The 144,179-nt window shown below is 44.3% G+C and overlaps 1 protein-coding gene and 1 non-coding gene across 2 annotated transcripts; one reads left to right on the forward strand and one right to left on the reverse strand.

Moving 5' to 3' along the window:
• Positions 1-476: 476 nt before the first annotated feature.
• On the reverse strand, positions 477-51,710 carry LOC149435121 (protein Hook homolog 2-like; the record flags this gene model as incomplete). Its single annotated transcript, XM_089662990.1, has 12 exons — positions 51,528-51,710; positions 46,219-46,304; positions 38,909-38,981; positions 33,553-33,603; positions 29,988-30,120; positions 26,753-26,820; positions 23,723-23,785; positions 20,945-21,025; positions 12,752-12,909; positions 7,696-7,836; positions 2,560-2,761; positions 477-587 (listed from the first exon to the last, which is right to left on the reverse strand). Coding segments are annotated over exons 1-12 (1,215 nt in total), but the record flags the coding sequence as incomplete, so codon positions are not given.
• Positions 51,711-65,980: 14,270 nt separating this feature from the next.
• TRNAA-UGC (transfer RNA alanine (anticodon UGC)) lies at positions 65,981-66,052 on the forward strand. The gene has a single exon. It is a non-coding gene; the product is annotated as a tRNA-Ala (tRNA).
• Positions 66,053-144,179: the final 78,127 nt, after the last annotated feature.

Below are 144,179 nucleotides of genomic sequence, written 5' to 3' on the forward strand. Positions count from 1 at the left end.
AGTCAATACAAAGGGGGAGAAAGTAAAAGAGAGCGAGAACAGAACTGTTTTTCAATTTACACTGAATCCTCACTGCGGCTGCACCGGACACATGTGAAGAGGCACAAAAGAAAGAAATGTTCTTTCACGTCATGTGAATTGTATCTGGCTCAAAATGCATCCAATTTGCATATGTGTGAACCTGCTTTCAAGGAGATCCTCTGAGACTAATGGTCAGAAGCAGCAGTGCCTTAGATCTTACATTGCAAATATATAGCTAGAAGGCTTTAGGCACAGGCAGGGAATTGTCATTCTTCAGGGTACTGTAACTAACATTTCTAGATGTTCTGCTAACAGTTTAGGTCCAAATTTTAGTCAGATAATAAAACAGCCTGACTTATTTTAATCTAAATTTACTTAAAACAAAGCACTTGCCAAGCAAGTACAGAACATACTGGAGTGAGCAGCTGTCATTGTACAGCAGTACCCAGGCTCACCTCTTTTTCCTTCTGTAGAGCTTCATACTTCTCTTTAAGAGTCTGGAACTCAAACTGCCATTTCTCGGCACGTAGAGATTCTGAGGAGTGCTTCTTATGCAGTTCCTGGATCTGCAGTGTTTGAAAATGAAAGCATAACAGCAGGATGAGGTAAACAAGTGAACAGATGCAAGTAATACATTTAAGGGATTGTGTTCTGCAAGGGGACAACAAAATCAATTGTTCTCTATGTGCGCTGTTCACACCACAACACTAGTATCACAAGCACAATTTCTGTGCAGGAATCTGCAACATGTATACAACTCACTGAAGCGTGCATGAAAACTGATGTCAACTGATATGAAACTGATGTCTCTGCAAGTGAAATTTGCGCGCCAGTTCCATCGTTTTTTCTGCACATATGGTTTGAACGAGGCCTTAAAGTAGAGCGGTTAGTCATTTTAAACTTTCTATTTTAAATGTCCTTAACCACTTCAAGTCCGGACACTTTCACCTCTTCCTGTCCAGGCCAATTTTCAGCTTTCAGCGCTATCACAATTTGAATGACAATTGCGCGGTCATGCAACACTGTACCCATATAAATTTTTTAGCATTTTGTGGAGACAGATAAAACTTTATTTTGGTGGTATTTATTCACCACTGGGATTTATTTTTTTTTTTTTTGCTATATAAAATGAAAAAGTCCAAAAATTTAGACAAAAAGTGTCTCTTAAAATTTTGCAAATAATAATTTTTCTTCATAAATCTTGGCCAAAATGTATTCAGTTATCTTTTTAGTGAAAAAAAAAAAAAACCCAAATTAGTTTATAACCAAAATTTATAATTTTTCCAATAGTGACACCATAGTGACACTGTACTACTTGTGGGGGGTGATGAAGGTTTTTTGTTTTTTTTTTGTACACCGATTGCTTTTACACCCATAAAGGCTGTAAAAGCAATCATTTCTCCTTCTCTCTGACTGCATTCTTGCAGCCATTGAGAAATACTGTGAGAGCTGTGATTGGTCACAGCTTGTCACATGGTACAAGGCTGTTGTGAATAGCCTTGTACCATGTGACCTCGGTGATCCTTCACAGATTTCACCAGTAGTAAGCAATGATGTCAGGAAGTGACATCTTGCTTACTACTAATCATGTGATCACTGATTGGCCAATTAGTGATCACATGATCAGGACCTCACACAGAGGTCTCGCACAGCGATCAGTGTTCCTCTGTGTCTGGTGGACACAGTGGGCATCCGATCGTGGTGCTGCGCGCTCCCAGGGAGTGGCGCACAAGCTGTGAATGTTTATAAAACGGCAACCCGCCCCTGCACTGCTCCCGTCCGGCCGTTTATGTACATGGGCCGGATGGGAAGTGGTTAAAAGAGAAGTTAATTCTGAATTAACCTTCCAGATCATTAGAATTATCTTTTTAGCATAGAAATACAAGATGAGTAACAACCATTTATCATATTTGGAAAGTTGTAATTCACCAAAGATCCCCAATAAGCAGTTCTTAGGGTATAAAATACTAGGTAGGCCAAGAGCAATAGAAATAAATGAGTTCACCTCTGACCAGAAGGCTGAGACAGTTGGGCAGTTGCAAATACAGTGTATGAAAAAAGCACTCTCCCCACATCTTCAAACAGGCTGCTGTTTGGCGTAGGCCTAGTCTGGGCAGTATGGCTGGAGTGAAATAACTATAGTGGGACAACTTCAAGTGTTATCTGTTTTTTGCCTGCTGTCTCCTGAAAATGGGTTACAGAAGTGCAGAACGAAGTGCACTCCTGTGACCCACAGGAGAAGTAGGGCCAAAAGGGTCCTACTTCTCCATTAAAAACATTTCCTATTACAGTCTGTATTATACATCCCTCCAATGTGTACCTCTATGGTTTAGTCCAGCACTGAGGCATGTTTTCGAAGCACATACATGTCTGCCTGCCACAGGAAATTCAGATACCACTTGTATCTCCGGACTGCCTCTTCATGCTTTGCGGTTGACTTTTCTAAATATTCTGTGTATTTATTCTCACTGGAAGGATATCAGGGTTCAGCTGCATCTCCCTTCCTCTTTTCAATAATGCTGAAATTCATCCACATACCTGTCTGGAAAGTCCCTCCAGCTGTCCACGAGATGCATGGGCCTTGTGAAGCTCATCCTCCAGCTGGCAGGTGCGCTGCATGTAAACTGTATTCCTCTCCTCCAGGAGCTTCACCTGGCGGCGCAGGTCACCCAGATCCTCCAGTTTCTTCTTGTATGACTCTACCAAAGATTCCAACTTCCCCACCCGATCCGAGGAGTGCCTGAGAGATGACAGCAATTCTCCATACAGTCAAGCTGCCCAATCAATTTAACACAAAAGTGGGATTTTTGACTTCACAGTAAAACCAGTTTCTTACACTACATTCCAGGTCATGGTATTCATTAACCCTGGGTTATAAGCTACCACCTTCAGGTGATTGGACACTGGCAAAAATAAAAGCTGTAGAGAGATCTCCCATATAACCTTTCCCATCCCCAGCTAGCCTCAGTATTGTAGCAAGCATTCGGGAGATCATAAAATAACAGGGGTGGGGAACCTGTGTTCTGTACTGTACCCCAAGAAACGGTTTTTAGTGGCAAGTCAAAAATCTCATTTGCTCACACAGTACAGGCCACCATATTCATTACCCCAGAATGTCTTAAAGCACCCCAACTGAAGGGGTGGCCAACACAATGCCAAACAGACCCATGTAACCTCAAGACAAGAAGAGCACAAAGGGCTCAGAGAATAACTAAAAGCCCTCAGTCCCAAACAGCTTTCAAAGTTAGACTAACAAGAAGGAATGACAATGTGACAAAAAAAACCTTACCCGCTACTATGAATCAAAAAATAAATACAAAATAACAAAAGTGATATAAGTATCTGCTACAACACCAAACCCGTCTCATAAATGGGCAAGTACAAAATATAAAACTAGAATATAAATTATTAATGTGTAGCGCTGCACAGATATTATACACACCTTTTATATCAATTATGTGAATAGAACCATCAAACATGAAAGAAAAGAAAACCAAGGGAAAAAGTCCCAATGTATTTCTTCTTAAACTATTCTTCTTCCTGTGACCACCAGGTGCTGCTAACACAGAAATGGTGAACAATTCCTCCACCAGATATCTGCAGTGTGACCTCACATCATATAATGTTTGGTCTAACTGCACTTATAGTCCCAAGATCATCTTGATAAGTGGTAACTCCAAATGGCTCAATGCAAGAAACCCTTTTAAAATCGGCAGTAATCCTCATAAACAAAAAACTTAACATAGTGTTTACCCTTTAAAAGCTTTAGTAAATCACAAATATTTCCATATATGCACTCACATGTGACAGGTGCCAGACCGCACCAAGTATAACACGCATCCACTGAGAATCTCCAGAGACCCAAGAAAACTGTACTCATCCACGTCAGCTAATACCAGTATCAAAGATATATGCTCCAGCCAGCCACAAGACCATGATAAAAATGAATCAGGTCCCCTTTATAAAGCCACGATTGGTGACGAAACGCGTAGGGAGGAGCTTGCGTATGACGTCACGACGCAACGGATAGTCGGCCTAGTATACAACAGGGGTATACATCGCTTCAGGTCTCTCAAGACCGTGAGGCAATTTGTTTTCCACCATAGGGCTCGCAATTACTATTTATATCATGGTCTTGTGACTGGCTGGAGCATATATCTTTGATACTAGTATTAGATGAGTACAGGTTTCTTGAGTCCATGATATAAATAGTAATTGCAGGCCCTATGGTGGAAAACAAATTGCCTCACGGTCTGGAGAGGCCTGGAGCGATTTTTACACCTATTGTATACTATGCCGATCGTCCGTTGCGTCGTGACGTCATCCGCAAGCTCCTCCCCGACGCGTTGCATCACCGATCACATGACTTTATCAAGGGGACCCAATTCATTTATATCATGGTCTTGTGACTGGCTGGAGCATATATCCTTGATACTGGTATTAGCTGACATGGATGAGTACAAGTTTATTGGGTCTGTGGAGATTCTCAGTGGATGCATGTCATACTTGGTGCGGTCTGGCACCTGTCATATGTGAGTGCATGTGTGTAAATCTTTGCGATTAATAAAGCTTTTAAAGGGTAAACACTATGTTAAGTTTTTTGTTTATGAGGATTACAGCTGATCAAAAGGGTTTCTTGGAGTGAGCCATTTGGAGTTACCACTTATCAAGCTGAGCTTTAGAATCCAATTATTGGGACCAAAAGTGCGGTTAGACCAAACATGATATGATCTGAGGTCATACTGCAGGAGGTGAGCAGATATCTGGTGGAGGAATTGTGCACCATTTCTGTGTTAGTAGCACCTGGTGGTTACAGGAAGAAGAAATACATTGGGACTTTTTCTCTTGGTTTTCTTTCATGTTTGATTGTTATATTCACATAATTGATAAAATTATTGATGTGTAGCACTGCACAGATATTATACACACCTAATAAGTGGGTGGGGTCGGGTGGGGCAACTGGTGGAGAGTAAGTTTTGTGACCGACTAGTAGGTCTGGACTTGAAATTTTAACCCCTGCACTTATAATATAATTTTAGAAAGAAGGAATGACAGCTGAGAGTGAAAAATCGAGCAACACACCCACATCCATACAATGGAGGAAATTTCCAAAAGATGTGCAGGAGCAGGACAGAAAAACGGCAGAACAAAGTTCTAGTTAAGGTAAAGAAAACCAACACTTTAGAAATAAAAATAGGTTGCCACACCAAATGGTACAGGTGTTTAGGGCCCTATGCATCCAGGAAGACCTTCTTCCCTGAACACACAGGGCCCTAAGTCCTGGTACCACTCAGTACAGCGATCAGCCCCATCTAGTAGCAGCCTGCCAAAGACTGCCAGTCTACCTGCAGCAGAGATGGATGTTGCCCCCGTCTCCCTCTCCCAAGAACACTAAAATATTAGCTGGGACGCACTGCTCCTGGATATCCCAATGTTCAAGGAGCCTTAAGGACCAGCAGCAGTAGTTTGCCCTAGGCCACTAAGCAAACAGGATACCATTGAGAAAGAATCACTCGGGTTTCCTCAGAGATCCACTGCAGTGCAACAGGGGATGGCGGTTGTGCGGACCAAGCACTGCAAACCATTTAAAATGCCACTAGCCCATGCTCTATTATGTCCCAAGGCAAAAGCAAACACCACACTGAGCACAGGAAAGGACTGTTAGCCCAGACTCACTGAAGCTGATCATCTTCTTCTAGGAACAGAATGTTAGAGACGAATCCCATCCTGGCTTTGCCTTCCTCAATAGGCATACCCAAAAAGGAGTCTTCAGGAATAGGGCTTTGCCTCTGGCAGACCACAGTCCTGGGACCTGAATAGCATTCTGTGCGTTGACATTCTGCCTTGTGTATGTACTCTTGTCCATGTGTAACATGCATACTTTCAATAAAACCAGTTTAAAAAAAAAAAGAATAGCATTCTGTGGCCAACTAAATATGTTGAACTTTGTGCCAATGGGAACACCTAACATAGGATCCAGTGCCAGCTTATCATCTTCATTCAGATGGTGTCCAGGTTTGGTACCCCAAGGCACAACAGAGGAGACAACCAATATGGAAGCTGCATAAGGAAGCCGCAGTACCTACAGTACAGCCAGGAATCTTGAAAGAACATTTGAAAGCCAAAACCTCCATATAAAAGAGGTGATCTGGAGAGAGGATATACATCAGCTAAGGGCACCAGCAAAAAAAATGAGACTAGCTGGCAGTGGAAGGGGTTGTATGGTGGATGTCCCTGTAACTTGCCAATGTCCAATCACTTGAAGTCGGCAGCATATAACCCATGGTCATATTCTTGTATATTCATGTGCCTTCCCCTCCCTCTGCTGTGTTAAATTACAGAACTCATGCACAGTAGGGGGAGGGGACAGGATAGAATACAAGAATTTAAATGATAAATGTGACTAATAGTAAACATTCCGTGGACAAATGCCGGCCATACATGGGTGGAAAGTCGACCGATTTTTCATCTGAAAATCGAACCGAAGAATAATCTGAATGATTTTCGCTCTGTTAGTGGGTCAATGGCATCGGCTGATTTTCGTGGTTCCTCCCCTTTTCGGTCATCAGGCATTTTGGAAAATTTGTTAAAAACGACCGATTTTCGACTCAGTGATGGTCAAATCCTACGATCGTTTTTCCGAAAAGAATATGCGCATGAGCGTCTGCAGCAGTAAAGAAAAGATTTCTGCCTCCACACTACGCACTGCCTTAAAATCACCAATGTGAATGTAGCCTAAAAAGTAAATGCGGCTGCACTTATAAAGGATCGGTTTGCGCTGGCGGCAGATTGATCACTGTAAATGAAGGAAAACTTTACTACCAGCCACAATATTTTCATTTATGCTGTGCTGACCCCTCTGCTGTGCTGAATTATGGCGCTTGCGCACCTGCTGACCGTAATGTGTAACAAACACTATTGAACAATGCTCATTAAACATTCGACTCCTTGTCAGCAGCATGATCGAACAAAGGTGGGGAGGAGTGCTGTCTGACTGAGCGGTTCGGCTTTACCACCAACTGGAATGAACAAAGTGCAATATGAGCTAAAAATGATGTTTTACTTGTTTGAAGTTTTCTGAGATACCAACATCACACATCTTTGAAGGCCTTGGGATATTCTACTGCACATGCACTGTATTCTGTATTTTTTCTGGAATTTGCAGCCAGCCCCTGATGCAAGAACGCAGAAGCAACAGCTGGCACCCAGATAATGTCAAAGAAGAAGATGGCGACAGGGGACTGAGTGTGCAGCAGTGGAGTGTCAGATGCCTACAGTACACAGCTGGATCACAGCGCATGTATGTTTTGTGTGGATTACTTAGCGAAAAAATTTAAAAGGGGTGGAGTGGTGGAAGAGTAGTTTCTCTTCAAGAATGAGTTTTTGGGACCTCAAATCCCAATTCTCCATCCCATTTCCAGTATACTTGCTCACCTGAGCACATCCATCTCATGTCAAAGAAGATGATGGCGGCAGGGGACTGAGTGTGCAGCAGTGGAGTGTCAAATACCTACAGTACACAGCTGGATCACAGTGCATGTATGTTTTGTGTGGATTACCTAGTGAAAAAGGTAAAAAGGAGTGGGGTGGCGGAAGAGTAATTTCTCTTCTAGAATAGAGTTTTTGGGACCTCAAATCCCCATTTTACATCCAATTTCCAGCATACTTGCTCACCTGAGCACATCCATCTCATCCCGCAGTGATTGGGCCTCGTGTGCGAGCCCTGTGAGATCCTGGTTACGCTGCTGTAGATCCTGGACCTCCCGATCCAACTCCTGACACCGCTGCCTGTAGTCATCCCGTGCACTCTCCAGCCTGAAGCAAACCCAAGACAAAGATCTCTCTTAAAAGATGATCACATTTTGAATGTCATCAACTTACAGTAAATCTAAATTAATGTCTTTTTTTTTTTTTCCCCAAGGAAAATTTGGAGAGCCAGCAAAGCAAAGCATGACTTACATGAAGATCTGTGATTTGCATATCAGTTAGGACACCTGTATCTTTGGATTTACCAATCTAGTTCCACTGTTCATTCATTTTTTACAGTCTGAAGTCATTCAGGTCTATGGTACATTTAATTATAAAAAACAGACCTTTTATTAGATTAAAAAAATAAAATATATAATACTACATGACAGCTTACTTACCATGTCTCCTAAAACTATCCCTGTATATTCTGTCCTAAGAAACTGCCATATCTGGATATGCCAGGTACAACAGGGAGAGAACAGCTTTGTCTGCAGTCCTCCTACCTCTAAGGATTCATCTGATTCAGAGACCTGTGCTGGGGCTTCTTCCGGCTTTGTTGGGAGGAGATTATTACAGTCAGACCAGCAGATCAAGATCTCAGCGGTTGTTTTATTGTTTTCTGCATGGGACCAAGCTCGTGACACAGACACCATCATATATTCTATTTTTACCTGCACACATTTCAAAGCTGGGTAGGCAATGCAGATTATTGTTCTAATGTGGTACTTTTTATGCAACGTTTGTACCTCATCAAAGGTAGGTCTTGCGCCGAAAAGATTTATGATGTTCAAAGTCCAGTAATATCTAACAACCAATCAGAAGCAGCCTACACAAATGGGTGAAAGATTCCGCTTATTGTGCTCTGGGTCATGGCATATTCTGTTTGTTCATTATGCCTTCAATTACTTCCTACATTCCAGAAACACGCCATCTGATAAGCAGTAAACTTAGCCTGTGTGACCGCTAGGCAGAGAGAAAACACAGGGCTGTGAGATCTACATAGGCAAGGACAGATTACCATCACCATGCTCTGTAAGAAGCTGCAAGGTATATTTACAGCATAGAAATGAAAATTACTGATAGAACACCTATCAAAGAGATATTTGGGATGATTCAATAGGGCACTGACATTAGAGGTGCGGATGGAGATCTGTCTGAAGTGGTGTGACAAACCGACGAACGCCATGCAACACTCATTAGACACAAGTGTACAATCCAAACGCACACGTTCCTGCGTTAAAAATGGCTGTGTGTATAAGTGGGTGCTGCAGCGACCGTCGGCTAGAACTGAACAGAATCGGCAAGGGAGAATGTCACCAGCACACCGAGGATCACCAATATGGGTCACATGCCTGATGAAGGGGTCCTGCGAGACTCCGAAACGTTGCCTTGCTGTAACTATGTGATCATTTATTAAAACATTTGGACCCATATTGGTGATCCCCGGTGTGCTGGCGACATTCTCCCTTACTCTTTAGACACACACAACAAATTCAAACAGTTCATAGTGGCGACAATTTTGTCTGTTGGTATTGCTGCAAAACACTCAATAAGGTATACTGCTATATTGGATCTAAGAAAAGCAGGGGAGCAGCAGCAACAGGACATCTAACCACCGCTGGTGGACACCCTGGAATGTATTGTCAGTAACTTCTTTTGAAAATCTTTTTATGTACCCCACACCAACTAACCCTGAATAAAGGTACCTTAAGCAGTATCACGCTATGTGGTCTTCCATTGGGCACTCTGTGTGAGTGCTATCATTCGCAGTGCCCATCTGGAGGAACCATGACCCTGGTGGTGATACCTGGTAGCAGTTTCTGGTGATCTTGCCTCTGTGGAACCGGGAAGGTGATCTGTGGGTAACCCGATCCGAGATTTGATGACCGATCTATGGCCTGGTGACGCAGGATTATATATTGCGTATTTTAAACGCACATCTGGTGAGTGCGTTTTTCACCTATTTGTGTGGTTTGCACCGATTATCACACCTTGGATCAGGACGTCCATTCACCTGGAATTAGGATCTCTCCATGATCCGCACCATTATATTGAACTTTTTAATATTTATTGATCACCATCAGAGTGACATCACGCATGCGTATAAGTTTGCACTAGCATATTGTGTGTATTATTCGTGTATTATTATTTAGCGCTGCACCACTTTATCTGGATATACATGTATTATTGGGGGTTTTCTTTTGGTTACCTTTTCGGTGTATCAGCTGCTTGTTAACTTTGTTGTGTATACATATTTATACACATTTTCACTTTTGTTTTAAGGTAGCGCTCACTAAACATCTTTTACTACATAGTGTTATTGTGTGGACTTGTTATTCTGGGGTTGTACAGTAATGAATTAGGGCACATTTCCACTAGCAGTGTGTATTACAGCTCAGCCGCTGGTGTGCTCTGTGAGGGAGTAAGGGAAAAAATGTCACCAGCACACCGAGGATCACCAATACGGGTCCAAAGGTTTCAATAAACCATCACACAGTTACAGCAAGGCAACGTTCCGGAGTCTCGCAGGACCCCCCCCCCCCCCCATCAGGCATGTGACCCATATTGGTGATCCTGTGAGACTCCGGAACGTTGCCTTGCTGTAACCGTGTGATGGTTTATTGAAACCTTTGGACCCGTATTGGTGATCCTCGGTGTGCTGGTGACAGTTTTTCCTTGCTGATTTTGTTCGGTTCCAGCCGACGGTCACTGCAGCACCCACTTATACACACAGCCATTTTTAAAGCAGGAACGTGTGCGTTTGGATCATACACTTGCACTCTGTGAGGGAGTGGCGCAATGTGTTGTATTGACGCATCGCACCATTTACTTTTTTCTTTTTTTCTGCAACTTTATTGAAAAGTCACTTAAATAACATATACATCAGTTTGCTGCACGAAAACGTACAGAATGTACTCCACTGTTGAATTCATAGGACTCAAGGCAAATTGCTTTGATTATGTGTTGGTACTGCGTTATATAATATACCAATTTTTTTTTACCCAGAGTATTATTAATGTTACATGTTTCACATGTATCAAGAAAGACAGACAATAAAAATAAATTATATAGCTTATATAATTTGGTAACATTCCAAGTTTCTGAGGTTTCTCTCTAATCCACATTTGAAAATGCCACTTTGCAGGTGTGTTGCATGTGATAGTTTTGCTGGAATGATGCATTTTAATCTGTCCCAACTCTAACACGGACGTAGTTCAGTTTTGGGCACCAATTCACAAAAAGAACATTGGGGAACTGGAGAAAGTACGAAGAAGGGCAACCAAACTGATACAAAACATGGAGGAGCTCATCTATGAGGAAAGATTAGAGGAACTGAATTTATTCTCTCTTGAGAAGAGGAGAATAAGGGGGGATATGATCTCCATGTATAATACATAAGGGGGGATATGATCTCCATGTATAATACATAAGGGGGGATATGATCTCCATGTATAATACATAAGGGGGGATATGATCTCCATGTATAATACATAAGGGGGGATATGATCTCCATGTATAATACATAAGGGTGATATGATCTCCATGTATAATACATAAGGGGGGGATATGATCTCCATGTATAATACATAAGGGGGGGATATGATCTCCATGTATAATACATAAGGGGGGGATATGATCTCCATGTATAATACATAAGGGGGGGATATGATCTCCATGTATAATACATAAGGGGGGGATATGATCTCCATGTATAATACATAAGGGGGGATATGATCTCCATGTATAATACATAAGGGGGATATGATCTCCATGTATAATACATAAGGGGGATATGATCTCCATGTATAATACATAAGGGGGGATATGATCTCCATGTATAATACATAAGGGGGGATATGATCTCCATGTATAATACATAAGGGGGATATGATCACCATGTATAATACATAAGGGGGGATATGATCTCCATGTATAATACATAAGGGGGATATGATCACCATGTATAATACATAAGGGGGGATATGATCTCCATGTATAATACATAAGGGGGATATGATCTCCATGTATAATACATAAGGGGGGATATGATCTCCATGTATAATACATAAGGGGGGATATGATCTCCATGTATAATACATAAGGGGGATATGATCTCCATGTATAATACATAAGGGGGGATATGATCACCATGTATAATACATAAGGGGAGATATGATCACCATGTATAATACATAAGGGGGATATGATCTCCATGTATAATACATAAGGGGGGATATGATCTCCATGTATAATACATAAGGGGGGATATGATCTCCATGTATAATACATAAGGGGGGATGTGATCTCCATGTATAATACATAAGGGGGGATATGATCTCCATGTATAATACATAAGGGGGGATATGATCTCCATGTATAGATACATCAGTGGTTCATATAGTGAACTCGGTGTAGAGCTATTCACCCTGAGGTCATCACAGAGGACAAGGGGGCGCTCTTTACGTCTGGAGGAAAAGAAATTTAATCTCCAAACATGGAAAGATTTCTTCACAGTGAGAGCTGTGAAAATGTAGAATAGACTCCCTCAAGAGTTGGTTCTGGCCAGCTCAGTGGATTGCTTCAAAAAAGTCCTGGATTCTTTCTTAGATACACAGAATATAACTGGATAATAACATTTATAGGTAAAGTTGATCCAGGGAATATCCGATTGCCTCTCGGGGGATCAGGAAGGAATTTCTTTTCCCTGCAGGAGCAAATTGGATCATGCTTTGCTGGGTTTTTTGCCTTCCTCTGGATCAACTGTGGGTGTAGGATTATAACTTTTTTTTTTTTTTTAAAAGGTTGAACTGGATGAACTTTTGTCTTTTTTCAGCCAAACTAACATGTACGTGATTCTGTTGCACAGACATTTGTCACGCCACCAAGAGACAGACATTTACATAGTATCTACAACACTTTAGAATTCTGTGAGGTGCAGTCAAGCACTCTAATGACAGGCTCTCATCTAGAATTCAGATACCTGTAGTTTTCCTCCTGTAACTGTTCAATCTGACTCTGTAGCAGAAGCATCTTCTTGTTAAACATTTGAGGCGAATCCATTCCTTCCTCCTCCTGCTGGTCCCGAAGGGCTCTGTTTTCTGACATCAGGCTCCTCTTTTCTTCCATCAGCACTGAGACCTTACAGAGGAAAAGGAAGGGGACAAAGGAGAGGAGAGAGAGGCACCGGGACCCCATAGTGTGAGAAACAGGAATGAAGAGAAGAGCAATATTAAAGAGGACCTGTCATCCTGAAGCTACTACAACGTGGTAAAAGGAGGAAAGCTAAAAGGAAATGCTTGAGAGAAATGGGAAAGTTTAATTGCTGCCCAATTCCGGAAAGATTAGTTGCCTGGCAGTCATGATAAGCTGCTGGCTTGAGTGGATGAGCCAGAATAAGTAAGCAAATAAAGGGCTTCTGACTTTACTTTGCCTTTTCTAGTAAGTTTACTAGTTCTGAGTCAGTTACTCATACAGAAAGTACTCCAGTTAGAGGCTCAGCATAACAGCCAGGCAACTAGAAGTTTCAGAAGGAGATCAGTAATTACAGTCCCTGGGTTTCTCTTGGGAAATCTATACTGAGAAATATGTAGACTGCTAACCCCTTTGCTGACCAAGAACCAGAGAACAATAAGTTACCCTCAGAACTCCTTATCCGCATATTTATTTTAAGGTAACTTAATGGTTATCAACCACTTGATAAACAGGATAACGAGGAAACTAGCATTTTTCAGAAGAGGGGTTCAGCAATGGATCCTCCATATCTTGCTCAACATAGGCATTCTCCAATGAAATAGGTCATGAGAGAAGCACAGAGGTTGACATTGCTGAGCTAAACCTCTGAAAATGGTAGTTGTCTGGCTGCCATTCTGACCCCTTCCAACACTACTTCCAGCCACTATTTTTCTTTTTTTATTATTATTATACGGGGCCAAAAGTTTACGTAGCGCTGGACGAGTATAAAAATGAGGACTCATGACTTCTCCATGCTACCCAAGCTGCATACTTGTTCCAGTACAATGACAGGCCTGGTCGGAATAACAGCCGAGCAATGGGAATTTCAGACAAAAGTCAGCATTCATATATCTCTCACGACAGGTTTATTTTAAAGGGTAATGATAAATATCTTTATATATTAAATGGATAACAGATGCATGGAAAGAAAACACAAACCTGTATGAACAACTGCAGTATAAATTTATGGGGCCTGCTGAAAGCAAGTCAAAGCGAAGGTCATTCTAAATATGTGGCTTTTATAAGTTCAAAGAGGGCCTGTCAGGACATCTATCTGCCACATCCAGACTCCCATCCAGCACAGAAGACTGCTCCTAAACACATCCTAGAAGTGAGGGTTTTTTTTTTGCAGACAAAGCACACCTCTAAGGCATCACAAACAGTGATGCAACTATGCCAGAATAAGAACGGACTAAGGAAGTATGCCAATAGTAGTCTCCAGTATTGAATGACAAGTTTCACTGTGCCAGCTCACAGCTGTCATGACAGGTTACCCATAGGGCAGCCATTCTCAAAAGATTTACATCCTAGGGTTCCTCATAAGGTTGCTAGGGGTTCATTCCTCCCCGCCGACCGCCTATGCAAGGGGGTCATTCCTCCCCGCCGACCGCCTATGCAAGGGGGTCATTCCTCCCCGCCGACCGCCTATGCAAGGGGGTCATTCCTCCCAGCCGACCGCCTATGCAAGGGGGTCATTCCTCCCCGCCGACCGCCTATGCAAGGGGGTCATTCCTCCCCGCCGACCGCCTATGCAAGGGGGTCATTCTTCCCCGCCGACCGCCTATGCAAGGGGGTCATTCTTCCCCGCCGACCGCCTATGCAAGGGGGTCATTCTTCCCAGCCGACCGCCTATGCAAGGGGGTCATTCTTCCCCGCCGACCGCCTATGCAAGGGGGTCATTCTTCCCCGCCGACTGCCTATGCAAGGGGGTCATTCTTCCCCGCCGACCGCCTATGCAAGGGGGTCATTCTTCCCAGCCGACCGCCTAGGACATCATGTCACATGCCTAGGACATCACAAGCCAACGCTGCCACTTTGGACTCTCCAGTGACCTGCCAGGCTTTCATATTAGGCGCTCCTACATCTCACCAGCGCTCCCTGCAGTCCAGCTGGCATCCTCTCTCACTGTGATTCCTGAACTTGGCTACGAGGCGTTGTGCACAATTAAACCTTATGAGCTGGCTTGTTGTTTCCTACATGCGAGTTGTTAAACGTACCGTTTTAAGCATTAAACTACATAACAGTCTACACTCAGAGGCGCTGTGTCCCTCTCCTTGAAAATTTCTAAGGTTGGTTAGTGGTTCTTGGAACAGTGGCATATTGACCTCAAACCTGATAGTGCCTACATAATCCTGGGGCTAAAATCCCTTGGCAGAGCCAGTGGGATGACAATGATCTAGCATTATTATCTGAAAGGATGGCATTCTTCCCACCAATGTAAGGGCCAGTCTTCTTACTGACCACCAATATAGAAGGTGCATTCTTCTGACTGATTTTCAATGTAAGGGGCCTTTTAAGTATGTGAATATTACGGAAAATTATTTTATCATACAAAACAGGGGGTGATAAAGAAAAGAAAAAAAAAAAATAATACACCTTGGTTGTCATGTACTATATAGACATGCAACATTCTTTTAATATTTTATTTACTACTATATTTAAAAGTTAATGATCTTGCTAATGTACTGGAAATGGTGGGTATACATTTTAGCAAAAGTTCCCCCAAAAGGTCATCCTACATATTACGTATTTTAAGGGTTCTTCTGGAGTTAAAAAAAAAAAAAAAAAAAAAGGCTAAGAAAGGCTGCTTTAGGAACAACATTGTCAGGCTTTTCAAGCCATTAAAAAGAATGCCCCAGGTCATAGTGGACCTTGTCCTAAGGATGGAAGGAAGAAACCGGCCGGCATGCGTAACCTCACAAAGATGGCGTCTGGAACGTATGTTGAGGCGTGACGTCGCCATAGCGACGCGTTTCGGAACATGCGCTAACCTCTAAGGGCGGAAGCACACTCCTTTGTCAAGCTTCTCCTTCGCCGACATCCCACCTCAACGTGCGTTCCAGACATCATCTTTGTGAGGTTATACATGCCGGCCGGCTTCTTCCTCCTGTCTCCACGTTATTCCTTGGTGCAGACGGTATAGCCGGGACACAGCCGTTCAACTTCCTCGATAATATATCTTTGCACAAGCCTGTTATACTACTATTACATGTGAGTTTTCCTTTATTTGGTATTTATTAAAATTGTTTCTGCTGCACTTAGATGAGCTTCTTTTCTTTCTCATTCCACCGAGTTCTGCTACAATACTTTATGAAGCTTGCCCAAAGTGCCTCATGGACCTTCATACAGCCCTAATTTATTTGTATTTATTGGACTTTCAGAATCAGTTTAACTGGTGGTAATTTTTTTTGCGCTGATTATCTTTTCTTTGTTCTAAGGATGAGCTAGGGTTTGGCCAAACTTATGTCCCAACTGGTCCCGGAAGGAAGACGTCACTATACCCTACTCAACTGCAACCAGGGCACTCCCCGACCCACATCTGTAGGTATACAAAAGGGGGAGAAGATGCTTGTGACATCAATGACCTAATACAGCCATCCTCAATGTGGCCATAATCTATACCATCTAATTGCACAGATACTGTATACTCTCCTATTGATTTACCAAAACCATATGATAGGAGTATACGCCTAATCTAACCAATCAATCTGTATTCAGTCTGGCAGGCCACTGCACTGCATAGTTGATAGCAGATCTAAAGGAGATTGTACAATCAGATTGTATAGTGTATGGTGAGCTTAAGTCTTGACCAACCTCTTACACTTGGCTCATGTGGGACAATAGAAACCGGGAGGAAAGTAACCATGATGCAGTAGGGTATAAAAGTAGTACCATGCACAGGAGGTAGGGTTGGGACAGGTAGGTATACATGCAGCAGAGTGTAACCTTTCCAACAGAGAGCCATCATCACTCCCTTGTGCACTGCAGGTTTGGTACTGTCATATTCATAAATCTTCTAGCAATCTCCCTTACAATGGCACAGCTTTAGCTTTGATTGGTGTAATGCACTGAAATATTGAGTTTTCATGATGTCTTTAGTAACTTAGCGACTTTCAAGCTGTACTGTCAGCACCTGATATTGATACATTTACAATAGCTGCCATTTAGCCATCATGTTTGAAGGTACATATAGTATTAGAACGAACATCAGTTTTAAGACGACACGGGTCACATGACCAGTTACGCACAAACATAGGCATACAAGCATACAGAGTTCAAGCAGGTTTCAGTGTCATGGCTGCCCCTGCGATTCAGCAGGAGTACAGTACTGGGTTAGATTAGCAGGCATTGCATAACCGTTGCAGACATGCGGAAAGTTATGGTTAGAGGTAGCAGATACAAGGCAGGTATTAAACTCACCCACATTTCCAGATGTCACACCAAACTCAGCTTAAAACCTTTTTAGGAGGGCAAAATCACTCAATGAAGAGAGAGATCTTAGAAACCCAACCCCACCACCAATGACTGCAGGTCAGTCAACACACTGGTTTATATCAGTTATATAATTTAGGGATACACAACCACCAATATTCCACAGTCTGTTTCAAGAGAACCTGTCATTTAAAAACACTTAATCATCGGTATGATGCAAATTGTAAACCTAACATACCTTATTTGAAAGAGAGAAAAAATATCATAGGCTGTGTTGCCGTGTATATGACTTATCTCAGTGATGTCACTGGTCTCTAGTGAATGGATGGGATGAATATAAAGGTCTCGGTGATGTCACCGGTCTCTAGTGAATGGATAGGATGAATATGAAGGTCTCGGTGATGTCACTGGTCTCTAGTGAATAAATAGGATGAATATAAAGTTCTCGGTGATGTCACCGGTCTCTAGTGAATGGATAGGCTGAATATGAAGGTCTCAGTGATGTCACTGGTCTCTAGTGAATGGATGGGATGAATATAAAGGTCTCGGTGATGTCACCGGTCTCTAGTGAATGGATAGGATGAATATGAAGGTCTCGGTGATGTCACTGGTCTCTAGTGAATAAATAGGATGAATATAAAGGTCTCGGTGATGTCACCGGTCTCTAGTGAATGGATAGGCTGAATATGAAGGTCTCAGTTTTGTCACTGGTCTCTAGCAGGGTTGCCAAACATCAATAAATTTACACGCAGTTTCTAAAATTTTGTGATTTTTACAACTGTCTGTAAATATCAGGGGCTGATAATTTGTCATGCTGTGTTGACTTTTGTAAGCAAGTCAAATTACTTGTTAGAGGTACTGTCATTGTTTCCATATTGTGTTTATACAGTTTAAATATTGATTCATTTAGTTTTTAACTTCATTTTTCAGGTAGTTCGTAAAAAAAAAAATGTGATCTGCCAGTAAATTTTCCATGTTTTGTCAGTATAAAATGCTGCGGAAGGTTGGCAACACTGGTAGACTGTGTTCTTATAAATATGAAGGTCTCAGTGATGTCACTGGTCTCTAGTGAATGGATAGGCTGTGTTCTCATGAATATGAAGGTCTCGGTGATGTCACTGGTCTCTAGTGAATGGATAGGCTGTGTTCTCATGAATATGAAGGTCTCGGTGATGTCACTGGTCTCTAGTGAATGGATAGGCTGTGTTCTCATGAATATGAAGGTCTCGGTGATATCACTGGTCTCTAGTGAATGGATAGGCTGTGTTCTCATGAATATGAAGGTCTCAGTGATGTCACCGGTCTCTAATGAATGGATAGGCTGTGTTCTCATGATTATAAGGGTCTCGGTGATATCACCGGTCTCTAATGAATGGATAGGCTGTGTTCTCATGATTATAAGGGTCTCGGTGATGTCACCGGTCTCTAGTGAATGGATAGGCTGTGTTACTCATATCTAGCATAGGACTGTTCTCATTTTGAAGCCTAAAGAACATGAATCAATTTTGATATATTTTCTAGCAATCTCTCCTATGATGACACAGCTTTAGCTTTGATTGCTCTAATGTTCTGAAATATTGAGTTCACTTCATACTTTAGTAAGTTAGCCCAAAGTGACTGCTGCCTGTGAGTTTAAAAGATCAACAGAAAATTAAAACTGTGTACTTGGTTAGGCCCTTAGGGCTATATTAGTGTATATGTGACCTTGGGACCAAATATGAAGTGCAGAAAGCATCTTTAGAGAATATTGGCATGATTGACCCCAATTATATAACAAGATATCACATAATGCATAGGCGGCACTCTTCACTTATCAGCCATGGGTCACTGCACTCTTCTGATCAAAGATAATGTATTAGTAAATCAAAAACACAATGGGAGACATTTATGAAACTAGTGCAATTGAAAATACCCAGGGAAGAACGCAAGCATTTAAATGGCTGCTGGTTTAGACACTATTGTGGCCCCTGAATCTAGTTTTTTCAATGATTGAATTTGAGCCCGAAAACTGCAGCAAAACTAATCTCTTTTTAACTAGTAATACAGAAAGACACATATCTGTATAGACATGGTAGGATATTAATAAAGAACTTGAGTCAAATTGCTGAACAAAAAATGCTTTTCTGTTCAGCCAGTCTTGTTTGCTCTTCAAATACCTCTGCCACATAGTACAGCCAGACAAAGGATACCACGGTCCGTAACTACAGGTCTGCAGCTGCTTCTGTCACCTACCTGCTCACTGAACAGCACAGGGTTATAGTGCTAATGTACCGTCCAACAAGCAAGCAGCTGACACCAACAAGTGGCAAACCATCAGTCCTGCAATGTGGTATAAACTGCCTGTCTACTCAGCTTGGCATCACAAGACTGGCTAACCAGAATTCTAAATCTTTTGGCAAACAAAATGGTTCTGATTTCTTCATTTCAGCTGTATAATCAGCTGTTGCATGAGGCTGTTTTGATACACTATGTTATGAAGCAGTATTTGGATTCCTCTTCTTCACAAGCAGACTCCAGTAAACACTGATTGGGGAAGGGAATTGTATCCCCACCACTGACCCCTATGCTCTGGCCTGCCAAGCAGATGTTATTACATGAACCCATGTGGTATTACTGTGTGCTCCACACCAAGAAACAGTGTTCTAATTAAATAAGCAGTGACTGGACATGAGACCAGGGACAAATCAATGTAGGCAGTATGTAAATATAAAATAAATGCTTATTAACAAAAGGTTACTATGTTAGGTTACTAAGCTTACTATGAAAGTTCACCCATTGCTTTTTCCGGGAAATATTCTATATTGCCTTACTAAACAATCTGAAGTGGACCTCCAGGCAAAAAAGCTAAAAAATCATAAGTGGACTCCTTTGCTTGTCAAAGCAAGAATTAGTCTTCTGATTCACAGCCCTGATACCACAGTTGTTTAAATTCATTTTTTTCTCTCATTAATCTAGCCTCAGTCCCCCCATAGGGACGAAGAAAAAGACTGGAGGCTGTAATTGCTGCCAGAAGGTGCTTCAGAAATGTACAGAGTAATGAATACTTAAGTACATGAGATATTTCATTTTTTTCCTTTTAATAATTTCAGACATTTCTACAATTCTGTTTTCACTTTGCCATTATGAGGTACTGAATGTAGGTTAATGAGAAAAAAATTAATTCAAACAATTGTAATACAGACTACAACATAACAAAATAGAAAAAAGTGAAGGGGATCTAATACTTTTTTAAATGCACTGTAATTTAATTATAAATATTTATGCACATGAAACAATTCATACATGAAAAAACCAAACTATATTTAGCAGTTGGTCTAGAGTTCCTGCACATCAATGTATTGCAAGAATATGGAAGACCGGGAAGGAAGTCAAGTTCAGTTTGTTTTTTTTTCTTGCCCCGTGCCCATAGGATATGTGCTCCCCACTGTCCTCACAACAGTGTAATCTATCTACAGTCTTACGTAAGGTCAAGAGGTGTTATTTCACTCTCACACTGATCATTGCATTGGCATACTACAATGACTTGTGTATACTGGAGTTGCCCTGTGAAGGAAACTGCTGCTTGGGGGGCTTCTAAACCAGCAATTGCAAAAAAAAAACAAAAAAAAAAAACAAAAAAAAAAAAACACCACCACCGCAAACATCAGTGCTGTGCTGAGCAGCATAAGGCACACCGCAATGAACAGAGATACAGCTGATGTATCACAAGTAATACTAGGTACATGCATACCTGCTGCTCCAAGTCATGACAGCGCTGCAGGATGTCACTTTTCTCATCTGTGTCCTCACTGATGTAGTAATATTTACGGGACTGGAAGAGAGAGAATGCCAACAAGCATTGGAAGATTGGAGGGAGTGATAAATGGGAGAGAAAGATAAAAAGAAAAGAAAAGGGGGCATAAAAAATTAATTTAGGCCTGTCACTCCCATAAAATAAAAATCTTGTTCAGAAACACTTATTTGGAGCTCTGAGTCCACTACTACTTCTCATGTCTGCTCCTGCACAGTGGCCTAGGATGGGTTTTATGTGACGCCAATCATTGCTTCTATTTCACACAGAACCTGCACTCGGCCCAGAAGAATAAGTGTCAAAGTGGTAGTATACGGTCATACCAAGCTGTGGAGCAGCAAAGAAGGGCAACAGACCATTTTTTGCCTTTAGGTTTGTTATAGTATCTCTGTTCTATGACTAATGAAATCACGTTAACATTGAACTCTGGGATAGTTGCTAATTTTGACCAAAAATTCCTCTCTCCTTGAACATTAGAATTGTTATTATTGCTTTTGTCAAAACATTTTAGTTTATATAAAAAAAAAAAAAAAAAAAAAAAAGGGACTAGGAACATCACTTGTAAAGAGTTAGCGCAGCTGTGCCTGCGCACCTAGGAAAGATAAAGGAAGCACCTCCGTTCCAAATCACACCATACAGGCATGACGGAGCGTGCGTGTATCCATGCGTTGCGTATAATGTGGCCTATTCATTTCAAAAGGCTGCCCTATATGCAAAAAACATGTAAAGAAGTCCCTGACCATGTTGCTAAATTGTGCTGAAATGAGTTTTGGTGTGCACATTAACAGATGCGTTTGGTGCCATTAACAATTAATGGCACTGCCATATGTCTCCTGAAGGGCAGCACATTTCTGTGTATGGCGGGAAAAAAAAAAAAAAAGCACGATTCCTGACATGCACAAAGTGTAAACCTAGGCTCTCTCTTCCTGTGCAGCACTAATGGAAGAAAGTATAATTCCCATTGTGCCAATCTATTTCAGCAGGTGTAAATGGGTATGACAGACCAGGAGTCTCCTGACCTGGAAACCATGGTATTATTTCATGGTGGGCAGGACAGACAAGGAGTCTCCTGGCCTGGAAACCAAAGCGTTATTTTATAGTGGGCAGGACGAACAAGGAGTGAACTGTCTTGGAAACCATAGTATTATTTCATGGTGGGCAGGACAGACCAGGAGTCTCCTGGCCTGGAAACCATAGTGTTATTTCATGGTGGGCAGGACAGACATGGAGTCTCCTGGCCTGGAAACCATAGTGTTATTTCATGGTGGGCAGGACAGACATGGAGTCTCCTGGCCTGGAAACCATAGTATTATTTCATGGTGGGCAGGACAGACCAGGAGTCTCCTGGCCTTTAAACCATGGTATTATTTTATGGTGGGCAGGACAGACAAGGAGTCTCCTGGCCTGGAAACCATAGTGTTATTTCATGGTGGGCAGGACAGACCAGGAGTCTCCTGGCCTGGAAACCATAGTGTTATTTCATGGTGGGCAGGACAGACCAGGAGTCTCCTGGCCTGGAAACCATAGTGTTATTTCATGGTGGGCAGGACAGACAAGGAGTCTCCTGGCCTGGAAACCATAGTGTTATTTCATGGTGGGCAGGACAGACAAGGAGTCTCCTGGCCTGGAAACCATAGTGTTATTTCATGGTGGGCAGGACAGACAAGGAGTCTCCTGGCCTGGAAACCATGGTATTATTTCATGGTGGGCAGGACAGACCAGGAGTCTCCTGGCCTGGAAACCATAGTGTTATTTCATGGTGGGCAGGACAGACAAGGAGTCTCCTGGCCTGGAAACCATGGTATTATTTCATGGTGGGCAGGACAGACCAGGAGTCTCCTGGCCTGGAAACCATAGTGTTATTTCATGGTGGGCAGGACAGACAAGGAGTCTCCAGGCCTGGAAACCATAGTGTTATTTTATGGTGGGTAGGACAGACAAGGAGTCTCCTGGCCTGGAAACCATAGTGTTATTTCATGGTGGGCAAGACAGATTAGGAGTCTCCTGGCCTGGAAACCATAGTGTTATTTCAGGGTGGGCAGGACAGACAAGGAGTCTCCTGGCCTGGAAACCATAGTGTTATTTTATGGTGGGCAGGACAGACCAGGAGTCTCCTGGCCTGGAAACCATAGTATTATTTCATGGTGGGCAGGACAGACCAGGAGTCTCCTGGTCTGTCAATCAAATTCAGCTGTGCCAGTTGACAGGACAGGCTGGGAGTCTGAGATCCTAGGTCCTGCCATTGCAGCCAGCAGTGATGCAATTACATCACCTTTGTAAATAAAAAGCTACAGCAGAGAGGTTCCAAAACTGGTGGCCCAGGGCAGGAGCTGGCACAGCAAACACCAGTCTTACACCCAGGAAAACCGGAACCCTTTTTATGCATGATTTATGGAGTGATTTCGCAATGGCTGCTGCACTGTATGCAATAAGAAGGAACTGATGGAAAGTAGGACACCACATCTGTAAAATTGCCACACAATGTGTGCACAGTGTTCAGCTTTAGAACCAAGCTACATGATGACATGTAAACAAAAGAAAAAAAAACATGATGCTGGCAAAGAATCAATATTTAAGTGCAAACACATAAAAAAAAAAATCAGTAATAATAATCGAAGGAACTGGACTTGTATTATTGCAGGTCTAGGGTTGTATGGCTGGGATGACAGAATGCACAGGTAGGCCTCAGCTTTTCTTCAGGGAAAACACTTCACTCACCTGACTGTCATAGTTCACGTAAGTGTCGGCTGTCACGGCATCAGAAGGTTCCTTACTCAGGAGCTGCAAGGAGTGAATTCACACAAATACATTGACAGTATTACAAGCTGTACTTAAATCACCACTAAGGTTTTAAAAATGTTGTAATTTTTATAGCTGTGTGGTTATTTCCTATAATGGTTGTATTCAGAATATTCATTTTTTTATTCCCCATATCTTTTTGTGGTAGTGGTTTTTTATACAGGTATTCCACCTAAAACTGATAGTTCTGTTTGTTGTAGATGTCAGGGAGTTGAACCATTTGATAATTCCTTTTTACGTACCATAGACTGAGCTGGTGAAATCTTAGATCCTAGTCTCTGGGTCTGTACACCTGCTGTGCCAATTATTAGGGACTCCTACCATTCCGGTTGGATTTCCTATTATGGAGAATTTACCAAAAAGAGTTGAGCGCACAAAGCTAAGGCACACACCAACCTCCCATGAGGACAGGAACAACACTGCTGTGATGTTTTCAGGAATGTATTGTACACCCACAAGCACCCTGCCGCCTCCTCTCATCAGCTATTATATTCCTGCATTGCATAGAACAGCACAGAGATCCAGTGATGACATCTCTGGGTATACAGAGCTGGAAATGACAGCGGGGAGAGCTCTTTGTTGGAAGTATCCAAGATATAAGAAGCTACAGGTGTTGACTCCATATGTAACAAAGTGGAACTACACTGCACCTGAGCACCGCAAACCAAAAACATTATTTAATTCATTTTTGTTATTCAAAGCAAACTCATTCGTCTATGTTTGCATGCTTTATTTTGCTGAGAAATTACATTGAAAAACACTCTCTAGCATTTCTGGCAGCGGCTATCTTGAGTAAGGGCAGACGATTCACGTACAAATTAATAAAAAAAAAATATGAAAAGACAGGTTATAAATAGGCTAGGTATCTGCTACCCTGTATATGTGCGGTCCAGTAACCAAACATACAGTTGTGTTCAAAATAATAGCAGTCAGACATCACTAACCAGATCAATCACTGTTTTCGGTAGAAATGATATTTCTACATGGCAAATAATTTACTAGCAGGTGTAGTAGAGTAATAGAAATCCAACAGACACAACAGTCATGACATGCATGCTACTGATTCTGTGTCATTGAATCACTCATTGAAAGGGGCATGTTCAAAATAATAGCAGTGTGGAGTTCTATTAGTGAGGTCATTCATTCTTTGAAAAACAGGTGGCAATTATTGCCCTTATTTAAGGAAGGAAGGCAGCAAATGTTGGACATGCTGGTTACAGTGCATTTCTCTCTGAAATTCTGAGGAAAATGGGTCGTTCCAGACATTGTTCAGAAGAGCAGCGTACCTTGATTAAAAAGTTGATTGGAGAGGGGAAAACATATAAAGAAGTGCAGAAAATGATAGGCTGCTCAGCTAAAATGATCGCAAATGCTTTAAAATGGCAACCAAAACCTGAAAGACGTGGAAGAAAGCGAAAAACTACCATTCGAATGGATAGAAGAATAGCCAAAATGGCACGGACTCAGCCAACAATCAGCTCCAGGAAGATGAAAGAAGGTGTGACGTTCCCTGTGAGGACTGTTACAATTAGAAGATGCCTATGTGAAGCCAAGCTATCTGCAAGAAGTCCCCGCAAAGTCCCACTGTTGAAAAAAAAGACGTGCTGAAGAGGTTACAATTTGCCAAAGAGCACATTGACTGGCCTAAAGAGAAATGGCGCAACATTTTGTGGACTGATGAAAGTAAGATTGTTCTTTTTGGGTCTAGTGGCCGGAGACAGTTTGTCAGACGATCCCCAAACACTGAATTCAAGCCAGAGTACACTGTGAAGACAGTGAAGCATGGTGGTGCAAGCATCATGATATGGGGATGTTTCTCATACTACAGTGTTGGGCCTATTTATCGCATACCAGGGATCATGGATCAGTTTGAATACATCAGAATACTTGAAGAGGTCATGCTGCCTTATGCTGAAGAGGAAATGCCCTTGACATGGGTGTTCCAACAAGACAACGACCCCAAACAAACCAGTAAACGTGCAACATCTTGGTTCCAGACCAACAAGATTGACGTTATGGAGTGGCCAGCCCAATCCACGGATCTTAATCCAATAGAAAACTTGTGGGGTGACATCAAAAATGCAGTTTCTGAGGCAAAACCAAGAAATAGAGAAGAACTGTGGAATGTAGTCCAATCATCCTGGGCTGGAATACCTGATCACAGGGGCCAGAAGTTGGGTGACTCCATGCAACACAGATGTACAGCAGTTCTCAGAAACAGTGCGACTACAACCAAATATTCATTAAGTGATTCAAAGGAAAGCAAAATCTTCAAACATTTTTCAGTTTATATAGTGAATGTTTGCATTTGTAAAGAAGAATACAAACACTGCTATTTTTTTGAACAGTCTAATATTCACTTTTCTTCCATTTTTTATAAAGGAACAACACAAATTTGATATATTTTTCTTCATGTTTTGATTTGGAATAGAATGTGTCGTGTTCCCAATGCATTTGTGTGGATGGAAATAAAAGCTATTAGAAGGATTTTGAGCTTTATTCACTATTTTCAACACACTGCTATTATTTTGAACACAACTGTACCTAGTAACTAAAAAACAGACGTGAACAGGATGTTCACCAAAGCGGTTACAGGAAAGACCCATGCAGTAAACCATTACACATTAGGTGTATGAAACAATACAAATATTATGGTTCAGAAAATAAAATGCAAGCAATAAGGCAGGCACTGTCTGACTTACTGCAGCTTCTAATATACTATGTGGAAAGCTCACAGTGTGCTGTAAAATCAGAGTAAGCAATTTCAGTACTTGGAAAAACTCTACACAACTGTACATGGCAGCACGTAAGGCTGGAGTTTAGCTTTAAACATGGTTTAGGTAAGTAAGCATTCCCTATTCCAAGGGAACAACCTCTAACCCTTTCGTTAATCAGCCCCAATATGAATTATCATCACAGCAGAAACAAAGTAACAGTTCTTCCACTTACTTCCTGGATGGATTCCATGACGGCCTGCTGTACAGATTCCCCCAAGGTCATGATCTGCTGGATGTGCTCTGGATGAACACATAATACAACATCACTACACAAATATAGAACCAAAACAGAAAGCAATTCTAGTAATAAATGGGAGGGAAGCAATACAAAAGTCCTACGTGCTCTAGAACAGAGTTTCTCAACCTTTTTTCAGTCAAGGCACCCTTTAAAATTATGGACAGTCCCGAGGCACCCTTTAAAATAATGGACAGTCTTGAGGCACCCCATTCTAAAATGTGAAAAACGATTCTAATCGCCAGCATCGAGTCTTTCTGCTATCACCTTGCAATTAGCAAAAGAGTTGTCAGTCTGTCACACAAACCTCTTCAGTTGGCCATTGGGCTCCCCATCTGATAGACCTTGGAGGCAGCCCAAATGAAGGAGCACAGATGGCAGACTGACAACACTGTTGCTAGTTGTAAGGCAATGGCTTAAATGTTGTCGGTTTGCAATGGAAAGTGCTGCTATTGGCAAAAAGGAAACTTTGCAACAGATTCTCAAAAATAATTGGCAGCACATCTTACTGTATAGTTTCTTATCCACAACATACAGAATAGATTGCTCTCATGTCTCCATTTTTTTTTTTTGCTAGTGCCCTGGAAGGATAGCCATCTTTTCTCATCTCCACTGATTTAAGACTGGACCCACCTATGTTAACCTTTTTTCATTTAGCAACCTTGAACCTACCTGGAGCAGTTGTCCCCAGACTCGAATTTATTTATTTATTTATTTTTTGTATTTCAATAGTTTTTATTAGTTTTCAGCAGTATAAAACAGAGGCGACAAAACATGCCCCCACAGGGGCTATCAATTGCACCGATAAGATAAAAAACATAATAATAAAAGAAAAACAGTGCTCTAACTTCAACAAGGCAGAAGGTACGCCCACGCAGGGGCTATCAATGGCACATAGGTTACAATGACGGTAATGAAATTCTAACTGCAATTAAAGGCAGCTGTCAACTATCACCCAAAAAAACTAACAGAAATGGAGAGAAAGAAAGAGAAGAGAAATAAGAGGAGAGAAAAAAAAAAAAAAAAAAGAGAAGGAGAAGAGGGGGCAGAGATCCAAGAGCGCCACCATCAAACGCCAGTGCCTAATGCCAGTACATCCCCATACTAGCCAAAGGAAGCGTGGGAAAGGCATATTGCAACCATGGTTCCCATATTTTCGAGAATTTACATTGGGAGTCGTTGCATATGCTCGACATCCAGACTCGAATTTTGATCTTACTATAAATGGACTCCACTGAACAGGACATTCATAGGTTGTGCTGGAAAATGACCCTTGGGCTCTGGGCTCTACTTGAGAACTTTCCAGTTGGTTCTGAACAAGTCAGCTGGGGAGCGCTTTCCAGGTTTAGAGCTGCTAGCATTGTCCCTGTGTTTGCTTTGTCTCTGAAGACTCAATTGTGCAACTAGGACATACAGGCCAGGCACTGGGAGATCTTACACTTTATTAGCTGCTGGGCACCTAGCTTGTCCACCCCCCCCTTTTACCTAACCTGCCATGAAATGGCTTAATTGTGGGGCAGAGTGCTGACATAATTCCATTGAGTGAAGCCAAGCGTGTGGGTCTACCCAGCCTGACAGCATTTAAGACGTGTAAGCCTTGCTGCTGCTCCTGCTACAAGAGCCTCATAGAACTTTGATCACTGATCTGTTCCAACTGCCCACCTACAGTGAAGCTTAGTCACCTCCAGCTGCTCAGCCTTCCAGTACTGATCGTCATCTACCAGTTACTGTACCTAGGCTTCACAGGTACTCAAGATCTCATCTCCTGCCTTTAACAGCTGGAACATGTTTGATTCTAGATAAGGGGGACAGTCCTGTTGTATTGGGTGTTGTCAGTACATTGTCCACTTAGGGTCAGGTTCTGCTTGCAAACCCCTCACCCCCAAAAGCGGCAATGCCCGAAGCTTAGAGTCATGTTGCACTTTGGTGTTAAGAGCCCATGCCCTACTTGGTGTTCTGCTTGGTTCCATTGGGTGTTGCTGGTCCTGCTCCTCTCTCGGAAAAGGTTTATACTAGTCATACGTTTTGTTGCAGATTACCCAGTTAAACTCTGCCAGTGCACCTTCCCCTGCAGACTCCGTTCCTGACCTGCCTATGGCCTTAGATGCCTTCAGCTGTGGAATCTCTTTGAACACGAATTGCTCAAATCACTGATTGAAGAGCTTTCATCCTACATGGCCCCCCGATGCCTCCAAAACCTTCCCTTCACACTCTCAGAGTTGTTTATGAAGACTGAAGTGCCCTACTAGGGCTTTTGCACTTTCCAAACTCTTGTAGGCCCTTTAATTCTCATTGAGGAGTATGTCACTGAGTAGTTTGTCCCTGATGTAGATCTGGGTATCTCTTGCATTAATAAGGTGCTTTACCATACTGGTGGAGGATGATCCTTCCCTCTAATAAGAGACTAAACTCTTTCTAGGGCTATGTTCTTCTTGGCAGGCTCTGCTTGCAGTACTCCTATGCCCAGGGAGTTTACTTCTTGCAAGGTTCATCACCACATATGGAAAGTGTGAATAAAATGGCTTTCACCTCAGGAGTTTCTCTGTGGGACAGATCCTTTTCTCCAGTTAGGCCTCAGAAGTTCCATTTTGAACTCAGAGACATACATCTCTCTGCTCTGACTCACAAGGTTGTTTTCCATGTAGTGACCACCTTGGCTTTGCAGGTGTATGAAATGGCAACTTTACCTTGCAAGGAACCCTTTTTATTTCCGCACAAAGAGGTGTTGAGGCCTAGGCCTTGCTACCTTCCTAAAATGGTCTTTGCTTTTCACCTTAACCTGGAAATTGGAAATCTTCCTCTATAAAGACACAACCAGAACAAAGTGGCTTGAGTGACGGCTACGTTTCTGTTAGGGACAGGGCACAGAGGAAGCGTTTTCTGGTCAATTATTGTAATTACAAGTCATAGATAATGTAGGGGGGGCTGAGCAACACCATCCGTGGCACGGTGTCACTTGAAAATACCTGGTAGTGTCCAATGCTGATTGCTGGACAACCAGAGCATGGACAGATGTCAAACATGGTGCTACATATTTATCAAGGTTCATGTGTTTTATGACCGTTTAATGCTCAGAGTAATTTTGGGTGAACTTTCACTTTAACAATAAATGTGAACACATGGCAGCTATTCCACAGCCAGAGAGATGTGATAAGGCAAAATCACCACTCACCTTCCTTCTTGTCACAGCTGATGGCACATCCCAGGACAAGCTGCACCATCTTCCTGAGCTCTGCTGTGTTGGAGAACTCCCCGATCAATGTAACGTCTGGAATATGATCCTCCGAAACTGGGTGGCCTAGTACCTGACCAGACAGGACAACACATGGGTAAGAAGTAAAATAAGCACCCTTCTCTTTATCAGTGTAGAACATGATGACCGACTGTGGTCTGTGCCCCACCAAAACATTGGTCACAAAATAAAGTTTCTTTGTTTTGTACTTGACTTCTTGAAATCTTGTAATTGCTCTGTTGCAACTAGGAGAAATTGGACCGTGCTTACGGAGTAGCCAGTACAATGGCTTCATATGAGCAAGGATTTTCTGCTTTTTTTTGTATGTATATATGACCTCTAACCATAAAGAGAGAATGTCATCACTGGGAAAAAAGGTACACACAATGTACATACACACTTCATAACATATGCGGCGCTGGGGGTGGCGTAACGCGTAGGAGGAGCCGGGGGTGACACTGGTGTCGCAGGAGAGCCGATTTACGGCTGTAAAGTGAGATTTTAAAGGAGTTTAATATTTGAATATTGTAAGTGCATTACTGTTATTAATTTCTTGAAATGAGGCTTACTACACTACGAGAGGCCATTGTATGTTTTCTGTACTGGCAGCAATGAAGGCAGAGACCGGCAGTCTTTTAAGGGACATCTGCCAGGACTAATAAAAGGAGAAGTTCATCCATAAGGTCAACCAGGAAGATAGAGACCATTATACCTATACCCCATCGAGAGTAAAATGCCCATCTAGACCTAACAACATATGTTCTTAGGTCCACAACTAGAGGGGAGCGCATAGGAGGAAAGGTGGTGGGACCCACTTTGCATGCGGGTGTGGATCTTTGTTTATTATGCAGAGAGTGGAGGAAGATTGTCACGCTGGGGATAGAAAACATGTTCTTTGGACTGGGACTATATGGAGTATCATCACTAAGGAATTTTGTCTATGTTTATTTTTTCCTTTGGATATATTAGTCTTCACAATTTTTTATGTGGTTCAAGTAATACGCCGTGTGTAATTTCTGAATCACACGAGTAGGCACATGTATAGCTATACACGAAGGGAACGCCGCATGTCTAATGGATAATGGTTTATTGTAGCAGTGCAGGAACACACTTTAATGTGAGCAGCACCCTGACAAATACTGTACATTCACAACTTTAACTTATTAATTTTACTTATATTTTTTGTACATTTATTCTATTGCATACATTTTTTTTCTATTGGAAGATGTAAACATACTCCTGATGAAGTCACATGATATGACGCAACACGTAGGGTGTGCCGATGGCGTCAGGCCATAAACCAGAAGTGGACGTGCCGACATTTGGGATAAGGGATTTCTGCATATTTCTCACAGCAAACACTGTATAGTGAGTTTTTAACCCTGTAGTGTCCGAGGACGACACATTTTAATGTGAGTTTTACTAGATTGTTTTAAATAAAGGTTATTTTGAGTGCCAATTTTACACTATGTGGAGCATTTTTCTCACGTGGATGTGGAGCTATCTGGAGATGTTTAAAAGGGCTGACTAACGGTGGTGAAGATCTATGTACCAGTATACCCTCCCGGGTTAAAGGGGAAGGCATAGTTTGACCTGTCATTACGGATCAAACTTGGAGGTGAGCGGAATTGAGTGTTGGAAGCGGATGAGCACTAAGGGGTGACACAGGAGCACCATACACGTGTATGTAGTAGTGTGGTACACTGGTTTATTTCGAAGTACAGTGGATTTAAAAGGGACGCTTCACCAATTTTTGAGACTATATTCTGATGACACTTATAGTTGGTGTATGTGAATCACGATTCATGGGATATATACCACACAAGTCCACGTTCTGATATTCAAGATTTAAAGGGACAGTTCACTATTAAGGACAATTATTCATCATCTGTGTGCACAATTAATGTATAGCACTGGTTATGTACAGTCTATGGAGTCGTATATGCATGTATTGATTAGATGTCTGGTATAGCACACATGGATTCTCACCAGCATAGTCGTTTGTTTTGTGCACGTATTTATTGTTTAGCACTATATTTTGCATTTATATTGTTGCGCTGCATTTTCGATTTGTTTATCCCTCACAATTGTTTAATTAGGTCTTGCATTTAGTGACAGGTAACGCAGACGTTTCACAATACATATTGTACATACACACTTTGCTCTGAAACTGGGACAGGAAGTGGGGTGAATCTCTTCAATGGTGACACAGACAGCAATAAGTAACCTCAAGTTTTTGCTGCCATGTCCCTGCTTAGTACATTTCTTTAGTTTCTGTTGTGTCACTGAGATAAAAAAAAAACAAAAAAAACCCCTCAATCATAAAACAGCAACGCATGCATGGGGCTTTTTCTGGGATATGGACTGTACAGCAGGTGAGGAGGAAGTGCAGGTGAGGTAAATGACACAGGAAAACTTTGCATACAAAGAGATAACATCTGATAGGGGAACCCCACCAAAACAAAGATTCTATTGTCTGCAAGGAACAGGATTCAAGCATAAAAACTACAGTGGACAGCTGTCATGGAAAGGGAAAGTTTTGCTTGGTGGGCAGCATTCTAAAGAGAAACAGTTTTTTTTTTGTTTTTAAGATTGATGGAAAAACAACCTAAAATCCTCAGGAATTTACCAGCCCCCATGGGGTTGATTTACTAAAGGAAATACAGTTTGTTTTGCAATTGAAGTTGAACTCTGCATGCTAATTTTCCCCAGAGTTTAGTGAATGTGGTGAAGTTTCACTTTGCAAAAAAATACCCAATCATGTGCAAAGAAAAAAAACAAAACAAAAACATGTGCATTTGCTTGCACATGATTGGATGATGGATGTCAGCAGAGCGTCACCTTATTCACTATGCTCTGGGGATAGAACTCTTGTAAAGTACAACAAGGTAGACAGTCTATTTGCCTTTAGTAACTTAAAGAAGAACTTCAGGGTAGGCAAAAAAAAAAAAAAAAATTAGTACACCCCCTACACAAAACAATAAACGGTTAATAACATTTATTAACCACAAGGACTTGCAGTAAATGTGGGTGGATACACTAGGTCTGTACATGCTGAAAGTGTCAGAGTCCCAGTCTGCCCACCACTGCAAGTGGGCCTGAATGACATCACTGCTTCCTGGAGATAGAACTACAGAGGGGATGTGCCAAGACCAGTGGCAGGGGGAATAGGAGGCATAGCAGCCACTAGTCTTTCAAACAGGAAACTAAAGAAAAATTAACGGTTTGATTTGAAAATGAATAGGCTATTTCAGAGCAACTACTGAGTGAACCAGAAGATGGATGACATATTCAGTGAAGGTAGGAAATCAGCAACAAGGACATGTAAAGAAGTTTTTGCCCAGAGTTCTGCTTTAACTCCTATGTTTACAAGAACCACACACAGCGAGCATTGACAGAAGGGGTTAGATTGCCCGAACGTACCCATTAAGGAAGTTATGATCTAATATAATTCATTTCGAAACATTCAGATTAAAGAACAAACAACTCAGAACAAAGTACTCACATCCTGGTAATACTCCAGAACACTCTGAAGGATTTTCTTCAAGTTGTTTACCTGGCAGAAGATAACAAGAGATAAAGAAGCTAGGGAGGATTGCTATAATATGGTCAATATTTGAAGTCTCTGTTCAACAAAACCAGAAATCGAAAGAGGATGTTTACATAGTCATTATAAAACATAACCAAGAAGTTTGACTTTAAATTGAACCTATAAATCAGCCTCTCAACATTTTTAACATGGGGGAACCCTTAAAATAACTTTCTGATCTCAGGGAACCCCTGCTAATACTTACTATATCTGCAGATCACAGCACATTAGTGACTGGTCAGAGACAAAAATGCTCCGTGGTAAGAATCCCTCCTTACAGTTAGATAACAAAAAAGAATTGTTGTCTGGGGTTACTTATCTGAGAGCCAGAATCTGTTCACTGCTCAAGGAACTCCAGACAACATCTGGAGGAACACTAAGGTTCCATGGAATCCTGGTTGAGAAAGGTGGCTACAGACGTTGGAGAATTTAAACAATTTTAACAAACACTAAATAAGCTTTAAAACAAGCACTCACTGACCTCTGTAACTACAGGTACTGCGGAGGAATGCATCCTCAAGGTTCACAGCAGAAGTACCAAAGCTATTCTTTCAGTCAACTCAGCTCAGTCGGCCACAAGTTCACTTTAAAGCAAACCCTTCTATTGCCCAGACCAGCCAAAGTAGCAGATTAACTCGGCTGCCTTGGATCATTTTACGCCTGTAAATTCCTATGCTGACTTCCACTTTCACAAAGCTGCCCTGTAGATTCAGTTACAATAATACATCTCCATAACTCAGCTCCATAATGTCCCATATTCATTTTAGTGGTCCATTTTCACACATGGTCAGGGTAAAATTATGTCCCTAGGTTTATGCCTCTCAATACAAAAAAAAAAATAGGAAGAAAGAATAATGGTAGCTTTAAAAGCTGTGCATGGGCATTGCACGCCATTTTTCTTTTAGTTATGTAGTGTGTGGAAGGGTTAGAGCCTCTGTCAAGTTTTTAATTCTGTCTGTGCCTCCATTGATAAGATTTTGCTTTACCTTTCTGGGTGAGGGAGGGGGAATCTCTCCAACAAGAATGCAAAAACAGCAATAAAACCATGACAGAGGGTCTAACACTTCCCGATTTTATGTTTAAGTCTGATTTCATGCCGTTAACAAACATTTACTGCTTGCAGTGTGAGAAGGGGCATTTTTTTTTTTAAGTCTAGGGGTGCAGGAATACAATGAAAATACTTAATGTATACCTTGCTCCAGCAGAGTCCCTTCTGCACTATGACCGCATTCCTGCAGGGGGACCCACAGCCTGATCTAAAGGCTGAGACCATTGTAGGTGGCACTTTAGCATCCTCAGCGTACATTACTGAGTTAATGATCCTGTATTATACATGATGATGCTGAAGCTCCACCCAGAGACCAGAGAGGGGGTGTAAGGCAAGTGCTATAGCGTGTACTTTAACCCCTAAACATAATGAGCACATAACCCTTGTAATGCAGAGGCGCCACCCCCCCCCTGCAGGGGTGGATTTTTTTCTTCTTATAATTCCTGGAAATTGGCTTTAATACTTTCACTGCCAGAACCATTTCAACATTTTTTTGCACACGGTTAAAGTTTCATTTTAGGCCTGAAGATTACATAAACCACCAAACATATATTTTAATAAAGCAGACACCCTAGAGCAGTGGTTCTCAACCTTCCTAATGTCACGACCCTTTAATACAGTTCCTCATGTTGTGGTGACCCCCAACCATAAAATTATTCAAAACGGTCGATCATTTTGCGCCCTGGTCAATCGACTGAAGGAATTTGATGGGAACGGAAGTTAATCTGATTGCCAATTGGATCTGATAGTAAAATTGAAGTGTGTATTCCCCCCTCCCCCCCAGGGATATCAGCCCTCTCCCACACCAAGTCGTCTGTCCTGAGGCTCCTTTTATGACCCCGGAAAATTTGGGATTGCTGGTCGCGGTGTACCTCTAGCGAGCCGGGTGCCCCGGTGCCAGCCCTCGTGCTGTGAGGAGAAGCCTCCGTGGGCGCTGTAGGGCGCACACTCTGCGGGTAACCAGATCCCCCCTCCCCGGAGACAAAGGGGGGCCCGGCTCACATCTATCCAGCTGTTGTGAGCAGCTGCCCGCCTGAGGAAACATGCAGCAGGTGCAAGGGCAGCCAATGGGTGGCAGTGGGGCACCTCCGACCTGCCCCTTGCAGGGGAGGAGCCTCCAGCCTGGCCGGCCGCTCATAACGCACAGGGAAGAGGGAGCGGGCCAGTCAGTGTGCTGGTGTTAGTTCAGCGTGAGAGGCTTGCAGCAAGCCGGGAGTGCGGGACGCCCTGCCGAGCCCCTCCGGCCGCCCTCACCACTACCTCATAGAGTCTATCTGTATGTGGGCGGACCCGCCTGGAGACGGATAGAGGAGCGGTGTCTCGGTTCCTAAGACCATCGGAAATATGTGTTTTCCAATGGTCTTAGGCAACCCCTGTGAAAGGGTTGTTCGACCCCCAAAGGGGTCGCGACCCACAGGTTGAGAACCGCTGCCCTAGAGAATAAAAAAAGTGGTAGTTTCAATTTTTTGTCACATAATATTAGTGCAACAGTTTATGAAACTACAGTTAATTGTAGGGCACATCAGCACAATATATTAACCAATCGAATGATAAAATTTAAAAGATGAGGTAGTGCCAAGTAAATGGATATCCAACACACCAAACCTTGAAATTGTGTGTTCCTGTGAAATGGCGACAAACTTCAGTACACAATATGCTTTCCATAGGTGACGCTATAAAAGCCCCTACAGGTCATCAGTTTGGAGGTAACCATGAACAACCGGCCGAGGATTATTGCTCTCATTCTGGCATGTGTGGCGATATTTAACGTGTACTGTGTGTAAGCACCCCCAATGCATGCATTTAAGTTTGTGTCTATGTGGTGGTGGCTCAAGATTATCTTGATGGGTATTTTAAGCGCTTCAGTGTAACTAATTTTTTTCACTTTTTTAATTTTTTTTTAATAAATTTTTCCCGCATCACATAGGGGACAAAAGTCTGCAGCGGCTGGGAGTGTGTGTAAAAGCCTCCACTGCCAGCCGATGGAGCTTTTTTTTTTTTACTTCGTGGTATGCAACAAAACACAGTAGCATGACATGACTTCATGATCGGGACAAATGCATCCGCTGCCACAGCAATATAGGTGGAAACATAGGAAATCAGCAAAAAAACAAGTCAGTATTCAGTGTGTCATGCCACCTATAGTAAGCGATTAGAGCCTAAGAGGCTAGCATACAATAAAATGACCTGTGAGATAGATAATAGCCCACATGGAAGAAAAATATATTTGAAATACATTTTTAAAGTATTTTTCCAAAATATTTGAATATGCTACTACTAATTTATATCTATCTATCTATCTATCTATCTATCTATCTCTATATCACATACATACACTGCATGTTGAAATGTGTTTTTATTACAAAATATTTTTAAAAATACATTTCAAATACACTGTCTTTAATTTTAAGATATATATTTGTAAATGCATTTCAAAAATGTAGATTTGTATTTTTACTTTTTTATACGTTAAAAAAACCTGAAGCATATATTTAAAAAAAATATATATTTTTTAAATATATTCTTCAGATTTTTTTTTTTAAAACATAAAAAAGTCATTTTAAACATATATTTGTAAATGCATTCAAAAAATGTAGATTTGTATTTTTAAAGACATACAGTATAATTGAAATGTATTTTTAAAAATATTTTTCATATATTTTGTAATAGAAACGCAATTCAACAATATATTGAATATGGCCATAATTGTAGCATTTCAAATATATGGCAATATATTTGGGAAGAAAATTTTTAAAATATATTTCAAATACGGTATATTTTTCTTCCATATGGGAGCACAGAAGAGACCATGTATGTCATGTGTACACCATTATGGTCAAACGTAGAACAGGTATTGATGGACAGGAGGGAGGAGGATGGTCAGCTGTCATATCTGGTGGCAGACAATATGTCTAAACCTCTTAGCTGTCATGCCCTGTTGTCAGTGCATACCAGGTGACTTTTTTTTTTTAATTTTAATGTAAAAAAAGAAAGACATCGCAGGGTCCGACGTAGTTACTACAAGGGTTAAACTAATCTTGTGAAGAACTGTTCTGGCTGCAACAGGGCTTAAAGCTGGTGTTTAATCTGCTTCAGTTCTGCTTTCCCTTGTTTCTCCCCCTCCCCTCCAATATTCAATAGGCCAATATTACTTTCAAATAAAACATTTTTTTTCCAATTGCATACCTTATTTAGACCTAATGATGTTATCACTGGGTCTCTGAGCTGCTCTGTGCAATGCAGATAGATTACGGCTGGTGGGAGAGGCCAGCAGGGTGCTGAACATAGCTTCCTAAAAAGCATAACAACAGCACCCTGCCTCAGAACTCCTCAAGAGCCTTCAGATCTGACACAAGCAGCTTGCTTCAAACTTATGCAAACATTGAAATGCTCTGATGGATGGATGTTGGTCTGGAGGAGTCGGCGTTCACAGGTAGGCTGAATTTGCATATGGACTGTCCTAGGTAACACTTACATGTGATTATTGAACAAACTAAAATCCAATGAATGAAGAGTTGGGGTAAGGGACAGTAAAGCTCTGACTTGCTGCAGCTTCTAATGCACATTGTGAGAAATTCGCAGTGTGCAGCGATAGGAGAGTAAGCACTTTCAGCACAGGACAGGAGCCTTACAACTCACACGACTGCAGGGGAGGCTGGGGTTCAGCTTTAAAGTGCTTCTAAAGGCTGAAGATTCTTTACCTTCATGCAGTCTATGCAGCTGTCAATCACAGCTAGCGAGGAGGAAGCGGGGGTCGAGCTGCGCTCTATATGTTTTAAGGACATACAGGGACGGCTCAGGAGTGAGAACACACGAATGCCCCCAGAGAAAGCAGCATGCTCTGGGGCACTCGGCAGGAGGAAGGGGCCAGGAGCGCTGACAGGGGGCCCGAAAAGAGTAGGACTGAGGCTGATCTGTGCAAAACCATTACACAGAGCAGGTGAGTGCAACATGATATCATTAAAAAAAACAAAAACGTAGCTTTACAACCACTTTACAGCCTATAATCTACAAGTACATCCAGACCCTTTACCACTGAAGCTCTTTTTTCCAGGTAACTCTCCAGTCACCCAGTGTGTCTAGGTCAGCCTTTTCTTTAAAAATATGGCGCCCATTATATCAACCCACTGCAACCACGAGCACAACAGAGAAGAGCGGCTATAAAATGCCCATCAATTACACACATTTATATAATCACCTGTTCATTATTTTATCATTACTCACCTTCATCCTCCAATTATCTCCTGTGTCTGGCTTTATCCGCATAATCCAGGTCTCATTAAACCAGCTGGGATCTCTGCAGGAAAAGTAAAATTCAGTAAAACAAGAAAAACACAAAAAAGGCAGCGGACACTTCACACAGATCTGCACATAGCTTAACAAACCTAAAGCGGTTCTACCAAATAAATTTTTCCTGCTCAGTAATGTGCCAGTGTAGCATTCACTCTGACCTCTTACCAATATCACAACTCTTCCCCTGACAAAGCCTTCATCTGCTTTTCTTCCTTTAACCACTTCCCGACCGGCCGTTGTATATAAACGGCAGGACGGTGGCACTGCAGGGTCGGGTGGCCGTTTATAAACGGCCTCCCCGCCCCCTGCTTGTGAGCGCTCCCTGGGAGCGCGCAGCACCGCGATCCGGTGCCCGCTGTGTCCTCCGGACACAGTGAAACACCGATCGTCGGACGGGACCTCTGTACAAGGTCCCGATCATGTGATCACTGATTGGCCAATCAGTGATCACATGCAAAGTAGTAAGCAAGATGTCACTTGTGACATCATTGCTTACTACGTGTGAAATCTGTGAATGATCACAGAGGTCACATGGTACAAGGCTATTCACAACAGCCTTGTACCATGTGACAAGCTGTGACCACTCACAGCTCACTCAGTAATTCTCAATGAGTGCAAGAATGCACACAGAGAGAAAGAGAAATGATTGCTTTTACATTCTATATGGGTGTAAAAGCAATCAGTGTAAAAAAAAAAAAAAAGAAAATCTTCATCACCCCCCACAAGTAATAAAAATGTAAAAATAAAATGTTTAAAAATTATAATTTTTGGTTATAAACTAATTTGGATTTTTTTTTTTACTAAAAAGATAACGGAATACATTTTGGCTAAGATTTATGATGAAATATTATTTATTTGCAAAATTTTATAAAAAAACACTTTTTGTTCAAAATTTTTGGACATTTCATTTACATAGCAAAAAAAATACAAATCCCAGTGGTGAATAAATACCACCAAAATAAAGCTTTATCTGTCTCAAAGAAATGGTATAAATTCATTTGGGTACAGTGTTGCATGACCGCGCAATTGTCATTCAAAGTGTGATAGCGCTAAAAGCTGAAAATTGCTCTGGTCAGGAAGGGGGTAAAAGTGTCCGGACATGAAGTGGTTCAAGGACGGAGCCATCTTTGGTAGCCTCCCTAGCGGTCTGATTATATCAGTATTTCTGTACTCAAAGCGGTACATTTTTTTGCATGGAAATATGTCTTTTTTTATTGTAGGCCTGTAATTCTTAGGAATAACTCACTGAAATCTGTCTCAACAAGAGTCTAGTAAACATCCAGGGATGTCAAAATTTGAACCACGAAATCATAAATTATAATTTAATAATCATAAAAAATATTATAATAATAAGAAATTTAATTCAAGAATATAATAAAACCAAAAACACTGAAATTTGAAATATAGCGCCAAGTTCGCACATCGCTGAGCAAAGTCGCAAAATTGTTTTCAGTGTCTGATGAAGAATTTCCCCCACGAATCATTATCACTCAATTCTGCAAGTGGTTCTGATTTACTATCGCTGTTCTCTAGCCGGTCTAAAACCGATTTTGACCTAAAGGGACGCTTTTTGGACGCCATGGACGTTTCTCAGTTTCCAGGCGGAAAGAATGGTAAAAATGCAGGCAGGGCGCCGGACAAAGCACTCGGGACAAAATGTATGTGAAATGGTTTGAAACAGCAATGTTATACTGTGTGATTTTAGTGTATTGAGTGAATGTCACTTTTTGACATTTTTAAATTTCCCGCCATTTCCGTCCCCGTACGTCCCAACATTACAGGGAACAGAACCCAGAAGATGGATGCCGGCATCGGCCGGAGGACATTACAGGGGACACTGCAGGGGGGACATCGCGGAAGCGCAGGACAAGGTAAGTGAAGAAGAGATCCCGGAGCAACGCTGCAGGGTATTCCTGAGTGTAGCTCGGGGTTACCGCTTGTGGTGCTGAAACTTTACCCCGAGCTACACTCAGGAATACCACCAGGGAGGTTAAAGTGGTTGTAAAGGCTCAAGGTTTTTACCTTTATGCATTCTATGCATGAAGGTAAATAAAGCCTGTGTGCAGCAGTTCCCCCAGCCCCCCCAATACTTACCAGAGCCCCACTGAGATCCAGCGATGTGCATGACAGCCTCAACTGTCCCGGGTCTCTGCCTCCTCATTGGCTGAGACAGGAAGCAGGAGTCATTGGCTCATGCTGCTGTCAATCACAGCCAATAAGGAGAGAAAGGGGGCAGGGGCCATGTCACGGCTCCATGTGTGAATGGACACACGTAGCAGCAAGCAGGAGACCCAACAGAAAGGAGAAGCCAGGAGACCCTGCTGGGGACCCGAGATGAAGAAAATCCAGGCTGCTCTGTGCAAAAATACTACACAGAGCAGGTAAGTATAGACATGTTTATTACTTTGCAAAATTAAAAAAAAAATAAAATAAACTTTTAATATCACTTTAAAGGTATTATCCAGGGTCCGATCCACTTTCTGGTCTGAGATCCCAGCTGAGAGATGACAACCATGTAAATCTTGGTGCAGTTCTTAGCTTTGTTCACAAACGTCTGACACAGAACAGCCCCTGCTGCATCCTCTCACCTTGTGGCTTGCTACAAAGATACAATTTTTCAGTCTGATCACTGGGGGAGAGGAGACTGAAGAAATGTTTCTTCCTGCCTGCAGACTCATAGTAACATCTAACTCTAGGCAAAGTCACTGGAGCACACAGATAGCTTTTTATTGATAAAATAAAGAGCTTTTCTGATTTTACTATTCCTATATATTGTGAAGTCAGTTTTTTTTTATGCAGACTAGTAAATATACTGAAAAGTCAACTTTAAATGAGCGCAAAACACCAGCTTAAATAACAATTACAGGACATAGAGAGAGATTAGTTATGAACGATCATCTGTAAAACCTCTACATTCAGCACCATAACTGCCTGCTACTGGAAACACAAAACCATTGTTGTTCTAATCACTTAGCCGTCTTAAAGAAGGATAAAGAGGCTAATTATTGTTATCCCTATTTTTTTTTTTACACAATTATCTGAAGCATAGAGATGGTGGTGTACAGGCACATACAGTAAATATCCTGCAAGAAGGTAAAGCTGCTAAACCACCATGGCGGCAACTGCTGGACTCATTGCTATTATCCCATTAATGTAAATTTGTGGGGATTAACGTCATACTACCAATTTTGTAACTCTTCAATGCCCCCCACCCCAAGGCTCCAGTAAGGAAGAAAATAAACTCTCTTGTGCTCTATGACCCAACCCGGGGTAGGTAGATGAAACCAGGAATTGAAAGTTTCTACTACCAGTGCAGATGGGGTTGTGCAGCTCCAAACAAGGCTGGGGAAGCCCGACCAATACTGTGAAGCGAAAACAAACAAAAAGCGCACCAACCTTGCGCATTACCTCAGTAATGTCAAAATTTGTGAAATAAAGAATAATACTCACAAACAATGAAGTATATCAAGCATGTAAGTCCTCAAGGGGACTAATGATTAAAGCAGCCTGCGCGAGTCCCATCATGGGAGTGGAATGAAATGAAAACGAGAAGCGCACCAACCTTGTGCATTACCTCAGTAACCAAAATGTATTAATTGTAAAAAATATACTCACAAGCAGCGAATGAAATCAGGCATGTAAGTCCTCAAAGGGACTTGAAGATAGTGTGAATCCCATCAAGGGAATGGGTGTTAAGTATAGCTGACGCGTTTCGAAGGGAGTCCCTTCTTCATTTCTCCAGGCCTGGTTCCATCTATTCGCCACCTGTCTGGATCCTAGAGCGCAGGAGAATTCGTCTTTGATTTACCATCATGGGAGTGGACACTCAGGGTACAGCTGACACGTTTCAAAGGGCATCCCTTCTTCATCAGAGCTTGCAGGCTGCTTTAATCCTTAGTCCCCTTGAGGACTTACATGCTGGATATACTTCATGGTTTGTAAGTATTATTCTGTATTTAATAAATTTGGGCTTACCGAGGTAATGCGCAAGGTTGGTGCGCTTTTTGTTTGCTTTCGCTTCACCTAAGGCTCCAGTAGCAGGGGAAAGAAATGGCACAGACTTTCCATTATTTTGACACAAACTGAGGTAGCAAACCAAGACAAATGCATACTAATCTTGTACCATGTGCTCAAGTGTGACCTTTTCATACCCAAGCTCTTGGCTGGGGTCAAATACGTGCGCTACTCATCTGCTTTCAGCATTTGTGTGAACTAGACATTTGAAAAAGCAACACAAAAAGGAGAAAAACACTGTAGAATGGAACAGGGGTAGGGAGACAAATAGAAAAACTAAGTGAAAACCTAAATTTTCCTAAAAAAGCTCCCTGAATCCCTAAATTGCTCTCTGTGTTACTTGGATCCAAGGCCGTGGCTACACATTGAGCTTCTACTTATGCCCATATTGGGATGACACCACCCTACCCACCTCATGCCCCTTTCTCTTAAATTGGCCACAGACAGATCATAATTCAATCCGTCTATAGGCAGGCTGGTTGGGGTGGGACGAAGTTCCCTACAAATTTCTTAGGACATGTCTGGCTGACATCACTGCTTGCAGGTTGGTTGGCATCTTCCTATGTATGGCACGCCTACCCACTAGAGTACCATCCTCCAGCAATCTGATGCCTTCACTCCCCTACATCTCTCCCATCATAACTGCTAACATTACCTCCTGGGTTCTGTCTATTGGATCTGTCATTGGGCAGCCATTGATGATACGCAAGATACCTTCACCTCGCACTAAGCTCCATTTTTGGCATCTCATAGATCCCAACAATGAGCCAGAAGTGTACACTGTACTGCACACGCATACACAAAAATTGCTAGAAGCAAAGATGGGAGAAGTTGTTTTGGGAGAAGAGGTCATGCATGCAAAAAAAAAAACAAAACAAACAAAAAACCTGTACCGCCTATCAATCTTTTATTGAAGGACTAAAGCTTGAAGGGATCATTCACACTAGTGGTTGAGGGGTCTGAAAAACCCTGTGGTTGAGTCACATTTTCAACCCGACCCCCAACTGTTACTCGCTTTAGCTGCAGTGGCTGGGGGTGTACACATACCACACCAGAAATTATACCCCCTGTCATTTTCGTTGGGTGCTACTGCCCACCAAACACAACCTATTCAAATGAGTGCATTGAACACGTCTGCAACAGCTCTACGGTCGTGTACAATGCATGGGGTTTAGACACGCTAGTGCAGGTGGTGCGGAGGTGATATAATGCCTCCTCGCTGCCTCTCAAATGCTCTCAAAAAGCAAAGCTAGTGTGAAGGAAGAGTAATAATAAAGTAAATGTTGTGCTGATAATGGGGTATGATAAACCGCAAACTCTGTGGGCAGAATGGGGAGAGGTTCTGAACATAACGCTGCCCCCATTCTCTCCAGAATTCATAAGCGGGTAACAAAGTCAGATTTAAATCACATTTCACAAACTGCAGACAAAAAGGTAGATAGATTGTAGAAATATCAACAGCCTTTATTAGCTAGGGTCTTCAAAGGACTTCAGATGAAACCCTGTCAATCCTAAATAGTCTGGAGAACAGCAGAGAAATGCACAGCCATCAGACTGTGGGGGGGGGGGGGGGGGGTGACCTATTTTAAACTAAAACTGGACTCCCAGAGCCAAACATTCAACATATGCCAAAATGCCTGAGGTAATGGAAGCACATTCATAAACAGTGGTTATACTAGTGTTAGGCTCCGTTCATACTAGTGTGACACGAGTTCTGCAGGTAGGGCAGCCTATTCATTTCAATGGGCGCAGAAACGTGGATAAAGAAGTCCCTGACCCTTTTAAAATCATGCCGCATTGAACTGCATGGTGCTGAGGCACCATGTAGTTTTGCAGTGTTTTGCCGATGTATGGGGGTGCCATTAAGAAATAAAGGCACCCCGTATGTCAGCTAAAGAACAGCACATTTTGCTGCGGCTCAGAACACATGAGATTTTGCGAGCTTTCCCGACCCACGCAAACATGAACCTAGAGAAGATATCAATCAGACAGATCCAGAAGGCTAATAAGACACATTAGACCTCCTGGAAAGAAATGCATCATGTTTGTATCTAACAAATCGTAATTTCACTCCATTAAATAATATTCTGGTTCCTAGGATTGTGACACCCAGTCATATGGAAACTATAGATGTACCCAGGATAGGTGACATTAGAGGCATGATAACATACTCCGGCACACCTTAAACACACCCATCAAACCCTTTGGCTGGATGAAGAAAAATCTGGTGAATTAACAGCTCTGAGCTTTCATTTGATACTGAAACTACCAAAGATATGGAGAAAGTAGGCAAGAGTCAGAAAGTGACTCTTGCCCACTGGATTAGACTTAGTCTGCAAGTGATCCAAACTCTACAATGAACCAAATACCTGACAGACTTTACCCAAGCATTTTTACTTTTATACACTTTTACTTTACTGCTGCTTATACCATTTTGGAATATCTTTTCTGTAAATATTCCTTGAGCCGCCTTTTTTTCTTTTAATTTAAAATCATTAAGGTGAATCTCTGCATGCTCTAACTAGAAATGAAATGCACTTTGCCTCTGTGAAGAGCTACTGTAGTAGAATTTCTGTTACATTCCTGTATGTGCGTGACAGCAAGTATTATACACATTTTTTAAGGTCAAATTGCAACAGTTGATGCTGTGGACAGATGAAATTCTGCTGATTAATTCTGCTAAAACACATGGTGGCAGCTACTGTGGCTAGCTCTTCTGCCCCCACTGAGTGCCTCCATAGCAAGCTGCTTGCTGTGGGGGCACTCATGAGAGCTTGCTCCAAAGCCACGCTCTGTGTGGCCACTGGCAAAAATTTTTTTTAAAAAGCGCGTCTCTGCCCTAAACCCTCTTCACTGGCTGTGACTGGCAGTTGTACAGTGCTGCTATATTTGAGTCTAGGAGGAGGGAGAGAGCCGCTGCTCTCAGGCACAGGGCTGGATCGAGATTGGGCTCATGCAAGAACAAGAGGGTGGGCTGCACACAGAAGGTTTTTCACCTTATTGCAGAGAATGCATTAAAGTAAAAAGCCTTCACAACCACTTTGTCTGCTCTAGTAACCTGCTCCAGTGATGATCACTGTCAATCTACTGATGCTTAAATTGTTGTCTTGCAAGCTGAAATATTTCTGTGCAGGGTGGGACTGCGAGTGCAACTGCCACAGATGTAATAAGATCATATCCCATATTGATTATGAACCAATGATATGAACCCACAAGATTCTACTCACATGACATTCAGGACCTGAGCAATAGCTACACCGCCTGTCAGGTCCTCATAAGATGTGCAGGGACCCGACACTTGAAAAGTTTGCATCTACAAAAGAAAAAAAAAATTCACAAATGGTTATAATGCATGATCAGTGCAATTACTGTCATTGTTACCAGCAGCATGTAGGGGATGTTACTACATTTACGGAAAGCTACCATTACTAGTCACCTGAAAATGCTAGCTGGACGATGTGGCCCCGCTCTTTCATTCTCTTAGAATACCCCCATCCAAGGAGGCTGCAGGGGCAGGGACACACAGGCCTGTAAGTATTCATCATAATGCTTGCAATCAATGGTCAGTGCAGCCATGTGACTGTGCTGCCCAATGGGAAGCACAACTGAAACTGCAGCCTCCAGTCAGAAGGAACAAGCAATGCTGGAGGCAATTTACAGCACAGAATACCTTTGGTAGCATAATTATTTATGTGGAATGTAGGTTACTTGTGTTATGTGTACAGTTCCACTTTAATAGAGGTGGGAGGAGGAGGATTATTACACAGTATTTATATAGCGCTAAAAGGTTTGCTCAGCGCTGTACATTATAGTGGGGGACAGTACATGAGACAATACAGTAACAAAACAATATACGAGAGGTTCGAGGGCCCTGCTCCTTGGAGCTTACAATCTAGGAGGGAGGGGAGAGTGGTACAGGAGGAAGTGGCTGTGGGGGATGGAGTGGTGGGAGGAGATCAGCTGTTAGGTGAGGGCAGGGTAGGCTTCCCTGAAGAGATAGGTTTTCATGGTGCGCCTAAAGGTGAGGAGGGTAGGTGACAGTCTGATGGATCGGGGTAGTGAGTTCCAGAGGATGGGGGAAGTCCTGGAGAAGTCCTGCAGTCGGGCGTGGGAAGTGGAGACCAGGGAGCTAGAAAGTAGGAGGTCTTGTGAGGAGCGAATATTACGGGTAGGGTGGTATTTGGGTATCCGGTCAGTGAGGTAGTTTGGGGCAGCGTTATGAATGGCTTTGTACGTCAATGTTAGTAGTTTGAATTTAGTGCGTTGGGCAATCGGAAGCCAGTGGAGGAAATGACAGAGGGGGGTGGCAGAAGCGGAGCGGTTGGTAAGGTGGATGAGTCTGGCTGCTGAGTTCAGGATAGACTGAAGCGGGGATAGTCTGTGATGAGGTTGGCTGGTGAGGAGGGAGTTGCAGTAGTCCAGACGTGAGATAATAAGGGAGTGAATGAGTACTTTAGTAGTGTCTGGGGTTAGGAACGAACGTATTTTGGAGATGTTACGGAGGTGGAGCCTGCATGATTTTGCCAGGGATTGGACATGGGGTTGGAAGGACAGGTTTGAATCTAGAGTGACACCTAGGACTTTGGCTTGTGGGGTGGGACTGATGGTGGCGTTGTTGGTCGTGAAGGAGAGGGTGGGGGGCGCACGGGCTGGGGGGAAAATCAGGAGCTCGGTTTTGGAAAGGTTCAGATTGAGGAAATGGAGTGACATCCAGTCTGATATGTCATTCAGTAGGTGGGTGATGCGGGCGGAGACTGAAGGGGTGAGTTGAGGGGTCGAGAGGTAAATTTGCGTGTCATCGGCATAGAGGTGATAGTTGAAGCCGTGGGAGTATATCAGTTTGCCAAGGGAGGAGGTGTAGATGGAGAAGAGAAGGAGCCCGAGGACAGAGCCTTGAGGGACCCCAACAGAGAGGGGGAGAGAGGGGGAGGTGGTAGCGTTATAGGCAACGCGAAAGGAGCGTTGGGATAGATAGGAGGAGAGCCAGGAGAGATCGGAGTCTCTGATGCCAAGGGAGTGTAGTTTATTAAGAAGGAGGGGGTGGTCGACTGTGTCGAAGGCCGCGGAGAGGTCAAGGAGTAGGAGCACTGAGTAGTGGCCATTAGCTTTGGCGGTTAGCAGGTCATTAGTGATTTTGAGTAGGGCGGTTTCGGTGGAGTGTGGGGGACGGAAGCCAGACTGTAGTGGATCGAGGAGGTTGTTGTCAGTCTGGTGGGCGCTTAGGCGATTGTAGACTAAGCGGTCAAGGAGTTTGGAAGTAAATGGCAGCAGGGAGATGGGTCTAGGGTTGTTCAGGTCGGTGGGGTCCAGGGAGGATGAGTGGAATGTCCCTTTTCAGGTGATGTGCCACTTTAAAGGTATTGTAAACCACCACAAGAAAAAAAGGAACGGCCCCTGCATGTTTAAGTCCTAACGTACTAGTATGCATCACATACTTGCACATTATGAGAGACTTACCTGGGCATGGAGCCCTCCAGTGCAGCGCTGTCATGGCTCTCACCCTGTCTTCCTTCCAGATTTGCGGACTGTGGTTGTATGAATGGCCAGGACAGCAATGACATCACTCCCACACAAGTGCGCAGGAGCCCCAGCACAGAGCTCTGAAGGTATGGCACGGGTATGCTGTCACTTCAGAGTGCATGTCCCAGTGACATCACCGGCTGTGTGAATATCTCTGAAACAGTGCATGTTTAGGAGATATTCGCTGCACCTATAGGTAAGCTTTATTATACGTTTACCTGTCTGTACAAGTTAAAAAGTGGACTTCTACTTTACATACTATATCAAGCCTTTTCTGTCACTTTCTCACTGGGGAGATTTCCCTTTACTTCCTGTCCTGGAGATGCAACAAGAAATAAGAGAAAGGCCCCTTTTACATAAGGGGGGGGGAGGGGGTGGAACTCCATTAAGATCAGCAGGGGATCTATTCGCGGGCAGATGACAGGTCCATGTCTGCTCATAGACACAGCCTGTTCTGTTCTATGGGCAGCTGGGAGTAAACAAACTCCGCTGTCTGTTTACACCCGACTGCCCTCCAGCTCCATCCACCTGGACAGAGAAAGATGGATCCCTTTATTTTATTTTTATTGTTTTTTTTTAAACAGGAGCGGATTGGAGCTAAGCGGATGTAAACGGACAACACAAGTACATTTAACCACCTTCCGCCCGCCCTATAGTACAATGATGGGCGCAAGGTGGTTCTCTCGTTCTGATAGGACGTCATATGACGTCCTACCATTCTCACTGCGCATGCGCAGCTCAGGGAGCGCGGAGATCGCCGGTCCGCTGTGTCCCTCGGACACAGCGGATCACGGAAACAGCCGAAGATGTCGGCTCGGTCATGTGATCAGCTGTGTCCAATCACAGCTGCTCACATGTAAACACGGAAATGCCGGTTATCGCCATTTCTCTCCTCTCGAGCTGTCACGCTGACAGGGGACATCTACACTGATCATCAGGGCACTGATGATCAGTGTGGCCCCAGAAGTGCCACCTGTCAGTGCTCATCAGTGCCACATCAATGCCACATACCAGTGCATATCAATGCCACATATCAGTGCCCATCTGAGCTGCCTTTCAATGTCACCCATCAGTGCCACCTATCAATGCCAATCAGTGCCACCTATCAGTGCTGCCAATCAGTGCCGCCTAATAGTGCCAGTCAGTGCCGCGTATCAGTGCTGTCTTTCAGTGCCCATCAGTGATGCCTGTCAATGCCCATCAGTGCAACCTACAGGTACCTCCTCATTAGTGCCCATCAGTGCCACCTATCAATGTCCATCAGTGCAGCCTATCAGTGCCCATTACTGCAGCCTCATTAGCGCACATCAGTGAAGGAGAAAAATCACTTATTTACAAAATTGTATAACAAAAACTAAGAAAAAAAATTTTTTTTTCAAAATTTTCAGTGGTTTTTGGTTTGTTTAAGAAAAACTAAAAATCCCAGAGGTGATTAAATATCACCAAAAGAAAGCTCTATCTCAAAAAAAATGATAAAACTTTCATATGGGTAGTGTTGCATGACCGCGCAATTGTCATTCAAAGTGTGACAGCGCTGAAAGCTGGAAATTGCCCTGGGCAGGAAGGGGATATAAGTGCCCTGTAGGCAAGGGGTTAAACACGCCAGTCCATAGGGGTGAGGTAGGGGCTGATCAGGTCCATCTGAAAAACTGACAGGAAGTTAAAAGGAGATGGCTGCACTCTGCAACAGGATGCCGTGCAATGCTTCTTTATTCCAAAATGGACACAGGCAGATACACGGCACAGGATTGGGAACGTTGGAATAAAGAAGCATTACACGGCATCCTGTTGCAGAGTGCGGCCATCTCCTTTTATTCATTGCGGTGATGAGCCGGGTCAGCACCTGTCAGAAGGATCGGAATCGGCCGTACTCTCGTGGAGTGGTGTTACTCCAATGGCTGAAAAACTGACAGGCGGACCGGATTGGACGCTTCGCGTGAAAGGGGACAAAATCTCTCCAAAGTGAACAGAAATTTCCCTGTAAGGTCCCCTGCACATTAGGCGTTGAGCCTGTGTGCGCCCAATCCCAGTGTTTCAGTGCTCCCAATCCCAGTGTTTCAGTGCTCCCAATCCCAGTGTTTCAGTGCCCCCAATCCCAGTGTTTCAGTGCTCCCTCCCTGCAGCCTAAACTATGCTGTGGACGGACTGCGCGGTACTTGTATTTAGGGACAATCGGAAGATCTGCGTTCTGGACGCATGCGCCTGAATGCATAGGATGCCAAATGTACCAGGTCAGACGCACCACCTACCTGGGACTCACAGGAGCGATGGCTTTGGACGCACATGGGCTCTCATTTAATACCTAGGCACCTTGAAGATTTATTGTGGCGAATGTTTGGTGAATGTCAGATTCACCTTTAAAGTTCATACTTAAAGCGAAGTTCCACTCACCCTGTCAAAAAATAAAAAAGTCAGAAGCTACAAGAACTGTAGCTGCTGACTTTTAAAAAACAGCCACTTACCTGTCCCTCGGTCCCGCGGTGTGTCCCCCGCAGTCCATTTCACCGGCCGTCCTGTATTCCAGGAGGCCGGCATCTTCAGTGTGTGACAGCTTGCGGCTTCACAGCCGGGTACCCACTGCACATGTGCGAGTAGCGCTGTACTTCATGAATGGTCCTGTAGTCTCCTGGGACCTGTCACGTGTCACAAAAAACTACAGGGAGGGAGGACACCTTCCATTTCCGATTGCCTAGGCGATCGGACCAGAAGTGGGTACCTGTGAAATTCGGGTACCCGCTCCCCAAAGGTGCCAATCCTTAATGGGGAGCGGGGGGACCAGTCCTTGAAGCGGAACTTCCCCTTTTGGGTGGAGCTCTGCTTTAAGTGAAGTCTCCTGGTCTGTGCAGGGTGACATATGGTGCAGTGCCGGTATGGGCGGAGCAGGTGTGGTATGGAGCACCCCTCACAGGAGTAATAGAGAGTCCTGGGGGGGAGGGTAATAAACAGTTATTTGGGGTATCAGGTATGAGGAAAGAAGTCACATTGCCCCCTCCCCGCACCCACTCCCACCATGTACCCATGTCAGCAGGGGGTCACTCTGCTCCTCTCTCCTCCTGCCGCTCATTTCCGCTCTCTGGCCGCCTGTTCACCTTTCGCGTACACCGGGGGGATCACTCTAGGCCACGCCAAGCCAAATTCAAACCACTTCTGTCCTCCGCCGGCCACCGTACCAGCCACGGCTGCAGTCCACTGAGCGTCACCTGCTTACTCCCGCCCTCTTCCGCTTATTCTCCAATCAGCATACGGCTTTTAGTGTGGCCATTGGCAACACTTCCTGAAAAGGGGCCTTCGCCCTCACTGTAAGGGCTGTTCTGATCGATGCCTGATTATGGGTATGCCGTGAAGATGTGTATTCCCCTGAAGACACTGCGCATGTTCCGGTTTCAGGCACCATCAGTCGAATATAGAACTACTGCACCCGAATCTGTACCTGAGGTAACTTAACCCTTTACATGCCGAGTGGTCGGCGGGGGCTGTTACATGCCAAATTCTCTGCAGCGACATCGGGTAGTGTCAGTGACATGGGGGGGGGGGGGGGAGTCTGCAGTGACATCGGACAGTGTTAGTGATATGGGGGGGGACAGTGTCAGTGATTTGGGGGGGCAGTGTCAGTAACATGGGGGGGACAGTGTCAATGACTTAGGGGGGGTGGCAGTTACATGGGGGGGCAGTGTTAGTAACATAGGGGGGACAGTGTCAATGACTTAGGGGGGGGGCAGTGTTATTGACTGGGGGGGAGCAGTGACATGGGGGGGGGAACAGTGACATGGGCAGGGCAGTGGCAGTGACATTGGGGGAGAGGCGCAGTGATGTGACATGGGGGGGCAGTGACTGGGGGGGAGCAGTGTCAGTGGCATGGGGGGGGGACAGTGTCAGTGACATATATGGGGGCAGTGACATATGAGGGGGCAGTGTGAGTGACATGGGGGGGGGACAGTGTGAGTGACATGGGGAGGGAGCAGTGTCAGTGACATGGGGGGTGGGCAGTGAAGTGACATGTGGTGGGGGGGCAGTGACATTGGGGTGGCAGTGGCATGCAGAGGACATTGTCAGTGACATGGGGGGGGACGTTGTCAGTGACATGGGGGGGGACATTGTCAGTGACATGGGGGGGACATTGTCAGTGATATGGAGGTTGCAGTGTCAGTGTAGTGACTTGGGGGGGACAGTGTCAGTGACATGGGGAGGACAGTGATAGCGACGTCGGGGAGAACAGTCCTCCCTGATGTCACTGACACGGTCCCCCCTCATGTCACTGCCATTGTCCTCTCCATATCACTGCCACTGTTCCCTCCCCCCTCATGTCACTGCCACTGCTCCCCCATGTGCCTGACAATGTCACCCCATGTCACTGCCACTGCCTTCCCCATGTCACTGCTCCCGCATGTGCCTGACACTGCCCTCTCCCCATGTCACTGCCCTCTCCCCATGTCACTGTCTTCTCCATGTCACTACCCTTCCCCCTCCCCCAAACCGGCACATACGCAGTTGCTTCAGGGGATACATATCTTAACAGGATACCTATTTTACCGCTACACCGGCCCCATTGCCAGTACCATGTGACCTGCTGTGACCAATCACAGCAGATCACATGACAGTTGTATACAATGGATGGCTTCCTTTCATGCCGTCCATTGAGTGACACAAGTGTGTAGCTGTGAATGGTCCCAGCAATCACATGCACAAGCTGGGCAAATCACAGCTCAGCTGTGTCACGTGATTAGCTGTGGCCAAATCACAGCTAATCACAAAAAAAACCCTGAATGAATCGATGTCATTCAGGTAAATGCTTGCTTATAGCAAAGTAATTCTTTGCTATAAGCAAATTGTGTAAAAAAAAAAAAAAAAAAAAAAAAAAAAAAAAAAAATACTGATCACTTCCCCAAAGTAGTACAATGTTACTATGGTAACATTATACTACTTTGGCCATACTGCAATATGAGAAAACAAATGTAATAAAAAAATAAAAAAAATTATCAATTTTTTTTTTTTGTACTGTCACCAGTCAGTGTCCCTGATCACCGCCATGCCAGTTATATGATGACACTGTACTGCACTGGTGACCAGTATGTAAAAAAAAAAATGGTAAAAATCATTGTTTTAATTTTCCGAAAAATGATGACAAAAAAATTACAATTTCAAAAAACTCGCCATGCATGTTAAGAAATACGTCGGACTGTCTACTTTGCAAAAAGGGGTCATTTGGGGGATATCTGTACTGTCCTGACATTTGGGGGATATCTGTAGTGTCCTGACATTTGGGGGATATCTGTACCGTCCTGACATTTGGGGGATATCTGTACTGTCCTGACATTTGGGGGATATTTGTACTGTCCTGACATTTGGGGGATATTTGTACTGTCCTGACATTTGGGGGATATTTGTACTGTCCTGACATTTGGGGGATATCTGTACTGTTCTGACATTTGGGGGATATCTGTACCGTCCTGTCATTTGGGGGATATCTGTACCGTCCTGTCATTTGGGGGATATCTGTCCTGTTCTGACATTCTTGGACCTCAAGAAATTAGATTGGCTGTCAGTACTTCAGGATTGATCAATATTCAGATCTATACCATAGTTTGTGAACTCTATAACTTTCCTACAAACTAAATAATACATCCTAATTTGGGTTATTTTTACCAAAGACATGTAGCAGAATACATCTCGGCCTAAATTTATGAAGAACAATTATTTATTTGCAAACTTTTATAACAGAAACAAAGAAAAACATGTTTTTGTTTTCAAAATTTTCATTCTTTTTTTTGTTAATTTAGCAAAAAATAAAAACCCCAGTGGTGAATAAATACCATCAAAAGAAAGCTCTAGTTGTGTGAACAAAACGATAAAATTTTAGTTTGGGTACAATGTTGCATGACCGCGCAATTGTCATTCAAAGTGTGAAAGCGCTGAAACCTGAAAAATGGCCTGGGCAGGAAGGGGGGAAAAGTGCCCGGTATGGAAGAGGTTAAAAGTATGTGACGTGTCAGACACACGCCTAGAGAGCACAGTGCATTCCCAACACATTGCTTATGAGTAGCCAGAGGCTGCAGACATCCCTTAGGGTCATAGAAGCAAAAGTGTCAAAGTTCTGAGAACAATGTGAATTAGAGGATGCTGTGTCCACAAAGAGGAGATTTCTCTTCACTTCCTGCTTTGTCTGTCACTACTCAGGTAGGAAGTAGAGAGATTTCACTTTGCTTCCTGTATATTCTGAGACCAAGCGGGGAGATTTCTTCTTGCTTCCAGTTTTGTCTGTCACCCATCAGGTCACTCGGGTAGGAAGTGGAGAGATTTCACTTTGCTTCCTGTATAGTCTGAAACCAAGCGGGGAGATTTCGCTTCACTTCCTGCTTTGTCTGTCACCCATCAGGTTACTCAGGTAGGAAGTAGAGAGATTTCACCAGTTTTGTCTCTCACCCACTTAAGCGGTGTTTTGGCCCCCACCACCTAGGGTTGCCACCTTTAAAACTGAACACATATTATGTACACAGGCTCTGATACTAATGTAATGCAGAGAAGGCACTAAGTGAGTTTAATGATCAGCCACAGAACCTGTAGAAATAATATATGTTCGGTTTTAAAGGGATGAGGTGGCAACCCTACCACCACCTCCCAAAAAAATAAAAGTCAGCCGCTACAAATGCGTCCCCCGCACAGGCATTGGGGTCTCGTACTAACGATCGTGACCTGGGACTCCCAGTTCCCAGTCACCTGATTGCTGTGATAGATTCTGATTGGCTATCACAACGATCAGTCACTGTATAGCCCACCTATTTGTTTTCTTGCTCTTCTGAATGGAGAGAAAGATACACTGGGGTTGATTTACTAAAATAGACTGTGCACTTTTGCAAGTGCAGTGGCTTAGGGCTCATGTACACGGGGAGTTTGGAAAACTCTACTGAACGATGGAAACTGCTGGAAAACGTAGGTTAATAAAAACGTCAGTTTAGCCACGTTTACATATCATGTTTACGCACATTTGCGTTTAGAAGCGTTTTTAAAAGATCATAAATGTGTGTGTGTGTATGTGTGTGTGTATGTGTGTATGTGTATATATATATATATATATATATACCGTATTTGCCGGCGTATAAGACGACTTTTTACCCCTTAAAAATCTTCTCAAAAGTCGGGGGTCGTCTTATACGCCGGTATAACATGACATGAAGGGACACTAAGTACAGGGGTGGGCAGGGGCTATTTCTTACCTGGTTCTGGTCCCACGACGATCCGGTCCAGGAAGCGCGGCTGCGCCTTCAGTTTGGCCACTGGAGTTCGCGCGGCTGCTCGGCTCCGCCTCCTCACCAGCGATTGGCCGCCAGAACTGTAGCTCAGGAAAGGCACACAGGCGGCCAATCACCGGCGAGAGGGTGGAGCCGAGCGGCCGCGCGAAAAATCGAGTGCAGGACCAGCAGGTAAGTGGTCAGTGTAGAGGTGCTGCTGCAACCACATATGCTGGCTGCAGCAGCACCATACGAGAACAGAGTCAGCAAGTGTCAGTGGGAGGAATAGTGCCCCATCATTGGTGTCACTGATACCAATGATGGGGCACTATTCCTCCCACTGATACCAATGATGGGGCACTATTCCTCCCGCTGATACCTATGATGGGGCACTATTCCTCCCACTGACACCAACGATGGGGCACTATTCCTCCCCCCCACTGACACCAACGATGGGGCACTATTCCCCCCCCCCCCCCCACTGACACCAACGATGGGGCACTATTCCACCCCCCACTGACACCAATGATGGGGCACTATTCCACCCCCACTGACACCAATGATGGGGCACTATTCCACCCCCCACTGACACCAACGATGGGGCACTATTCCACCCCCCACTGACACCAATGATGGGACACCATTCCTCCCATTGACACCAATGTTGGGACACTATTCCTCCTACTGACACCAATGATGGGGCACCATTCCCCCCACTGATACCAATGATGGGACACTATTCCCCCCACTGATACCAATGATGGGGCACTATTCCCCCCACTGATACCGATGATGGGGCACTATTCCTCCCACTGGTGTGCACTGGAAGAGGGGTAGTCTTATATGGCGAGTATAGCCCAAACACTACATTTTAGCAGGAAAAGTAGGGGGGTCGTCTTATACGCCCAGTCGTCTTATACGCCGGCAAATACGGTATATATATATATATATGTGGGAAAAAAACACAATAGCAGCGCTCTCAAATTACAACTAAAATACAAAATAAATAAAAATAATTTCTAAAAAACCAACCACCAAATAAAGTGAAATTGTGTGACACAAAAAAAATTATAAATAAATTATATAGTGAATATCAAATAACTGATCCTACATAAAGTCCATCAAATAAAGTCCATATACATATTATATGATCTTCCTTCAATGAAGATATGGAATCTTTCTTTCAGAAAATAATCAATCCTCCACCAATGTGAATGATCCAGTGCTCAACACCCCATCAAAGTGCAAACTCACCAGATACTGGTGATAAACCAGCATATCTTTGTATATCAATGGATGTGAAGTAAATCAGCAGCATATCATTAATACTCATTCATCAGATAATCTCAATAATCTCTATCATGCTAAGCGTGAGCCACATGTGAATAGATAGGAAACACTCTCCATAGCGTTATAACGTTTCAGAAACTTTATTCCAACAAATTCCCCCTTAAAACCGCACTCACATTATGTAAGCAAATATAAAACTTTTATGATTAAAACAACATTTCTAGCCTGCAGCGCTTAGTACACTGCTTCCAGCACACAGAGTGGCGTCTAACCAGCCTGCAACAAATAACACGGTTGCAGTCATGTGGTCCGGACATGTCATGGCGGCGTACGTGATGGCATCACTGCTGGATCATGCCCTAACGCGTTTCGTCACACGACTTCGTCCGAGGGTGTGATCAGCAGTGGATTAAGCTAGCTCTTATAGAGCCGCATATTCTCCCATTGGTTGGCATAGATTAACATAACAACACTTTCTGACAATTGAACACAGGATGACGCAAACTACACTGATTGCCTTATTTAGACACCTTATCAGAGGAGAGTATAAAACTACTCATTAGGGCCAGCTTATGTTCGATTAACAAATTGTTAATACCATTCTTTGAATATACAAATAATAATGGCAAATATCCATCATCCAGATATCAGACAATCATATTATTATTATTATTAATAACCTAAAATAAAATACAATAATTAAAATAAACTAATAATCACTATTAATACAATTCAAATCCAATTTGACATTTAGACCATTAGGGGTCAAATCTTCAGTTATATATATCCATCTGGTTTCACACTTAGATAATTCCCTTATTCTATTTGACCCACGCCACATACTTGGAACGGAATCAACTCCCCAAAATTTAATACAAGTGGGATCTCGGTTATATTTTCTAAAATGCATAGACACACTATGATATTTATAGGCTTTCATTTTGTTTTTAAAATGTTCCAAAATCCTAATTCTCAGATTTCTTTTGGTTCAGCCTATATATATATATATATATATATATATATATATATATACAGTCATGGCCGAAATTGTTGGCACCCTTGATATTTTTCCTGAAAATCATGTATTTCTCACGAAACGTATTGCATTAACACATGTTTTGCTATACACATGTTTATTCCCTTTGTGTGTATTGGGACAAAACAAAAAAAGGGAGGAAAGAAAGCAAATTCGACATAATGTCACACAAACCTCCAAAAATGGGCTGGACAAAAGTATTGGCACCCTTTCACAACTGCGGATAAATAAGAATGTTACAAGCATGTGATGCTCCTGTAAACTCACCTGGGGCAAGTAACAGGTGTGGGCAATATAGAAATCACACCTGAAAGCAGATAAAAAGGAGAGACGTTCACTTAACCTTTGCATTGTGTGTCTGTCTGTGCCACACTAAGCATGGACAACAGAAAGAGGAGACGAGAACTGTCTGAGGACCTGAGAACCAAAATTGTGGCAAAATATCAACAATCTCAAGGTTACAAGTCCATCTCCAGAGAACTAGATTTGCCTTTGTCCACAGTGCGCAACATTATCAAGAAGTTTGCAACCCATGGCACTGTAGCTAATCTCCCTGGTCGTGGACGGATGAGGAAAATTGATGAAAGATTGCAACGCAGAATAGTCCGGATGGTGGATAAGCAGCCCCAAACATGTTCCAAAGACATTCAAGCTGTCCTGCAGGCTCAGGGAGCATCAGTGTCAGCGCGAACTATCCGTCGACATTTAAATGAAATGAAACGCTATGGCAGGAGACCCAGGAGGACCCCACTGCTGACACAGAGACATAAAAAAGCAAGACTACAGTTTGCCAAAATGTACTTGAGTAAGCCAAAAGCCTTCTGGGAAAACGTCTTGTGGACAGATGAGACCAAGATAGAGCTTTTCGGTAAAGCACATCATTCTACTGTTTACCGAAAACGGAATGAGGCCTACAAAGAACAAAACACAGTACCTACGGTAAAATATGGTGGAGGTTCAATGATGTTTTGGGGTTGTTTTGCTGCCTCTGGCACTGGGTGCCTTGACTGTGTGCAAGGCATCATGAAATCTGAGGATTACCAAAGGATTTTGGGTCGCACTGTAGGGCCCAGTGTCAGAAAGCTGGGTTTGCGTCCAAGATCCTGGGTCTTCCAGCAGGACAATGACCCCAAACATACGTCAAAAAGCACTCAGAAATGGATGGCAAAGAAGCGCTGGAGAGTTCTGAAGTGGCCAGCAATGAGCCCAGATCTAAATCCCATTGAACACCTGTGGAGAGATCTTAAAATTGCTGTTGGGAAAAGGTGTCCTTCCAATAAGAGAGACCTGGAGCTGTTTGCAAAGGAAGAGTGGTCCAAAATTCCGGGTGAGAGGTGTCAGAAGCTTATTGATGGTTATAGGAAGCGACTGATTTCAGTTATGTTTTCCAAAGGGTGTGCAACCAAATATTAAGTTAAGGGTGCCAATACTTTTGTCCAGCCCATTTTTGGGGTTTTGTGTGACATTATGTCATATTTGCTTTTCTGCCTCTGTTTTATATTTGTTCCAATACATACAAAGGGAATAAACATGTGTATAGCAAAACATGTGTTAATGCAATACCTTTTTTGTGTGAAATACTTGATTTTCAGGAAAAATATCAAGGGTGCCAACAATTTCGGCCATGACTGTATATATATATATATATATATACAGTTGCAAGAAAAAGTATGTGAACCCCTTGGGATTACGTGGAGGTTTGCATGAATTGGGCATAAAATGTGCTCTGAACGTCATCTAAGTCACAACAATAGGAGAACACAGTCTGCTGAACATAATACTACACAAACATTAGATGTTGCCATGGTTTAATCGCACATAACATGTAAACATTCACAGTGCAGGGAGGAAAAAGTATGTGAGGCCCTAGCTTAATGACTTCTCCCAGAGCTAATTGGAGCCAGGAGTGAGCCAACCTTGACTCCAATCAGTGTGATGATATTGAATGTGTTGCTGACAGCTGTCCTGCCCTTAAAAAACACACACCTGTTTTGAGTTTACTGCTTTCAAGAAGCACTGTCTGATGTGAACCATGCCTCGCAGAAAAGAGCTCTCAGAAGACCTACGATCAAGAATTGTTGACTTGCATGAAGCTGGAAAGGGTTACAAAAGTATCTCCAAAAGCCTTGATGTTCATGTGTCCACGGTAAGACAGACTGTCTACAAATGGAGAAAGTTTAGCACTGTTGCTATTCTCCCTAGGCGCGGTCGTCCTGTAAAAATGACTGCAAGAGCACAGCGCAGAATGCTGCATGAGGTAAAGAAGAATCCCAGAGTGCCAGCTAAAGACCTACAGAAATCTCTGGCACATGCTAACATTTTTGTTGACACATCTACAATAAGGAAAACATTAAACAAGAATGGAGTACATGGGAGGACACCACGGAGGAAGCCATTGCTGTCCAAAAAGAATATTGCAGCACGTTTGAAGTTTGCAAAAGAGCACCTGGATGTTCCACAGCACTACTGGCAAAATATACTGTGGATAGATGAAACCAAGATTGAGTTGTTTGGGAAAAACACACAACACTATGTGTGGAGAAAAAAAAAGCACAGCACACCAACATCAAAACCTCATCCCCACTGTAAAACATGGCGGAGGGAGCATCATGGTTTGGGGCTGCTTTGCTGCCTCAGGGCCTGGACGGATTATTGTCATTGATGGGAAAATGAATTCCAGAGTTTATCAAGACATTTTGCAGGAAAACGTACGACTGTCTGTCCGCAGAGGATGGGAGATGCAACAGGACAATGACCCAAAGCTTACAAGTAATTCAACAAAACAATGGCTGCAACAGCACAGAATACACCTTCTGGAGTGGCCCAGTCAGAGTCCTGACCTCAACCCGATTGAAATGCTGTGGCATGACCTTAAGAGAGCGATTCACACCAGACATCCCAAGAATATTGCTACACTGAAACAGTTTTGTGAAGAGGAGTGGTCCAAAATGACTCCAGATCGTTGTGCAGGTCTGATCTGCAACTACAGGAAACGTTTGGTTGAGGTTATTGCTGCCAAAGGAGGGTCAACCAGTTATTAAATCCAAAGGTTCACATACTTTTTCCTCCCTGCACTGTGAATGTTTACATGTTATGTGCAATTAAACCATGGCAACATCTAATGTTTGTGTAGTATTATGTTCAGCAGACTGTGTTCTTCTATTGTTGTGACTTAGATGACGTTCAGAGCACATTTTATGCCCAATTCATGCAAAACTCCACGTAATCCCAAGGGGTTCACAAATTTTTTCTTGCAACTGTGTGTATATATATATATATATATATATATATATATATATATATATATATATATATATATATAAAGCCACACGGACATTCTAAAGCATAAACTACATGAGTAGACTCACAGGTTATAAATGTGGCTATTTCAAACTCTCTCCTATTTGATTTGGACTGGAATTTGGTAAGACCGTTAAATTTATTAGTTTATTATTTTTTAAAAGATAACCTCAGGAGACCTTCCCAAATGCCCAGAATGCACTGAAAATTAGTAAATCATGAACTATTTCAGACATTTTGAGAGGAATAGAGAGAGCAGAGGAACAGAAGCAGTATGTGTTGAGATGACCTGTCTTCTGGTTGTATTCACTATGGATCCCATCATGAGCATAATGCGGCACGTTCTACCATTTTTTTCCTTCACGTAAAACCTGGAACTGACTGCGCTGGTGTACCGGGTCCATTTGAATACATGGAAAACACTTTGAATGCATTTCTGATGATGAAAAAAGGCTCTGGACAGCATCTGGACATGGAACAGTTAAAAAACGCTTCTAAACTGAAATACTTATAAACGCGGTTAACCGCATTTACAAGCGTTTGACATTTGAAACGCCGGTAAAATCTACTCCTAAACGCAAGTTTGGTGCGTAAAGAAAAAAAAAAAACGACTGTAAACTCAACTGCCTGTAAACGACTGTAAACAACTATGTACATGGACACATAGGAAAACATTAGGGAGAGTTCAGGGGCTGCTGAAAAAAAGGCAGAAAAGCTCCTGAACGTCAGTTTATCAGCTGCAGTGTACATGAGCCCTTACTAAATGAGGGGAAGCACTGCTAACTTCCATCATCCAATCATGTGCAAGCAAAAATAGTTTTTTTATTTTTTTATTTTTCCTGGTGTTCTTTGTAAAGTAAAACTTTACGTCATTTACTAAGCTCTGGAGCAACTGCACTTGCAAAGTGCACAGTCTATTTGCTTTCAGTAAATTAACCTCATTGTATCATTCTTTCCTTGCAGAGGAGAAAGATATAAACAAACAAAAGTGTGTAAAAATAATAAAAATAAGTAATTAAAAAAAAAAACATAAATGTAAAAATAGCTAGCTCAAGGTTTGATCCAGGTGAGTTCCAGGGTTAGTGACAGGGTCAAGGGAAGGATCAAAGATCAGGGTCAAAAGTTAGGATCAGTATAGTTAAAAAAAAAAAAAAAAAAAAAAAAAAAAGTCACGGTCAGTATATTTTTTAAGATTTAAAAAATAATAATTTTAAATTAGTATCAGTGTCATTTATTGTCATTGTGTTTTAGGTAGGATAAAAAAAAAAGTAAAATGCGCACTGTTGTTTTTGGGCCTTATTACGGGTACAAATAAAAACTAACATACACTTTGCTGTGATCGTCAGAAGCAGGAGAATTTATTTTGGGTTGTTCCTTGGTAGTAGTTTATGGTAGTAGGAAGAAATATATCGCTACATTAAAAAAAAGGTTTTTTTTTACTATTTTGGGCCAGTTTTCCTTTGATAATAGAAATTATCCTTTACCATTTATCACCTAAAGAAAGCCCAATTTGTACTGAAAAAAACAAGGTATCATCCACCTGGATACACTACGTAGTTGCGATGATGTGCACAGTTTTACTAACACATGTCAAAATTGCAAACATTAACTTTTGTATTGTCACCAAGGGGTTAATTCCCACCAGGACGCCATGCTGATTTCTGAAGGTGAACGCACCCCAAATCTGACATTTATTTCCAACCGTTCATTTTGACCTTTAATTTTGGCCAACTGAAAAAATATTGTAGCTATTTTTAGCTGAGCTCAGTTAGATCTGAAAATTTAAAGCTAAAAAAAATCCAATAAGCAAATAATTTCTGTGACTCCGGACCCGTTACAGCTGTTTACAGTCTCCCTACACTCTTATATTTACAGCAATGCAGGAAATCGTTCACCAGCACTCATACAATGGGACAAAAAACATGGGGGATTTAACCCTTGGTTGACATGGCATTTGCAATGCTGCAGGCAAGAATTCTCCTGCCTGCTCGTTTTGCAGCACTGCGGTCGAGCAAGGACAGTGACGACATCACATTTTTTTGTGTGACAAATTTAAAAAATGAGCCTTCTGAAAGTGCTCACGGTTCTTTTCTTTCTGTACCTGGCATTGGGTGTGGAATTTGCTGGTGCCCAACCATTGTAAAGCCGGCTCTAAACTGGTGATCCCGTGTGTGTTCACTGCCAATGATCTCTCTGGTTCGAGCAGTATTGGGATCGAGTGGGGAATGACTCCGGAGGAAGGCGGTCCCTACAGACCCATCCTACGCATCAATAAGGTCAACCTGGAGAAACAGCCAGGTAAAAGGTTTCATCTGTATGTGATCCTCTCACCTGAAGAGGACTGCACCTTGGTGATCAGCCCGGTCCTCCTAGAAGACAGTGGAACCTATGAGGTCCACCTCACCGTGGACGACATCCAGCGTCAGCCATTCAAGAAGGTCATCGTTCACATAACTGGTAAGTGTTCTAGATTTTGTTTATTGTTCATCATATGGGGGTCTTCTACTGTGGAGCAGTGGTGTCCCTAGGTAGGTGCGGGGGGGAAAACACACTGAAATCTGCCTGGTTTACACCTAAACGTTTTTTAGAGCTTTTTGTGTTTTGCAGAAACCTACCACAGTCCATTTAACATGGTTTCCTATGGAACATTCATTTTTGTATGGCTCAAATTACACTGCAAAGGTATCGGTGATCGGTATTGGCGATCGGTATTGGCAAGTACTTGAGCACAAGTACCGGTACTCATGCTTGCTAATAAAAAAAACAGTATCGGTGCATCCCTACTTGTGTGTGTCTAGAGGACAAAAATAGCGGTTTTACTTACCCAATCCTCTGCTCCCCTATGTTCCATGCGATTCATTGCAGTACGATTTGAGCCCATTTATTTTGAATGGGCTCAAATCGCACCACAAAGGTATTGGTAATCGGTATTGGCAAGTACTTCTTTCGCTGATTGGCAGGGTCAGTCTACTTAAAATGAAAATTCTGCTTGTTTTTCTTTATTTTTTACGTAACTCTCCAGTTTGGGCGAGTACTTGAGCTACAAGTATAGGTACTCATACTTGCTGATAAAAAAACTGTTTCGGTGCAACCCTAGTTGTTGGTGTCTAAGGGACAAGAAAAGCGGTTTTCCTTCCCCGATCCTCTGCTCCCCTATGTTCCTGTGGTTGACTGTTCCTCGGCAGAGGACGTGAGAGGAAATCTGTCCAATGGAGACACAGAGAACAATGTTTTTTTAATAGAGTGGGGGAAGAGTTTGATATCTTATTAGGTTTTTATTAATGTGCCCCCATTGGGGAGGTTTCTCACTACTTCCTGTTCCTGCGATCCTGGTCCCCAGTACAGGAAGTAAGAGAAAATGTACGACTCTAACCTTTCCCTGCTCTATCCAAAAATGTGTAAAGACCCGAACTGTTCTTGATTCATGACCAATTGGGTCATTTGAAGTAGATTTATAGTCATGAATGCACATTGGTTTGCTCAATTATATTGCTCGTTATTCAGACATTTAAGTTAATTCCCTTTGTGTTTGTTTTTTCAGATTCTACTATTGAGACCGCTGACACCAGGACATTCAAGAAGCAGCAGAGAAACCTAGAAATAACTGAAGTGAAGCCTTCAGGCACTGAAACTGAGGGCTCTGAGATGTCACCAACAACGTCTGAGAGCAGCAAGTATGATTCCAGTAATCTGGATAGAGATGGCGCATCCCCTTCAGCCACTGACACTGAGGGTTCTGAGATGTCACCACCAATGACTGAGAGCAGCGAGTATGATTCCGGTAATCTGGATAGAGATGGCGCATCCCCTTCAGGCACTGACACTGAGGGTTCTGAGATGTCACCACCAATGACTGAGAGCAGCGAGTATGATTCAGGTAATCTGGATAAAGATGGGGCGCCCCCTTCAGGCACTGACACTGAGGGTTCTGAGATGTCACCACCAAAGACTGAGAGCAGCCGGATTTTACTACCCCACCCCCATCCGTAGGGGATATAATTGCTGTGGATAATTTCCGGAGGATATACCGCAGCGATCTGTCTGGAAGTGGGAATGGGTACCTGTCAAAACCAAATGTGGCAGAGGAGGGGCAATGAAGGAGGAGTGGAACCTCTTAGGTGAAGTTCGGCTTTCATTGATGCAGAAAAGCAGACCCAATGGTAGCAAAATGAGGAGTGGCATCTTTGAGATGTTAATCTGAAACCGGGCTGAATACTCAATTGGATTAGTAAAATCATTTTTACTAAAAATTGAATTGCCTGCTGTAAAAAAACCCATCAGGATCATGCTTGTAGCTGCAACCATGATCCTGGTATAACCACCTCAATACAAGGCTGTATATATACCTACGGCGGGACCGAGGTGGTTAAATAAGCTGCTGAAGGTGCTCTAAAAATGAGGGTTTATATCCCTATACTAGCAGGCTTATGGCTACGTAAACTATATTTTGCATGGGAGATTGATGGAGATTCCCTACGAGAGGTTCCAGCTGTGCTAGCTGAAGATTAGATTTTGCTACTTCATTAAGGGATCTTCTATTGTAATAAGTGTTCCAGGCCATAAATCAGGAGGTTTTGGTATGCCTTTGGTCAATATACTGTATATCCAAAGACAAAGGGGGATGTAGCTCAGTGGTAGAGCACACATGTTGCATATGTGAGGCCCCGGGTTCAATTCCCGGCATCTCCTAGTCTATCTTTAAGAAGAAATGGCATGGTCCCTTGGTTGCTCTTGTATGATCAAAGAGAAGTGAGCAAGACATTGTTTGCACAGCCATAGTGCTCCACACATATGGACAGACATTACTACCATGTGAAATGCCAATGCCGGGGTGATTTATTGTTCAACTATGGTGAAAGCACTTTGTCCTAGTGAAGGCGTTTGACCAGGCTCCTAGGCTTGCTGTAACATTAAGTATATTTTCCCTGGGCCCCATCAGTTCACCAGAGGGGCCCAGGAGGCGAGGAGCAGAGAGTGACTTTATTTTTAAATTTCAGCAAGCAGGTGGCTATAGCCTGATAGTCATTCTCTGACGGAGTGATTCTCCCTCCCTCAGTAAGTACTGAGGAGGGCAGAAGACAGGGCTGTAGCCAGGCGGTGGGAGCTGGTCGAGGGCACAGGCAGCACAGGGATCCCGATGCACAGGCAGGCTCACCATTTCTGTTTTCTGGAAGGCACAGACAGAGGCACAGCCATACCGTGTACAGACAGCCATACAGCACCTTCTGTACTGTGTGTGATCAGAGGCGTAGCTTGAAGCTGGTGGGCCCCGATGCAAAAGTTGACCTGGGGCCCCCCCACTACCTTTCAACATGCGCCAGGATGGTCCCACCGCACGCCAAGATGTGATAGCTGTATGGTGGCTGCCTCTCTCGTCTCTCACCTGCTGCCGTCTGCACGTGCACACAAGGCGGGGGCAGACAGGCCACACTCTGTGCTGTCGGGTGAAAGGAGTGAGTTTGTATGTAAAAAAGGAAACTCAGCCGGCCTTCTGACTTCCAGGTCCACATACAAGCCCACCATTTTCACCCAGCAGATCAGTGTGGCCTGCCTGCTGGGTGAAAGTGGTGGGCTTGTATGTGGACCTAGTTACCTCTCTCATGGCCAGGCTGCAGTGATATGGAGGTGCAGGATATTAGGGAAAAGTAACATCCCCTCTCTGGTAATGACACATGCCCTCCTGGTATTGACAGATGACCCCCTCCTTCAAGAGCCCCCCACTTCAGCTAATCATAGATGACCCCCTCCTCCCGTAAAGACAGATGACTACCCCCTGCCCTTAACAATGACACATGCCCCCCCACCAGATAATGATAGATGACCCCCCCCCACCAGATAATGACAGATGACTCCCTCCCCCCACCAGGTAATGACAGATGACCCGTCCCTCCCCACCAGGTAATGAAAAATGACCTCCCAACCCGAAAACATGTAATGACAGATGACCTCCCCCGGGGTAACAGATGGCCCCATTCCCACACCAGGTAATGACAGATGACCCCCCTCCCCCACCAGGTAATAACAGATGACCCCTCCCCCACATGTAATGCCAGATGACCCCCCCACCAGGTAATGACAGATGAACCTCCACCTTCAGGTGCCCTCCCCCTAGTAACGACACATGACGCACCCCCCCCCACCCCCGAGAATTACTGATTCCCCTCCACCCCCACCATCCTGGTAATATTGCTTTATCCCCCCATGCTGACGATGACAGATTCCCCATCCAGCTCCCCCTCTGCTGATCCTGCTCAAACTGTCACAGTAAAACTGCAGCCTCTGGAGCCCCCAGTTCTTCGGGGGCCCCTCAGGAAGTGTTCCGGGAGAATGTTTGTGTGCGTCTCAGCAGGAGTTGTGGGGAGGGGTGGGGCGGTGTGTGTCTGTTTTCTGTCACGGATCCAACCACTATATTTTTACCTCCCCAATGACATCAGTACTAGCTCCTGAATGGTGCTTTCCTCCTCCTCCCTCGCTCAGCCCCATGACAACTTGGTGTCCATCCCAGCCTGGTTGTCAGCACTGACTTTCTCGTCCAGCAGGGCTGGCCTCACCCCGTCCTTCCTCCGCTACTCTCTAGCTCAGGACTTGAAAATGGAACCAAAATCTCTGATGTGTGTGATCATCATCGTAATAACGATGGCAATTACATAAGCACACCAAGATGCTTCCTGTTAGTTCTTATTTACACTTGGGTTTGGGGGACAATAAAAATGTGCAGCTGAGCCACAGTTTTACCGTCCCCCAAACAGTTCCCCCCAGTGTCAGAATGCCCACCACAGTCCCGTAGTCCCGCTATAAGTCGCTGATCGCCGCCATTACTAGTAAAAAAAAAAAAAAAGAAATCCAGTATATATACTGCCATTTGTAAACGCTATAACTTTCACATAAACCAATTAATTTACACGTATTGGGATTTTTTTAGCAAAAGACATGGAGCAGAATACATTTTGGTCTAAATTTATGACGTAATTTGATTATTTAAAAATTTTGTTACTGGATATGTTTAATAGCAAAAAGTCAAAAATATTGTTTTTTTTTCTCAAAATTGTCCATCTTTTTTTTTCATAGTGCAAAAAATAAAAACCGCACAGGCAATCAAATACCGCTGAAAGAAAGCTCAATTTGTGGGAAAAAGAAGACGTAAATTTATTTTAGGTGCAGCGTTGCATGACCGCGCAATTGGCAATTAAAATAATGCAGCGCCGTAACGCAAAAAATGGCCTGGTCAGGAAGGGGGGTAAATCCTCAGGAGGTCAAGGGGTTGAGTGAAATTTTGTGTTTCAGAAATGTTGTGCTGATATTGTGTGACATATAAAATTGGAACTACCACCATTTTATTCTCTAGGGTGTTTACTTTCAGAAAATATATGATCTTTTTTTCGAGTTTTTACATAATTCTGAGATCTAAAAGGATTTTTTAGCCACCTGCTGACTACCTGCCCGCACTGTACTGTGGACGAACGGCGAAGGCAAATCGACAAACTGGTACACCTACATCCAAGTTTAGGAGCCTGTCAGCAAGTCCCAGACAATGATTCATGGCTGGGACCTGCTTATTGACTGTACAATCACAGCCCGCCCAGAGCTCTGTGTTGGTAAACAACACAGAGCTCTGAACCAAGGGAGCAATCTGTCAGCTTAACCTCTTCACGCCAACCGAATGCAAATGTGTGGCCTCCTGGCGTCTGGGCCTAGACGCCGAGCGGCCGCATATTTGCGTTCTATTAAGAAAAGAACATATGTCCAGTACATATCTACGGAAAGGTCCTGATTGCCTCTTTCATTTCAATGGACTGCCCTACCCACAGAAATGTGGATAAAGAAGTCCCTGACCCTTTTAAAATCGTGCCGCACGGAATTAAATGGTGCTGAGGCACCATGTGGGTTTGTGGTGTTTTGCCGATGTATAGGGGGTGCCATTAAGAAATAAAGGCACCCCTGTGCGTCAGCTAAAGAACAGCACATTTTGCTGCGGCTCAGAACACATGAGATTTTGCGAGCGTTCCCGACCCACGCAAACATGAACCTAGAGAAGATATCAATCAGACAGATCCAGAAGGCTAATAAGACACATTAGACCTCCTAGAAAGAAATGCATCATGTTTGTATCTAACAAATCGTAATTTCACTCCATTAAATATTATGCTGGTTCCTAGCATTGTGACACCCAGTCATATGGAAACTATAGATGTACCCAGGATAGGTGACAATAGAGGCATGATAACATACTCCGGCACACCTTAAACACACCCTTCAGACCCTTTGACTGGATGAAGAAAAAGCTGGTGAATTAACAGCTCTGAGCTATCATTTGATATTCAAACTACCAAAGATACGGAGAGTCACATTTCTCAGGGTCAGTGACTCTTGGATTAGACTTAGTCTACAAGTGATCCAAACTCTACAATGAGCCAAATACCTGACAGACTTTACCCAAGCATTTTTACTTATCTACCCTTTTGGAATATCTTTTCTGTAAATATTCCTTGAGCCGCCTTTTTTTCTTTTCATTTAAAATGATTAAGGTGAATCTCTGCATGCTCTAACTAGAAATGAACGCACTTTGCCTCTGTGAAGAGCTACCGTAGTATAATTTCTGTTACATTCCTGCATGTGCGTGGCAGCAAGTATTATACACATTTTTTAAGGTCAAATTGCAACAGTTGATGCTGTGGACAGATGAAATTCTGCTGATTCATTCTTCTAAAACACATGGTGGCAGCTACTGTGGCTAGCTCTTCTGCCCCCCCCTTCCCCTCGAGTGCCTCCATAGCAAGCTGCCTGCTGTGGGGGCACTCATGAGAGCTTGCTCTGCCCCAACCCCTCCTCACAGGCTGCGACTGGAAGGAGCCAATGGCCTCTGCTGCTGTATCCGAGTCTAGGAGGAGGGAGAGAGCCGCTGCTCTCAGGCACAGGGCTGGATTGAGATTGGGCTCATGCAAGAACAAGGGGTGGGCTGCACACAGAAGGTTTTTCACCTTAATGCAGAGAATGCATTAAAGTAAAAAGCCTTCACAACCACTTTGTCTGCTCTATTAATCTCCAGTGATGATCACTGTCAATCTACTGATGCTTAAATTGTTGTCTTGCAAGCTGAAATATTTCTGTGCAGGGTGGGACTGCGAGTGCAACTGCCACAGATGTAATAAGATCATATCCCATATTGATTATGGTTACATGTAACCCACAAGATTCTACTCACATGACATTCAGGACCTGAGCAATAGCTACACCGCCTGTCAGGTCCTCATAAGATGTGCAGGGACCCGACACTTGAAAGGTTTGCATCTACAAAAAAAAAAAAAAAATCCACAAATGGTTATAGTGCATGATCAGTAAACAGAAAATTGATGTTGAGCTAAATCACAATAATGCCACAGACATTCCAAAACAAATAATGAGATGGGAAGACAATAGATAATACACCATAACATAAGCAGTAAATGGAAGAAATATGGGAGTGAAGGGAAGGCCCTGATGAAATCACGTGACAGTGATGTAACGTGTAGGTCGGAGAGTGGAATGTGGTGACGTCATTTCTGACATGAACGGCTGCAGCCATATTGGTACACCCATATCAACACATGTGATTGATGCCTTGTTTGATCTGTTCCCATGTAAGTGCGCATTTGTCTTTATAATAAATTTGATTAATTTACAATATTACACTATGGAAGCACTTTTGCTTGTCTCCCTGGGAGTGCTGTGAGCTGGGGCGGACTGACCATTTGGAAACTCGGGCACTGCCCAAGGGCCCGGGGTCAATAGGGGGCCCCATGAGATGCTCCTGGTACCTTTTTCATAGGCTTTTTTGAGTTTGGGCAAGGACACAGGGGCACCATGATCCCCTATTGCCCGGGGGCCCCATAAGTTGTCAGTCCACCCCTGGCTGTGAGCTGGCTGTTTTTTCTGGTCCAACGAACCCCTGGCAGTAGTTCTGTGCGCTGGCGGATTTCCATGTCCAAAGGTGAAAGATATATTACCACCGCTGAACAGTATGGTCCACCAGTGAGGGGGATATCATCCCTACATCGCCATTTGGCATTCCACTTAAAGGGCCACTGCAGTGAGTATCCTGAAAGCCTTTTGTCCCCTTGGGGTCTGGGCGCGGAGGTGAGGAGGCAATTTAGCCGGTGTGGGATTCAACAATCATTTACCTATCCACGTTTTTTTTGTGCGTTTTTGTTGGACGTTTTTGTACATGGACTTTATGTCGTATTTATGATTTTTTTTAGTCACGTTATTTATTTCTTCATTGTGTTATGGTAGTTTACAGTAATACATTAATTTGGTTTCACTGTGCGTTTATATCACCATTTTCTGTTTTATACTAGTTGCACTCTATATATGTTTGCCACATTTATTTATGGTATTTATATGGTCACTTATTAGTCGTTTTATGTCACATGGCCTTTTGATGCACATTGTGGTATGACTCTTTAGTCGCATGGTCACAATTTTTGGCCTTACCGTGCGTTGTTATTGTCATTCTTCTGTGATAAGTGGTTTGTCCACTTTTAATATTAAGCACTTCATTTTGTATTTTTCACATTTTGCTCCACTTTCTCATCAGTTGTAATCACGTTATTTCATTTATGTTGTGACAGACTCATATATCCCACTATTACTGTGATTTAGTTAATATTTTATTTCTCCCTGATCATTTCCGTGCGTTTTGCCCACGGTCACGATTTATTGTCTGTTACACCTTTTGGTCCTCATTTTGGACCTTTATTATTTCACCTTTCCCTTCACTCCCATATTCCTTCCATTTACTGGTTATGTTATGGTGTATTATCTATTGTCTTCTCATCTCATTATTTGTTTTGGAATGTCTGTGGCATTATTGTGATTAGCGCAACATCAATTTTCTGTTTGTTGTTTTTCGCTAGTGGTATAGCCAGGTGTGTGCTGCTGTCCCAATAGTCCCATCTTTTCTAGTAGCAACGTGAAAAGTTTTTTACATATTTAATGCATGACCAGTGCAATTACTGCCATTGTTACCAGCAGCATGTAGGGGATGTTACTACATTTACGGAAAGCTACCATTACTAGTCACCTGAAAATACTAGCTGGACAATGTGGCCCCGCTCTTTCACCATCTTGGAATACCCCCATCCAAGGAGGCTGCAGGGGCAGGGACACACAGGACTGTAAGTATTCATCATAATGCTCACAACCAATGGTCAGCGCAGCCATGTGACTGTGCTGCCCAATGGGAAGCACAGCTGAAACTTCTTTTTCCGGAAAGGTGTCCCAGAAGGAAAAACGTTTCTCATCAGTCAACTGACGAATGAGTGTTTGCCATTGTACACATTATGATGGATGCTCACTCCATGGCTGTGTATTGAGGTGTGTGGACCACTACACTGGCAGTATGGGGTATCATGGCTGCTATGTGCAACAGGGTCCGGAGGGCTGACCAGGATATTTGGAGTTTGTTCACTTAACAGGTGAACTTACCCTTAAACTCATTTTCTACCTTAAAGAGAAGCTCTGGTCAGTCATAAAAAAATTAAAAGTCAACAGTTACAAATGCTGTAGCTGCTGAATTTTATTATACAGGCACTTACCTGTCCAGGGAACCAGCACTATCATCACCCAGGCTGATTCTCCACTGGTCTTCTGGGCCCCTGGTGCCACCATCTTGCTTGTGTGAAGTCAGCTGTGACTTTCTGGTGTGTCACTGCTGGCTTTATACTGCACATGAGCAAGGTCCATTGTGCTTTCTGAATGGTCCTGCACTCTCCTGGGACAAACGACACATCCCAGGAGGATGCGGGCAGTACGGGAGCTGCAACCTCCGCTCCTGCAATAGGTACCCGCTCCAAGAAGAAAAAAAGTTTACATTAAAGTGGAACATTAGTCAGAAAATGAAGTCCTGCTAGATCACTTTAGATTGGACACTTTTGCAAGTATAGCTATGTAAGACATTAAGTGCCTATATTGTTTAACATCCATTAATACACTGTTGCACCCTGCTCTGCACATGCTCAGTTGCTCTTTATTTTTAGGCACTATGCTGAATTTGTAGAGCTTGATTTCCTGAAATCCTAAAGATTTACTGCTGCTCAGGGGCTCTGGACTTCAACAAAATGGCAGCCTCCAGTCAGAAGGAACAAGAGCAATGCTGGAGGCATTCCACTTTAAAGTGACAGTAAACCACCACAAAAAAAAAAAAACGGAACGGCCCCTGCAAGTTTAAGTCTTAATGTACTATTATGCACCACATACTTGCACATTATGAGAGACTTACCTGGGCATGGAGTCCTCCAGTGCAGCGCTGTCATGGCTCTCACCCGGTCTTCCTTCCAGATTTGCGGACTGTGGTTGTATGAATGGCCAGGACAGCAATGACATCACTCCCACACAAGTGCGCAGGAGCCCCAGCACAGAGCTCTGAAGGTATGGCACGGGTATGCTGTCACTTCAGAGTGCATGTGCCAGTGACGTCACCGGCTGCGTGAATATCACCGAAACAGTGCATGTTTATCTGTAGGTACAAGTTAAAAAGTGGACTTCTCTTTTAAATACCATATCAAGCCTTTTCTGTCACTTTCTCACTGGGGAGATTTCCCTTTACTTCCTGTTCTGGAGATGCAACAAGAAATAAGAGGAAGGCCCCTTTTACATGAGGGGGTGGAACTCCGTCAAGATCAGCGGAGAACCTATTCGTGGGCAGATGACGGGTCCATGTCTGCTCAGTTTATGCAGCGTGGACATAGACACAGCCTGTTCTGTTCTATGGGCATCTGGGAGTAAATGAACTCCGCTGTCCGTTTACACCCGACTGCCCTCCGGCTCCATCCACCTGGACAGAGAAAGATGGATGCCAAATGTACCAGGCCGGACGCGCCACCTACCTGGGACTCCCTGGAGCGGTGGCTTTGACCACATATGTAACTATAAATAAAAAGACTTAGGAGGAATTGCTCCTCTAAAGAAGAGTACATGGTACAGGCTAGGACCCTAGAAGAAAGGTTTGTTAACAGGGGTTATTCACCATCTACACTTAATAATACTATACAAGATGTAGCAAATTTAGAGAGAGCATTACTCCTCAAGGATAATAGCAAAAAGGAAGCAGCAAATTTTAATCAAATTAAATTATTAATAATAATAAATAATTATTATTATTATACTTGATTTTAATCTACAATATAAGCAAATCCAGAATATATTAAAAAAGCATTGGCCAATACTTAAGACCGATCCGATTTGAAAGAATCTTATACCAGATTAACCCAAATTTGTGTATAGGAAAGCCCCAACTCTAAGAAATAAATTAGTCCACAATGTCCTAGATCCACCAATCTAAAAAGATCACATTTTTAGATCAAAATGAATTCTTCCCCTGTAAAAAATGTTTTACATGTAGAGCCACTAGGGGACAGAACCACAGAAGAAATACCTTTAAGTAATGGTAATGAATATAAAATCAAGGATTTTATATCCTGCAGAACTGAAGGTGTAGTGTATGCCCTTCAATGTAAGTGTGGGTTACAATATATAGGGCGAGCCAAAAGACCTCTTTGGATGAGGTTACGCGAACATGTGCAGAAAATTAAAAAAGGATACCCTAAACAAAGCGTATCTAAACATTTTGCTAACTGTCACAATAAGGATCCCTCTGGATTAATGTTTTGGGGTATTGAACGTTTTAATAAGCACTGGAGAGGAAGCCACAAAATCAGAGTTTTAAGTCAAGCAGAGTCCAAATGGATTTTTAATATGCAAACACTGACCTCTAGAGGACTCAACATAGAATTTGACTTAAATTGCTTCATCAGTGATTTTTAGATAAGTGCTTTAGTGGTTTTAATTGGTAAATTATTGACAATTTTACTTAAGAGTAGAGGGGCTTATTTTACAATATATGATACTAGTAACAGGTTCTGTGTATTTAATATGTCATAAAGGGTAGCTTATTTATGTCCACCTGGTTACATTAACTTTCATTGTATTTTATTGTATTTTATCACATCTAATATATATCTTTTGTAAATGGTGTTATATGTAAACATGTAGTGTGCTTGTACTAAGGGGTATTTAAATACTCAGGTTGTGCAATAATGGGGTTTTACATATAGAATACATGCACTAGCCATTTTAGAGCTATATGTTACGGATAATATTTGCCCATTTAGTGTTTTTAACATATTTATTTTTTATTTTATGCCGCATTTATCATTCAAATTTTAGCGATTTTTATACTTTTTTTTTTTTTTATATATTTTTATTTTATTTGCCACAATATCATGTTGGCATTTTATTGATTTATTTTTATTAAAGTTCATCTCTAATATTTGGATAATCTTATGTAAGAGGTTTTTTCTTTTTCTCTTTTCCCTTTTTTTTTGTGGTAAAATAGTGTTATTTATTTACTAGCATTATTTCCCAGTTAGCTAGGAGTTAAAATCTCCGATGGACGTTGTTGTAATCATCGTCCTGGGAATATACACCTGGCTTGGATATGAGGCCAGTGTAAGTTCTTACATACTAGGGAAAAGGGCCGCCGGAGGAAGTATAGGGCTACAAGAAAATGGAGGATCAGTGACCGCCCTAATAGGGCAGAGGCATTACAAAAGGCCTTATAAATAGTACAGGAATCCACCTATTGCGCTATCCTGATGAAGCCACGTGACTGGTCAGTCTGAGGCAGGAATAATGAAGTTAGTTCCAAAGACAATAGGCAGATATTGATCAAATAATGAGATGAAGGACAAGGCAAGACCAGAAAAAGGTTGGGAGGTAACACATGATTTGCTAGAGCAGTGGTCTCCAAACTGTGGCTCGGGAGCCGGATATGTCCTTTTGCTTGCATTTATCTGGCCCATGAAGCACAATTCCCCCACTAACACCAACAATGGGGCACTATTCCTCCCACTGACATTACCAATGGGGCATAATTCCTGCAACTGACACCAATAATGGGATATTTATCTTCCCAATACTATAATGATGGTGCACTAGTTCTCCCACTGATACAGTAACAGGGCACTATTCCTTCCACTGACATCAATAATGGAGTGCTATTCCTCCCACTGACACCAATGATGGGATACTATTTCTTTCACTGACATCAATGATATGTCATTATTTATCTTACTGACACCAATCATGGGACCCTATTCCTCTTACTGATACAATGATGGGGCAATATTCTCTATTCTTCTGATGGACGCCAATGATGGGGCATTATTCTTCAAATCCTTTCATTGATACAATGATGGGGAACTATTCCTCTGTTCTCATGGACACCAATGATGGGGCACTAGTCTTCTGACAGACACCAATGATGGAGCACTATTCTTCTCACCGACCTCAATGATGGGGTTTGTTACAAACAGGACATTTTCTACTCCCACTGGCCACAGTCCAGCCCCTGTAAAGTCTGAAGGATAGTAAACTGGCCCTTTGTTTAGAAAGTTTAGAGACTCCTGTGCTGGAGGATGGAATCAAGTACAAAACACCAAAGGATTCAGGGAAAAATTTCAAATTCAAGGGATGAGGAATGAATAATAACTGCTATTACTGAATCCTCATCTAACTTTTACTAAGAACATACCCAAACCCATGGCTTTGCTCCAGACTTGCTCCTTTCATCCCACATGGACAACCAGGGAGCTGACTACTACATGCCGCCTCCACTCTTTGTCGAAAGTTAAAAATATAAGCCGCACTCCAAAGCTTAGTTCTTCTTTCTGTGTTTAGTTTGTCAAAAATAGACTGCATACATTCATGTCTCCACCGAAAACTACTGGCTTGCTGACAAGGACAGGGGAAGTCCCCTATCCTTGTCAGCAAGCCAGCAGTGGTGGAACATGTCAAAAAAGGTTGCTTTCAGATGGAGACATCAATGTATGCAGTCTTTTTATTGACAATTAAACTACAGGCTTTGCAGTGTGGCTTATATTGTTTATCTCAACTAACTTTGCTAGAAGTGTTTACTCCAGCTTCTGTCTAAACTTTGGATAGTTCTTTTTCCAAGAAGAAAGCCAGCAAGGTCCCCTACATATGCTATAACATTCCTCAAATAACTTTTAGGTCTCATGCACATGGAGGTTTTGAGGCCCAAAAGTGCTCAAGTGTAAAATGCTTGCAGCTTTCCAAACCCAGGGAGTTGAAAGTAGTGCGTACAGCCAGCCATACAAGTAATTGGCTCTTGTGTTTTGATGGTTACCTGTGCATGTGCACCCAGTATATTTCCCAGACTATGGAAGTTTCATGTTTGGGGGAAATATGCTATGTGACGGCAAATCCCTATACCCAGGAGCATCAGCGTTCACATGAGTACACATGATGTACAGTCATTTACTTGCACCATTGGCTGTACCTCCTGAACTGTTGAAAATTGTATCCCTGAGCACTTTGGCTCTTCTAATAAATAGAAAATATCAATCATATAACCTGCGTGTGAAAAATACAACTTACCCATGAGATAAAATCTTCAGTGGATTGAAAACTCTATCGTCCATTATAAAACAGCAAATAATATACAGTGAAAATCCCATATGCGCTTTGGTGAAATGACACATACGTAATTGTCACAACCCCCATGACATTAGCATGCTATGAGTCCAGCAGTCTCCAAGGAAAAGGTGTTTTTTCCTGGGATCACAGTGCCCAGATCTCCCCCCCACACTACGCAAACATGCAACCTCTTGAAAAGTCTATCCAGTCTGAAAACTCATTTCATATCGGGTTTAGGTTACAATGTTGTCACCCTGTGGTTACATGGTCACTTTAAAGTAACTTTGATATTGAAAAGTCCTTTTTGTGGTTAAGAGTCAACTCTACGCAAATTAATATCTGAGCTTTTCTGGTTCAGACAAGTTGAATCCCAACTGGCTTCCTTGTTCTTTCAGGGACATCATTGGGGAGATATTTCCACCACAGATCCCAGTTCTGCCAGCTGGTACAAACCCAAATAGCGGCATCACACCCAGGGGCGGACTGACCATTTGGAAACTCGGGCACTGCCCGAGGGCCCGGGGTCAGTAGGGGGCCCCATGAGATGCCCCTGGTACCTTTTTCATAGGCTTTTTTGAGTTTGGGCAAGCACACAGGGGCCCCATGATCCCCTATTGCCCGGGGGCCCCATGAGTTGTCAGTCTGCCCCTGGTCACACCCCTCCAACAGATTTTACAACTGGCACAATAACTAAGACCAAGAGCCAATTGGGAGGGAGTAGTGCTTTGGTTACGGCCCCAGAGTAGGTAGACACACATACTGCTGAAGGGAAATCTTCCCACTTCTTTGGCCAACATATATAAGAAGCTGGTTGGAATTTTAAACCAAAAGTGTCTATCAGAATCTATGGAAGTGGAAGTTGCAATACCTATACGACTAGATATTCTATGGCCAATAAAGTCCCAACCAACTGGGCCTGCACTGAGCATCTACTGTATGTTCTCAACACATGCCCAATGCTGTGTGCATTATATGCAATGTACACGGTGTGAATGGACCCTAGGATTAAATACATCACATCTGTATTGTTTGCCCCAATAAGAACCAAGACTAGTAATAATGAATCGGGGTGTCAAGACCTTGGATGAGACGATTTGGCCAAGATTTTGCAGAAACTTAAAAAAAAATCTGAAGAATATATTTAAAAAAAAAATATATTTTTTAAAATATATATTTTTTTAAATATATTCTTCAGTTTTTTTTTACATATAAAAAAGTGATTTTAACATATATTTTTAAATGCATTTCAAAAATGTAGATTTGTATTTTTAAAGACATACAGTATATTTGAAATGTAGTTTTAAAAATATTTTTCATATATTTTGTAATAAAAAACACATTTCAACATACAGTATATATATATATATATATATATATATATATATATATATACAATATGGCCAAAATTGTAGCATTTCGAATATATGTCAATATATTTGGGAAGAATATTTAAAAAATATATTTCCAAATATATTTTTCTTCCATATGGGTCACTAAGAGAAGATCCCATTACGGCCACTAGATGTAGCTGACGATCATAGGAAATAAATATTTAATTACTATGTTGTAGCTGTTGTATGAGTATAAACTTTACTTTTTACTGTTAGGGCATGGATGGTTTTGGAAGAATTTACCAGGCCCTGATCCTAAGAAGGTTGAGGACCCCTGCTTTAAAGTCTGCGTGAAGCATCCACTATCAACTGACTCCCTTCAGCCAGAGAATATGTAAAGGCAACTAATGTCATGGTCTCTGGGAGATTGTATGCTACAAAAGCAGTCCTAAGTTTATCCCATGTTCATAACCAATGCCCAATAATAATGTGACCTGTGATTGGAGCTTCTGATCTGTTTGATTTGCTTGAAGTCTGCTTTAGGGTGGCGGATTCCCCTAAATACTCGCAATCACGAAAATCCTATAATTGTGGTTGAGAGGCAGGGATAAACACATTTCATTCTTTCATCAGACGCCATCATTGGCTTTATTTAACTCAGTTCAAAGAGCAATAGGGTGCTGTACTAGAGACGCACTAAAAATACATAAGTCTTATAGGGAAAAATTAGGAGTGTATTTATAAAAAAAAAAAAAAAAATACACAGAGCTACTCGTCCTGTGAAAATGCATGTACTTTTGTTCAGTGCGAATGAATGCACATGCACAGACACTGACTGGTTGCAATGCAGTTGCTCCAGTCTTGACATTCCATAATATACAGATGTCCACTAGATGGGGCTTTTACAATTGTCTGTATAAAAAGTTCCACCAAAAATGACTTTCAAATAAAAGTTACAATACCTTCAATTTCGTACTTGAAAAATAAACTTTAAAAAAATAAAATGTTGTACTTGAAAACAATAATTTTGTTTTATTGCACCCAACTTGTTAACATTTTATTTGGTTGCCCATAAGGAAGAGAAAATTGAAATCTTTGACCTTGTGAAGGATTGGGGAAATTATCAGTTGCACAGAAAATGACACAGCTCCATTGATACATGTGACTGGAAAGAAAAACAGTTATACTGGATTCAGATGGCAGTTTCATATCCCCAGCTTCATATTTTATGTATTATTAGCTTTTGCTTACCAAGCACAGTTTAAAGCGGAGTTCCACTCACACTGTAAAAAAATAAAAGTCAGCAGCTACAAAAACTGTAGCTGCTGACTTTTAAAAAACAGCCACTTACCTGTCCCACAATCCCGCGTTGCCCCTGCCGCAGCCCGTTTCACCAGTCGTCCTGTATTCCAGGCGCCGGCATTTTCAGTGTGGGCACCCGGCTGTGACAGCTTGCGGCCCACTGCGCATGCGCGAGAATCGCTGCGCTTCCTGAATGGCTCCGTTGTCTTCTAGGACCTGTCACGTGTCCCACAAGACTTTGGGGAGGGAGGGTAGGAGGACAACTCTCGTTTCCGATTGCCTAGGCCAGTGGTGGGCAACCTTTTTTTTCAACTGAGCCAAATCTCGCCAAAACCACGATTGAAATTTATTTTGAGAGCCACATTTTTAAAACTGAAAATACATCCCCCATATAGTAATTCATCCCCCATATAGTAATTCATCCCCCATATAGTAATTCATCCCCCATAGTAATTCATCCCCCATAGTAATTAATCCCCCATATAGTAATTCATCCCCCATATAGTAATTCATCCCCCATATAGTAATTCATCCCCCATAGTAATTCATCCCCCATATAGTAATTCATCCCCCATATAGTAATTCATCCCCCCTATAGTAATTCATCCCCCATATAGTAATTCATCCCCCATATTAATTCATCCCCCATATTAAGTCCCCAAGTCCCCCCTGTGTCAATTCACTTACCTTTGCTCCGCGCGTTCCTCTCGCCGTGTTCCCGCGCCGTTCCGGTGTAGCAAGAAAATCTGTCTCCTATGAGGATCTGTCCCCCTCGACGTATCTGCACATGTGCCAGTTTCAGGCATTAGCAGCCGATCGGCGATCTCCGGCACATGCGCAGATACGTCGAGGGGGACAGATCCTCATAGGAGACAGATTTTCATGCTACACCAGTCTTCAGGGCGGACTGTGAGAGGAGCCTAGCGGGAGCCTAGCTCCGTGGGCCGGATTAAAAGGTCCGCCGGGCCGTAGTTTGCCCATTGCTGCCCTATTGCCTGTCACCTGGTGGGCAGTGTGCTCCGGAGCCGCAGCCAAGGTGAAAAAGCCGCATGCGGCTCTGGAGCCGCGGGTTGCCGACACCCGGCCTAGGCGATCGCAGCGGAAGTGTGAGCGGGTACCTGTCAAATTCGGGTACCCCCCTCCGGTCCCCAAACGTGTCAATCCTTAATGGGGAGCGGGTGATCAATCTTTAAAGCTGAACTTCCCCTTTTGGGTGGAACTCCACTCTAAGGTTTCCACAGGGGCGGACTGACCATTTGGAAACTCGGGCACTGCCCGAGGGCCCGGGGTCAGTAGGGGGCCCCATGAGATGCCCCTGGTACCTTTTTCATAGGCTTTTTTGAGTTTGGGCAAGGACACAGGGGCCCCATGATCCCCTATTGCCCGGGGGCCCCATGAGTTGTCAGTCAGCCCCTGGGTTTCCATATCTATAAAACTCTAAGCAAAAGGTTTATTACAAAGAATAAATGTCTGTGATATGGATGACCTGCAAAATGGATTTGTAATTCTGTCCAGCTGCTGTCGTGGTCTACACATCACTGCTGCCAGACAGCATAGCCAGGAGGGGGACCTTTCTCTTTCAAGGTGGTCATACAGGGCTTAGTGAGAATTTGTCAGTTGTACGGTATGCACAAGTGCAGGATTTGCAGCGTTACATAACCTTTACAATGACATGTGCGGCTTGCTTTTCCTCTGAAAAGTGATCCACTGTGGATTGCTTTTCAGAGGCATTTGACAGACAGTGAGGACGTGTTATGTCAGTTCCTCGCTGCTTGATTTAACGCCGTAAATGCCGCTCCACTGCACTGCAATCGTGTGCATTGTGCATAGTCGCAGCACAGTCCCATACACTTGCATGGGTTGTTGGTAGTAACATCTACCACCACTAAATGCGACATGTTGATTCATTTTTTAGGCATGTGTACACAGGGCTTTTTTTCTCAGAGAATAGGTGCAGGAACTCCCCACCTTTTGAGTCACCCCTTGGTTCTACCCCCTACCCGCCTTCCAGTACGGCCCCTTTTAGAGAATACAGAACAAAGTATCATTTTGTGATGCTAAGTCATTTGTATGTAATGTGTTAATGATAACAAGAAAAGCAGTAAAATACAGTAGATCCCCTGTAGCCAGCAATAATTGATCTCTCGCACAACAATAGACCACTCCCTGTAACAAATGACCACCCCAGTAACCATAGACCCCCAGCAGCAACAACAGATCTCCCAGCAGCCAACATCAATAGGTTCTCCAGCAGCCAGCAACAATAGACTCCTGCCTCAACAGGAGATCCCTCTCAGCAACAACTGACCTCCAGCAACATAAGACACCCCCCCAGCAACAATAAACGCCCATGCAATAATAGATTCCCATCAGTGAAAATAGATGAATCCGCCCGTTCCTAACCCCAGAAACCACTAAACAGCTCATCCACTCCCTCATCATATCACGACTCGACTACTGCAACTCCCTCCTCACTGGCCTGCCTCGCCGCTGGATATCCCCGCTTCAGTCCATCCTGAATACGGCTGCCAGACTCATTCACCTTTCCAACCGCTCCATCTCCGCCACCCCCCTCTGCCAATCCCTCCACTGGTTTCCGATTGCGCAACGGATCAAATTCAAAATCCTAACACTGACGTACAAAGCTGTCCACCATACTGCCCCGAACTACATCACTGACCTAATATCCAAGTACCGCCCAGCACGCACTCTCCGCTCCTCACAAGACCTCCTTCTCTCTAGTTCCCTGGTCTCCTCCTCCCATGCCCGCCTCCAGGACTTCTCCAGGGTGTCACCCATCCTCTGGAACTCCCTGCCCCAACCCATCAGATTATCACCTACTCTCCTCTCCTTTAGGCGCACCCTGAAAACCCATCTCTTCAGGGAAGCCTACCCCACCCCCTGCTAACCTGCCGACCTCCTCCACTCTTCCTACCACTCCATCCCCCACAGCTATCTCCTCCTGTGCCACCATCCCCTCCCTCCTAGATTGTAAGCTCCAAGGAGCAGAGCCCTCGATCCCCTCATGTTTTGCATTGTATTGGTATTGTTCTGTCACATGTTCTGTCCCCCTTTGTAATGTACAGCGCTGAGCGAACTATTGGCGCTTTATAAATACTGTATAATAATAATAATAGCAGTCAGCATCAATAGATTCTCCCTGTGTGTACAGCCCTGAGAGAGTGCATGTCATTGTTCAGGGGGGGTAGTCATGAACAAAGAGAGCGTTGGGGTTTTTAGCGTTTTTTGAACACACTTTATTTACTAAAGCTGGAGAGTGCGACATCAGGCTCACTTCTGCAAAGAAACCAATCAGCTTCTAATCTCAGCTTGTTCAATTACGTTTTGGCAATAAAACCTTGAAGCTGATTGGTTTCTCTGCAGAAGTGAGTCTGATGTCTCACTCTTCAGCTTTAGAAAATAAATCCCTATGTGTCCATGTACGCATAGGGGGAGATTTACTAAAACTGGAGAGTGCAAAATCTGGTGCAGCTCTGCATGGTAGCCAATCAGCTTCTAACTTCAGCTTGTTCAATTAGGCTTTGACAAAAAAAACCCCTGGAAGCTGATTGGTTTCTGTTCAGAGCTGTACCGGGGCTCTCCAGTATCAGTAAATCCAACGCATAGTTAAAAACACATCTAACAAATCAAGTGTCATATAACCTCATACCTTAACCCTTTAACAGATTCCCCCAGTATTCAGTATCCTTTTGTGAATGTGCAAATTAAATAGTAGTAAAAAAGGTGTATATATATATATACTCACAGTAGAGCTCTTAACCTCTTGCCCTCCACAGGATTTGCCCCCCTTCATGACCAGGCCATTTTTTGCTGTTCGGCTCTGTGCAGTTTCAAGTGGTAATTGCGCAGTCATGCAATGCTGTACCCAAACGAACGTTCCTAACCCCAGACACTACTAAACAACTCATCCACTCCCTCATTATCTCACGCCTAGACTACTGCAACTCCCTCCTCACCGGCCTACCTCGTCACAGACTATCTGCGCTTCAGTCAATCCTGAACTCAGCAGCCAGACTCACCCACCTTACCAACCGCTCTGCTTCTGCCACCCCCCTCTGTCATTCCCTCCACTGGCTCCCGATTGCCCAACGCATCAAATTCAAATTACTAACACAGACATACAAAGCCATTCATAACGCTGCCCCAAACTACCTCACCGACCTGATACCCAAATACCAACCAACCCGCAATCTTCGCTCCTCACAGGACCTCCTACTTTCTAGCTCCCTGGTCTCCACCTCCCACGCCTGACTGCAGGACTTCTCCAGGACTTCCCCCATCCTCTGGAACTCACTACCCCAATCCATCAGACTGTCACCTACCCTCCTCACCTTTAGGCGCGTCCCTGAAAACCCATCTCTTCAGGGAAGCCTACCCCACCCTCACCTAACTGCCAATCTCCTCCACTCCTCCCACCACTCCATCCCCCACAGCCATTTCCTCCTGTACCACTATCCCCTCCCTCCTAGATTGTAAGCTCCAAGAAGCAGGGCCCTCGAACCCCTCGTGTATTGTTTTGTTACTGTACTGTCTCATGTACTGTCCCCCACTATAATGTACAGCGCTGAGCAAACCTTTTGGTGCTATATAAACACTGTATAATAATAATAATGATCAGGGATATTTTTTTTTACACTTTGCTTTGCAGGAGAAATAAATATCAATTCCCTTGCACTTCAAAGCTTGCTGTCATGAACTTAACTCATTCATGAACTGTCATGAATGAGCTAGGTTTTTGACAGCTCAAGATAGTGATCTGTGTTTGCCTGGAGCTGGTCACATGATACAGGGTGCTGTGATTGGACCCATGTATCATGTGACATCTGTGGGCCAATCACAGCTCAGGAAGAGAAGCAGAGCTTTTATGAATCACATTGATTCATAGCAGCTTTGCTAACATTGTGATCATGTGATCGCATGCGTGGGTTTCCTCCGGGTACTCCGTTTTCCTTCCACACTCCAAAGACATTCTCGTAGGGTAATTGGCTCCTATCTAAATTGGCCCTAGTATGTGTATGTATGAATGTGAGTTAGGAATTTTAGATTGTATGCCCCTTGAGGGTTAAGCAGGCCATAGACCAGGCCATAGACGGGTCGAACATTGGCCAATTTAAAAAAAAAAAACGAAAAATCGGTCGTTCAATCGGCCGAGGTAACCACCAATGTTAAAAAAATTGGCTGATTTTCGAACCGTCTATGGCCGTCTATTAACCCCATAACTTCCGTTCCTTGCAGAGACAGGGGAGCACACCATACAATGTGACAGCAATACAAATACATTATTTGGATTACAATGTTTTTATTTGGATACAAATGGATACATTTGTTGCAACCGCAAGACTTTTTCATATCAAATATAATATTGGACTGGACTTCCAGTTTGTAGGAAGGATTCAGATGTCTCCCATTACTATGATAGATTCACTTTAGCAGAATAAAATTTCTTCTTCTTTTTCTTCTTTGGCCAATTTGCCCATCATTGCCGGGAAAATCGGCTGATCGTCAAAATTGGGCGTGAATTTTCCAACATGACCGATAAAAAAAAATGTGCAAAAACCCCGAAAAACGGCTAACCAATTAACCCACTAACGGTGCCAAAATCGGGCGATTTTCGACCCGTCTATGGCCCCGGCATTAGAGACTGATGTGAATGAACAATATATATATACAGTCATGGCCGAAATTGTTGGCACCCTTGATATTTTTCCTGAAAATCAAGTATTTCACACAAAAAAGGTATTGCATTAACACATGTTTTGCTATACACATGTTTATTCCCTTTGTATGTATTGGAACAAATATAAAACAGAGGCAGAAAAGCAAATATGACATAATGTCACACAAAACCCCAAAAATGGGCTGGACAAAAGTATTGGCACCCTTAACTTAATATTTGGTTGCACACCCTTTGGAAAACATAACTGAAATCAGTCGCTTCCTATAACCATCAATAAGCTTCTGACACCTCTCACCCGGAATTTTGGACCACTCTTCCTTTGCAAACAGCTCCAGGTCTCTCTTATTGGAAGGACACCTTTTCCCAACAGCAATTTTAAGATCTCTCCACAGGTGTTCAATGGGATTTAGATCTGGGCTCATTGCTGGCCACTTCAGAACTCTCCAGCGCTTCTTTGCCATCCATTTCTGAGTGCTTTTTGACGTATGTTTGGGGTCATTGTCCTGCTGGAAGACCCAGGATCTTGGACGCAAACCCAGCTTTCTGACACTGGGCCCTACAGTGCGACCCAAAATCCTTTGGTAATCCTCAGATTTCATGATGCCTTGCACACAGTCAAGGCACCCAGTGCCAGAGGCAGCAAAACAACCCCAAAACATCATTGAACCTCCACCATATTTTACCGTAGGTACTGTGTTTTGTTCTTTGTAGGCCTCATTCCGTTTTCGGTAAACAGTAGAATGATGTGCTTTACCGAAAAGCTCTATCTTGGTCTCATCTGTCCACAAGACGTTTTCCCAGAAGGCTTTTGGCTTACTCAAGTACATTTTGGCAAACTGTAGTCTTGCTTTTTTATGTCTCTGTGTCAGCAGTGGGGTCCTCCTGGGTCTCCTGCCATAGCGTTTCATTTCATTTAAATGTCGACGGATAGTTCGCGCTGACACTGATGCTCCCTGAGCCTGCAGGACAGCTTGAATGTCTTTGGAACATGTTTGGGGCTGCTTATCCACCATCCGGACTATTCTGCGTTGCAATCTTTCATCAATTTTCCTCATCCGTCCACGACCAGGGAGATTAGCTACAGTGCCATGGGTTGCAAACTTCTTGATAATGTTGCGCACTGTGGACAAAGGCAAATCTAGTTCTCTGGAGATGGACTTGTAACCTTGAGATTGTTGATATTTTGCCACAATTTTGGTTCTCAGGTCCTCAGACAGTTCTCGTCTCCTCTTTCTGTTGTCCATGCTTAGTGTGGCACAGACAGACACACAATGCAAAGGTTAAGTGAACGTCTCTCCTTTTTATCTGCTTTCAGGTGTGATTTCTATATTGCCCACACCTGTTACTTGCCCCAGGTGAGTTTACAGGAGCATCACATGCTTGTAACATTCTTATTTATCCGCAGTTGTGAAAGGGTGCCAATACTTTTGTCCAGCCCATTTTTGGAGGTTTGTGTGACATTATGTCGAATTTGCTTTCTTTCCTCCCTTTTTTTGTTTTGTCCCAATACACACAAAGGGAATAAACATGTGTATAGCAAAACATGTGTTAATGCAATACGTTTCGTGAGAAATACATGATTTCCTGGAGAAATATCAAGGGTGCCAACAATTTCGGCCATGACTGTATGTAAAATGCTGCGTAAAATGGTGGCGCTATATAAGTACCTGTAATAATAATAATATCGATTACATGATCAATGGATCCCATTCATCGGGATCTTCATTCCACTGTGTTCGCAGCACTACCCTGTGTTAGTACAGCCAGAGTGACGTACCTGTAGTACATTGCGGGATAGCAGGAAACAGTTAAAGCATAAAAAAACAAAAAAACAAAAACATATAGTTCAATGTGAGAGTCCCATACACCAACAATCTTCATGCAATCTTCAATCGATATATTAATTCTTGCCAGAACAACAATATGACTTTCTTCGGCATGAACAAACACTACTGTGCCCTTCACCACACCTCATGGGTATCTCCTAAACTTATATCATGGACCCCACTGCAAAAGGAGGGTCAACTGCTCTTTTATATTAGAGACCACGTGATGAGGTCACTGCCCATCTCACGCATTGCGCCCCAGTCGGCTTTTTCAAAGGCTCCTAAGGAGCCAACTTGGGTGCAACAAATCAGGCGGGCAGTGACCTCATCACGTTGTGCGAAGCTTAGATGCCATTTTGGAAAGTCCAGTATGCTAATAGCCCGTGACATGCCTCTATAAACTTTTTAACATGTGAGTGGAATTTTAACTTTCTTATAGAAGTAAACTAGCAGTCTGCAGTATTGGATGTTTCTTTGCTTTCTTTTAATATATCTATTCCTGGGAGATCGGTAATGACCAGGTGAATGCTGAAGAAGATCGTGGTCTCTAATATAAAAGTGCAATTGGTCCTCTTTTTGCAGTGGGGTCCATGCTATAAGGTGAGGAGATACCCATGAGGTGAAGGGCACGGTGGGGTTTGTTCATGCTGAAGAAAGTCATATTGTTGTTCTGACGAGAATTAATATATCAGTTGAAGATTGCAAGAAGATTGGTTGGTGTATGGGACTCTCACATTAGACTACAGTATACCTTTGAATTCAGTCCTCTGTAGGATGATAATTTTCTTTTCCATCAAAAGATGGGGCATCCTTACGTTCCTAACACAGTCCATAGCAGTATAGATATCCAGCATTATATTATTCCCCTTTGAGATTCGATGTGTTTTCAAAGTGTACCTTTAAATTTTTTGAGCAGTATATATATATATATATATATATATATATATATATATATATATTTTTTTTTTTTTTTTTTTTGCACATTCACAAAAGCATACTAAATACTGAGGGGATCTGTTTATGATAAAGGATATGGTATGAGGTTATATGATATTTGATTTGTTAGGTGTGTTTTTAACACAGAGTTTACAATAAACCAGTGTGAATGAGGCTTTAAAGTGTTAGTAAAGTCTGATTTCCTTTTTAAATTAAAACATGTTATACTCCCCTGCTCTGTGTAATGGTATTTCCCAGAGCAGCCCCAATCCTCTTCTTAGGTTCCCCCTCTTGCAATCTTGGCTCCTCCTCTTCTTTGTGTGTCCCCATAGCAAGCTGTTTGCCATGGAGGCACATGATGCATGCTCGCTCTCAACCTGTGTGTGTAAAGAGCCACGCTCCATAGACACACAGTGGGACTTAGACCCGCCTCCTCTACTTCCTCTTCATTTCTTTTGATTAACAGCAACAAGACCCAATGGCTCCTGCTGCTGTTCAAGTCTCTGTGTGAGGAGGAAGAAAGGGGAAGAGATGCAGCAATGCACAGTGCTGGATCCATTCCCCCTCTGTTCCCCTTTACACAGGGAAGGGGGAGGACAGAGAAATATAAAACATTTTCTACTTTTTTGCAAGCAATGCATTAAGGTAAAAAACATTTTTAGGTTTAGCATCACTTTAATATTGCCCTAGTATCAGCAGCATGCACACCAAATGATTTCCTGCTAAAGCCCTGAGAGTACACACAGGGGGAGGGATTGGCGGCGCTTACATTGCAGCTACAATGGCAATGTGTAATCAAATTATTCTACACCATAGTGCCCTCTGCGCATGCGCAGGATTGGTGGCACACCCACCACTTATAGGAACTATTTGGTTTATATGTTACCAGGGTGGATTTGATTTAAATCAAGTTGGTTTTAGATCACGATTTAAATCACTAGTTAAAATGCTCGATTTAAATCATCATTTTTAGAGAGCAACTGACATCTCTGTCCCGCAGCGGCTCCTCCTCTGACCCGCTGTTGACTCACTGACAGTCGCATTCACTTTAATGGGGACGGCTGGTGATGCGCTAGTGACACAACAAGGTGAGGGACGTGGCGGCAGCAGGGGAGTAAATGCCCGCACACAGGCGCTGGCATGATGGATCTAAAATGAGAGGTGCTCTTTAACCTCCTTAGCGGTAATCCCGAGTGTAGCTCGGGGTAAAATTTCTATACCAAGAGCGGTAACCCCGAGCTACACTCGAGCTTACCATGCGGCGCTGCTCTGGGGGTCCCTGCAGCACTTACCTTGTCCTTCGCTCCCGCGATGTGTCCCCTGCAGCATCCCCGGCCATCTCCTCCGGCCGATGCCGGCATTTGGCTTCTGTGTTCCGGTCCCTGTGATGTCGGGACGTACGGGCGCCGGAACCGGCGGGAAATTTGAATTTTTTAAAAAATGTCATTTTTGCTGTCATTGCTGTTTCAATGCATTTCACATATATTTTGTCCCTACTGCTTTGACCTGTGCCCTGCCTGCATTTTGACTGTTCTTTCTGCCTGGAAACTTAGAAAAGTCCATGGCGTCCAAAAAGCGTCCCTTTACGTCAAAAGCGGTTTTAGAACAGCGATAGTAAATCAGAACCACTTGCAGAATTGAGTGATAATGATTCGTGGGGGAAATTCCTCATCAGACACTGAAAACGATTTTGCGACTTTGATTTTGTGATCAGCGATGTGCGAATTTCCCTTTGTATTTCAAATTTCAGTGTTTCTGGTTTGATTATATTATTGAATTAAATGTATTATTATTATATTATTATTTTTTATGATTATTTATTAAATTATAATTTATGATTTCGTGTTTCAAATTTTATCATATCCGGAATGTTTACTAGACTCTTGTTCGTACAGATTTCAGTGAGTTATTCCTAAAAATTACAGCCTACAATAAAAAACTACATATTTCCATGCAAAAAAATGGTACCGCTTTCAGCACAAAAAATTGGAAAGAATCATACAGCCGAGGAGGTTAAATGTCAGGAATCCGACTCATTCCTGCTGGTAGTTAGAATATTTCATATTTGCAAAACAAATGAAGGTTTCCTTTTTAGAATAATAAACTGTCAGGTTTGTAAAACAGAGATATCAGAACCGATTTTAGGTTAAAAGATTAATCACACATAGCTGAAGTACGACTCAAATCCTTTTATTTCATGTTTTTTTCTCATGGTTACTGTGAAATTGTGTGAATGCATCAATGCAGTGCATGTTATCTCAGCTTACAGAGCTTGGATTCATTGAATGGGTTTACAAAAAATGTAAATATTGCAGAATATACAGCCTCATGCTACATAACTAAGCTCTGCCTCATGCTGAATAAACTAAATTATTAATTGTATCTTAAAGAGAAAACTATCTTTAAATAGATTTTTACTCCAAAAGCATTTTATTAAAATAAATTTGATAAAAATAAAAAAAAAACTATTTAAATGAAAAAAATCTGATTTTTGAAATTTATTTAAAAAAATCATCGATTTTTATCCACCCTGTATGTTTACTATAGTTAGCACAACGTAAGGATGCACATCCTGTGCTTGCAGGTGACAAAAATAGGGGATAAGAAGTGGAGGGGCGCTTGACGGCATCCCTGATTAACTCAGCTGGCACCCGACTAAGAAAGGTTGTTGTATACTGACAGGCTTTACTACATAGTCATGCTTAAAGTGGAGTTCCACTCACCTGTCAAAAATTAAAAGTCAGCAGCTACAAAAACTGTAGCTGCTGACTTTTAAAAAACAGCAACTTACCTGTCCCTCGGTCCCGTGGTGTGTCCCCCGCAGCCTGTTTCACCGGCCGTCCTGTATTCCAGGAGGCCAGCATCTTCAGTGTGGACACCCGGCTGTGATAGCTTGTGGCTTCACAGCCGGGTACCCACTGCGCATGCGTGAGAAGCGCTGCGCTTCATGAATGGTCCTGTAGTCTTCTGGGACCTGTCACGTGTCCCAAAAGACTACAGAGAGGGAGGGAGGACACCTTCCGCTTCCAGTCGCCTAGGCGAATGGACTGAAAGTGGGAGCGGGTACCTGTCAAATTCGGATACCCGCTCCCCCCTGCCCCCCAAAGGTGCCAATCCTTAATGGGGAGCAGTCCTTAAAACGGAACTTCCCCTTTTGCGTGAAGCTCCGCTTTAAAGTTTCGATCCACGAGGAGTGTTCATGTCAAAGCCGGGGATTTTTAATTTTACAGGTATAAAAAGGGATGCTAGCGTGACGCAGGGGACTGACCATTTGTAAACTTGGGCACTGCCCGAGGGCCCGTGGTCAGTAGGGGGCCCCATGAGATGCCCCTGGTACCTTTTTCATAGGTTTTTTTGAGTTTGGGCAAGGACACAGGGGCCCCATGATCCCCTATTGTCTGGGGGCCCCATGAGTTGTCAGTCCGCCCCTGGCGTGGCAGTACTGCACGCAGTAGTAAGTGGCAAGTGTATTACTGATAGGCCGTGCACATGTTGCAGGCCAGTCCAGAGACAGTTAATCAAGATGGCAGACAGCAGTGTTAGTGCGTGTATGGAATAGTGTGTGGTGATGATGTTTCTTGTGAACAAAGGCGTAAAACCCACGGATATCTACAGAAGACTTCAAGCGCAGTACGGTGCGATCAGGGGCAGACTGACAACTCATGGGGCCCCTGGGCAATAGGGGATCATGGGGCCCCTGTGTCCTTGCCCAAACTCAAAAAAGCCTATGAAAAAGGTACCAGGGGCATCTCATGGGGCCCCCTACTGACCCCGGGCCCTCAGGCAGTGCCCGAGTTTCCAAATGGTCAGTCCGCCCCTGGGTGCAATGCTCAGCTGCAGTAAGACATTTGAGTGGTGTAAACGTTTCAAAGATGGCCATACATTTGTCAGTGATGATCTGGGCCGTGGTGGTTCCCAGTCCACAGCAGTCGTTCCTGTGAACATTCAGCGCATGGAACTCCTGATCCTAGATATTAGATGCATAACCTGTCATGAAATTGCACAAGAGATGAATCTTTCTGTGGGAACGGTGAACACAATGATGACTAAGTAAAGCAGGCTGTCCTAGGATGGGTCAGCCATACTGACAAATCTTTCTATGCTGAAGCTTTCCAGGCATTAGTTAAATGCTGGGATCAGTGTACGAAATGTAGCAGGAGAGTATGTTGAAAAATAAAAGCAGTTTCCACTCCTTAAAATTTGTTCTTTTATTATGTAAACTCAAAAGTCCCGGTTTGACATGTACACCCCTCGTACTTATTTATAATAAGGAGATCAAAGGCCGCCATTATTCTTCCTCATGTACTGATAGCTACTATGGAAAAATAACTCTTAAAGAAACTTAAGAACTCTTAAAAGGAAACTTTTTTTAAAAAAAGTTAAAAAAAGATTAGTGGAAAACCCCAGCATTCTGCAGAAATCCAGCAAGGGTAAGGTGTTTATGTGATGGAGGCAGAATTGCTCTGAAACGGCTCCCAATTTTATTTGCTTGGGTAGCTGCAAGCACCCAACAAGAGGAGGTTTGGGGTTGGTACAACCCGTACCTATGGAATGCAATGTCATTCCAGTACACTACTGAGAGGTGGAAAATCCCTTTAACAGCTGATCAGGATCCACAACACACAGCCCAGCCCATAATGACTGTTTACTGTACGGCGTTGTTATTGTGACAGCTATAAAATGTTATTGGCTAGAAATGAATTGTATGAGGAAGTTCAGGAATGTTTATTCCAGGCAAACTGGAATGACCTCATGTCATTTATTTGTTATTTTCTGATCAGCCCAGTGCCTGTGTCTGAATAAGGATGGGATATTAAATTGTAAGCTCTTTGGGGGAGCCAGCACAGGAATAAAACCAATGTGTGTAAGTCATGGATGTATAACAATTCAGTAATCAGCCAAGACACTGTAAGTACGGTATGCGTCCATGGATGGTTTCTGTGCCAAGAGCGTGCTCATGGCCTTGGCCCTGATGATTTTGTATTCCAGACAGGGATCACAGTGTCACTCTTTGAGTTACTTCTCTAATGTGCAGTAACTCAATAAAGGATTCATGAAGATGATTGGGGGCAGGAGTGGGGGGTCCCTGCAGAGTTAAAGGCAGGGTTTAGACTGACCACTCTGGTAAGTGGGAGGAATATGGGCAGGGTTGACCATTCCCAAAATGTTGGTAAGTATGTCAGTGATGTGCTTGCCATGGAAGTAGCACCATTTCTGAGTCGGCTTCCTTCACTACTGGAAGTAACAGCCACCCTGACATGTACCCTTAAAAGCCAAGCTACTGTTGTCACCGGCCTTCTTTAAATGAATCCACTAGAGGCTGCAGGACACAGAAATACCGTATGACACATCCTCTATTGGAATATATATAGAACACACTGGATGATGACACACATAGATTAGGTTTTCAACTGAGCTCTAAACCTGTGGAGTTGAGGGAAAACCCAACGCAGGATCCAACCCTACCCCACCCCTAAACACACAAGTAACATAGTAGTTCTAATACTAATTGTCTGACATTTAGTTTTTTAAAGCACTGTGTATCATGAACAACTACTATTCCTTTTCCCTAAAATACTGGTTTCACATTGTTGCTCTGGGCCTATAATAACCACGATGCCCGATGATATAGCCACTTCTGGTCACTATCAGTAAAGTGTGCTGGCACCACGGGGGAACCGCATGCTGTCAGTTTAATTTTTATTACTTCTTAGGTGTTAGCATGATGGTACTGCTTTAACCTCTCTAGCGGTATGATTATTTCAGATTTTTGGTGCTGAAAGCGGTACCATTATTTTGCATGGAAATATGTAGTTTTTTTATTGTAGGCTGTAATTTTTAGGAATAACTCACTGAAATATGTCCAAACAAGAGTCTAGTAAACATCCCGGGGATGATAAAATTTGAAACACAAAATCATAAATTATAATTTAATAAATAATCATAAAAAATAATAATATATAAATAATACATTTAATTCAATAATATAATCAAACCAAAAACACTGAAATTTGAAATATAGCGCCAAGTTCACACATTGCTGAGCAAAGTCGCAAAATCGTTTTCAGTGTCTGATGACGAATTTCCCCCACAAATCATTATCACTCAGTTCTGCAAGTGGTTCTGATTTACTATCGCTGTTCTCTAGCCGGTCTAAACCCGCTTTTGACATAAAGGAACGCTGTTTGGACGCCATGGACGTTTCTCAGTTTCCAGGCAGAAAGAACAGTAAAAATGCAGGCAGGGCACAGGACAAAGCACTCGGGACAAAATGTATGTGAAATGGGTTGAAACAGCAATGTTTTACTATGTAAAATCGTTTTGAAAAAAATTAAATTTTTTTAAAATTTTCAAATTTCCCGCCGCCGGCAGCGCCCGTATGTCCCGACGTCACAGGGACCGGAACACAGGAGGCGGATGCCGGCATCTGCCGGAGGAGATGGCCGGGGACGCTGCAGGGGACACATCGCGGGAGCGAAGGACAAGGTAAGTGCTACTGGGACTCCCTATGCAGCGCCGCATGGTAAGCCCGAGTGTAGCTCGGGGTTACCGCTTTTGGTACAGACATTTTACCCCGAGCTACACTCGGGAATACCGCTAGGGAGGTTAACGTGTTAGTCAGCAGCCCTTGTGGCCAGAGACCCCACACCGGAAGGGTAACGTCTTTTCATCTGCCAGTGACACCTGTCCTGGCACTGACTACAAAGTCATTTTCATGTAAATAGCCTTGAACATGGATGTGCCTCCACCTGTTCTGCTGCTGTTATGGCTGGGGTTTAAGTGATTAGGTGCTGAGTTTAGGCTAGGTTCACATCTGTGCGGGTGGTGCCGCTGTGGATCTGCACGTAAATCTGTGCAGCCGCACCACCCGTACAGAGAAATGCAGACCCGCGGGCGGGTGCCATTAGTTCTAATGGCACGCCGCCCGCACTGGAAAACACAACCGTACTGGGATCCGAGGTTCCCGTGTGGGCTGCATTTTCAGAAGAAGTGCAGGGACTTCTCTGCGTGTCACGGGGCAAATGAATGGGTTCTGGTGCCCGCACAAAACGTGGCCCACGAGGCTGCATATATGTGAACCAGGGCTTAGTGTGATACTCGTCAAAATTTTTTCTTCCATTGGCATATGGTATGATGTTTGTAAGCTGCTTTTCTATACAATAAAGTGAGTATGTGCTTTAATGTGGCTTCCCGGACTTTCCTTTGATCTACAACACAGGAGTGCAAACTGGGCCAACACACACACTGAAGGATTGTGGAGTGTGGGGGTGGCGAGCCTACCTGGAGCAGCACTACCTTCTCAGTTCTTCTGCACACATTACACTTTACTCTTCGGACCAAAGGTATGCTGGAAAGCTGCTGTATACTTTGCAGGGCCTTGCAGACGCGTGGTCAACGCCAAGTCCATTGGAGGGTTCTGCTATGCAGGAGACCCTAACTTAGGGTTCCTGCCAGTTAGAAGGGTAGACCATACAACCACCAATCCACCCAGCAGACAGAACCTCCATCAGACTAGCAGGGGCACAGACAGCAATCAAAATAAGTGACAGAGGTTCTAACCCTTTCACACTCTAATAAAGCTAAACAATAAAAACATTTTGGCTGGATATACACTTTAATCCATAGGCGCCAATGACTGCGTCTTCACTGACCAATCACAAGCCGGACCTACCACTTGGAGACGTTGGCACCATTAGGAGTCAGCACAATCTTCCTATTAATTTGACCAACAATGATACGAGAAATGGGAACTGATGACGTGGGTGATAATGAGAGCTGGGCAATGTTCCTTACCGCTGCGCCATTAACCCCAAAGCAGCCTATTCTCTTTCATGTCTTATTTTAACTGGGTCAACTGCGTCCTTGTATGAGCAGCGGTGGTTGTCCCTGGAGGTTTGAGTCACAGAATAAAGATGAATTTCTATGACGTGTACCAGAAATCTGCTCTTATAGGGTCCCTCATTAAAGCTGAACTCCAGGCAGACAGCTACATACACACAAAGGACCTGCCAAAGGTTTGGTATTTTTGTCCATCCAGTCCTGAGATTTACAAAACTCTGCTGCAATGCACAGCCTTGTCCGTTAAGGTTGGAGAGCTGATTTTTATCTGCTGTAGTTAAAGTGATAGTAAACAATATCTTTATTCTCCAAAAATAATCCATACGCATCCACTACTGTAATCTATTTTTCATTTCCGGGCAGCACAGTGGCTAAATGGTTAGCACTTCCACCTGGCAGTACTAGGGTTGCTGGTTCAAATCCTGACCATGGCACCACCTGCCTGGAGTTTGCATGTTCTCCCTGTGCCTGCGTGGGTTTCCTCTGGGTACTCCAGTTTCCTCCCACTCTCTAAAGACATGCTGGTAGGTTAATTAGCTCCTGTCAAAATTGTCCTTAATATGTGTATGTATGAATGTGAGTTAGGGACCTTAGATTGTACGCCCCTTGAGGGTTAGCACTTCCGCCTGGCAGTATTAGGGTCGTTGGTTCCAATCCCAGCCACAGCACCACCTGCCTGGAGTTTGCATGTTCTCCCTGTGCCTGCGTGGGTTTCCTCTGGGTACTTCGGTTTCCTCCCACACTCCAAAGACATGCTGGTAGGTGAATTGGCTCCTGTCTAAATTGTCCCTAGTATGTGTATGTATGAATGTGAGTTAGGGACCTTAGATTGCACGCCCCTTGAGGGTTAGGGACTGATGTGAATGTACAATATATATGTAAAGTGCTGCGTAAATTGACGGCGCTATATAAGTACCTGAAATAAATAAATTTCTGAGTCGTTATGCCTCCTTGTAAAGTCCTCCATGAGCTCTTGAGCCTCTCCTTTTCTCACTCATCTCCATTTGTTTGTTACAAGCAGTGTACATTAGTTGCGGTCATGTGCACTACTTTTTTCTTGAATCACTTCCCGCCGTCCATTTGCATATATGTGGCCTCTCAGCAGGTAGGCTTTAATGCCGAGCGGCTACATATATGTGTCCCTAGGTAAACATTTTACAGTGCTAGGAGCGCACTCCCTGCTCGCTCCCAGCACAGTAACTGGCAGGTACTGGATAGCTCCTGATACATACTTGCGATCGGGAGCTTTCTGACCATGTGATCTCTGTGACTGCCAATCACAGTGGTCACATGATCAGAATGCCTCCCTCCTGACATTTAGAACCTCTTAAAAGGCTGGAGGTGAAGGCAGGAAGGGGTTAAAAAATTTTTAAAATGGTAATACCTGCTCTGTGCAACAATATTACACAGATTGGTTCCTTACCTCCTCTTTGGGGCTGAGCGCTCCTTCCATTGGGTCCCCCCTTACTAAGCTGGGCTGTGTGCATTCATAGACACACATAGCACTGTAAGCCACGCTCCCACAGGCTCCAGACAGGAGTTTTCCTGACAGCAGCTGGGACCTATGGCTTCCACTCTTCTCAGGGTCTCCTGAGATGAGGAAGTGAGAGGAGCGGTGCTGCAGCCAGAGCAGCTCTGGATAGATGAAAGGAGTCAGGCAAGTGTTTGATGGGGGGGGGCGCGTTAGAACTGTTAGTGGGGTGTTTTTTTACCTTAATGCAGGGAATGAATTAAAGAAAAAACATTTAGAACCACTTTAAGGCTCCATGCACACCAGCGTTTTTTTTTTTAAAACGCTGGTAATAGTGGTTTTAGTAGTGTTTTAGTAGCATTTAGAAGCGTTAACCACCTCCTGTCCGGCCATTGTATATAAACGGCCGGACGGTGGCAGTGCAGGGTCGGGTGACCATTTAGAAACGGCCCCCTCACACCCTGCTTATGCGCGGTCCCTGTCAGCGCGCAGCACCGCGATCTGGTGCCCGCTGTGTCCTCAGGACACAGTGGAACACCGATCGTCAGACGGTACCTCTGTGCGAGGTCCTGATCATGTGATCACTGATTGGCCATTCAGTGATCACATGCAGAGTAGTAAGCAAGATGTCACTTCTGACATCATTGCTTACTACTTGTGAAATCTATGAATGATCATAAAGGTCACATGGTACAAGGCTATTCACAACAGCCTTGTACCATGTGACAAGCTGTGACCAATCACAGCTCTCACAGTAGTTCTCAATGGCTGCAAGAATGCAGCTACAGAGAAGGAGAAATGATTGCTTTTACATCCTTTATGGGTGTAAAAGCAATCAGTGTAAAAAAAAAAATCTTCATCACCCCCCACAAGTAGTACAGTGTCATTATGGTGACACTGTACTGCTAGGGTGACAATATGTAAAAAAAACAAAACATAAATGGTAATATAAAAAAATTTAAAAAAAGATAACGGAATACATTTTGGCCAAGATTTATGATGAAATATTTATTTGCAAAAACACTTTTTTTGGAGATTTTCATTTCCATAGTAAAAAAAATAAAAATCCCAGTGGTGAATAAATACCACCAAATTAAAGCTTTATCTGTCTCAAAAAAATGCTAAAAAATTCATATGGGTACAGTGTGGCATGACCGCGCAATTTTCATTCAAAGTGTGATAGCGCTGAAAGCTCAAAATTGGCCTGGACAGGAAGGGGGGGAAAGGGTCCGGACTGGAAGTGGTTAAGCTCAAAAAATGCTGGAAAAAACACTGGATAAAAAACGCTGGTAATAGTGTTTTTAGTAGTGTTTTAGTAGCATTTAGAAGCATTAAGGAGCGTTAGCATTTTATTAGCATTTTTACAATACATGTAGAAAAAAGAAAACAAATGCTCTTAGGAGTGTTTTAGTAAGTTTAGGAGCATATAGCATTTTTTTTTCTGATGAAGAAACGTTCCCAACAACTCTACAAAAATATTTTTTTTTCTGCTCCTAAGTGCTGAAACTTGAAAAATGCTACTAGCATAAAATAGTATGTATGGACATACGATAACACTACTTAGCTTCTAGGAGAAGAATAAAAATGCTGATAACAGCTTCTAAGATCTTAAAATAAATGCTAGTGTGCATGGAGGCCCAGTAACATTCATGGCTCTTGTCCCTCCTTAACCAGTGACTGGACAGTGCAAGGAGAACCAGCAGACTGATGAGCTCATCTCTCTGTCACTCTGCTCTCTCCTCCTATCACCATGTTCTTTAGTGTCACATGAGCACTGCACAACTGATTGGCTTTCTGGGCTGCTTCTCCCTCTTCCGGTCTGAGCTCTGTCGTGTAGGAAATTGTACCATCATATGCTTTAAGTCAGCTTGTAAATGCCATGTGTGGGAAACCGGTCCATTGTTAGAGGAGGGAAAAAAAAAAACTACAGACGGCCATTTTCACCAAGAACGGATATTTCAGATTTATGTGGTTGATGGTGAGCTGAATCATGCTGACATCTTAGAACTCTTCTGTATTCCAGTGCTGAGACATCTCATGCAATGCTTATACTTTCACCCAATTGCTAAAGTCATTGCAACACCAAATGACGGTGTCACTGTCCCCGATGGTTTATCCATAACGTAGAATGGCCACATATCATGGGACGCCATCCATGACAAAGTGCCACCCTACATGATGGCTGACACCTGATTCTTATGTTATGGGCAATGAAGACACTTATTTTATTGTAGAATTCCTGCTTTATATATTATATGTGGTTGGCTGATACTGCACAGACTTTGTACAAACTCATTGCGGTTATCACCCTCAGCTTCCTGTTGTAGTCCTCCTGGGGACCTGGCAGGAGGCAGATAACCATCAGAGGTTTTTTTAATTAAAAACGAAACCATATTAGCGGAAGTACTTACAATTTTACACACGAAAAATATAGATTGCTTGAAAAGCCATTGCTCTGCAGTCCAGCAAGGCAGCTTTTTTGCACTTTGCAAGTGTCGTATTCCCCCTGTAATATCTTATTACAGTAACCCGGCTCCCGAGTGTCTTATTCCCCCTGTAATATCTTATTACAGTAACCCGGCTCCCGAGTGTCTTATTCCCACTGTAATATCTTATTACGGTAACCCGGCTCCCGAGTGTCTTATTACCCTGTAATATCTTATTACAGTAACCCGGCTCCCGAGTGTCTTATTACCCTGTAATATCTTATTACGGTAACCCGGCTCCCGAGTGTCTTATTACCCTGTAATATCTTATTACGGTAACCCGGCTCCTGAGTGTCTTATTCCCCCTGTAATATCTTATTACAGTAACCCGGCTCCCGAGTGTCTTATTACCCTGTAATATCTTATTACAGTAACCCGGCTCCCGAGTGTCTTATTCCCCCTGTAATATCTTATTACGGTAACCCGGCTCCCAAGTGTCTTATTACCCCTGTAATATCTTATTACAGTAACCCGGCTCCCGAGTGTCTTATTACCCTGTAATATCTTATTACAGTAACCCGGCTCCTGAGTGTCTTATTACCCCTGTAAAATCTTATTATGGTAACCCGGCTCCCGAGTGTCTTATTACCCTGTAATATCTTATTACAGTAACCCGGCTCCCGAGTGTCTTATTACCCCTGTAATATCTTATTACAGTAACCCGGCTCCTGAGTGTCTTATTACCCTGTAATATCTTATTACAGTAACCCGGTTCCCGAGTGTCTTATTACCCCTGTAATATCTTATTACAGTAACCCGGCTCCCGAGTGTCTTATTCCCCTGTAATATCTTATTACGGTAACCCGGCTCCCTTGTGTATTATTACCCTGTAATATCTTATTACAGTAACCCGGCTCCCGTGTGTCTTATTCCCCTGTAATATCTTATTACGGTAACCCGGCTCCCTTGTGTATTATTACCCTGTAATATCTTATTACGGTAACCCGGCTCCCGAGTGTCTTATTCCCCTGTAATATCTTATTACAGTAACCCGGCTCCCGAGTGTCTTATTCCCCTGTAATATCTTATTACGGTAACCCGGCTCCCGAGTGTCTTATTCCCCTGTAATATCTTATTACGGTAACCCGGCTCCCGAGTGTCTTATTCCCCTGTAATATCTTATTACGGTAACCCGGCTCCCGAGTGTCTTATTCCCCCTGTAATATCTTATTACGGTAACCCGGCTCCCGAGTGTCTTATTCCCCCTGTAATATCTTATTACGGTAACCCGGCTCCCGAGTGTCTTATTACCCTGTAATATCTTATTATGGCAACCCGGCTCCTCAGTGTCTTATTTCCCCTGTAATATCTTATTACGGTAACCCGGCTCCCGAGTGTCTTATTACCCTGTAATATCTTATTACGGTAACCCGGCTCCCGAGTGTCTTATTCCCCCTGTAATATCTTATTACGGTAACCCGGCTCCCGAGTGTCTTATTCCCCCTGTAATATCTTATTACGGTAACCCGGCTCCCGAGTGTCTTATTTCCCCTGTAATATCTTATTACGGTAACCCGGCTCCCGAGTGTCTTATTACCCTGTAATATCTTATTACAGTAACCCGGCTCCCGAGTGTCTTATTACCCCTGTAATATCTTATTACAGTAACCCGGCTCCTGAGTGTCTTATTACCCTGTAATATCTTATTACAGTAACCCGGTTCCCGAGTGTCTTATTACCCCTGTAATATCTTATTACAGTAACCCGGCTCCCGAGTGTCTTATTCCCCTGTAATATCTTATTACAGTAACCCGGCTCCCTTGTGTATTATTACCCTGTAATATCTTATTACAGTAACCCGGCTCCCGTGTGTCTTATTCCCCTGTAATATCTTATTACGGTAACCCGGCTCCCTTGTGTATTATTACCCTGTAATATCTTATTACGGTAACCCGGCTCCCGAGTGTCTTATTCCCCTGTAATATCTTATTACAGTAACCCGGCTCCCGAGTGTCTTATTCCCCTGTAATATCTTATTACGGTAACCCGGCTCCCGAGTGTCTTATTCCCCTGTAATATCTTATTACGGTAACCCGGCTCCCGAGTGTCTTATTCCCCTGTAATATCTTATTACGGTAACCCGGCTCCCGAGTGTCTTATTCCCCCTGTAATATCTTATTACGGTAACCCGGCTCCCGAGTGTCTTATTCCCCTGTAATATCTTATTACGGTAACCCGGCTCCCGAGTGTCTTATTCCCCCTGTAATATCTTATTACGGTAACCCGGCTCCCGAGTGTCTTATTCCCCCTGTAATATCTTATTACGGTAACCCGGCTCCCGAGTGTCTTATTACCCTGTAATATCTTATTACGGCAACCCGGCTCCTCAGTGTCTTATTTCCCCTGTAATATCTTATTACGGTAACCCGGCTCCCGAGTGTCTTATTACCCTGTAATATCTTATTACGGTAACCCGGCTCCCGAGTGTCTTATTCCCCCTGTAATATCTTATTACGGTAACCCGGCTCCCGAGTGTCTTATTCCCCCTGTAATATCTTATTACGGTAACCCGGCTCCCGAGTGTCTTATTTCCCCTGTAATATCTTATTACGGTAACCCGGCTCCCGAGTGTCTTATTCCCCCTGTAATATCTTATTACGGTAACCCGGCTCCCGAGTGTCTTATTCCCCCTGTAATATCTTATTACGGTAACCCGGCTCCCGAGTGTCTTATTCCCCCTGTAATATCTTATTACGGTAACCCGGCTCCCGAGTGTCTTATTCCCCCTGTAATATCTTATTACGGTAACCCGGCTCCCGAGTGTCTTATTCCCCCTGTAATATCTTATTACTGTAACCCGGCTCCCGAGTGTCTTATTCCCCCTGTAATATCTTATTACGGTAACCCGGCTCCCGAGTGTCTTATTCCCCCTGTAATATCTTATTACTGTAACCCGGCTCCCGAGTGTCTTATTACCCTGTAATATCTTATTACGGTAACCCGGCTCCCGAGTGTCTTATTCCCCCTGTAATATCTTATTACTGTAACCCGGCTCCCGAGTGTCTTATTCCCCCTGTAATATCTTATTACGGTAACCCGGCTCCCGAGTGTCTTATTCCCCTGTAATATCTTATTACGGTAACCCGGCTCCCGAGTGTCCTTATTACCCCTGTAATATCTTATTACGGTATCCCGGCTCCCGAGTGTCTTATTCCCCCTGTGATATCTTATTACGGTAACCCGGCTCCCGAGTGTCTTATTCCCCCTGTAATATCTTATTACGGTAACCCGGCTCCCGAGTGTCTTATTCCCCCTGTAATATCTTATTACGGTAACCCGGCTCCCGAGTGTCTTATTCCCCTGTAATATCTTATTACGGTAACCCGGCTCCCGAGTGTCTTATTCCCCCTGTAATATCTTATTACAGTAACCCGGCTCCCGAGTGTCTTATTACCCTGTAATATCTTATTACAGTAACCCGGCTCCCGAGTGTCTTATTACCCTGTAATATCTTATTACAGTAACCCGGCTCCCGAGTGTCTTATTCCCCCTGTAATATCTTATTACGGTAACCCGGCTCCCGAGTGTCTTATTCCCCCTGTAATATCTTATTACGGTAACCTGGCTCCCGAGTGTCTTATTACCCTGTAATATCTTATTACGGTAACCCGGCTCCTGAGTGTCTTATTCCCCCTGTAATATCTTATTACGGTAACCCGGCTCCTGAGTGTCTTATTCCCCCTGTAATATCCTATTACAGTAACCCGGCTCCCGAGTGTCTTATTTCCCCTGTAATATCTTATTACAGTAACCCGGCTCCTGAGTGTCTTATTACCCTGTAATATCTTATTACAGTAACCCGACTCCTGAGTGTCTTATTACCCCTGTAATATCTTATTACAGTAACCCGGCTCCTGAGTGTCTTATTCCCCCTGTAATATCTTATTACAGTAACCCGGTTCCCGAGTGTCTTATTACCCTGTAATATCTTATTACAGTAACCCGGCTCCCGAGTGTCTTATTCCCCTGTAATATCTTATTACAGTAACCCGGCTCCCGAGTGTCTTATTACCCTGTAATATCTTATTACGGTAACCCGGCTCCCGAGTGTCTTATTCCCCTGTAATATCTTATTACTGTAACCCGGCTCCCGAGTGTCTTATTCCCCCTGTAATATCTTATTACGGTAACCCGGCTCCCGAGTGTCTTATTCCCCCTGTAATATCTTATTACGGTAACCCGGCTCCCGAGTGTCTTATTCCCCTGTAATATCTTATTACGGTAACCCGGCTCCCGAGTGTCTTATTCCCCTGTAATATCTTATTACGGTAACCCGGCTCCCGAGTGTCTTATTCCCCCTGTAATATCTTATTACTGTAACCCGGCTCCCGAGTGTCTTTTTCCCCCTGTAATATCTTATTACGGTAACCCGGCTCCCGAGTGTCTAATTACCCTGTAATATCTTATTATGGCAACCCGGCTCCTCAGTGTCTTATTTCCCCTGTAATATCTTATTACGGTAACCCGGCTCCCGAGTGTCTTATTACCCTGTAATATCTTATTACAGTAACCCGGCTCCCGAGTGTCTTATTCCCCCTGTAATATCTTATTACGGTAACCCGGCTCCCAAGTGTCTTATTCCCCCTGTAATATCTTATTACGGTAACCCGGCTCCCGAGTGTCTTATTCCCCCTGTAATATCTTATTACTGTAACCCGGCTCCCGAGTGTCTTATTCCCCCTGTAATATCTTATTACGGTAACCCGGCTCCCGAGTGTCTTATTCCCCCTGTAATATCTTATTACTGTAACCCGGCTCCCGAGTGTCTTATTACCCCTGTAATATCTTATTACTGTAACCCGGCTCCCGAGTGTCTTATTCCCCCTGTAATATCTTATTACGGTAACCCGGCTCCCGAGTGTCTTATTCCCCTGTAATATCTTATTACGGTAACCCGGCTCCCGAGTGTCCTTATTACCCTGTAATATCTTATTACAGTAACCCGGCTCCCGAGTGTCTTATTCCCCCTGTAATATCTTATTACGGTATCCCGGCTCCCGAGTGTCTTATTCCCCCTGTAATATCTTATTACGGTAACCCGGCTCCCAAGTGTCTTATTACCCCTGTAATATCTTATTACAGTAACCCGGCTCCCGAGTGTCTTATTACCCTGTAATATCTTATTACAGTAACCCGGCTCCCGAGTGTCTTATTACCCCTGTAATATCTTATTACAGTAACCCGGCTCCTGAGTGTCTTATTACCCTGTAATATCTTATTACAGTAACCCGGTTCCCGAGTGTCTTATTACCCCTGTAATATCTTATTACAGTAACCCGGCTCCCGAGTGTCTTATTCCCCTGTAATATCTTATTACGGTAACCCGGCTCCCGAGTGTCTTATTCCCCTGTAATATCTTATTACAGTAACCCGGCTCCCGAGTGTCTTATTCCCCTGTAATATCTTATTACGGTAACCCGGCTCCCGAGTGTCTTATTCCCCTGTAATATCTTATTACGGTAACCCGGCTCCCGAGTGTCTTATTCCCCTGTAATATCTTATTACGGTAACCCGGCTCCCGAGTGTCTTATTCCCCCTGTAATATCTTATTACGGTAACCCGGCTCCCGAGTGTCTTATTCCCCCTGTAATATCTTATTACGGTAACCCGGCTCCCGAGTGTCTTATTACCCTGTAATATCTTATTATGGCAACCCGGCTCCTCAGTGTCTTATTTCCCCTGTAATATCTTATTACGGTAACCCGGCTCCCGAGTGTCTTATTACCCTGTAATATCTTATTATGGTAACCCGGCTCCCGAGTGTCTTATTCCCCCTGTAATATCTTATTACGGTAACCCGGCTCCCGAGTGTCTTATTCCCCCTGTAATATCTTATTACGGTAACCCGGCTCCCGAGTGTCTTATTTCCCCTGTAATATCTTATTACGGTAACCCGGCTCCCGAGTGTCTTATTCCCCCTGTAATATCTTATTACGGTAACCCGGCTCCCGAGTGTCTTATTCTCCCTGTAATATCTTATTACGGTAACCCGGCTCCCGAGTGTCTTATTCCCCCTGTAATATCTTATTACGGTAACCCGGCTCCCGAGTGTCTTATTTCCCCTGTAATATCTTATTACGGTAACCCGGCTCCCGAGTGTCTTATTACCCTGTAATATCTTATTACGGTAACCCGGCTCCCGAGTGTCTTATTCCCCCTGTAATATCTTATTACGGTAACCCGGCTCCCGAGTGTCTTATTCCCCCTGTAATATCTTATTACGGTAACCCGGCTCCCGAGTGTCTTATTTCCCCTGTAATATCTTATTACGGTAACCCGGCTCCCGAGTGTCTTATTACCCTGTAATATCTTATTATGGCAACCCGGCTCCTCAGTGTCTTATTTCCCCTGTAATATCTTATTACGGTAACCCGGCTCCCGAGTGTCTTATTACCCTGTAATATCTTATTACGGTAACCCGGCTCCCGAGTGTCTTATTCCCCCTGTAATATCTTATTACGGTAACCCGGCTCCCGAGTGTCTTATTCCCCCTGTAATATCTTATTACGGTAACCCGGCTCCCGAGTGTCTTATTTCCCCTGTAATATCTTATTACGGTAACCCGGCTCCCGAGTGTCTTATTCCCCCTGTAATATCTTATTACGGTAACCCGGCTCCCGAGTGTCTTATTCTCCCTGTAATATCTTATTACGGTAACCCGGCTCCCGAGTGTCTTATTCCCCCTGTAATATCTTATTACGGTAACCCGGCTCCCGAGTGTCTTATTTCCCCTGTAATATCTTATTACGGTAACCCCGCTCCCGAGTGTCTTATTACCCTGTAATATCTTATTACGGTAACCCGGCTCCCGAGTGTCTTATTCCCCCTGTAATATCTTATTACGGTAACCCGGCTCCCGAGTGTCTTATTCCCCCTGTAATATCTTATTACGGTAACCCGGCTCCCGAGTGTCTTATTTCCCCTGTAATATCTTATTACGGTAACCCGGCTCCCGAGTGTCTTATTCCCCCTGTAATATCTTATTACGGTAACCCGGCTCCCGAGTGTCTTATTCCCCCTGTAATATCTTATTACGGTAACCCGGCTCCCGAGTGTCTTATTCCCCCTGTAATATCTTATTACGGTAACCCGGCTCCCGAGTGTCTTATTCCCCCTGTAATATCTTATTACGGTAACCCGGCTCCCGAGTGTCTTATTCCCCCTGTAATATCTTATTACTGTAACCCGGCTCCCGAGTGTCTTATTCCCCCTGTAATATCTTATTACGGTAACCCGGCTCCCGAGTGTCTTATTCCCCCTGTAATATCTTATTACTGTAACCCGGCTCCCGAGTGTCTTATTACCCTGTAATATCTTATTACGGTAACCCGGCTCCCGAGTGTCTTATTCCCCCTGTAATATCTTATTACTGTAACCCGGCTCCCGAGTGTCTTATTCCCCCTGTAATATCTTATTACGGTAACCCGGCTCCCGAGTGTCTTATTCCCCTGTAATATCTTATTACGGTAACCCGGCTCCCGAGTGTCCTTATTACCCCTGTAATATCTTATTACGGTATCCCGGCTCCCGAGTGTCTTATTCCCCCTGTGATATCTTATTACGGTAACCCGGCTCCCGAGTGTCTTATTCCCCCTGTAATATCTTATTACGGTAACCCGGCTCCCGAGTGTCTTGTTCCCCCTGTAATATCTTATTACGGTAACCCGGCTCCCGAGTGTCTTATTCCCCTGTAATATCTTATTACGGTAACCCGGCTCCCGAGTGTCTTATTCCCCCTGTAATATCTTATTACAGTAACCCGGCTCCCGAGTGTCTTATTCCCCTGTAATATCTTATTACGGTAACCCGGCTCCCGAGTGTCTTATTACCCTGTAATATCTTATTACGGTAACCCGGCTCCCGAGTGTCTTATTACCCTGTAATATCTTATTACGGTAACCCGGCTCCCGAGTGTCTTATTCCCCCTGTAATATCTTATTACGGTAACCCGGCTCCCGAGTGTCTTATTCCCCCTGTAATATCTTATTACGGTAACCTGGCTCCCGAGTGTCTTATTACCCTGTAATATCTTATTACGGTAACCCGGCTCCCGAGTGTCTTATTCCCCTGTAATATCTTATTACAGTAACCCGGCTCCCGAGTGTCTTATTCCCCTGTAATATCTTATTACGGTAACCCGGCTCCCGAGTGTCTTATTCCCCTGTAATATCTTATTACGGTAACCCGGCTCCCGAGTGTCTTATTCCCCTGTAATATCTTATTACGGTAACCCGGCTCCCGAGTGTCTTATTCCCCCTGTAATATCTTATTACGGTAACCCGGCTCCCGAGTGTCTTATTCCCCCTGTAATATCTTATTACGGTAACCCGGCTCCCGAGTGTCTTATTACCCTGTAATATCTTATTATGGCAACCCGGCTCCTCAGTGTCTTATTTCCCCTGTAATATCTTATTACGGTAACCCGGCTCCCGAGTGTCTTATTACCCTGTAATATCTTATTATGGTAACCCGGCTCCCGAGTGTCTTATTCCCCCTGTAATATCTTATTACGGTAACCCGGCTCCCGAGTGTCTTATTCCCCCTGTAATATCTTATTACGGTAACCCGGCTCCCGAGTGTCTTATTTCCCCTGTAATATCTTATTACGGTAACCCGGCTCCCGAGTGTCTTATTCCCCCTGTAATATCTTATTACGGTAACCCGGCTCCCGAGTGTCTTATTCCCCCTGTAATATCTTATTACGGTAACCCGGCTCCCGAGTGTCTTATTTCCCCTGTAATATCTTATTACGGTAACCCCGCTCCCGAGTGTCTTATTACCCTGTAATATCTTATTACGGTAACCCGGCTCCCGAGTGTCTTATTCCCCCTGTAATATCTTATTACGGTAACCCGGCTCCCGAGTGTCTTATTCCCCCTGTAATATCTTATTACGGTAACCCGGCTCCCGAGTGTCTTATTTCCCCTGTAATATCTTATTACGGTAACCCGGCTCCCGAGTGTCTTATTCCCCCTGTAATATCTTATTACGGTAACCCGGCTCCCGAGTGTCTTATTCCCCCTGTAATATCTTATTACGGTAACCCGGCTCCCGAGTGTCTTATTCCCCCTGTAATATCTTATTACGGTAACCCGGCTCCCGAGTGTCTTATTCCCCCTGTAATATCTTATTACGGTAACCCGGCTCCCGAGTGTCTTATTCCCCCTGTAATATCTTATTACTGTAACCCGGCTCCCGAGTGTCTTATTCCCCCTGTAATATCTTATTACGGTAACCCGGCTCCCGAGTGTCTTATTCCCCCTGTAATATCTTATTACTGTAACCCGGCTCCCGAGTGTCTTATTACCCTGTAATATCTTATTACGGTAACCCGGCTCCCGAGTGTCTTATTCCCCCTGTAATATCTTATTACTGTAACCCGGCTCCCGAGTGTCTTATTCCCCCTGTAATATCTTATTACGGTAACCCGGCTCCCGAGTGTCTTATTCCCCTGTAATATCTTATTACGGTAACCCGGCTCCCGAGTGTCCTTATTACCCCTGTAATATCTTATTACGGTATCCCGGCTCCCGAGTGTCTTATTCCCCCTGTGATATCTTATTACGGTAACCCGGCTCCCGAGTGTCTTATTCCCCCTGTAATATCTTATTACGGTAACCCGGCTCCCGAGTGTCTTGTTCCCCCTGTAATATCTTATTACGGTAACCCGGCTCCCGAGTGTCTTATTCCCCTGTAATATCTTATTACGGTAACCCGGCTCCCGAGTGTCTTATTCCCCCTGTAATATCTTATTACAGTAACCCGGCTCCCGAGTGTCTTATTCCCCTGTAATATCTTATTACAGTAACCCGGCTCCCGAGTGTCTTATTACCCTGTAATATCTTATTACAGTAACCCGGCTCCCGAGTGTCTTATTACCCTGTAATATCTTATTACGGTAACCCGGCTCCCGAGTGTCTTATTCCCCCTGTAATATCTTATTACGGTAACCCGGCTCCCGAGTGTCTTATTCCCCCTGTAATATCTTATTACGGTAACCTGGCTCCCGAGTGTCTTATTACCCTGTAATATCTTATTACGGTAACCCGGCTCCTGAGTGTCTTATTCCCCCTGTAATATCTTATTACGGTAACCCGGCTCCTGAGTGTCTTATTCCCCCTGTAATATCCTATTACAGTAACCCGGCTCCCGAGTGTCTTATTTCCCCTGTAATATCTTATTACAGTAACCCGGCTCCTGAGTGTCTTATTACCCCTGTAATATCTTATTACAGTAACCCGGCTCCTGAGTGTCTTATTCCCCCTGTAAAATCTTATTACAGTAACCCGGTTCCCGAGTGTCTTATTACCCTGTAATATCTTATTACAGTAACCCGGCTCCCGAGTGTCTTATTCCCCCTGTAATATCTTATTACGGTAACCCGGCTCCCGAGTGTCTTATTTCCCCTGTAATATCTTATTACGGTAACCCGGCTCCCGAGTGTCTTATTCCCCCTGTAATATCTTATTACGGTAACCCGGCTCCCGAGTGTCTTATTCCCCCTGTAATATCTTATTACGGTAACCCGGCTCCCGAGTGTCTTATTCCCCCTGTAATATCTTATTACGGTAACCCGGCTCCCGAGTGTCTTATTTCCCCTGTAATATCTTATTACGGTAACCCGGCTCCCGAGTGTCTTATTACCCTGTAATATCTTATTACGGTAACCCGGCTCCCGAGTGTCTTATTCCCCCTGTAATATCTTATTACGGTAACCCGGCTCCCGAGTGTCTTATTCCCCCTGTAATATCTTATTACGGTAACCCGGCTCCCGAGTGTCTTATTTCCCCTGTAATATCTTATTACGGTAACCCGGCTCCCGAGTGTCTTATTCCCCCTGTAATATCTTATTACGGTAACCCGGCTCCCGAGTGTCTTATTCCCCCTGTAATATCTTATTACGGTAACCCGGCTCCCGAGTGTCTTATTCCCCCTGTAATATCTTATTACGGTAACCCGGCTCCCGAGTGTCTTATTCCCCCTGTAATATCTTATTACGGTAACCCGGCTCCCGAGTGTCTTATTCCCCCTGTAATATCTTATTACTGTAACCCGGCTCCCGAGTGTCTTATTCCCCCTGTAATATCTTATTACGGTAACCCGGCTCCCGAGTGTCTTATTCCCCCTGTAATATCTTATTACTGTAACCCGGCTCCCGAGTGTCTTATTACCCTGTAATATCTTATTACGGTAACCCGGCTCCCGAGTGTCTTATTCCCCCTGTAATATCTTATTACTGTAACCCGGCTCCCGAGTGTCTTATTCCCCCTGTAATATCTTATTACGGTAACCCGGCTCCCGAGTGTCTTATTCCCCTGTAATATCTTATTACGGTAACCCGGCTCCCGAGTGTCCTTATTACCCCTGTAATATCTTATTACAGTAACCCGGCTCCCGAGTGTCTTATTCCCCTGTAATATCTTATTACGGTAACCCGGCTCCCGAGTGTCTTATTCCCCCTGTAATATCTTATTACAGTAACCCGGCTCCCGAGTGTCTTATTCCCCTGTAATATCTTATTACAGTAACCCGGCTCCCGAGTGTCTTATTACCCTGTAAAATCTTATTACAGTAACCCGGCTCCCGAGTGTCTTATTACCCTGTAATATCTTATTACAGTAACCTGGCTCCCGAGTGTCTTATTCCCCCTGTAATATCTTATTACGGTAACCCGGCTCCCGAGTGTCTTATTCCCCCTGTAATATCTTATTACGGTAACCTGGCTCCCGAGTGTCTTATTACCCTGTAATATCTTATTACGGTAACCCGGCTCCTGAGTGTCTTATTCCCCCTGTAATATCTTATTACGGTAACCCGGCTCCTGAGTGTCTTATTCCCCCTGTAATATCCTATTACAGTAACCCGGCTCCCGAGTGTCTTATTTCCCCTGTAATATCTTATTACAGTAACCCGGCTCCTGAGTGTCTTATTACCCTGTAATATCTTATTACAGTAACCCGACTCCTGAGTGTCTTATTACCCCTGTAATATCTTATTACAGTAACCCGGCTCCTGAGTGTCTTATTCCCCCTGTAAAATCTTATTACAGTAACCCGGTTCCCAAGTGTCTTATTACCCTGTAATATCTTATTACAGTAACCCGGCTCCCGAGTGTCTTATTCCCCTGTAATATCTTATTACGGTAACCCGGCTCCCGAGTGTCATATTACCCTGTAATATCTTATTACGGTAACCCGGCTCCCGAGTGTCTTATTCCCCTGTAATATCTTATTACAGTAACCCGACTCCTGAGTGTCTTATTACCCCTGTAATATCTTATTACAGTAACCCGGCTCCTGAGTGTCTTATTCCCCCTGTAAAATCTTATTACAGTAACCCGGTTCCCGAGTGTCTTATTACCCTGTAATATCTTATTACAGTAACCCGGCTCCCGAGTGTCTTATTCCCCTGTAATATCTTATTACAGTAACCCGGCTCCCGAGTGTCTTATTACCCTGTAATATCTTATTACGGTAACCCGGCTCCCGAGTGTCTTATTCCCCTGTAATATCTTATTACTGTAACCCGGCTCCCGAGTGTCTTATTCCCCCTGTAATATCTTATTACGGTAACCCGGCTCCCGAGTGTCTTATTCCCCCTGTAATATCTTATTACGGTAACCCGGCTCCCGAGTGTCTTATTCCCCTGTAATATCTTATTACGGTAACCCGGCTCCCGAGTGTCTTATTCCCCTGTAATATCTTATTACGGTAACCCGGCTCCCGAGTGTCTTATTCCCCCTGTAATATCTTATTACTGTAACCCGGCTCCCGAGTGTCTTTTTCCCCCTGTAATATCTTATTACGGTAACCCGGCTCCCGAGTGTCTAATTACCCTGTAATATCTTATTATGGCAACCCGGCTCCTCAGTGTCTTATTTCCCCTGTAATATCTTATTACGGTAACCCGGCTCCCGAGTGTCTTATTACCCTGTAATATCTTATTACAGTAACCCGGCTCCCGAGTGTCTTATTCCCCCTGTAATATCTTATTACGGTAACCCGGCTCCCGAGTGTCTTATTCCCCCTGTAATATCTTATTACGGTAACCCGGCTCCCAAGTGTCTTATTCCCCCTGTAATATCTTATTACGGTAACCCGGCTCCCGAGTGTCTTATTCCCCCTGTAATATCTTATTACTGTAACCCGGCTCCCGAGTGTCTTATTCCCCCTGTAATATCTTATTACGGTAACCCGGCTCCCGAGTGTCTTATTCCCCCTGTAATATCTTATTACTGTAACCCGGCTCCCGAGTGTCTTATTACCCCTGTAATATCTTATTACTGTAACCCGGCTCCCGAGTGTCTTATTCCCCCTGTAATATCTTATTACGGTAACCCGGCTCCCGAGTGTCTTATTCCCCTGTAATATCTTATTACGGTAACCCGGCTCCCGAGTGTCCTTATTACCCTGTAATATCTTATTACAGTAACCCGGCTCCCGAGTGTCTTATTCCCCCTGTAATATCTTATTACGGTATCCCGGCTCCCGAGTGTCTTATTCCCCCTGTAATATCTTATTACGGTAACCCGGCTCCCGAGTGTCTTATTCCCCCTGTAATATCTTATTACGGTAACCCGGCTCCCGAGTGTCTTATTCCCCCTGTAATATCTTATTACGGTAACCCGGCTCCCGACTGTCTTATTCCCCCTGTAATATCTTATTACGGTAACCCGGCTCCCGAGTGTCTTATTCCCCTGTAATATCTTATTACGGTAACCCGGCTCCCGAGTGTCTTATTCCCCCCGTAATATCTTATTACGGTAACCCGGCTCCCGAGTGTCTTATTCCCCCCTGTAATATCTTATTATGGTAACCCGGCTCCCGAGTGTCTTATTCCCCCCGTAATATCTTATTACGGTAACCCGGCTCCCGAGTGTCTTATTCCCCCCGTAATATCTTAATACGGTAACCCGGCTCCCGAGTGTCTTATTCCCCCCGTAATATCTTATTACGGTAACCCGGCTCCCGAGTGTCTTATTCCCCCCTGTAATATCTTATTACGGTAACCCGGCTCCCGAGTGTCTTATTCCCCCCGTAATATCTTATTACGGTAACCCGGCTTCCGAGTGTCTTATTCCCCCCGTAATATCTTATTACGGTAACCCGGCTCCCGAGTGTCTTATTCCCCCCGTAATATCTTATTACGGTAACCCGGCTCCCGAGTGTCTTATTCCCCCCGTAATATCTTATTACGGTAACCCGGCTCCCGAGTGTCTTATTCCCCCTGTAATATCTTATTACGGTAACCCGGCTCCCGAGTGTCTTATTCCCCCTGTAATATCTTATTACGGTAACCCGGCTCCCGAGTGTCTTATTCCCCCCGTAATATCTTATTACGGTAACCCGGCTCCCGAGTGTCTTATTCCCCCCGTAATATCTTATTACGGTAACCCGGCTCCCGAGTGTCTTATTCCCCCCTGTAATATCTTATTACGGTAACCCGGCTCCCGAGTGTCTTATTCCCCCCGTAATATCTTATTACGGTAACCCGGCTTCCGAGTGTCTTATTCCGCCCGTAATATCTTATTACGGTAACCCGGCTCCCGAGTGTCTTATTCCCCCCGTAATATCTTATTACGGTAACTCGGCTCCCGAGTGTCTTATTCCCCCCGTAATATCTTATTACGGTAACCCGGCTCCCGAGTGTCTTATTCCCCTTGTAATATCTTATTACGGTAACCCGGCTCCCGAGTGTCTTATTCCCCCTGTAATATCTTATTACGGTAACCCGGCTCCCGAGTGTCTTATTCCCCCTGTAATATCTTATTACGGTAACCCGGCTCCCGAGTGTCTTATTCCCCCTGTAATATCTTATTACAGTAACCCGGCTCCCGAGTGTCTTATTCCCCCTGTAATATCTTATTACAGTAACCCGGCTCCTGAGTGTCTTATTCCCCCTGTAATATCTTATTACAGTAACCCGGCTCCTGAGTGTCTTATATCCCTGTAATATCTTATTACGGTAACCCGGCTCCCGAGCGTCTTATTCCCCTGTAATATCTTATTACGGTAACCCGGCTCCTGAGTGTCTTATTCCCCCTGTAATATCTTATTACGGTAACCCGGCTCCTGAGTGTCTTATTCCCCCTGTAATATCCTATTACAGTAACCCGGCTCCCGAGTGTCTTATTTCCCCTGTAATATCTTATTACAGTAACCCGGCTCCTGAGTGTCTTATTACCCTGTAATATCTTATTACAGTAACCCGACTCCTGAGTGTCTTATTACCCCTGTAATATCTTATTACAGTAACCCGGCTCCTGAGTGTCTTATTCCCCCTGTAAAATCTTATTACAGTAACCCGGTTCCCAAGTGTCTTATTACCCTGTAATATCTTATTACAGTAACCCGGCTCCTGAGTGTCTTATTCCCCTGTAATATCTTATTACGGTAACCCGGCTCCCGAGTGTCATATTACCCTGTAATATCTTATTACGGTAACCCGGCTCCCGAGTGTCTTATTCCCCTGTAATATCTTATTACAGTAACCCGACTCCTGAGTGTCTTATTACCCCTGTAATATCTTATTACAGTAACCCGGCTCCTGAGTGTCTTATTCCCCCTGTAAAATCTTATTACAGTAACCCGGTTCCCGAGTGTCTTATTACCCTGTAATATCTTATTACAGTAACCCGGCTCCCGAGTGTCTTATTCCCCTGTAATATCTTATTACAGTAACCCGGCTCCCGAGTGTCTTATTACCCTGTAATATCTTATTACGGTAACCCGGCTCCCGAGTGTCTTATTCCCCTGTAATATCTTATTACTGTAACCCGGCTCCCAAGTGTCTTATTCCCCCTGTAATATCTTATTACGGTAACCCGGCTCCCGAGTGTCTTATTCCCCCTGTAATATCTTATTACGGTAACCCGGCTCCCGAGTGTCTTATTCCCCTGTAATATCTTATTACGGTAACCCGGCTCCCGAGTGTCTTATTCCCCTGTAATATCTTATTACGGTAACCCGGCTCCCGAGTGTCTTATTCCCCCTGTAATATCTTATTACTGTAACCCGGCTCCCGAGTGTCTTTTTCCCCCTGTAATATCTTATTACGGTAACCCGGCTCCCGAGTGTCTAATTACCCTGTAATATCTTATTATGGCAACCCGGCTCCTCAGTGTCTTATTTCCCCTGTAATATCTTATTACGGTAACCCGGCTCCCGAGTGTCTTATTACCCTGTAATATCTTATTACAGTAACCCGGCTCCCGAGTGTCTTATTCCCCCTGTAATATCTTATTACGGTAACCCGGCTCCCGAGTGTCTTATTCCCCCTGTAATATCTTATTACGGTAACCCGGCTCCCAAGTGTCTTATTCCCCCTGTAATATCTTATTACGGTAACCCGGCTCCCGAGTGTCTTATTCCCCTGTAATATCTTATTACGGTAACCCGGCTCCCGAGTGTCTTATTCCCCCTGTAATATCTTATTACTGTAACCCGGCTCCCGAGTGTCTTATTACCCCTGTAATATCTTATTACTGTAACCCGGCTCCCGAGTGTCTTATTCCCCCTGTAATATCTTATTACGGTAACCCGGCTCCCGAGTGTCTTATTCCCCTGTAATATCTTATTACGGTAACCCGGCTCCCGAGTGTCCTTATTACCCTGTAATATCTTATTACAGTAACCCGGCTCCCGAGTGTCTTATTCCCCCTGTAATATCTTATTACGGTATCCCGGCTCCCGAGTGTCTTATTCCCCCTGTAATATCTTATTACGGTAACCCGGCTCCCGAGTGTCTTATTCCCCCTGTAATATCTTATTACGGTAACCCGGCTCCCGAGTGTCTTATTCCCCCTGTAATATCTTATTACGGTAACCCGGCTCCCGAGTGTCTTATTCCCCCTGTAATATCTTATTACGGTAACCCGGCTCCCGAGTGTCTTATTCCCCTGTAATATCTTATTACGGTAACCCGGCTCCCGAGTGTCTTATTCCCCCCGTAATATCTTATTACGGTAACCCGGCTCCCGAGTGTCTTATTCCCCCCTGTAATATCTTATTACGGTAACCCGGCTCCCGAGTGTCTTATTCCCCCCGTAATATCTTATTACGGTAACCCGGCTCCCGAGTGTCTTATTCCCCCCGTAATATCTTAATACGGTAACCCGGCTCCCGAGTGTCTTATTCCCCCCGTAATATCTTATTACGGTAACCCGGCTCCCGAGTGTCTTATTCCCCCCTGTAATATCTTATTACGGTAACCCGGCTCCCGAGTGTCTTATTCCCCCCGTAATATCTTATTACGGTAACCCGGCTTCCGAGTGTCTTATTCCCCCCGTAATATCTTATTACGGTAACCCGGCTCCCGAGTGTCTTATTCCCCCCGTAATATCTTATTACGGTAACCCGGCTCCCGAGTGTCTTATTCCCCCCGTAATATCTTATTACGGTAACCCGGCTCCCGAGTGTCTTATTCCCCTTGTAATATCTTATTACGGTAACCCGGCTCCCGAGTGTCTTATTCCCCCTGTAATATCTTATTACGGTAACCCGGCTCCCGAGTGTCTTATTCCCCCTGTAATATCTTATTACGGTAACCCGGCTCCCGAGTGTCTTATTCCCCCCGTAATATCTTATTACGGTAACCCGGCTCCCGAGTGTCTTATTCCCCCCGTAATATCTTATTACGGTAACCCGGCTCCCGAGTGTCTTATTCCCCCCTGTAATATCTTATTACGGTAACCCGGCTCCCGAGTGTCTTATTCCCCCCGTAATATCTTATTACGGTAACCCGGCTTCCGAGTGTCTTATTCCGCCCGTAATATCTTATTACGGTAACCCGGCTCCCGAGTGTCTTATTCCCCCCGTAATATCTTATTACGGTAACTCGGCTCCCGAGTGTCTTATTCCCCCCGTAATATCTTATTACGGTAACCCGGCTCCCGAGTGTCTTATTCCCCTTGTAATATCTTATTACGGTAACCCGGCTCCCGAGTGTCTTATTCCCCCTGTAATATCTTATTACGGTAACCCGGCTCCCGAGTGTCTTATTCCCCCTGTAATATCTTATTACGGTAACCCGGCTCCCGAGTGTCTTATTCCCCCTGTAATATCTTATTACGGTAACCCGGCTCCCGAGTGTCTTATTCCCCCTGTAATATCTTATTACGGTAACCCGGCTCCCGAGTGTCTTATTCCCCCTGTAATATCTTATTACGGTAACCCGGCTCCCGAGTGTCTTATTCCCCCTGTAATATCTTATTACGGTAACCCGGCTCCCGAGTGTCTTATTCCCCCTGTAATATCTTATTACGGTAACCCGGCTCCCGAGTGTCTTATTCCCCTGTAATATCTTATTACGGTAACCCGGCTCCCGAGTGTCTTATTCCCCCCGTAATATCTTATTACGGTAACCCGGCTCCCGAGTGTCTTATTCCCCCCTGTAATATCTTATTACGGTAACCCGGCTCCCGAGTGTCTTATTCCCCCCGTAATATCTTATTACGGTAACCCGGCTCCCGAGTGTCTTATTCCCCCCGTAATATCTTAATACGGTAACCCGGCTCCCGAGTGTCTTATTCCCCCCGTAATATCTTATTACGGTAACCCGGCTCCCGAGTGTCTTATTCCCCCCTGTAATATCTTATTACGGTAACCCGGCTCCCGAGTGTCTTATTCCCCCCGTAATATCTTATTACGGTAACCCGGCTTCCGAGTGTCTTATTCCCCCCGTAATATCTTATTACGGTAACCCGGCTCCCGAGTGTCTTATTCCCCCCGTAATATCTTATTACGGTAACCCGGCTCCCGAGTGTCTTATTCCCCCCGTAATATCTTATTACGGTAACCCGGCTCCCGAGTGTCTTATTCCCCTTGTAATATCTTATTACGGTAACCCGGCTCCCGAGTGTCTTATTCCCCCTGTAATATCTTATTACGGTAACCCGGCTCCCGAGTGTCTTATTCCCCCTGTAATATCTTATTACGGTAACCCGGCTCCCGAGTGTCTTATTCCCCCCGTAATATCTTATTACGGTAACCCGGCTCCCGAGTGTCTTATTCCCCCCGTAATATCTTATTACGGTAACCCGGCTCCCGAGTGTCTTATTCCCCCCTGTAATATCTTATTACGGTAACCCGGCTCCCGAGTGTCTTATTCCCCCCGTAATATCTTATTACGGTAACCCGGCTTCCGAGTGTCTTATTCCGCCCGTAATATCTTATTACGGTAACCCGGCTCCCGAGTGTCTTATTCCCCCCGTAATATCTTATTACGGTAACTCGGCTCCCGAGTGTCTTATTCCCCCCGTAATATCTTATTACGGTAACCCGGCTCCCGAGTGTCTTATTCCCCTTGTAATATCTTATTACGGTAACCCGGCTCCCGAGTGTCTTATTCCCCCTGTAATATCTTATTACGGTAACCCGGCTCCCGAGTGTCTTATTCCCCCTGTAATATCTTATTACGGTAACCCGGCTCCCGAGTGTCTTATTCCCCCTGTAATATCTTATTACAGTAACCCGGCTCCCGAGTGTCTTATTCCCCCTGTAATATCTTATTACAGTAACCCGGCTCCTGAGTGTCTTATTCCCCCTGTAATATCTTATTACAGTAACCCGGCTCCTGAGTGTCTTATATCCCTGTAATATCTTATTACAGTAACCCGGCTCCCGAGCGTCTTATTCCCCTGTAATATCTTATTACGGTAACCCGGCTCCTGAGTGTCTTATTCCCCTGTAATATCTTATTACGGTAACCCGGCTCCTGAGTGTCTTATTACCCCTGTAATATCTTATTACGGTAACCCGGCTCCCGAGTGTCTTATTCCCCCCGTAATATCTTATTACGGTAACCCGGCTCCCGAGTGTCTTATTCCCCCCGTAATATCTTATTACGGTAACCCGGCTCCCGAGTGTCTTATTCCCCCCTGTAATATCTTATTACGGTAACCCGGCTCCCGAGTGTCTTATTCCCCCCGTAATATCTTATTACGGTAACCCGGCTTCCGAGTGTCTTATTCCCCCCGTAATATCTTATTACGGTAACCCGGCTCCCGAGTGTCTTATTCCCCCCGTAATATCTTATTACGGTAACCCGGCTCCCGAGTGTCTTATTCCCCTTGTAATATCTTATTACGGTAACCCGGCTCCCGAGTGTCTTATTCCCCCTGTAATATCTTATTACGGTAACCCGGCTCCCGAGTGTCTTATTCCCCCTGTAATATCTTATTACGGTAACCCGGCTCCCGAGTGTCTTATTCCCCCCGTAATATCTTATTACGGTAACCCGGCTCCCGAGTGTCTTATTCCCCCCGTAATATCTTATTACGGTAACCCGGCTCCCGAGTGTCTTATTCCCCCCTGTAATATCTTATTACGGTAACCCGGCTCCCGAGTGTCTTATTCCCCCCGTAATATCTTATTACGGTAACCCGGCTTCCGAGTGTCTTATTCCGCCCGTAATATCTTATTACGGTAACCCGGCTCCCGAGTGTCTTATTCCCCCCGTAATATCTTATTACGGTAACCCGGCTCCCGAGTGTCTTATTCCCCCCGTAATATCTTATTACGGTAACCCGGCTCCCGAGTGTCTTATTCCCCTTGTAATATCTTATTACGGTAACCCGGCTCCCGAGTGTCTTATTCCCCCTGTAATATCTTATTACGGTAACCCGGCTCCCGAGTGTCTTATTCCCCCTGTAATATCTTATTACGGTAACCCGGCTCCCGAGTGTCTTATTCCCCCTGTAATATCTTATTACAGTAACCCGGCTCCCGAGTGTCTTATTCCCCCTGTAATATCTTATTACAGTAACCCGGCTCCTGAGTGTCTTATTCCCCCTGTAATATCTTATTACAGTAACCCGGCTCCTGAGTGTCTTATTACCCTGTAATATCTTATTACAGTAACCCGGCTCCCGAGCGTCTTATTCCCCTGTAATATCTTATTACAGTAACCCGGCTCCTGAGTGTCTTATTCCCCTGTAATATCTTATTACGGTAACCCGGCTCCCGAGTGTCTTATTATCTCTTAAAGATCTTACTACAGTTACCCAGCTCCTGAGTATCTCTACCTCTGCAACATCTTATTATATTCGAGCTCAGAGTTCTCTCCGTATATATTATTTTTCTGAAGTATCATAGTTTCGGACAGCAATTCTGGCACACGTCACATGATTTGCTTGGTACTTGTCAAACAGGACATATAATTAAACTGTCACCTCCCGAGGACACTTAATGACATGTAATTATACATTTAGACGCACCTATAATTATTGTGACGTGCGAGCTCACCCTCTTGTTAATCCGTTTGAGGATAGAGTAATTAGGAGCAGCGAGGGTGGGGGAGGGAAGCTATATGTCAGGGATGTGTACTGTAGCGTGGTACAGCGTCTGATGCTTATTGCTTCCTCTGCTTTTCTCCTCCCTGCCTGACTGCTGTATTCTGGGTTTTGGGTCAGCTCCAGCTCCCAGTCTGGATTCTGGGAAATACAGACACCTGGCATGTAGCTACCCCCTAGAGATACAGACGTCAACTTTTCCCAGCTGACCCCTCCTCCGGAGCTGCATTGCTCATTTAACGCTTCCCTCTCTCCTGCAGTTCATGCCCTCTGAGCTCTTTGTATGGAGAGAAACACAGAAGCTGAAAAGTTTACCTCTGCTTTATAGCTGAACCTTGGGCACAAAAACTTGTATTTAAATATATTACCCAATAGCCACAAAGGATATAAAGCCACTTTGTGTGCATCAAATGCTTTTGCAAACCCAGATAGTAACTTGTAAAAGTGGAAGTGACTTCCTCATTGTGCTGTGCGGAGAGTAGAGCTGTAGGAGGGGCCCAGAAGGCCCCACCTACAACAGTCTACCTGCAGAAAACTACAGTAGGGGGCGGAGACAAGACCTGTCACCCTGCACAAGGAGAGGGAGCAGCAGTGGCCAGTCTGTATTACAGGAAGCTCCTGCCCAGAGGGAAAGTCTCATGCTGGACTACTGTACAGATCTGGAAGAAATGCACAAAGTACAGAAAAATTCAACTTTAAAGTTCCACCTAAAAAAAAAAAAAATAAAAGCAGCTACAAAAACTATAGCTGCTGACTATTAAAATACAGACACTTACCTGTCCCTCGGTCCAGCTGTGTCCTCACCACCGCTGGTTTCACCCGCCGTCCTCTCTCCCTGGCGCCGACATCTTCAGTGTGGGCACCCAGCTGTGACAGCTTGTGGCTTTACAGCCAGGTGCCCACTGCGCATGCACGAGAAGCACTGAGCTTTGTGAATGGCCCCGTAGTCTTCTGGGACCTGTCACGTGTCCCAGCAGACTACAGGGAGGGGGACAACTGCCATTTCCGATCGCCTAGGCAATCGCAGCGGAAGTGGGAGCGGGTACCTGTCAAATTTGGGTACCCAAAGGTGCCAATCCAGGGGACGAAGGCTTAAAGCGGAGCTTCCCCTTTTGGGTGGAGCTCCGCTTTAAAGCAGCTATGTTACTAAAATGGGTGCAGGTGCTTTAATTGTAGAGACAGAGTTGATTTAAAGAGAGCCTGTTATATTTATAGAACTATGACATGGTCCTAAGCGTAGGTGCCTGCATATATCTGGGCCAAGTCTTCCCCTGTGCTCCCATCAGAAGCAGCACATGCATCACATGCTGTTTCCAACTTACAGCCAAGCTGGAGCCACTATGCAGGCATGTCCGTGATAAATATGGAGGCGCTCGCAGTGCATTGTGGGAGGTGAGGAACCATCACAGGCCCAACTTGTTTGCAACTCTTTTTAAGCAAGCTCCAAGGATCAGGCCCTCCTATCCCTCTTGTATTGAACTGTATTGTTGCTGTATTGTCTCCCGTTATATTGTAAAGCTCTGAGCAAACTGTTGGCGCTATATAAATCCTGTATAATAATAATAAGATATAAATCCTGTATAATAGTAATAATAATAATACATAATGAAATTGTCTTAGTAGGGGTGTTGGTTGCCAGTACCATAACCTAAATTGGTTGTCAAGGCTCAAGGTTTTTTACCTTCATGCATTCTATTCATAAAGGCAAGAAACCTTCTGTGTGCAGCATCCCCTCCAATACTTACCTGAGCCCCATCCCGATCCAGTGATGTCCACGAGAGCCTCAGTTCTTCAGGGACTCTCACTAATGATTGCCTGAGGCAGCAGCGGGAGCTGCTGTGAATCACAGCCAGTGAGCCAATCAGGGAGGGAGGGGGCGGTCTGAGCGTGCGCCTGTTTGGGTGCCCCCATAGCAAGCTGCTTGCTGTGGGGGCACGCAACTGGAGGGAGGGGCCAGGAGCACCAGCAGGGGACTCAAGAAGAGGAGGATCCTGGGCTGCTCTGTGCAAAACAACTGAACAGAGTAGGTAAGCATAACATGTTTGTTATTTAAAAAATAAAGAAAACAAGACTTTAGGCTAGGTCCAAACCTATGCAGTTTGCATTTGATGCGTTTCTGCAGTGCATTTTGTTGTTGCACATGCGGTTTTGACGAGTTTTGTATTTTTTTTCCAACTTGTTGCTGGGCAGAATAAAACGCATCAAAAACACACTATATGTTTTTCTGCAGCGTCTCCATTGAAGTCTATAGAACCAAAAATGCAACGTTTTGCATTTAAAAAACTCCCTGACCTTTTCCAAAAAATGCACCGGGTGAAAATGTGGAGATGTGAACCTCTTAAATAGGAAATCATGTTAAATGGACTGCTGTGCATTTCTGCAAATCTCAACAGAAAACACATAGGTGTGAACCTAGACTTAGTATCACTTAAAGGCTCAAGTTTTTTCACCTTCATGCATTCTATGAAGTCTACAATCGCCTAAGCTCCCACCTCAACCACAACAACCTCCGCGATCCCCTACAGTCCGGCTTCCGTCCCCTACACTCCACCGAAACTTCCTTACTCAAACTATCCAACGACCTGCTAACCGCCAAAGCTAACGGCCACTATTCAGTGCTCCTGCTCCTTGACCTCTCCGCGGCCTTCGACACAGTCGACCACCCCCTCCTCCTCAAAAAGCTATACTCCCTTGGCCTCAGAGATTCCGCTCTCTCCTGGCTCTCGTCCTACCTATCACAACTCTCCTTCAGCGTTACCTACAACGCTACCACCTCCCCCTCACTCCCCCTCTCTGTTGGGGTTCCTCAAGGCTCTGTCCTCGGGCCCCTTCTCTTCTCCATCTCCACCTCCTCCCTTGGACAACTCATACACTCTCATGGCTTCAACTACCACCTCTATGCCGACGACACGCAAATCTATCTCTCGACCCCTTGCCTCACCCCCTCAGTCTCCGCCCAAATCAAAAGCCTACTGAACGACATATCAGGCTGGATGTCGCTCCACTTCCTTAAACTGAACCTCTCCAAAACCGAGCTCCTCGTCTTCCCCCCAGCCCGGACACCACCCCCCATTGACTTCTCCATCACGTCCAACAATGCTACCATCAGGCCTGCCCCGCAGGCCAGAGTACTTGGTGTCATACTTAACTCCAATCTATCCTTCCAGCCCCAAGTCCAATCACTAACAAACTCATGCAGACTCCACCTCCGCAACATTGCCAAAATCCGCACGTTCCTAACCCCAGAAACCACTAAACAGCTCATCCACTCCCTCATCATATCACGACTCGATTACTGCAACTCCCTCCTCACTGGCCTGCCTCGCCACAGGCTATCCCCGCTTCAGTCCATCCTGAATACAGCAGCCAGAATCATCCACCTTACCAACCACTCCGTTTCCACCACCCCCCTCTGCCAATCCCTCCACTGGCTTCCGATTGCCCAACGGATCAAATTCAGAATGCTAACACTGACGTACAAAGCTGTCCATCATACTGCCCCAAACTACATCACCGACCTAATATCCCAATACCACCCAACACGCACTCTCCGCTCCTCACAAGACCTCCTTCTCTCTAGTTCCCTGGTCTCCTCCTCCTATGCCCTCCTCCAGGACTTCTCCAGGGTGTCACCCATCCTCTGGAACTCCCTACCCCAATCCATCAGACTATCACCTACTCTCCTCTCTTTTAGGCGCACCCTGAAAAACCACCTCTTCAGGGAAGCCTACCCCACCCCCTGCTAATTGCCGACCTCCTCCACTCTTCCTACCACTCCATCCCCCACAGCCATTTCCTCCTGTACCACTATCCCCTCCCTCCTAGATTGTAAGCTCGAAAGAACAGGGCCCTCAAACCCCTCGTGTATTGTATTGTATTGTTATTGTACTGTCGCATTGTAATGTACAGCGCTGAGCGAACTGTTGGCACTTTATAAATACTGTATAATAATAATAATAATCCCTGGACTCCCTCTCCTCATTGGTCAATCACAGACAGTGAATCAATGAGAAAAGAGAGGGGGCCGAGCCGTGGCCCCATGTGTGAGTGGACACATGGAGCAGCGAGTGCCCCCATAACAAGTTGCTTGCTGTGGGGACACCTGAAAGGAGGGAGGGGCCAGGAGAGTCTGCGGGGGACCCAAGAAGAAGAGGATCCAGGCTCCGTGCAAAAAACACTGCACACAGCAGGTAAGTATAAAATGCTTGTTTTTTTAAGAAAAAAAAAAAAGTTAAGCTTTTAGTATCACTTTAACTCTCTTCGCCTGGGTTCACATACATGTGGGCCGGTTTTGACAGCACGATTTCAACTCCCTCCGGTGCAACTTTGTTCAGCGGTTCAGGTGCGATTTAGGTGCGAGTTGTCAAAGTGTATGACATTGGAAATTGCACCTGATCTGGGATCAAAATCATTCCGGACTCTTTTTGAAAACAACTTCACATATTCGAACCGGCTCTGTTGAAAAGGCTGCAGGTTTACATGCCATGCGGATCGACTGCTGTTCAAAATGTATCCAATTCGCATTTATGTGAACCAGGGCTAAGTCTGTGATGATAATAGGTTCACTTTAAAGTAGTATTAAATCTTCAGTGTTTTTTAGCTTAACACATTGAGCACAATAAAGTAAACATTCCCCAGTAAACAATTCGGTAAAATTCTTACCCCAGCACTTGCAGTTTACAAATGTCATTTTTGGCTCTTGCTCTCCCAGTGCTGATTCCCTGAACTTCCCATCTTCACAGGACAGTGCAATCTACAGTCAGTCTGCTAGCTTGGAGAAGGGAGTAGCAGGGGTAGTGCTTTGCCATCTGAGGGTACAGGGCTGAGTGTTTCTATTGATGCACACAGTGTAGAGAGACATACAGTAACTCTAGTCCTTGATTGCAAAGGTGACTCCATAGGATGCTGGAAGAGAAAGAAGCCATGGTCATGATACCAGCTTCAGCTGGAACATAGGCAAGGAATAAAAGATAAAGAAACTGAATACTGTGATTAAATCACTTAAAGCGAAGTTCCACTCAAAACTGGATGTCCCGCTTATTTGCCTCCCCCCCACCATATTTGGCACCTTTTGGGGGGGGGGGAGTGGATACCTGATTTTGACAGGTACCTACTCCCACTTCCAGCTCAGTTCGCTTTGGTCCAGTTTGGCCCCCTCCTTCCTACCGCAGTCTCCTGGGAGCTTTCACAGGTCCCAGAAGACCAATCAGGCGCAGCCCAACTCGCGCATGCGCAGTGGACACCAGGCCGTGAAGCCGCAAGCTGTCACAGCCTGGTGCCCACAGTTGAGAAGCCGGTGCCATGGAGGAGAGAAGGAGCAAAGGGTGAGCACATCACTGGACCCTGGGACAGGTAAGTGTGTGTTTTATTAAAAGTTAGCAGCTTCAGTTTTTGGAGCTGCTGACTTTTAACCACATTCCGACAGCCCTATAGCAGATATACTGCTACAGGATGACAGGGGTGTGTGATTTTGTATTTCCGGGTGGGGGCGCACACACACTACCCGCGCTGCCATTCGCTGCTGCAGCTGTCAATCACCGAGTCCCGCCCAGTGATTATCCGCTGGCGCCCGGTAATTACTGAGGATCTCTGACAGGGAGGACAGCAGCTTTGTTTACTAACAGTCCTCCTCGCTGTTGGCTTGGGCACACTGTTCTGGATGGCTGTGCACAGCACAGCCATCCAGAGCAGTGTGCTTACAGTGAAGCACCAACACACCGTCCCCCAGTAAAACACTCCCAGCACACAGTTAATCCTTTGATAGCCCCTTATTTTAACCAGGTCCTGCCCAGTGTCATTAGTACAGTGTCAGTGACACAGTGACACCAAGTTAGTTCCCCCCTAGTGTCAAAATGCCACAGTCCCGCTATAAGCCGCTGATCACCTCCATTACTAGTATGCTAAGTTATAACTATGCTATAACTTTCACGTAAACAAATTAATTTACACGTACTGGGATTTTTTTTTAGCAAAGATGTGTAGCAGAATACATTTTGGCCTAAATTTATAACGAAATTTTATTTTTTACATTTTTTGACTGGACATGTTTAATAGCAAAACGTCAAAAATATTGTTTTTTTTCTTAAAATTGTTGGGCTTTTTTTTTATAGCGCAAAAAATAAAAAACACACAGACAAACAAATACTACCGAAAGAAAGGTCAATTTGTGGGAAAAAAGGATGTACATTTCATTTGGGTATGGCATTGCATGAACGCGCAATTGTCAGTTAAAGTAACACAGCGCCGTAACACAAAAAATGGCCTGGTCAGGAAGGGGGGTAAATCCTCAGGAGGGCAAGTGGTTAAATGAAATTTTGTGTTTCAGAAATGTTGCGCTAATATTGTGTGACATATAAAGTTGGAACTACCACCATTTTATTCTCTAGGGTGTTTGCTTTCAGAAAATATATGATCTTTTTTTCGAGTTTTCACATAATCTCAAGATCTAAAAGGATTTTTTAGCCACCTGTCGACCACCTGCCCGCACTGTACTGTGGACGAGCGGCGTATCACAAAAAATGGCCTGGTCAGGAAGGGGGGTAAATCCTCAGGAGGGCAAGTGGTTAATAAACAGAAAAACGTCTGGAACTCCGCTTTAAAAAAACTGAGGGTCTAACCAGGGGCGGACTGACAACTCATGGGGCCCCCGGGCAATAGGGGATCATGGGGCCCCTGTGTCCTTGCCCACACTCAAAAAAGCCTATGAAAAAGGTACCAGGGGCATCTCATGGGGCCCCCTACAGACCCCGGGCCCTCGGGCACTGCCCGAGTTTCCAAATGGCCAGTCCGCCCCTGGCTGGGACATATTTTTAAAAATTTTAAAATCCTATATAAGGTACCAGGGGCATTTCATGGGGCCCCCTACTGACCCTGGGCCCTCGGGCAGTGCCCGAGTGTTCGAATGGTCAGTCCACCCCTGAGTCTAACCCAGTGGTTGTCAGCCTATGAGCTAAAGGGGGTCTCACCAAAGGGCTGCACATAATGTTCACGATATGTAATGCTTGAGAGAAACTGCAGACCTAATAGAGGAAATGAGGGTCGGAGAGTGAGGATGGGATACATAGTTGGTTAGGTACATGCTGCAGAAGACAATACCAAACTGGGAATATGTTACACGAGGCTGGTAGAGATCAATGCTATTACCGGGCCCAATCAATGTTCCCACTACAGACTGCTGAGGTCCAAGGGCTGCATATCAAACACCAAAGTGCCACATGCAGCCCTCAGGCCGCAGGTTGGGCACAGGGGTCTGACATCACTTTAGGCTAGGTTCACATCTGTACGGGTGGTGCCGCTGCGGATCCGCATGAAAATCCATGCAGCCGCACCACTCGCACAGAGGAATGCAGACCCGCGGGCGGATGCCATTACTTCTAATGGCACGCTGCCCACACTGGAAAACGCAACCGTACTGGGAACCGAGGTTCCCATGCGGGCTGCATTTTCAGAAGAAGTGCAGGGATTTCTTCCCTGCGTGTCCCGGGGCACGAGAGTCCATTCAAATGAATGGGGTCCCGTGTCCGCGCAAACCACAGCCCGCACGGCCACATATATGCGAACCAGGGCTTAAAGTCTAATTCCAGCCAAAGCTTCTGTGTGTAGTTTTTCATTCATCTGGCCTATACTAGTAGATTTTCCAACGAATGTCTTTATGAACATTTGTACGAAAAGTCAAATAAAAATTCTATATATCCTTAACCGTTTAATTCACCTTTACCAAAAAGCTGTCTATGCAGGTAAGGGGTGTCTGTAGATAAAAACAAACTGTGTCTGTGACTAAACTTGGATTTGCCATAGGTGTAGGCCATCTACGTACTTCCTGAAGCCTGGCTGCAAAACTCCCAGGGCGTTGCTTAGTGAGGCCTAGTCATTGCTGCTCACCTCTACCATCACAGGAGTTCAGTCTCAGAAGCTGAGCTCAGAGCTACTACATCAGGGGAGAGAGAGAGGATGTGAGAGGTTTGAATCAGAAAAATCTCACTCCTGTGATGGTGGAGGTGGTTAGGGTTGCCACCTCATCCCTTTAAAACCAAACACATATTAATGACACCGGTTCTGTGACTGATTATGGTGGTCATTAAACTCACTTGGTGCCTTATCTGCATTAAATTTGCCCCAGAACCTGTGTCAATAATATGTGTTTAAAGGAATGAGGTGGCAACTCTTGGAGGTGAGCAATATCGGGTAGGCCTCTCTTAGCAACATCCTAGCAACGTATTCCTGGCAGGTATCATGAGGTACTTAAATGGCCTACACCTATAGCAAGGACATTATTCAACTGTAACCCCTTGACGCCAACGTAACATAATTATGCGGCCACACAGAACTGGGCTTTTTTCCATGGGACCGCATATTTACGTACCTGTCTTTGTGCTGGGAGCACGCCGCACAGCACACTCCCAGCACAAAGACCAAGGTGTCACTGAGAAAACCGGGTCCCGTTCTGACGATCGGGACCCAGGACTCCCGATTCCGGGTCTCATGATCAGTCACTGTACAGCCCAGCCCCCTTGTTTTTTGTATCTCTCTAACTCCTGCAATAGAGAGAAAAAAAATGTTAATAGAAAAAAAAAGATAAAAAAATATTTAAAAAGAAAAGAAAAAATACCTAGACCAAGGTTTGATCTAGTTCATTGCCAGGGTAAGGGTTTGGGTCAAGGTCAGGGTCAAAGGTCAGGATAAAAAAAAACATTTGGTATCAGTGTCAGTTAGTGTCAGTGTGTTTTAGGTAAAAAAAACCCAAAAAAACCCAAAATGCGCACTATTGTTTCTGGGCTGTACTCCGGGTACAAACAGCAAATAACATACACATATATGGTATCGCTTTGATTGTCAAGAGCTGGAGAATTTATTTTGGGTTGTTCTTTGATGGTAGGTTATGGTAGTAACAAGAAACACACAGCTAAATTAATAATATAGTAGTAAAATAAATATTTTTACTATTTTGGGCCAGTTTTTCTTTGATAATAAGAAAAAATCAGGAGCTATCCATTACCATTTACCACCAAATAAAAGCCCAATTTGTCCTGAAACAAACGCGGTAAAATCCACCTGGATGTACAAAGTAGTGGTGATGATATGGACGGTTTTACTTACACATGTCAACGTTGCAAAATTGTGCTTAGGCATTTAGATTTGTTTTACCCTTAGGCATGGAGGGGTTAGTCAGAGACACACAGTTTGTTTTTATCCACAGACACCCCTTATCTGCATAGGCAAGTTTCTGGTAAAGGTCAACTAACACATTAAAGCCGAGTTTTGGCCCCTGCCCAATACTGTAGCTGCTGACTTTTATTATTAGGGCACCCACCAGGGATCCAGCAGTGTCCTCACCCTGAGCCGATTCTTCAATCAGCTGTCGGGTGCTGGTGCCACCATCTTGACTAAGGGAAAACGTCAGTGAAGCATTGCAGCTTCACAGCCGCTTTCCTACTGCATGCTGCACTTTGCGAATGTGCCGCAGTCCTCTGGGACCTGTGAAGTGTCCCAGAGGGTTGCAGCGGGGGGAGCAAACTTCCGGCTCAGTTCGCTGCAGCAAACTGAGCCAGAAGTGGGAACGGGTACCTGTCAGAACCAGGTTCCACTCCCCCCCCCCCCAAAAGATGCCAATTGTGGCAGCAGAGAAGGAGACTTTTGGGTGGAACTCTGCTTCAATGACTTGATGTTAGAAATTTGCTCATTTGAGAAAAAAATTTCATCCTGCTCCTTCGCATTTTCTCGTCACTGCGTTTGAAACGAACATCAATTTTTTTCCGGTAAAAGTACTGAAGTTTAGCCAGCTTTTATTAGAGTCAGTTAGGCTGGACATAGACGGGTTGTTTATCGGCCGAATTTTCGGCCAATAAATGAAAAATCGGTCGTTGCTGGCAGCGATGCTGCCACCAATGTCCACGAAAATTGGCCGTTTTTCGTGGATTTTCCAGCATGACCGATAATACTAAACAAGAAAATCTGTGAAAAACGGCCGATGGGCTGGCCCTACTAACGGTGTGAATATCGGCCAATTTTTTGTGCGGACCCATGATAAACGACCCGTCTATGGCCTGCATTACTGTTGTTGTCTGTGTCCCCACTGGGCAGACTTCCCTTCATTTCCTGTCTTTGTGACACCAGGAGATTAAATGAGAGAAGGCAGATGTCATCTTTACAGGAAAATACAAATCTGAGGGACTTTCGTTACAATTCCCATCGTACTACATAAATGTGTTTATGTGGTTTCCCCATTAAAGCGCCCCCCCCCCCCCCCCCACACACACACACACTTTACATTTTGGAAGGATAAATCTCCTTAGCGGGGACATTGACGACAATTAAAACTTTATCGCTTTTCTTCATCTAAACAAAAAAAAAGGGTTGGTTCTGGAGTTCAGTGCGCATCAGGCTGGGTGTACATGCTCAGAGCATTAAGGGCCCATATACACCCATGTGTGTTTGTAGAGATGCGTTACTTTGTCGTGTTAGGCTGGCACATTGACGTGTGTCTGAGTGCGTGTTGTTCATGTGTTGCCATGCACCGTGTCACACGTTAATGCATGATTCTAAACCTTTTTTTAGTGTAGGATTTGGAGTAGATGGGGTTAACAGTCATAGCCCAAGACTTGGTAAAGGGGAACTGAACTCGCTGATTTCACGTGGAACTAAACCCAACAATTAAAAAATTGTGAGCACACAGATGTCTCTTCTGCAATACAATAAATGTTCTCAGTCCAATCCTGAATATACTGGATATAAGATGGATGAAGATCAGCACCAGGAAGAAGCTGAGGAGAAGATGCCGGCTCTGGGAACTAAACCCTCCCCTCCTTTACAGCCAAGGAAGCTGCCATCTTGGCCTCTGTTGGATCTGCAGTTGGTGCTCCGGCAGGTGTGACAGTTAGCAGTGATGGCATGCCTTGAATGTAACTGTTGTGGGAAACAGTTATCGATGGGTTTAGCTCTGCATGTGCAGTACCATGGCAACTGCAGATCCAACAGAAGCCAAGATGGCAGCTTCCTTGGCTGTAAAGGAGAGGAGGGTTTAGTTCTGCACATCAAAGATCATGTTATTTGTGTCTTGGTGTGCTGCCATTGACTTCCGTGGGCCTCCAAATGCAATAAAACATAGATAAACAGGGACACGTCTATGATTCGCACAGGAACGCCAGGAATTAATGGTGTGAACCGGCCCTGTAAGTGGAACTAAACCCTCCTATCCTTTACAGCCAAGGAGGATGCCATCCTAGCCTATGTTTGACCTACAGTTACCAAGGTGCTACACATGATCAGTTATGACGCCAGTTGTTGCCATGGTGCTGCACATGGGATTAGTTATGACACCATCTGTTGCCATGGTGCTGCACACGTGATTAAGATGCCAGCTGTTGCCATGGTGTTGCACATGGGATTAGTTAAGATGCCAGCTGTTGCCATGGTGCTGCACATGTGATTAGTTAGGATGCCAGCTGTTGCCATGGTACTGCACATGTGATTAGTTAGGATACCAGCTGTTGCCATGGTACTGCACATGTGATTAGTTAGGACACTGGCTGTTGCCATGGTGCTGCACATGGGATTAGTTAGGAGCCAGCTGTTGCCATGGTACTGCACATGTGATTAGTTAGGATACCAGCTGTTGCCATGGTACTGCACATTTGATTAGTTAGGACACTGTCTGTTGCCATGGTACTGCACATGTGATTAGTTAGGATGCCAGCTGTTGCCATGGTGCTGCACATGGGATTAGTTAGGAGCCAGCTGTTGCCATGGTGCTGAGCATGTGATTAGTTAGGACACCAGCTGTTGCCATGATGCTGCACATGGGATTAGTTAGGAGCAGGGGCGGACTGACGACTCATGGGGCCCCCGGGCAATAGGGGATCATGGGGCCCCTGTGTCCTTGCCCAAACTCAAAAAAGCCTATGAAAAAGGTACCAGGGGCATCTCATGGACCCCCCTACTGACCCCAGGCCCTCGGGCAGTGCCCGAGTTTCCAAATGGTCAGTCCGCCCCTGGTTAGGAGTCAGCTGTTGCCATGGTGCTGCACCTGGTATTAGTTAGGACACCAGCTGTTGCCATGGTGCTGTACATGTGATTAGTTAGGACACCAGCTGTTGCCATGGTGCTGTACATGTGATTAGTTAGGACACCAGCTGTTGCCATGGTGCTGCACATGTGATTAGTTAGGATGCTAGCTGTTGCTATGGTGCTGCACATGTGATTAGTTAGGACACCAGCTGTTGCCACGGTGCTGCACATGTGGTCAGTTAGACAACATGTTTAATGGCTCAACAGTCCAGTTGAGAGCACAGGCCACTGTGACGGTTACCATTCACCGCATGTCTTGAACGTACCACTTTTAGGAAACAGTTAAATGGATGGATTTAGTTCCACTATAAGGCGGTGAATGAAGCACCGCAGTGCCTCAGTACCATGTAGTGCACAACACGCTATCACACGCACCGTGACGCAGCACGCTGGCAGGGTGTACATATGTCTGCTCATCCCTCTGTGTCGGTTGTATACAGCGCACGTCTCTCCCGGGTATCTATGGACGCTGCGTGCTGTTTGTGTGTATTTATCCCAGCTGTATTTCCCAGACAAAGAATTTCCCTCTTTCCGCAGAGAAAAACATGTTTGTGTCTGGATGGGAGAGAGGCAGACTGCCCGTCTCAGCACACAGAAAGACAGACACACACACACCCTGCCCTGTCTGGGACATGTGACTCACCTCCTAGGGACTGACCCCCAGACACACACAGGTCACCCCCAAGGTGTGTGACTCACCCACTACACGTTGGCTGACAGTCCGCAGATACCAGGAAGACATGTCTGTTCAATGCTGATCAGACAGAAATATGTGTGGGGGGGGGGGATGGGCTGTATGGGGGCCAACTTCTTTTTTTATTTTTGGAAAGAGTGTGGAAGTGTTAGACCCCCTGTCAGGTTTTTGTTGCTGTCTGTGTCACCCTCTGGACTAGTCCTGGTGACAGGGGACGGAAAGCGGTGGGAAATCCAAAGTCCTATAGTTGTCAGGAGGAAGGTTAGTGCTCATTTACATGTGTGGCGGCCCTCGCCGCTCCTCTGAATAGCAATCTGTAGTGGATTGCTTTTCATAGGCGCTTAGCAGGTGACGAGGAAATGACATGTCACCTCGTGCCAATGGATTTAACCCTGTAAATGCCGCACCGGGACATTTGCAGCAATGCCTGGTGAAGGCGACATGCTGTTTAAGGGTTCATTCATACTAGTGGTTGGGGGTGGTAAAAACCTGCGGTGGAGCTGCCTTTATCCGCCCCACAACTGCTACCCCCTTTAGCAGCAGCCGGGGGTGTACATATGCCACAGCAGGAATTATACCCCCTGTTACATTTGGTGGGGGTACCGCAATACATAGAAATATTCCGGTGCGTTTTTGATGCATTTCAGATGCTTTTTTTCTTCTTTTTTCCGGTTTATTTTTTTCACTGTACTGGGGTCCAGGGGTGGACTGACCATTCGAGCACACGGGCACTGCCCGAGGGCCCGGGGTCAGTAGGGGGCCCCATGAGATGCCCCTGGTACCTTTTTCATAGACTTTTTGAGTTTGGGTAAGGACACAGGGGTCCCATGATCCCCTATTGCCTGGGGGCCCCATGAGTTGTTAGTCCGCCCCTGCTGGGGTCTGCTGCATTTTTGATGCGTTTTACTGCGTTAAAGCACAGTCCAGTGCAGGAAAAATGAAGTATTTTCTACTTTTTTTCCTGGAACTGACCGCCCTGGTGTGAACTATGCTATTCTAAATCCAATAACCTACTTTCCATGCATTTCTGATGCAGCAAAAAACTCGCTGGACTGCATGTGGGATGAACTGGCCCTGAAGCATGACCCGCATTCAGACTGCTCTTCAGAGGCATATCAGCTCCGCACCACCTGTGTTAACCCTCAAAATACCAGAGAACCACTCTGGAATCACATGCGTTATGCACAATTGGGGGGTGGTTGTAGCGCAGCCCTTCACAGGGGGTATAATGCCTGCCGAAGCAAAGCATGGCGGGTGCAGCATGTGTACACCCCCACAATCGGGGGGCGGTTGCAGCGCAGCCATTCACATGGGGTATAATGCCTGCCGAAGCAAAACATCATGGGTGCGGCATGTGTACACCCCCACAACTGGGGGCAGTTGCAGTGCAGCCATTCATAGGCAGTACAATGACTGGCAAAGCATGGTGGGTGCAGCATGTGTACACCCCCACAATAGGGGGGCAGTTGTAGCGAAGCCGTTCACAGGGGGTATAATGCCAGCCGAAGCAAAGCATGGCGGGCATGCCATGTGTACACCCCCCCAGCTACTACCTCTGCAGCAAAAGGAGGGTAGTTGAGGGGTGGTGAAAATTCAGCAGGATTTTTGTAAACTAACAACATCACTGCTGTAGCATGTGTACAGTCCTGAACAGCTGAATGTCAGTGTTTAGGTGGGTGGTTGGGAGGGGGGGGCAATAGAAGCTCGGCTTAACTGCCTGGTTTTATGGCCTTAGGCTGCACATGTGAACAAGGCCTGAGAGCGCTTTCACAGCATGGGCAGTAGCATCTAACGCCCTCTGAAAAGTAATCTACAGTGGATCACTTTTCACAGGGCGGTAGAGCAGCAGCGATAGAGCAGCAGGAGGTGATTTTGCCTGGTAAAGGGACCCTGTGTAGGTTCCCAAACATTGCCTTTTATGTGACATGCCTGACTAATGCTAAGAGCTCATTCCCACCCCACCCCAAGCACCCACCTAAACACAGCAACACAGCCGTTCAGGACTGTACCCCTGCCCAGGTCTTGGTGCTTTGTTTCACGGCCCCAGTAAAAATTAAATGGCATGTTAAGCAGGCCATAGATGGGTCGAACATCGGCCGATTAAAAAAAAAAAAACGAAAAGAAGAAGGCGAAGGAGGACAAGGAGAAGGAGAAGGAGGAGAAGAAAGAGAAGGAGAAGGAGGAGAAGAAGGAGAAGGAGAAGGAGGAGAAGGAGAAGAGGAAGAAGAAGAAGAAGGGAGGAGGAGGAGGAGAAGAAGAAGCAGGAGAAGGAGAAGGAGGAGAAGAAGAAGAGGAAAAAGAAGGAGAAGGAGAAGAAGGAGAAGGAGGAGAAGAAGGAGAAGAAGAAGAAGGAGAGGAAGATGGAGAAGTAGAAGAAAGAGAAGAAGAAGGAGAAGGAGAAGAAGGAGGAGGAGAAGAAGGAGAAGGAGGAGAAGGAGAAGGAGGAGAAGAAGAAGGAGGAGGAGAAGAAGGAGAAGAAGAGGAAGGAGAAGGAGGAGAAGAGGAGGAGAAGAGGAGAAGGAGAAGGAGAAGAGGAGAAGGAGAAGGAGGAGAAAGAGGAGGAGAAGAAGAAGGAGAAGTAGAAGAAGGAGGAGAAGGAGAAGAAGAAGGAGAAGAAGAAGTAGGAGGAGAAGGAGAAGAAGAAGAAGGAGATGGAGGAGAAGAAGGAGAAGGAGGAGAAGAAGATGGAGAAGGAAGAGAAGAAGAAGGAGAAGAAGAAGGAGAAGAAGAAGGAGAAGAAGAAGAAGAAGTCCGCTATTATATTTTATATGAAAAAGTCTTGCGGTTGCAACAAATACATACATTATTTGGATTACAGTGTTTTTATTTGGATAAAGATGGATACATTTGTTGCAACCGCAAGACTTTTTCATATAAATTATAATAGCGGACTGGAATTCTTCTTCTTGCAGGTCACGGCTCATGTGCAGATTTTTTATCGGTAAAACGATCGGCCGATTTGCCCATCATTGCCGGGAAAATCGTCCGATTGTCAAAATCGACCGTGAATTTTCCAACATGCCTGATAAAAAAAATGTGCAAAACTCCGAAAAACGGCTGACCAATTAATCCAGTAACGGTGTGAAAATCGACTGATTTTTTTTTCGGACGAAAAATCGGCCGATTTTCGACCCGTCTGTGGCCAGCATTACACTCAGAGGGCGGTTCTACCACTGTGCAACATTCAATGATTGGGGCCACACAGCAACCTGCGCGGTGAGTCAGATTTTTAGGGGTAAAGTAGGCGGTAATGTGTTGTTTAAAAAAAGAAAAGAAAAAGAAAGAAAAATAATGTCTAAAAAAAAGAATAAAAAAAAAAAAAAAAACAACCAAAAAAAAAAAAGTAGATGGTAAGGAAGCAGCATATCACCTCCTCACCGCTTGTCAAACTCCTCTGAAAAGCGATCCACCTGTCACTGCTGTTCTGTATCTTTGTGCAGGGTGCCTGGTCTTGCCCCCTCCTGTAGTTCTCTGCATGCAGTCTGTAGTGGGTGGAGCCTGCTGAGTCCTTCCCACAGCTCTGCTGGCTGCACAGGCAATGTACAGCAAAGTGATGATGTCATTGCTACTTTTACAAGGTAATATCTGAGTTTGTATAGGTATTTGATGCACACAAAGTGGATTTTTTTTTCTGTGTAGTTGTTACAGAACACATTGGAATACAGGTTTGTGTGCCCGGTGTTCTGCTTTAACCACTTCCCGACCGCCCTATAGAAGAACTACTCCTACAGGGCGGCAAGGGCTGTGCAAAATCACGTGTATATATAAGTGATTTGCATTTCCGGGTAGGGGGCGTGGTGGCTACGGATGTCAATCACCGGGTCCCGGCTGGAGATTCCCCACCGGCACCCGGCGATCGCTGACACGGGAGAGACCTGTGTGCAAGAACAGCAGCAAGAACATGCTGCTGTGTATTTCTATGCAGAGAAAAATACACAGCAGCATGTCTCCCTAGTAGAACACCCGCAGCACACATATTAGAACAGCGCACAGTTAGCCATTAACCCTTTGATTGCCCCACATGTTAACCCCTTCCTGCCCAGTGCCATTAGTACAGTGTCAGTGCTTTTTATTAGCACTGATCGCTGTATTGGTGTAACTGGGGATGTCAGTGGCAGTTAGTCAGTCCCCCCCTAGTGACAGAATGTCTGTCGCAGTCCCTCTATAAGTCGCTGATTGCCGCCATTACTATTAGAAAAAAAATAAAAATAGAAATTCCAGTATCTATACCGCCATTCATAGACGCTATAAAACAATTAATTTACATGTATTGGGATTTTTTTTAGCAAAGACATGTCACAGAATACATTTTGACCTAAATTTATGACAAAATTTGATTTTGAGGGATCTCTCAGCATTGAAAAGCAGGGGGCGGAGAGATGAAGTTACATCAGTGAGGAGGGCTCTGAGAGCTGATTGGAGGAAGGGACCTCCCCCCTTCACACAGTACACAGGAACAGCAGCTGAGGCTGTCAATCTGCTGGAACTCCCTCCCCTGTCACCATTTATCTCTTGGTGTCAGGAAAACTTGTCAGAAGTGACTCATGCTGATAGCAAAGGAACAAAGCAGCAGCCAGGAATGACACATAGTGCTCTGGATTGAGACAAATACACATTATGGAGGGGTATGCTTTGTTCATATTTCAGGTCTGAGGTTTACAACCACTTTAAATTAGAACAAGAATTAAAAGATAAAAAGCTGAATACTTGGTAAGTGATTAAATCAGCTGCTGAAAGTGCTTAAAAAAACTAAAGCTCACCATACACTATGCCATCTGACTGTACAATCTCCTTTACCCTAGCTTCACACCAGGGGCGGACTGACCGTTTAAAAACTCGGGCACTGCCCAAGGGCCTGGGGTCAGTAGGGGGCCCCATGAGATGCCCCTGGTACCTTTTTCATAGGCTTTTTTGAGTTTGGGCAAGGACACAGGGGCCCCATGATCCACTATTGCCCGGGGGCCCCATGAGTTGTCAGTCCGCCCCTGCTTCACACCCAGGGCCGTGGATAAGTAGGCTCCTGCTTCACACCCAGGGCCGTGGATAAGTAGGTACCACCAGTCCTCATGTACGGGGCCCAGGCCTGCAGGGGGGCCCAGGCAGCTGGGTGAATCTTCTACTTCTTCTCCTTCTCCTCCTTCTCCTTCCTCTTCTCCTCCTTCCTTCTCCTTCTTCTTCTCCTCCTTCTCCTTCTTCTCCTCCTTCTCCTTCCTCTTCTCCTCCTTCTTCTACTTCTCCTCCTCCTTCTTCTTCTCCTCCTTCTCCTTCTCCTGCATCTCCTTCTCCTTCTTCTCCTTCTTCTTCTCCTCCTTCTCCTTCTTCTCCTTCTTCTTCTCCTCCTCCTTCTCCTTCTCTTCTTCTCCTTCTTCTTCTCCTTCTTCTTCTTCTTCTTCTCCTCCTTCTCCCTCTTCTCCTTCTCCTTCTTCTTCCTCCTCTCCTCCTTCTCCTTCTCCTCCTTCTTCTTCTCCTTCTCCTCCTTCTTCTTCTTCTTCTCCTCCTTCTCCTTCTTCTCCTTCTGCTTCTCCTCCTCCTTCTTCCTCTTCTCCTCCTTCTTCTTCTCCTCCTCCTCCTTCTTCTCCTCCTTCTTCTCCTCCTTCTTCTTCTCCTCCTCCTTCTTCTCCTCCTCCTTCTTCTTCTCCTTCTTCTTCTTCTCCTCCTCCTTCTTCTTCTCCTCCTTCTTCTTCTTCTCCTCCTCCTTCTTCTCCTCCTCCTCTTCTTCTTCTCCTCCTCCATTCTTCTCCTCCTCCTTCTTCTTCTTCTCCTCCTCCTTCTTCTCCTCCTCCTTCTTCTTCTCCTTCTTTTTCTTCTTCTCCTCCTCCTCCTTCTTCTTCTCCTCCTTCTTCTTCTCCTCCTCCTCCTCCTTCTTCTTCTCCTCCTCCTCTTCTTCTTCTCCTCCTCCTCCTTCTTCTTCTCCTCCTTCTTCTTCTCCTCCTCCTTCTTCTTCTCCTCCTCCTCTTCTTCTTCTCCTCCTCCTTCTTCTTCTTCTCCTCCTCCTTCTTCTTCTTCTCCTCCTCCTTCTTCTTCTCCTCCTCCTTCTTCTTCTCCTCCTCCTCCTTCTTCTTCTCCTCCTCCTTCTTCCTCTCCTCCTCCTTCTTCCTCTCCTCCTCCTCCTTCTTCTTCTCCTCCTCCTTCTTCTTCTCCTCCTTCTTCTTCTTCTCCTCCTTCTCCTCCTCTTCTTCTTCTCCTCCTCCTTCTTCTTCTTCTTCTCCTCCTTCTCCTCCTCTTCTTCTTCTCCTCCTCCTTCTTCTTCTTCTTCTCCTCTTCCTTCTTCTTCTCCTCCTCCTCCTTCTTCTTCTCCTTCTCCTCCTCCTTCTTCTTCTCCTCCTCCATCTTCTTCTCCTCCTCCTTCTTCTTCTTCTTCTTCTCCTTCTCCTCCTTCGTCTTCTCCTTCTCCTCCTCCTCCTTCTCCTTCTCCTCTTTCTCCTTCTTCTCCTCCTCCTTCTCCTCCTCCTTCTCCTCTTTCTCCTTCTCCTCCTTCTCCTCTTTCTTGTTCTTCTCCTCTTTCTCCTCCTCCTCCTTCTCCTCCTCCTTCTCCTCCTCCTCCTTCTCCTCCTTCTTCTTCTCCTCCTTCCTACATGTGTGTGTGTGCATTTACAGTAAAATGAATGCTGGCAACCTTGCAGGTCACGGCTCAGGCGTAGATTTTTTATTGGTAAAACGATCGGCCGATTTGCCCATCATCGTCCAAATCGGCCATGAATTTTCCAACATGACCAATAAAAAAACTGTGCAAAAAACCCCAAAAACGGCCGACCAATTAACCCACTAACAGTGTGAAAATCAACCAATTTTTGACCCGTCTATGGCCGGCATTAGATCTGCCATCAATTGGGTAGTGCAAGGGCCTGCCTGATTGAATACAGAGTGATTGGATAGATCAGGTGGGTCCCACTATTATACATTTCGGTAAATCTAAAGTCGATTGTACAGTGTATGTCCAGTTGAAGGTCACTTTACTAACGTTTCTGCAGACGTGTTGCACCTTTTGTTTCATGAATCTTTCATCGTCTTTTGTATTTTATTGCGGTATCAGCTGTGTGGATGTAACAATACAATGACATTTCATAGACAGCGAGACCAACTGGGATATAAAGAGACTCAGTGAGAAGTAGAAGGAGCGATGAGTGCATGCAGCACATGAATCATCCCGAGGACTAATCTCAGGAGTATGGGGAAGACAGAGAAGGAGATTCACAAATAACAACACACTGACTCATTTTCAGCACTTGTTGGCTTTTATAACACGTGGGGGTTAAAGCTGAACTCCGGCCTTCCCTTCAGTCTAGCACAGTTGTACAGGACCCCCTCCCGGACGGAAATTACTCTGATTTCACTGCACACTGTCAACTTCTCACAGTGTACATTAGCAGCTGCAGCAAGTCAGAGCCTGCCTCATTTCCTGGCTGGAGGATGTCCATCATCATCTAGCTCTTTTCTCCCTTTCCTTCCCTGCCTGACTGTCCCTTGTCTGCCCCTTTCATTCATTGGATTTCAGTTCTTTCAGTCATGAAAGCTTCGCATCACCTGTGGATGGTCTACATCAGTGGTCTCCAAACTGTAGCCTGGGGGCCAGATGTGGTCCTTTGCTTGAGTTTATTTGGCCCTTGGGGCATTATTCCTCCCACTGTCAGCAACAGTAGGGCATAGTTCCTGCCCCAGACACTGACAAAAGGACATTATTCCTCCTATTCATACCAATGATGGGGCATTATTCCTCCCACTGATACCAATGATGGGGCATTATTCCTCCCAATGACACCAATGTTGGGGCACTATTCCTCCCACTGACACCAATGATGGGGCACTATTCCTCCCACTAATACCAATGATGGGGCACTATTCCTCCCACTGACACCAATGATGGGGCATTATTCCTCCCAATGACACCAATGTTGGGGCACTAGTCCTCCCACTGACACCAATGATGGGGCATTATTCCTCCCACTGATACCAATGATGGGGCATTATTCCTCCCAATGACACCAATGTTGGGGCACTAGTCCTCCCACTGATACCAATGATGGGGCACTATTCCTCCTATACATACCAATGATAGGGCATTATTCCTCCCACTGACACCAATGATGGGGCATTATTCCCCCCACTGATACCAATGATGGGGCACTATTCCTCCCACTGACACCAATGATGGGACACTATTCCTCCCACTGATACCAATAATGGGACACTATTCCTCCCACTGACACCAATGATGGGACACTATTCCTCCCACTGATATTAATGATGGGGCACTATTCCTCCCATTGACACCAATGATTGTGCACTATTCCTCCTATACACACCAATGATGGGGCACTATTCCTCCCACTAATACCAATGATGGGGCACTATTCCTCCCACTAATACCAATGATGGGGCACTATTCCTCCCACTGACACCAATGATGTGGCACTATTTCTCCCACTGATACCAATAATGGGGCACTATTCCTCCAATTGACACCAATGATGTGGCACTATTCCTCCTATTCATACCAATGATGGGGCACTATTCCTTCCACTGACACCAACGATGGGGCACTATTCTTCCCACGGACACCAAAGATGGGGCAATATTCCTCCCACGGACACCAACGATGGGGCACTATTCCTCCCACTGACACCAATGATGGGGCATTATTCCTCCCACTGACACCAATGATGGGGCAATATTCCTCCCACGGACACCAACGATGGGGCATAATTCCTCCCACTGACTCCAATGATGGGGCACTATTCCTCCCACGGACACCAACGATGGGGCACTAATCCTCCCACTGACACCAATGATGGGGCATTATTCCTCCCACTGACACCAATGATGGGGCAATATTCCTCCCACGGACACCAACGATGGGGCATAATTCCTCCCACTGACTCCAATGATGGGGCACTATTCCTCCCACGGACACCAACGATGGGGAACTATTCCTCCCACGGACACCAGTGATGGGGCACTATTCCTCCCACTGACACCAATGATGGGGCACTATTCCTCCCACGGACACCAATGATGGGGAACTATTCCTCCCACGGACACCAACGATGGGGAACTATTCCCCCCATGGACACCAATGATGGGGCACTATTCCACCCATTGATAGCACTGATGGAGCACTACTACTCCCCCTAATACCAATGATGGGGCATTGTTTACTCCCACTGATGCCAGAACATTTTCTTCTCCCACTGGCCACAGTCCGGCCCCCCAAATGTTTGAAGGACAGTAAACTGGCCCTTTGTTTAGAAAGTCTGGAGAACCCTGTTCTACATGCAGAGGCAGTTTGCTTAGGAACGCCCACTGCTCCAGACTGACATCCATCCATTATGGCATCTTAATATTAGCATAACTCCTCCCAAGAACTCAGCTCTAGTGCAAGCAGTGGGCTGGCTCCTGGGAGGAGTTACA

The sequence above is a fragment of the Staurois parvus genome, unplaced genomic scaffold, assembly GCF_062004578.1.
Source record: "Staurois parvus isolate SC_StPar_1 unplaced genomic scaffold, SC_StPar_1.0 ptg001601l, whole genome shotgun sequence".
NCBI lineage: Eukaryota > Metazoa > Chordata > Amphibia > Anura > Ranidae > Staurois > Staurois parvus.